This window comes from Sus scrofa, chromosome 6 (genome assembly GCF_054392235.1).
Source record: "Sus scrofa isolate SSC_HxYL_T2T_F1_AM1 chromosome 6, Sscrofa_HxYL_maternal_Yorkshire_Landrace_v2.0, whole genome shotgun sequence".
NCBI classification, from domain to species: Eukaryota; Metazoa; Chordata; class Mammalia; order Artiodactyla; family Suidae; genus Sus; species Sus scrofa.
This window is the reverse complement of record NC_139388.1, coordinates 91796404-91937264: the sequence shown is the minus strand read 5'-3', so window position 1 is coordinate 91937264 and position 140861 is coordinate 91796404. Positions and strand designations below refer to the sequence as shown.

Sequence of the window (140861 nt, the reverse complement as noted above, 5' to 3'; positions counted from 1 at the left end):
TGGGCCACTTCCTTGGCATATGGAGGTTCCCAGGCTAGGGGTTGAACCAGAGCTCTAGTCGCTTGCCTACGCCAGAGCCACAGCCACGTGGGATCTGAGCCGCATCTGCAACCTACACCACAGCTCACGGCAACGCCGGATCCTTAACCCACTGAGCAAGGCCAGGGATGGAACCCGCAACCTCTTGGTTCTTAGTCAGATTCGTTAACCAATGAGCCACAACGGGAACTCCTAAGTGTGGTTCTGACTTAATTGTGTTTAGATTCTGAATGTTAAATTGTAATCAAACTGGTGTTGGGAGGACATTGAGGAAATACCTGGTTCAGCAATTTTCAAATTTTGTGCTGCTTCTGTGCTTTAGGAGACCTACATAACCACTAATTCTATATATATAAAATAATATATATTATATAAAATAGTAATATAATAATTACAACATATTATGTACTTTATATATAATAATATTATACATTATTATTAATATAACGATCTGATATATATAATTATGTCTATACCATCATCTACCTACCTACCTTTCTTACCTATGTATCATTTATCATCTCTCTATCCATCCATCAGATCTATCTCTATCTCTATTTCTTTTTGTTTCTATTGAGTCTATTCATCTATATCTATACAAATATTTATATCCCTATTTATACCTATAGGTCCTAAAAGTATACTGATCTATCTGTACCTATCCTTATGCCTTTATATCTATGGCTACACTCTATCTATCCATCTATCATCTATCTATCTACCTATCCATCTGTCTCAATTTCCAGGCACTATGGGAGGACGCTGGCTCCTTGCTTAAGAGAGCAGTGCTGTTTTCCCACTGCTTAAAAAAAGTCTGAAGGCTACCATCTTGTCAAACTCCTATATTAACATGTGAGGAACCTGAGCCCCGAGTGTGACAACGCTTGACTCAAGCTGAGGACTCAGGAATGGACAGAAGAGGCCTCGCTGCACCTTGTGGGGCGGGAGGGAGGATTCTGTGTCAAGCGGCAAGCAGCCCCATGTGTGCAGGTGCAGACAGGGAAAGCACAGCCAAGCCTCAGGTGCCCCTGGATAGAGGGACAGACACATGGTGATGGAAGATGGGGCCGCGATGGAACCCTTGGCAGCAGCGCAGCATCAGCAACGTTCCAGTCCCCGGGCTGGGGGCTGGGGAAGTATCATGAGCAAGACAGACACAGGCCCTGCTTCAGAGCCCGGCTGAACGTACTCAGACACAGTGTGTCCAACAGAGGAAGGGCCTGGCACCCCCTCCCCAAAGGTGACTTATGTTGGGAAGAGCCTTTGACTGAGCCTCGGGTGGCAGTTTTAAGTTCCTGCCCTGCAATGGCCTTGCTGTGTGGCCTGAGGCCAGGCTTTGCCCTCTCTGGGTCTCTGGAGTGGGTGGGGGAAGCTCTCTCCACGACTCTTTTCACTCTGTCATCCGGGGAGTCTGGTGTAATAGTGGGAATGATACTGGTTCTTTTGAATGTACCTGTGTGTTTCTTAACTGCTTTTATGTGACTCTTCCTTTTCAGCCAGAGGCATCCAGGGTCTTAGAGAGGAATAGGATTGAGGATCAGGAGCACAAAAGGGAAGAATTGATGTTCCTCTTTTGACGGAATAGGATCCTGCAGCCCTTAGCCAGATAATGGTCTTGAAAGCCAGGCTTTGTTGAGAGAGAGGAAAGCCTTTCTTAGCCCCCAAAGTCCTCTTTGCATATCAAGAGCCCAGGCTGGCTGCCTTTTGAGATCACAAGGCCTGTGGAGCCGGTGAAGGAGATGAAGAGAAGGAAATTCCTGACAGACAAGGAGAGGAAGTCGGGGTCTGCCTTTATAGGAGGCTGAAGGCAGGGCTCCGGTGAGGAGGGACCAGGGTAAGGACAGGGCCTGGGGCCCAAGGAAAGACCCAAGGGCCCACCTTTCTGGGCATCAGCCTATGGAGTGGATGTGGCCACAGATACTAAGAATTCTGGGACATCAATGTTGACAGTTCTTTAGGCCACTCATCCAACGTGGAGAAGGGGGTGGTATTGGACTTCAAGGCCCCTTCACAGGGATGGAACTCAGAGCCTCTGGCCAAGATAAGAATGACCAGACCCATATCATTGCCCCACCTGTCTCTTGGTAATGCTTCTCCCCCGACCTTGAGCAGCAACCCGGCCTACCCCTTCCTACTCCTTACAAGGAAAGGTATGTGGCCCACTCCTCACCCTGCCCCTAGAGGGCCCTATATGCCCCCAACCAACCAGCAAGTGTATCCTAAGACCCCTCTTTCCCCAACCAATCAGCAGGTCAGCAGTTGTATCGCGAGACCTCTGCTCTCTCTGGGTTATAAAAACAGACTTCCCCTCATGCTCAGCATCAGCTCTTCCTGATCATCAGGAAGTCATCCTGCTGTGCCTGCAGCATCTCTTATCTCAGTAAACTCCACTTTCTCTCCACCTTGCCATGATCAATAAACTCTTCTTTCCTTTCACTCTGATTCAAGTCTGGAAATCCTTCTTCCAACCCACGTACACAGACCACAAGGGGTAGGATCCTGGAGCTGGGAGCACAACATTCGTGGGAGGTGGGTGTCTGGTGCAGTGAAGCTGACCTAGCATTGCTGGGTTCCTATGACCTGAGTAGGAAGTCAAGAATTTCAGCATGCCCCCAGGATCGGGGGCCAGCAGAGAGGGGCACCTAGCGACCAGGGGCCACTGGTGGGGGCTCTCTGGGCCACTGAGGTGGAGGCTGGGTCAGGTCCAGATCTACTGGACCAGTGCTGTTACCAGTGGTGTCAGTGTGGAGTGAAGCAGAGAAGCAGGAAGAGAGGCCTCAAGTGGGTGCCAGTGTGGACTAGGTGGGCAACACATGGATGGGAGCCCTGTCCCCACGGCTTCCAAGAAGCTCTGTCAACTTCCCCCACTTGTCTCTACCCCAGCTGTCACATTTGGAAGGAGAGATGGGCAGGGGGAATGCTGACACATCGAGCATTCACCCCAGGACAGCTGATCACCCCAGAGAGGCCGTGGTGCACTGGAGGGGGAGAGAGTCACATTTAATTGGCGGTGAACTTGCCAGTTAAAGCATCCCTCTTTTCTTCCCCAACACCCACATCACTGGGATGGGCATTCCAGCCCGAGATGAGATCATCTGTGAGAATTCTAAGAAAGCTACACTTTGTGCATCTGAATTACAGTGTGCAGTTTGAGCTGCTGATAACAAGAGTGGGGCCTGTCCATGTTCCTATTTGTCCTTCCCTCTGTTTGGTTGTGTTTTGCTTTGCCAGTTATGTGGATGGGCTGGCAGTGGGGGGAAGCGGTGTATAGGTGACATCTGCCCAGTCCTTTAGGAAGCCTTGTCCCACGTGCTGCTTCCTTTGATAGTATTAAGGAATAGTATGCCTATCGGGAGCAACTGAAGCTCAGAGGAAAAGCAGTTTGCAAGGTCACACAGCAAGTTGGTCATGGGACTGGGATTTGAACTTGGATCTTGAGATTCCTAAAGTCATGTGCTTCTCCCTTATATAGGCCTTGCGGGGAGCACAACGGCCGTGTGATTGATGGCCACGGTTACAAGGCCATGATCTACGTGGGGACTCTCCCAGTGTGTGACAGGAGACATCCATGATGATTAGTCAAGGGGCCATGTGGGAAGTGCCTGCTGGCTCCCAGGCTTGTCACAGCAGCAGCTTCTGAGCCATCACTCTTCCTACAGCGCATGGGGAGGCCTGGATGGAAGCCTTGAATATGCCTGGCAAAATCCTGTGCAAGAAAGAATCATGCATCTTGCTCCAATTAAGATGTTGGAAGAGAAGAGAGTGTAATTGTCCCACAATTACCTTTATTTATCAAACTCAGAATGAAGTGTGATTATGAAGTGTCTCGGGAGCGCTGCGTAGAGCTGGGGATGGTCCAGGCTTGACTGGCATGCCAGCCACCGGAGGAGGGAAGGCCAGCCTGCGCGGGCACCTGTGGAGGGCCTCATGGGCCCTGCGGACGAACAGGGTGGCGTCTGCCTCCTGCCCAGCCACCACTTGTTGGGGGGCTTTGAGTCGGTCACTCCCCCCTACCTGGTCTCAGCTTCTTCCTTTGGAAAAGGGGGCAAGCTCTCTGCCCTGCTCATTTCATAGGGAAGGAAAAGAAGACAAGACTCAGGAAATAACTACTTGATGTTGTGCCCTTTCGAGTATCACACATGAGATATCATTAAATCCTCCAAATAGGACCTGACCAAGATGTCACCTCCTCCAGGAAGCCTTCCTGAGCCCTCTGGTTGGACCAGATGACTCTCTACCTCCACCCCCAGACTTTGTGGGGTCTCCATTGTCCTGGGGGTTGAACTCCCCATCTCTTGGCCTGAACTGGGAGCTCTGCAAAGGCCAAGATAATTTTAGACTCATGTTGGCATTCCCAGCACCTGGCATAGACCTTGAGTAGATTCTCATAAATGTTTGCTGAATCAATGAACAACAGATAAGGAAACTAAGGCTCATGGGGATTCAGTGACTTGTTTGAGGATATGCAGTTAATAATTCTCAGAACTTGGAGTTCCCATGGTGGCGCAGAGGAAATGAATGTGACTAGAAACCATGAAATTGGGGGTTTGTTCCCTGGCCTCGCTCAGAGGGTTAAGGATCTGGTGTTACTGTGGCTGTGGCATAGGCTGGCAGGTGTAGCCCCAATTCAACCCCTAGCCTGGGAACCTCCATGTGCTGCAGGTGCGGCCCTAAATAGCAAAAAAAACCCCAAACAAATCCAAGTCCGACCAGTATCCATGAGGACGCAGGTTCGATCCCTGGCCTCGATCAGTGGGTTAAGGATCCGGTATTGCCATGAGCTCTGGTATAGGTCACAGAGGTGGCTTGGACCCCGTGTTGCTGTGGCTGTGGCGTAGGCCAGCAGCTATAGCTCCAATGGGACTCCTAGCCTGGGAACCTCCTTATGCTGTGGGTGCAGCCCTAAAAAGACACACACACAAAAAGACCAAAAAAATAAAATAAAATTCTCAGAACCAAGAGTCAATCTGTTTGACTGAGTGTTTCGTACTCATGAGAGGAGAGAGTTCAAGTGCTTTGAGAAGCGTGCAGGACCAAGGATAAGCTAAGGGGAGGGGTTTGGCATTATCATTGTGCTGGCACACGTCCACGAGAGGGAGCACCAAGTGGGTGCAGGAGAATAAACGTTCAGAAGTGGAAGCATGAATGCACTGATGGTGAGTCAGGCACTGTTTACACACGGGTGTGATGCAGATATCCACGAGACATTGCCTCTAAGTTCAAGGAACCCCAGTCGAATGGGGGAGACAGATGGAGACAGACAGTGTGACATATGCTGTGAATGCAGAAGTTCAGGGTCCTGTGTGTGGTTTGACCGGGAGGGGAACCAGGAAAGGTTTCCTGGAGTACTTGACATTGGGGTGAGTCTTAAAGGATGAGAGACAGGGTTGGGGGGAGAACAGCCTGTTCAAAGGTTTAGGGCTGAGGGACCTGGGCTTTGCTGGGATGACCTGTCGGTCCCCGAGGGCACCAGAAGCTGCAGGAAGGGCGGTTGTGACCCTGTGCTGACCCCGCCCCAGGCTGCTGAGCCAGCCATTCACTTTGTGCCTCTGAACTTGCAAGCTCTTGGGGCTCCTGGCACCCAACACATCCTGCCGAATCCTGCAGCTGAAGGAAGCAATCTTGCTTTGCTCAGTTTCCTCTGGTCTTTCCATAATCTCTGTGCTGGCGCTAAGGAGCAATGCCTTGAGACAGCTCTGTACAGCACGATGGATGAAGGGGCAGTAGCCAATCTTCCTGCCTGGGGCTCCTCTGCATCCTTGTGTTGGCTGCTACATCCCTGTTGCCCAGCTCTGCTCTAGCTGAGTTGGGTGGAAGAACCAGGAGGGCTCAGCATTCGTTGAGGACTTGCTGGGGGCTCTGCATGGTGCTGGGTGCTTTTATATGGATCTCAGCTCCTCATCGCAGCCCTGAGGTGGCACTGTTATTCCCATTTAATAGATGAGAAGGCTGATCTATGAAAGATTAATGGGGGCGGGGATTAGGAGGCTGGCCTGTGGACAGAGAACTCAGAAGTGGCAAGGCCAGGACTGTCTGAGTCCACTGTGCCAGGCTGCCTGGCAAACTTACCTGGGCTTCTTAACAGACCAGACATCTCTCTGGCAGGGGAAGACCGTGCACAAGAGGGCCAGATGGGGACAAGTCCTTCCAACCAAGGGACAGATTCTGAAGGCAAGTGTTGGCCCAGCCAGTTCTGACACTGAGCACCTTGGAATGAGTGCTCTTCAGAGGCAGATAATAATACTATTGATCCTTTATATTTTAATATACATATATATCCATCCATCCATCCATCCACCCATTCACTCATCTATCCCCACTCCCATGAACATTTCCCATCCACCTATTCCATCAACCATCCATCCATTCATCCACCTGTCCACCCAGTCTCAGTTCATCCACCAGCCCACCCACCCACCCACCCACCTACTCATCCATCCATCTACTGCCCTCTCTACCACCACACATACACATTCATTCAGTGCTCCAGTGAGAAGCTTCAAGCACCCAGGCTCTGTCTATATTTTTGCCTTACGGAACTCAGAATGTCAGGCTTTCGTCCATCTTATCTCCTCATGGTTGCAGCTTCTCTCAGCATATCATCCTTGAACTTCAGTGTTTAAAGGCCAGAAGAGAGAACAGCTCTTCCTAGGGGCTCTTTAATGAGGAAGATTTTCCTGGAGGATCCTCAGCAGACTTCCCCTCGCCTCTCCTGGGTCAGGACTACATCACATGGCTACTCCTAAACAACTCTCCAGCAAGGGAGAAATGTATCATGGTGATGGCCTTAAACGAAGGAAGATGGGTTGCCTGAGGCCCCAGTCTCTTCCTAAGCTGCCAGAGATCTGAGTAAAATTGGGATTCATTTAGCAAGGAAGAAGCAGGGGGAGAGGGAGGTGGCTGTCGAGTAGGCAAATGTGTCAGCCACTCCATCCATCTTTCCGTTCACTCATTATCCACACAGCGATGCATCCATCCATACATCCCTCATTTATCCATCCATGCGTCCATTCATCTATCAAACATTTATTGATGCCCACTGTGAGCCGGGCCCTACACTCCCCGTCTGGTGGGAATTCACACAAAAAAAGATCTCGTTAGGGAGAAATATGGCATTTCCCATAATACCTCTGGTAACTGCTTTATTTAGTCACAGTAAGAAGGGTACCGAAGCGCGTGCTGTGCATCGCAGTTTGCAAAGATCTCCCAGGACCACTCCTTCATTCCACACACGTTTGTCGAGCATCTGCCTCATGCCAGGCACTGCTTTTTAGTTTTTTACAAAGTGCTTTTTCCTACAGTTGTCAGAACGAGCCCTCCGAAGTCAGAGAGCAGATGTTCTCCGGAGGCAGGGCTGAAGCACCCTGGGGTCTTCCTCACGGCCAGGGGTGGGGAGTCCTCCAGGGTCAGGGTTGGTGGAAGAGCTCCTTCTGGAGGAAGGCAGTGTTTTCTGGAAATAAGGCAGGACCTTTCTAGAACCACAGTCGGAGAATTTTCTAGAGCTCATGATGGGCATTGTTCAGAGCTGGGTGGGGGCTTTCACAGTCTATAGGCAGGATGTCCAGCTCCATGGGTGTGATGGAATTGACCATAAAGTAGGCATCTCCACTAGACCCCAGGGCAGGTCTCTGTTCTGCCAAACTGGGCAGCATACCTGGCCAGCTCTCCAGGCTGTGTGATCGGTAGATGTGAATTTGTCTTTGATACAGATGCCCCTACTTTTTCTTTTTTTTTTAACGTTCCTTTTCTTTTTTCCTCTCTTTTTTTTTGCTTTTTAGAGCCACACCTGCAGCATATGGAAATTCCCAGGCTAGGGGTTGAACCGCAGCGACAGCAGCTAGCCAGCTCCATATCCATAGCCACTTGGGATCAGAGCCTCTTGGGATCTGTGACCTACACCACAGCTTACGGCTTAACCCACTGAGTGAGGCCAGGGATCAAACCCACATCCTCATGGATCCTAGTCAGGTTCATTGCCACTGAGCCACAGGGGAACTCCAGACGCTACCATTTTAATCACACTCCCACCCCTTTCGCTCGTGATGTGTACACAGAGCCTGTTACTGGTCTGTGCAACATCTCAGGAGCTCCAAATTCCCTCTGCTATCCCACCCAGTCTCAGCACCACATGCGCCACCACCTGGGCCCTCTGCTCACACAGAGGGGGCCGCGTGCCTGTCACAACAGCCACTTCTATCCCCGCATCAGCTTGAAGTGGGCCTCCCCTCCCACGTGATCAGAGCCTAAGCCTCACAGAGGAGAGGAAATGCCTTCCATATGTACATGTTATCGAGGGTCCTTAAGATAACGGCAGGACACATGAGGACATTAGGAATGTCAGCGCTTTGGCGTGTTCTTGGCTTTCATACCCACTGAAATCTTGGCGTTGAAGTCATTGGTCTAGAACTAGGCACCATAAATCAAGGAACAAGGGGCTAGTTACATGCATGGTTTGGAGTCCTCCATCCCAGGGCCTGGGAGTCCTTCAGACCCCGAGCTGTAATTACCCAGACCGAGACTTCCCCACTCTGAGGCTCAGGGTCTTGGGATGTGTCTTCATCCCAGAGACTCAGGGTCCTCCACACCCTACGGTTACAATCTTCCACTTGCAGGGGCTAGAATGGCAGGATGCGGGGCCTGCTCTTATGGTGATTGTATGAAGTGATCCTACCCATCTCCTCCCAAATCCGCTTTCAGTGATGTCACGCGGATAACCGGAAATGGTGAGAGTATTCCAATTGCCATGGAAATGGCACACACTGCCCATCGGTGGCTCCCCTCCCCCACCAAAAACCCACCGTTAAACTCCCTCGGAGACCTCCAGACTTAGAGTGGAAAGCCCTCCTGATTCAGGGGTGAATTCTCCACAGCCAAAAGCAGCGAAGTTTCCAGATCCTGAGATGAAAAGATTTTCTAGAAATTATGTTTTCTAGAGCCCTGGGCAGAATATTTTTTAGTCACGAAGGGAATGTTCCCCAAAGCTCCCCAGAGCCAGCAATGCGTGATGTCCAGGGTCAGGACCAGTGTTTTCTAGAACCTTCACTGAGGTATTTTCCTTGCTCCGGAAGCAATGCTTCTCAGATCCAAGGAGGGTTTTCCAGAGCCATGGAGAGAAGTTTTCTCAGGCCTAGGAAGAGAATTTTCCTGAGCTGGAGATGGAGAATTTTCTTGAGCTGGAAAGTTTTCCTCAGTTCATAGCTGTAGACTTTTCCAGAGGCTGGCGAGGGAGATCCTCAAGAGGGATAGCCATCTCTCTGTTAAGAGTGAGAACTGAGAATGACAACTCCTCAGAGGCAAAGGAGGTTGGCGTCTGGGCTGCTCCATGTTTCAGGGTCCCCACGTTCACCAGGAAATCCCACCAAACCCACTGTCCTTGTTATAGTTCCCGGATAGAGGGGAGCAAGGCTGTTCAGCATCTCAGCCTCGCAAAGCAACTTGAAAATGGTTCATACCCCCCAGAGGAATCAGTTCTAGGCCCTCAAGGTCTGAGTGAAATCTCGTTGAATCATTTTACCACCATGGAGAAAAGTCTAAAAGCAAGTTTGCTGCATTAACTCTCTGGGTGGAAAAGACCTCAGGGCCTCTTTTATCCGCTGGAGTGTTGAGGTCTTCTCCATTCATCGCTATGTTGGTCACTTCTTGGTCATGTGCCCATGTGCCCTAAATAAATAGTTAGGAGGAGATCTGGACTTTGGAAGCAAGAAGGGCTTTGGTATCGCGAGAACCAGGTTGGGCTCCTCAGGCAAATGACCTGCCAGCCCGTGCTTCAGTTTTCTCATTTGACAGATGACAACCATACAGCCTATCCTGTGTGTGACGCTCCCCAACGTGGTACGTAGGAGACAGAAGCCTTCTAATAAGTGTAAGAAATAACACAACCAGTGGCCTGCATGGGGGTGGACCCTCCTTAATGGAAGCCCTGGGAGACCTCGCTTTCTCCTCTGACCCTCCAAGCCCAACACTGTGAAACTCAAAGGTTGAAAGAGATGACGACAACTAATAGCCACACCGGCTCTGGCACATACTCACATTCTAGGAACTGAACCTTGGCCTTCAGAAAGCTGCCCCAAAGCCTGTCCTTTGTGCAGGGGGAGCGGAATTACTTCTCCGTGTCTGTAATGACATCCTCACTGGAGAAGTGAGTGAGGGTCTCGCGGTATAAATAGGGTGACTGGGCCAAGGACCCGGGAATGAAGGTCACCTCCTGGCTAATCAATCCTCTCCCCTTGAGATTCCCCAGCCATCTATACATGCAAAGATGAAAAACAAACGGGACATTAAAGGGTGCCAGTGACAAGAGAGAAGTGAGGCTGCCTCTCCTCTGGGAGAAGGGCTCTCTGCCCAGAAGGGAAGTACAGCATTTCTCATCACACGAACCGAACCTGTCCCTAAAGATGTTTTGGAAAGAGATACTTTGGAGACCAGCTGATTCTCCTGGTGCAAAGGAGCTCCCAGCCAATTAATTCAGATATCTTAAAAACAAGGTTAAACACACAGATCACAATCTTTTAAGGATTTTTGCTTAAAATAAAACTTTTAAAAAGGGAAATCAGGGAGTTTCTGCTGTGGCTCAGCAGTAACAAACCCCACTAGTATCCATGACGATATGGATTTGATCCCTGCCCTCGTTCAGTGGGTTAAGCATCTGGCGTTGCCGTGAGCTCTGGTGTGGACTGGTAGATGCAGCTCCTATTAGACCGCTAGCCTGGGAACTTACTTCCATATGCCGTGGGTGCAGCTCTAAAAAAATAAAATAAAATAAAAAGGGAAATCAGTAAGAAATTATTACTTCCTTCTTTTTAAAAATTTTGGCTGCCCTGAGGCATATGGCATTCCAGGGCCAGGAACCAGATCCAAGCCGCAGTTGTGACCTACGCTGCGGCTGTGACAACGCTGGCCCCTTTAACCCACTGTGCCGAGCTGGGGATCGAACTTGTGTTCCCGGGGCTTCAAAGATGCTGCTGATCCTGTTGTACCATAGCGGGAACTTCTATTTCCTACTTTTTAATCATTAAAAAATTACCCAATTATTTCACCCTGCATGAACAATTGCGAATAGGTTTTCATACATTGATATCTACAAGGTAGGGTGTGAAGGAGGTTTTCCTTCTGCACCACAAAGAACACGTTCTACAGGGTAAATAACCAGTATGGGGATAGTACAGGGAGTCCATCTGAATCGGACATAGGCTGGTGCCCTCAGGTGTCTGGCAGAAGCAAGGAAAATGTATGGAAAAGAATCAAGCAAAAGCCTGATCCCATTGGGAGGAGAGAGGAAATTCATCAGCATTCTCCCACCTGGACCTGCGTACAATGTAAATGCTTCCAGCAGTGAAGAACATATGTGTGTTAATTACTGCATCTTTTCTATTAGTTTTGTATGTTTGGGGCACTATTTTTTTTTTTTTTTGGTAAGCCATTCAGATGTGAGAATTCACTTCGTGTGAGATAATTTCAATCACTAACATTTCGATCGCTATTCAGCGCATTAAGTTACAGATCTCAGAACCCAGCTCTTTCTTGAGCTTTTCCCTCTCAGCGTATAGATCTTGATATTTTATTTATGAACTTCGTAATTTTTATATAAAAAGCAAGTTCACATCGACGTGTTTATTGATTCACATTCAATTAACTCATAAATTTGATAGATTAAATTCCCGTAGACTTTTAAAGCCATTTACACATTTAATTAAGCAAATTCCTTAAGATATTTCAAACTACAATTACAAATTCAATTATCTGATTCGAACACTTCAAACACCTGACAAGGGAGACTTACAAATACGACGAACAAATTATCCCGAAGCTCTTAAAACAACTTCTGTAAATCTAATCAGACATACAATTAGTTGCTTAGATTTCGCTTCATACATCATAAAAAACCAAGCTGAACATACATAAAATGAAACAATGATTATAAAATTTACTACAACTGTAAGCACAGCTTATATGAAAGTATCAGTATTATGATTGATTTCTTTACCATCTTATGTTAAAAGAAACATGTGTGAGTTAACTTATAAATTTCTCACCCCACTCAAGATGGACTACATCACTATCCTGTATTAAAGCTAAGGTTACTCTGTGGACTCAGGTCCATGACATGGATGGGTTACTTTATCTGGTTGAAATTTTGTTTGTTTGTTTGTTTGTTTTGCTTTTTTATGGCCAAACCTGCAGCATATGGAAGTTCCCAGGCTGGGGGTCGGATTGGAGTCACAGCTACTGGCCTATGCCACAGCCACAGCAACTTGGGATTCAAGCCATATCTGTGACCTACACCGCAGCTTGTGGCAATGCCTGATCCTTAACCCACTGAGTGATACCAAGGGTCGAACCTGCATCCTCATGGATACTAGTTGGGTTTGTAACCTGCCGAGCCACAACAGGAACTCCCTATTTGGTTGACTTTTGATGATTGGGCCATGGGACACCAGTCAAAGATGCTCAAGACTAGCAGAGACCCAAGCATGGATAGACTTTCCAGGCATCTGATGGGCTGGCTGCCATCTCCAGGTTGACCATGTCTTCAGCACTTTTTGAACTCTTGCCTTTTGGCTGGAACTTAACCAATAATATAGGTTTCAATTTCTTGCATCTTATATCCTTTCCTGGAAATGATCAGTGTCTTAAATCAATGGGGGGAATTCCATGGCACTGAATTTAACTTCATTCCCACAACATGACCCAGTTGTGTAATCTCTTACATTAACACCTTGTGTGCCCAAGTCTCTTGCCCATTTTTCTACAAGGTTGTCTTTATCTTGTTCATTTGTTGAAGTTCTTTATGTATTCTGGATGTGAGGTCTTTGCCAGATAGGTGTGTTGTAAAGCTCTTCTTTCACTCGGTTGAGATGGAGCATCTAGTTCTCTTTTCTGAAATTCTATAATCAATTGCAAACTCAAGATCTCTTCTGAAATATCCAGGGGACATGTTAAACTTTATATGGCAAAAATGAAGCTCTTGTTTCTGGAGTCTTCCATCTTCCCACTTCATCCCCTCTCGTGAAACTATTTTCACATCAGAAGTTGGCTCCATTATTCATCCAGTTGCCTAGCCATTCTTTTGGACAGCAAGTATGCAAAAAAAATAAATGTTAATTTGACAAATAAAATAAACACCCATGTAACTACCATCCAGGGCAAAAAATAACACTGCCAGCACTCAAAAGTTTCTTGTAAATCCATATATATATATTTTTCCCTATATTTGAACTTTATATTGATGGTGTCACCCTGAATACATTTTTTATGCTTCTTTTTTCCTTCCAAACGTATGCTTCTAATATTCATCTTGTCATTGTGTGCAACTGTAATTCATGCATTTTTATTGTTGCATATTATTCCACTCTAGTGTATATGCCACATTTTTACTCTTGATGGATATTTGGGTTGTTTTCAATATTTAACTGGTATGAACTGCGCTTCTGTGCTTCTAAAAATATTCTTATACATTTTTATGATACATAAATGCATGAATTTGGTAAGGTATGTACCTAGAACTACAATTGCTGGTCACAAGGTATAGCTATTTTCAACTTTCCCGGAAGAAGCCAAACTCTTTTCCAAGGTGGTTGTAACATTTTTTTTTTTTTTCTCGAGTCTGCATGCAGAAGATTTATTTTTCTAGGGATTTTTCCATTTCACCTAAAACTTGAAATTTCGTGGGCATGAACATTTTTACCATGTCCTCTTCAATGTCTGTAACATCCACGCTGATGTCCCTATTCTCTTTTATTTTTGATCTTTTTGATGTTGTTTATTTGTGTCTGCTCTGTATTATTCTTGGTCATTGTCCTCAGGGCAAAAGTGGCTTCCATAATCACTTTTCTCTCTGGGTTTTTATATTTCCTTCCAATTTGCCCTGCTTTTTCTTATGATCTTGCCAGTTCTTCATTGCTTTGAAGAAAAGGCTTTTAATCGTTTATCAAACATCTTTGTTTTTGATGGGAGGGCTGATCTTGAAAACCAGGCCCACTGTTTCTGAAAGTTCACGGTCACTCGAGATTCCTCGCTTTCCCTCACGTCTGACATGCAGAGAAGCCACCACCAATCCCACCACCTCTGCTTCTAAAACAGCTCCCAGGCCCACCTGCTGCTCCCTAGCCGTCATCCTGTAATATAATATTTCGTTAAGAGCTGTCTTGACCCAGTTTTGAGATCCTGGCTAAAAACTCTCAATTCCCCTTTGTGGGCACTTTGCTTAGCCTACATCCCAGCCTCTTCCCTTTCCAGAATGTGAAGCTCCTGGCTTACAACACACTCAACTACTAGAGACCCTGAAGCCAGACATGGAGGGGCCGCCCCTTCTTCCCTGGGCTGCCTCAATCATTCAAAATACCCAATTCGCCGGCAGCCCGGAACCTACTAACCTCACCCCGCTTGCCACCTACCTTCCAGCTTGCTGGCACCTTTTCCCCAGGTGCCAGTCTCAGTGTGGCCCTGCATGGTGACCTTCTCTCCTTCAGAGCGGTGGGTCAAAGAGCTCTGGCTTTCAACTATCCGGGCATCATCATCCGAACTTAACCAACATTAAAACAATTACTCCATCCCCTCACTTGTTTCAAATCTCCACTGTCTCTAGCCTGGATCCCTCAAAGAATCTCTCAGATAACTCCTTTCCTGCTCTACTTTCCATCCTGCCAGCGTCTAGCCGTCACTGCCACCTTTCCAAACCATAAATCATATCCCTTCCCACCCCTGCATGAGACGCTCTCGTCATGGACCTCAGGCAGAAACCCAGATTCCTTCCTATGGCTTCAGAGGTCCTGTATGGCTTTGCCTGGCCTCCCTCTTCCCCATTGACCTTGTTCCAATGGTTAGGGTTAGGGTAGGGTTAGGGTGGCCACTCTGGCTCCTCTTCCTGACTGGGTACATGTCTCCTGTCTTAGAGTCTTTGCAGCTATAGACGTGTTGGGAAAATTCCCTCCAGACTTTCACGTGGCTCCTCGTTGCCCCTCATTCAGTCCCAACTCCTGTGTCCCCTGAGAAGGTCTTCCCTGCCCTTTCTGCTGAAGACATGGCCTCTGTTCCCATGTCCTGTCACCCTCTACCACGACATGGTATTTCTTTATTTTCAAAGCACATGTATGTTTCTGAAATAATCTTATTCCTTGATGTGTTTGTTGTCTTGTTCCCTCCACTAGAATCTGTTGGTTTTGTTCAGTCTCACGTTTCTAATTCTTAGCACAGCATCTGGCACATAGTGGGTGCTCAGAAATCTTTGGCAAGTGAACTCCCCAGTATCCAGTCAGGAAAACAGAAACCACTCTGAGTACTTCAAACAGAGAGTAAGTTGATTCTAGCTGCATCTTCGACCTACACCACAGCTCATGGCAACGCTGGATCCTTAACCCAGTGAGCGAGGCCAGGGATCAAACCTGCATCCTCACAGATGCTAGTTGGGTTCATTTCTTCTGAGCTGCAATGGGAACTCCTTTATGCCTTTTTTTTTTTTTTTTGGTCTTCCCCTTTCAATGATCATATTGGCAAAGCTCTCTGATGCCCTCAAGCCCCAAATAAACCATCCCAAGTGATCCTAGTGTTGATATACTGTTGTGCCAAGAATGTGGGCTTTAGAATCTGACAGGCCTGGGTTCAATCCAGTAAAGCTGTGTAGTCTTGAGTGAGTCACTTTATCTCTCTGAAACTTTCAAATGGGAATAATAATACCCATCTTGCAGGGTTGCTACTAATGTCTAAGGCAGTAATGTATGTGAAGACCCCAAAAGTGCCCTGGGCTGGAGAAAGTTCTAGCCACCATTCAACTGCAAGACAGACCAGAGTTGGAAAAGTGTGGTGAATGAGAAGTCAAGGCACGTGAAATATCTCCTGGTTCTGCCACATAACTCAGCTGTGTGACTCTGGATAATCACATCCCTTCTTTGGCCCTCAATTTCCTCATCTCTAAAACCAAAGGCTGAATAAGACGATTCCAACAAAGGACGCTGCCAGCTCTGACATCCTGAAGCATCCTTGCTTGTAAGATCTGATTGATTCTCTTGACATTTAAGAAGCTGCCAGATTGTCTTACCTTTGTTTCTTGAGAAAGGACATCTGTAACCATTGTCTCAGGGATGTAGGTAAGGTTTGATGGTATCAGTGTGGCATCATGACAAAAGCCCACGATTCTTGTCTCTTCATCATACCTCATCTTGTGTTTTCCTCAAGAGAGTGTGTAACAAGGACGTGTGACAAATGAGAAATCAAAACACCACTTTGTGATGAGCTAAGCAAACACCCCACTTCCCAGTGCAGAGCTGTGCCTTATCAGAGTCCCTGCCTCTCCATCCTTCCCTAATGTCCAGTCATAATAATGTCATCACTAGTTGATTGGATAGTTACCACGCGCCAGACCACAAACCTTATTTAATTCTCAGTAACAACTCTATGATTGTACTCTAATGACCCTACTAACCAGAAAACAGGCCCCATCAGTCTTTGACAATCTGAGCCAGCAGAGGGGAAGATTTTCCTCTGTGCTGGGGGGTGAGAGGAGGGACAGACATGATGGGAGAGGGCATGAAACCCTCTTGTAAGTGGTGGCTACAACTTGACTCTCAGACGGGAAAGGACGAGGAGGGTGGGAAGGGAGAATGGGGGCTGGGGCCAGGGGCAAGTCCCAGGGTGGGAGATGATGGGGATTCAGATCAGTTTTGTGAACTCGTACTTGGAATGAGGCTCTGTGCCCAGTGCTGGGAGTACAGAGATGAATAACCGTCTGTGTGTGTGTGCGTGTGACAGACGTGGAAACAGATGGCCATCTTTCCAATCCAGCATGACTCTCGAAAGAGAAGGTGCATACATGGGACATCAATGCTGTATGGGAGGGGTTGCTATGGTCTTGTCTAGATGCCAGGAAAGCCTTCCCAGGTTCCCAGGCATGGTGGTGACATTCACTCTGTCACTGCACCTGTGGTACCATCTTCTTTATACCCCCTCCTGAATTTGGTTCTTCCCATCTCCGCTCTAGGGGGTCCTAGTCACCCCACCAGTCCTTGCACAGTCTCTCCAGCTCATCTTTCGCACAGCAACAAGAGTGAAGATCTTCCTACAATGCAAACCCAACTTCTCCCCTCAAACCCTTCTGGGAATATGGTCCAAGATTCCTTGGCATGGTTTTCAAGCCCTTTGGGATCTCGTTTCTGCTTCCCTTTTCAGCTTTACCCCAACTCCTCTTTCTTTTCAATCCTCCCCTCCCCCACCATCTAATTTCCTGCCCTTGGGCCCTAACTGCTCCTTGCTTTCTCTTGCCTCTCAGTCTGTTCCCTCTGCCTGGAATTCCCTTCCCCATTCTTCCTCATCTGGCTTACTCCCAGATCAGCATCTTTTTCTTCTGGAAGCCTTCCTGGCTTACATTGGGGGCTCTGTGAGGGAGGGATGGAGGTGTGCTCATCTATGTATCTGCAGAACCCAAGCAACACCTGGAAGGCGGATGATGCTCACTGCTATTTGCAGGATGAATGGATAAGTGCTCTGTTCCGGGGCTGGAGAGCAGGGCGGGATAAGTACGGCACTGGGGTGTGTGTGAATGAGTGCCCCTTGAAGAGTTTAGGTCCCTGGGGCTGCGTCGGGGAGCCATCCCCAAGCCCCGCCATAGGCTGGAAAAAGCTGGGCACTGGGCTTTCCTACCCGGAGTCTCGTCCTCTTATTCCTGCCCAGCGCCAGCCTGTGCTGTCATAGCAACAGCCTGCCCCGGCGGCTGGGGCAACCAATGGCAGCTGGTTCTGGTGACGTAATGCCCAGGTCTTGCAGCTCATTGGCTCCGCTTTTGTCCACGTCTGGGCCGTGCTGCGGGTGGGAAATGCGATGGGGGAAAGAGCGCAGGGAGCTCTGGGACCATCTTTGCTTCAGCCGTCCGATTAGGCCCTCCGCTCTGCGCCTTGCTCTGCCTTTGCTCGCTCTCCCTCTCCCTCCTTCTGCCCTGCGCCTGAATTTCTCCTCTCTTTTTCTCTGCGCGTTTTTCCTGTCTCAGGTCGTCTGAGTCCTTCTGTCTGGGTCTGAATCCCTTAGGGCTGGGTAGCTCCTTCTCCACTCTCTGTCTCTGCGCTGGGGTCCCTCTGACTCTGAGTGCATCTGCCCATTTCTTGGCATCTCTGCTTCCCCGGCCTTCTCTCCCTCCAGTGTTGCTGGCGGGTGCCTTCTCCAAACAAGGGCGCAATGAGAACTCTTTGACTTGGAGCCAGAAGGTGACTCACTGCTTCAAACCGCAAGGCCTGCCTCACCAGTCTCAGAGGCACCTTCTTCCCCAGCCTGCTGGAAAGCTCTGGGCCCATGCCCAGATCTTGAGACCCTAGTGAGGCCCCTGGGCTGGACCTTTCTCTGATGTGCCTCCCAGACATTTGCTCTTGTTGACTTGTCACCCCGTCAAAGGAAAGGCCGGAGCTTCTGTGCTTCGGGGCAAGGAAAGGCCCAGAGGACAGACTTAGAGAAGGAAGAGGCACAAATTTCAGTAACTACAGCAGAAAGGTTTCAGTTAGACAACTGGAGGAACTTCCAGAAAACGACATGTGTAGACACTGGAACATGTGAATGAAAATGACAGGGGGATTTCTTTACCCTTCCACCTGTCTGTCCATCAACCCAACATACTGGTGTCTCTCAGTGGCAGGCTCTGTGCTGGCATTGGTTCAGTCCCCTGGGCTCCAGGAGCCCAGGCCAGGAGGCAGACACACACATCCATGGTTTTGATGGGATTTGAGAGGAAGACAAAAACCCATTCTGCCAGGTGTGAGGGCTCAGACAGAGCAGCTTCATGAAGAAGCTATCATTTGAACAGGCGTGTTTGGGTGCATGGACAATAGCTTGTTTGGATCAGCTTGGATGGAGCAGAATAGCAGGAGGCCAGTCTGGATGGATCCATAGTGGGTAGAGGGTCCAGGAATGTGGATACCTGGATGGGGAGTTTGCATTTGATCCCAGGGCTGATAGGGAACAGGGGTCTGAGCAGGGTGAGGCATGGTCTGAGGTGGGTTTCATGCTTGTAATATGTCCAGGTGGGATGGTCTGTGGAGAGGTCTGGGCCAGAGGGACCAACACGAAGGTGGCTACTGAGGCCATTTAGGGACTGGACCCTTAAGAGCAGATTTGTCAGGTAAGGATGGCAACCTCAGGGAGACCTGGCCAGGGATCAAGAGTCCTAGATTCTGGTCACTCCGTGACCTTGGGCAGGTCACTCTTCCTCTCTGGGCTGCTCTGGCCAGGGATCAAGAGTCCTAGATTCTGGTCACTCTTCCTCTCTGGGCTGCTCTCCCCCTATCTCTCAGCAGAGCCTCTTGGAAATGGAGAGAGGCCTAGACAACTTCTCTCTCTCTCTCTCTCTTTTTTTTTTTTTTTTGGTCTTTTTCTCTTTTTATGCACTTGCCACATATGGAGGTTCCCAGGCTAGGGGTCCAATCTGAGCTGTAGCTGCTGACCTACAACACAGCTACAGCAACGCTAGATCCGAGCGTCATCCGTGACCTACCCCACAGCTCACAACAACACCAGATCCTCGACTCACTGAGCAAGGCCAGGGATCAAACCCGCATCCTCATGGATACTAGTCGGGTTCGTTAATCACTGAGCTACAATGGGAGCACTAGATAACTTCTCTTTTTAAGACTTCTGATTTTTTTTTTTTTAATGAAGGTGTGCCAAAACCAGGGTAACCAAAATGGTAGTTATTTAGCATATTCACATTTACAAATTAATATTTGGTGTGTGTGACCTCATCTGGCGATGGAAGCTCAGATAATAGTTGTGCTGGGAAGTAAGACCCTGGTATGACCATCCAGGTTGCCTAGACTAATTACCCCTTTTGGTAGGGAAGGTGCCTGCCTGGGGGCGGGGAGAGACTGAGCCAAGGTCCAGGTCTGAGCAGCAGCTGCTTAAGTCTGGACATCACACTCCTCTCTTGGTTCTTGCCAGCCCCCAACTTGGAGTCCTTTTTCGAGGAGCCCTCAGAGCCCCTCGAGGCGAGAGCAGTGGATGGGGTTGCTGACTCTGCCTTGAAATCGCCCCTGCGCATGTTGCTTGCTCTCAGGGTCTCCGAGTCTCAACATCTCTGTGTCCTCAGGCTGTAACCTGGTGACTGGCACAAGGTAGGCACTTAATAAATGTTGGTTTAATTGGATTAAATTGCAAAGTAATTTAGTTGGCTGGAGCATGCGTTGGGGGAAGGGTGGTAGCGAGAGCCACCATCAAAATAAGAGAAAGCCTGCAAATGTGCTTTGGGAAAGGTAAACCAACAGATTATTTATGAGTGTCCATCGTATTGTATTTAGCCCAACACCCCTGAAAGTCTTCCAGAGCCAAAAGTAGATGCAAAATGGGATTCCCCCCGCCCCAAGGAAGATGTCTTTATTTCACAAGAATGAATTCTCCTTAGCTCAGTGATCAAGAGTGAGGACCCTGGAGTTCCTGTCGTGGCATAGCAGAAACGAATCTGACTAGGAACCATGAGGTTGCGGGTTCAGTCCCTGGCCTCGCTCAGTGGGTTCAGGATCCGGTGCTGCCATGAGCTGTGGTGTGGGTCGAAGACTTGGCTTAGATCTGGCGTTGCTGTGGCTCTGATGTAGGCTGGCAGCTACAGTTCCGATTAGACCCCTAGCCTGGGAACCTCCATTTGCTGCATGTGCGGCCCTAAAAGGACAAAAGACAAAAAAAAAAAAAAAAAAAAAAGTGAGGACCCTGAGTGTCCAAATCCCACTCCATCACTTTTTGGCTGTTCGACCCTCGACAAGTGACCCAAATTCCTTGTGTATTAATTAGGCTTAAATGTAAATTGCAAATAATACTCTTACCCACCTCAAGGGGTTTTTATGGGGATTAAATGAATTATTAGATATAAAGTATTTAAGAGAGTGCCTGGCATGTGTATGTGCCCAGAAATATTAGCTCTCATTATTGTCAGCAACCATGTTGCTTCCCGGATCCCACCCCTAGAGCTGACCCCTCTTAGCAGTTGTGGGTGTGGCAGGCAGCTCACTCAGTCTCTCTTTAGTTCCTTCCTCTGCTCCAGGGCAGTGCTTCTCAATTTGGGCTGCACTTTAGAAGTGCCTTGGTGTGTGTAGGGGGGTGCTTCAAACCTCCCAATGTTGGGCTGTGTTTTGTTTTGTTTTGTTTTTGCTTTTTAGGGCTGCCCTTGTGACATGTGGAGGTTCCCAGGCTAAAGGTCAGATCAGAGCTGCAGCTGCCCGCTTATGCCACAGCCACAGCAATGCCAGATCTGAGCTGTGTCTGCGACCTACGCTGCAGCTTGTGGCAGCCCTGGATCCTTAACCCACTGAGCGAGGCCAGGGATCAAACCCATATCCTCACGGATGCTAGTCGGGTTCTTAACTCTCTGAGCCACAACAGAAACTCCTAGGCTGTGTGCCTTTGAGCAATTATATCAGAATCTCTGGGGGTGCCACCCAGGCCTCGTGCCTTCCCAGGTCAAGGTCAAAGTACAGCCAAGGCTGAGAGCCAGAGTGGTGGTCCTCAAAGTCTGGACCCTGGACCAGCCGTGCCACAGCATCATGTGGGGACTTAATACTGAATTTTCAGCCTCCACCCCAGCTCTACTGGAGAAAGAGACTCTTTTGAGAAGGGGGCCAGTGGCCTGTTTTTTTTTTAAGTCCTCCAGAAGATTTAGAGGCAGCTAAAGTTTGGCAACCACTGATCGAGAGGCTGGAAAGTGCAACATATTATTTTGTAAGTCACTGCTCTAAGCAGCATTCTGTGATTCCCAGTCTGACAGGAAGAGGGGCTGTTCCCATCCACTGGTAACCACATTCCCTTTGCTACGGACTCCCAGCTGCTTGATATGGGGTCTCATAGTTAAACCTCAGAGCAGTCCAGGACCGATAACCTCTTCGTCATCTAGATGAGGACCTTGAGCCTCCAGGGATGCTTGGCCAGGGCGTCACAACTAGTGAAGGGACAGCATGAGGGCCCCCTCGGCTTGGGTGTTTCCTGGTGTTGACCTTGGAGGAAAAGGGCCTGTTCAAGACCCTGCCACAAGGCATGGAGAAGGCAGAGCTCTTTGAGATCACTGATCCTCCAAATTATCCCGAGAAATAGCTGAGAGTTGCCGATTCAAAGGCTGGAACGTGAGGGCGATGGTCTCCGGGGAGATGGAGCCTGTAGAGCGTTTGGCGCGGTCCTCGCCCGTCGTCAGCCAGCATCAGCCACCATCGCTGTGAGTCACGTGCTGGTTGGAAGTATCAATGATACAGTACTATTTTGTATTTACTCTTTGGTGTTATTGTTTTGTTTTGTTTTGTTTTGTTTTCCCTTTTTAGGGCCACACCCGCAGCACATGGAAGTTCCCAGGCTAGGAGTCGAATGTGAGCGGTAGCGGCTGGCCTACCCCACAGCTATAGTGATGGCAAATCCGAGCTGTGTCTGCGATCTACACTGCAGCTCATGGCAACACCGGATCCTTAACCCACTGAGCAAGGCCTGGGATCGAACCCACCTCCTCATGGATGCTAGTTGAGTTCGTTACCGCAGAGCCACAATGGGACTCCTGCTGTTATTTTTTTTTATCCTTTTATTGTGGTAAAATACACACACCTGATTACTCGGAAGACTCAAGGTGCTCCCTCTTCTAAGTTTTCCATACAACTTCCAAATATAAAAGGTGCTGTGGGCTCGGCTGAAATGCTAACCCTACTGGGTTACCAGCTGGGCCTTGTGGAGGAGCCACTGGGTCTGGAGTGAGGTTGACCTGGGTTCAAATCTCAGCTCTGCTGATCCTCTCTGAGGCTGCCTGCAAACGCTTCTGCTCTCTGGGCCTCAGGCTTCCCCTCCTTCAAGTAGGAAAGTGGGAAGCCCCTTGCACAATGCACCCTTCTCGATAGACCTGGGGTTTATTCTTCCTGTGGAAGGGTGTCGATGGATGGGCTGACATTTATAAGCAAAGCCTTGGAGTTCCTGTTGTGGCTTAGCGGGTTAAGAACCCGACTCATATCCATGAGGATGCAAGTTCAATCCTTTGCTTTACTCAGTGGATTCAAGATCTGGCATTAATGTGAGCTGTGGCATAGGTCACAGATTCAACCCCTAGCCTGGAAACATCCATATGTTGCAGGTGCAGCCCTAAAAAGAAAATTAAAAAAAATCAATGCCTTCCCAGCCCAGCCCAGGCTCCCCCCAACTGGCCACCTGGGCCAGACTCATTTCCCACCTTTTTATAACCAAACTACTTGTGAGGGGGTGGGGGGAGCAGAGGGGCTTGCTCTGCCCCTCCCTGCCCCCTGAGGTTGCTCACTGGAGGGTTTGGTGGGAGGTACTGAGCATGCTCAGCTCCACTCCCGCTGGGCCTGTGTCTGCCTGCAGAGGAGCTCCGTTCTGGTTGGTTCTCTGATACCAGGTGGCCTCGATGGGCTGGCTTTGCCTCTTGAGGGAAGCCTTTGGTTGCTCCGGGCTGCCAATGACCTGAGGCTACATCTGTCTAATTCAGGGGTTGGGTGTTTGAAAGCTCACTTAGCTGTAGCTCTAAAGCCCCCTCCTCCAGGCAGCTCTGTCTGTCATGTCCCATCATGGCACTGGCCTCCCATCTCACCCGAGCAGAAGCCAGATTCCTCATGATTGCCCACACGAGTCTCACTACCCAGGGCTGGGTCCCCTCTGGCTTCATCCCACCTTACTCCAACTGTTCCCCTTCCTCTCAAAAATCTGGCTACACAGCCACGCCCCTGCCCCAGGGCCCTCGCACCTGCTGTTCTTCCCCCAGATGAATGCATGGCCTTACTCCCTTCAGATCTTAACACAGGTGTCACCTTCTTGGCTTTTTATTTATTTATTTATTTATTTTTTGTCTTTTTGCCTTTTCTAGGGCCGCTTCCTATGGCATATGGAGGTTCCCAGGCTAGGGGTATAATTGGAGCTGTAGCCCCTGGCTTATGCCAGAGCCACAAGCCACAGCAACGCAGGATCTGAGCCGTGTCTGCGACCTACACCACAGCTCACGGCAACGCCGGATTTTTAACCCACTGAGCAAGGCCAGGGATCGAACCCGCAACTTCATGGTTCCTAGTCGGATTTGTTAACCACTGTGCCACGACGGGAACTCCCTTCTTGGCTTTTTAGAATCAGAATGTCTCCCCTGCCCCTCAGCACTTCATGGTCCCCTCTCCCTGCTTTACTTTTCTCTTTAGCGCTTACTGCTAACACATTATTTATTTAACTCATTTACCTTGTTTCTGGTGTCTCCCTCCCTAAAAGGACTGGTCTATGCAACCAAGGATTCTTGTTGGCTCTTGTCACAGCAGTTTTCCAGAGCCAAGATAGGTGCTCAGTAACCGTGTGTTGAGGGAATACATGGAGCTGCCATTCTGCTCGCCATCTGACCAGTACTTGCATGTATCGCACAGTTCTTTGGGAGGGGAACGAGGCTGTCGCTTTTGCTCAATGCCTGAGCAATGCCTGAGAGTGGCTGAGGAGAGCATGCAGCAACTACTCAAGAGTCTGGGCTCGGCACCTGATTGAATTTGCCTTCCCATGAGGACAACTCCTTAGCTGTGTTTCTTAACGTCTCTGTGCCTTAGAGCCCCATGTAGAAAATGAGCAATATAAGCTCACTTCACTTCAAGGGCTCCATCAATGTCAGCCAGTGTTTAGCAGCTCTGTGGCTTGGGGGAGGTGACTGTCTCCCTGGCTGTTTCTCAGGATGGCTATGGAGGGACATCTGGGTGGAAGGGGGTGTGGCCTTGCCTTGTGGACTAGGATGTCCAGGACAGAACAGAAGGGCTGGGGCCTGGAGACCAAAGCCTCAGCCAGGGAACTCAAAAGGAGGTGGCCACGGGATGAGGGACAATGTGACAGTCCCTAGTTGGGGCCCGCTTCAGCAGGGCGGGGGGCAGGACTGCTGTCTGCATGATCCCAGGTAATTCGGTGCTTCTGCAGGTGTAGAATGGTGTCCAGGTACCGTCTGGATGCTGACCTGGCTTTTTCACTTCCACATTCAGCCTGAGTCACAGGTTCACGAGACTGGAAGGGGTCGCTGCTTTACCCCTCACCTTCTCCACAAAACAGAGAGCCTTGGGGTTGGACCCCAGAGAGCGTATTTTGGGGAGAAATGGAGTCACAGGTGGCCTTTGGTCACAGAGCAAAGTGACCAAGGATGCTCTTGCACCTTCTTTTGTCAGGTTTGTGTGTGTGTGAGAGAATTTGTGAGAATGTGAGTACACGTGTGTGCCTTAATGTGAGTGTGTGTTAGAATATCTGTCCCCAGCCATTCACACATACGCACGCACATGTGCACACGCAGCCCAAAGCCTGACCCTGCTGTCAGTGCCCGAGGGGTTCTTGCCTCCATCACAAGCCTTGCTCGCAGGCACTGGGCTGGAAACGTCAGCGCTGCGATGAACACCAGGGAAACCTCGTGCCTCAAGATCCTGCCCTGAAAGGCGAGGACAAAGCCAGGCCAGAGTCCTGACAGAAGAGGGAGGGACAGGGGTCTGGGTGTTAGCCTGGGGCAAAAGCCAGGCCTGGAGGGGTCTGGAAGTCCACCCCCCAAGGAGACAGAGAGGCAAAGCTGAGAACCATCACGGACATCTTTCACGTGCTGTCTGGGTCCCAGACGCAGGCATCGCTTCATTTTTCAGAAGATACGGAGCCTCAGAGAGGTCTGGAAACTTGCTCAAGATCACACAGCTGGAGGAAGTTCCCATTGTGGCACAGTGGAAATGAATCCAACTAGTATCCACGAGGATGCAGGTTCAATCCCTGGCCTTGCTCAGTGGGTTAAGGATCCGGCATTGCCGTGAGCTGTGGTGTAGGTTGCAGACACAGCTGGGATCCCGCGTTGCTGTAGCTGTGGTGTAGGCTGGCAGCTGCAGCTCTAATTTGACCCCTAGCCTGGGAACCTCTATATGCCACACGTGTGGGCTTGAAAAGCCCTCCCCCCAGAAAAAGATCACACAGCTGGAAAGTGGCAGGTCAGGAAGCTGAGGCTCAGAGAGTGGCTTCCTGGGAGAATGGCAGAGCTGGGAATTGAACTTAGGTCTCTTTGACTCCAGAGCCTATGCTCTTAACCACCCACCACCCTCCCCGTTCTCTCAGTGAGGTCACAGGGTGGGGGTGGCCAGACTTACTGGGAATGTATGGAAAGAAGGACTCAGGGTGGCCAGAGGTCTGGGGTGGGGGGTGCAATTCTGCCTGAAAGGGTCAGCAGGTTAAAAAGTGAGGCACGAATGACAGCTGGGAGCGCTCTGGGGAGACAGGGGTGGGTATAGGGCATTCCACAGACCGAACAGTGAGCAAAGGCATGGAGGCGTGAAATAGGGTGCCATGTCCTGGTGGTTTATGGCTTACCCATTCAGCAGGAAGGCAACCTCCACCTCTCCCTGCCCCCACCTCCATCCTGGCTCAGAAAGCCTGATTGTCCCCACTTCCCTCGCTGCCCCCCCTCCTGTTAGGCTCCTGGGATATGGACAAGAAAGGAACTTGTCTTTCCTGGCTCTGCTGGAGTCCTGCCGCTGAGGTTTGGTTACCATGACAACGGGCTCCGTGGAAACGTGCAGCCAGCCTTTTCCAGGATGGGGCTGGACCCCAGCCCACCTGCTGATGTGTTGTCTCCCCTGGCCTCAGCATCCTGAAGAAATGCCCAGGGTGGGGGGTGTCCCTCTGCCGTCTGAGTCCCTGCCCCTCCACCATGGCAGAGTAAGGAGAGTCCCCAGGGTCAGAGAGGAGGTAATTCCAGCACGCAGGGTCTGCCAGTGGCTCCAGGGTCCCACATTAAACTCAGGACCTGGAAATCCAAATTTCCTTATATTTAGACAAATTGGGGCTCGGTCTCCATGTAACCGTTGCTTGATGTCCCTCCCGGTCTGTCCCTGTGCCCTGGGCTGTTCCTCTCCGGGGGCTGCATTTCCTTCATTCTCTTTCTCCCTTGGCCCTGCTGGTCTTTGAGCATCCATCTATTTAACCTTTGTCTAGTGTGATTTTGGAGAATCAACACACGTATTGACACACTTGCCATTAGCCAGACCTGGGAGGGGATCCTAACGCCCCGCGCATTAGCCGTGTGACCTTGAACAAGGTGAGCCCCCTTTCTGAGCCTTGGATTCCATGTCTCTGAATACGGGTGCTTCAAGGCTGCTTATTCATCCAAAAAATGTGTTGAAAGATATCTGTATCTATTGAGCACTTATTTACTTACTGTGCTTTTAATGCATTTATTGTGCTAAGAACTGCACTTAACCTCATTTCCTCCTTATGATGCTCGTTGAGGCAGGCTCCTTCTTCCCAATTGACAACAGAAGACACCGAAGGCGTGCAGTGTTCAAGGTCATGCAGCTGTCACGTGGCAGAGTTGCTGTCTTAACCAGTGTATTACTTGGTCGGTTCATTTTTATTGAGCACCTGCTCTGTGATGACCTATTTTCTGCCCTAGGGAGCATCTACTGGAGAGATGGGAGAAAAGGGAAACACGTATAATACACACTGTGGTGAGTTCTATGTTGAGATAGAGGATAAGGAGGGAAAGGTCTTTAGAGAGAGCCAGTGGTCGGGGAAGATTTCTCTGTGTAAGTGACACACAAGGATGAGGGATCTGAATGGTGGGAAGAGTTAGTCAGGAGAGGACCAGAGACCCAAGCAGGGGACACAGCATGGACAAAGACCTGGAGGTGGAATGGATTTGGTGTGTCCTCGAGGCTGGAAGGGGTCAGAGGTGCTCAGAGGGAGACCCAGGATGCTCTGGAGAGGCAGGCAGGGGCCAAATCAGGCAGAGCCTCTTAGGCTGGGATGTGAAATGTGGTTTATTCTAAGGGTGGTGGAATCAAGGTTCCAAGCGGGAGAGAGACGACCCGATTTATGTAAGGAGCAGCTCCCTCTGGCTGCCGTGTGGGGAGCTGTAGGAGGGGGGCAAGAAAGGAGGCCAGGAGGACATCACAGTCATGCACGTTGGAGATGGTGGTGTTGGGGCTGCCGTGCTGGCAGTGGAGGGGGAGGGAGGCTGCTGAGTGTGACGGTCTGGGCTCAGAATAGACAACTTGCTGTTGGACTGTAAGTAGGAACAGGAAAGAATAAAGGATGATTATTCTTTAGGATGACTGTGATCCTAATTTCTGTCTTGAGGGACTGGGTGGCTGGATGGTGTTGCTCACTGAGACGGCAAAGACCTGGGATGGTGCTGGGGTACGATGCTGGAAACTGGCTTTGGCGGGCGGGGGCAGAAACCCAGAGCTTGTGTTTGGATGTTGTGTCTGCGATGCCTGGGTGGGATGTGAGTGGAGATACTGGGTCTGAAGTTGAGGGAACAGGTCCACGTTGCAGACAGACATTTGGGAGCTGATAGTGTAGACATGGGGTTTGAGGCGATCCAAGAAGGAGAAAGTATGGACAGAGATGGGAGGAGAGAACAAGCGATCAGAGGAGTTCCCAGTGTGGCTCAGCAGGTTAAGAACCCAACTAGGATGCATAAGGATGTGGGTTTGATCCCTGGCTTTGCTCAGTGGGTTAAGGATCCAGCACTGCCGTGAGCTGTGGCGTAGGTTGCAGAGGTGGCTCAGATCTGGCATCGCTGTGGCTGTGGTATAGACCCAGCAGCTGCAGTTCTGATTTGACCCCTAGCCTGGGCACTTCCATGTACTCTAGGTGTGGCCCTGAAAAGAAAAGAAAAAAAAATAAGAGGAGATCAGAGACCAGAGAAGGAGGAGGATAGGGAGGAGAGGAGGGGGAGGGGAGGAGGGGGAGGGAAGAGGAGAACACGGGGGGGGGGGGAGGCGGGGGGGGCTTCCAGGGCCCAGAATGCACTCGTGCATTCCTGCAACAAACCTCTGGTGTGTGTCAGGCACTGGCAAACAGATCATGGGATAGGGACACACCCTGAGTCTGGGGGCACTCAGCCTTGGGGACTGCAGGGTGTGGGCAGAGACAGCAGAGAAACTGGCCATCGGAGCAGGTGTGTGAGCCCGTGAGGCTGGGGTGAGAAGTGGGTCCTGTGAGAGGCCCAAGGAGGAGTGGCCAGACTGGACACGGGCGCAGGGAGGGAGGGCTTCTGGAGAGGCAGCTGGGAGGCTGGGACCTGATGGATGAGTTGGTCTGAGGCCGAGGGAGGAGAGGAGGGGACAGGGTGGACGATGAGGACGTGCAAAGGGGAGGAGGCAGAGAGGAGAAAGACGAAGACCAGGCCCAGAGGTGGAGAGAAGCAGCTGCCTCCCCTGCTTCCAGTCCCTGTCCTGGTGGGGCCCCGGGCTTCCTGGAGACAGCCTGGGGCTGGGTGAGGTTTGGATTTAGCTGCCTGACCTCATAGCCACGTGGGCATGGTGGCAGGCACACGTGTGTTCTCAGGAAGTGGCCGGGATGAGGGTCTCACCTAGAAAAGGGTGCTAATAACACGTGGAAGTGCTGTGCCAGCTCGCAGGTTCTGCCAGAGCGTGAGAGTTACTGGCACCGCCCAGACCACAAAACTCCATGTGAGACATGGCCCTGATTTTGCTGAGAAGGAGGGAGAAAGAGAGACAGAGACAGGATGAGACAGAGACACAGAACAGAGACAGAGAGACGAGACAGTTAGACAGAGGGCAAGAAAGAGAGACAGGGAGTTCCTGTTGTGGCTCAGAGGGTTAAGAACCCAACTAGTAGTAACCATGAGGTTGTGAGTTCCATCCCTGGCCTCACTCAGTGGGTTAAGAATCTGGCATTGCCGAAAGCTGCAAGTTGCAGACATGGCTCAGCTCTGGCATTGCTGTGGCTGTAGCCAGCAGCTGCAGCTCCGATTCAACGCCTAGCCTGGAAACTTCCATATGCCGCAGGTGCAGCCCTAAAAGGCAAAAAAAAAAAAAAAAAAAAAAAAAAAAAAAGAGACAAAGAGAGACAGAGAGAGATAAAGACAGAGCAAGAGATATGTAGGTAGATAAATAGATTTGGGGAAGAAAGAAGGAAAGAGACAAAGGCAGAGATTCAGGATGAGGCAGAGTCGGAGAGATTCAAAAGGAGCAAGATGGGGGGTGGGAGAGAGACAGACAGCAGGTGCGATTTCCAGACAGTAACAAACATTATGTCTGGATAGTAAAACTATGAGTGATTTTGACTTTCGTGTTTGGTCACATTATTTTCTGATTTTCCTCTATGTGTACTTAAATAATTATTTCTCTCTTTTTTGACTGTTTAGAATAATTATCTCTTTAAAAACATGGTTTCCAGATGTCATCTGCAATTTGGAAACAGCGATGAGAATTACAATTTGCAGACCAATTGACCCAGAATTTCACTCCTTACAATTCTGCAAAGGAAATACTCATGGATGTGCCAGTGATGGAATTACAAGGATGATGTTGAAAGTATTGTTTATAACAGAACCTAAACCAAAACCTCCCAAATAAACAAAAATCCCCTCTACGTTCAATGCACAAAAATAGGTGAATAAATAAATGAAAGATGTTCCATTCACAAAACGGATTTCTATGTAGCCTTTAAAATGATGCCATAGATTATAACTCATCGGTGCGGATATTCATGACATTATTGTGTAAATAAAAAGCAAGTCTCAAAAAGTTACACTACATAATTCCAATTTGTTAGAAAAAGATACATTTGCATATGTGCATGGAGAAATAGCTGGAAGTTTTATCACCAAGGTGATAACTGGGGTGTGCCACGAATAAAAACGAAGTTATTTGAGAACTTGTCTAGGCATTATGGATTTTTTTTTTTTTTTTTTTTTTTTTGTCTTTTTGCCTTTTCTAGGGCCGCTTCCCGCAGCATAGGGAGGTTCCCAGGCTAGGGGTCGAATCGGAGCTGTAGCCGCCAGCTTACGCCAGAGCCACAGCAACTCGGGATCTGAGCCGAGTCTGCAACCTACACCACAGCTCACGGCAACGCTGGATCCTTAACCCACTGAGCAAGGCTAGGGATCGAAACCACAACCCCATGGTTCCTAGTCGGATTCGTCAACCACTGTGCCATGACGGGAACTCCTAGGCATTACGAATTCTTACACAAGGAGGTCACTTTCCTGCCTTTTGCTCTGTCCTCAGAGGAAAGAAGGTGAGGTGCTCACAGTCGAGTGTGTGATAATCCAGCAGGACTTTGAAATATCTGGTTTTTTTTGTTTTTTGTTTTTTTGCTTCAACTTTTATTTCTATTTTCTCTCTCTCTCTCTTTGGCTGCCCTGTGGCATATGGAGTTCCTGGGCCAGGGATCAGATCTGAACCACCATGGAGACCTATACCGCGGCTGTGGCAATGCCGGATCCTTAACCCACGGTACCAGGCTGGAGATCAAGCCTGCATCCTGGCACTGCAGCGATGCTGCTGATCCCATTGCACCACAGCAGGAACTCCTCCAGCAGGACTTTGATGGTCATAATTACATCCATGTCAATTCACAAGGGTTTATCTCAGTTACTATTTTTTGCTAACCTTGCCACAGAGGCTACAGCCAGACACCACCCATTCAAAAAAAAAAAAAAAATTTCCCTCATTTTTACAGGCTGTGACAGTTTCATTCCCTGGTTAGTGGCAAATGGAGCTCTGTCATCTCTTTTCAGATATTAACTCCGGGCTGCTCTTCAATGCCACCAGGTGAAGACTGTAACAGGTGTGTCAGGAAGGCCTTCCCCAGGTGGGATGGAAATCTGGATGCGGTCTCTGGTTTTTCTATTCCAAATGCGCATGTCATCATTACACCATCTCACGGAAATGGCAGATTTTATTTCCTTAGGCTCATCTCATTTCAAAAAGGATTTGAAGTGGCTTCCCAGATGATCTATGAATATAGTAGGATAAAAACAGTTGAGGAAATCAGGGAAATTGGGGCGAAATGAAGCTAATGATATGGAAATAAAACACAAAGAATCTAGTCAGTAAACAAAACACATGCCTCAAGGTATTGAGTATTTGCTAGATTGGGAAGCCAGTTTTGCTCTGATCTTTCCAGTGGCTTATTTTCAGCATTGAATAGGATTGAATATAGAGCAAAATGTAAAGAAATATAAACCTTAGGCATAACCTATCACCTTTCTCCTAAGCTCAACTGTGATCAACTTCTATGCAACGAAATGCTGACTTTTAAATCTCAGGAAAACAGTTCCTTTTTCTCACTTCCACTATTTCCAGTGGAAAGCTGACATCCTGTCCACTCACCACAGTGCCCAAGTATCTCTCCTGCAACTTCTTCTTTTTTTTTTTTTTTTTTTTTTTTGGTCTTTTTAGGCCCACACTCGTGGCATAGGGAAGTTCCCAGGCTAGGGGCTAAATCGGAGCTGCAGCTGCTGGCCTATACTGCAGCCATAGCAATCTTAGCCACGTCTGCGACCTACACTACAGCTCACGGCAATGCAAGATCCTTAACCCACTGAGCGAGGCCAGGGATCGAACCTGCGTCCTCATGGATGCTTGTGGGGTTCGTTACTGCTGAGCCACAACAGGAACTCCCTCTCCTGCATCTTGGGGGAAAGGAGATCTAAAGAAGAGAGAGGCTTCTGTTCTCAAGCTCATTTGCATGTACCTTCTCGGTGGAAAGAATTAGCTCTGGTTAAAGGGAAGACTTAAAAATTCCCTTCTCCAGTATTTTCCAATGTTTCAATGTTCACAGTCTTGGTCCCAAACCAGGAAAGATTCAGCGGTACCTCTGGTCCTTATCCAGATACAGTTTACACTCACCGTGATGATTTTATTCCAAGTGAGATGTTACCTTAGCAACCAACTTCCCAACTCACTCAATTAACCTGCTTCCTCTCTGTAATCAATACTCATTAGCACCGAATCACTCCTTTGCTTCGCCTTGCAGTTAAAACCACTCATTCAGGTCAACCTGTTTCTTAAAGGTAACAGTCTTTCTTCCCTCTGAGCATGGAAACTCTTTTGAACCCAACAGACCCCCCCCCCCCCCGCCCCTCCCTGGGGCCTCTGAGGCTGTCATCCTTACTCGAGCTCAGCCAGGAAGTACCGGCTGGTGATCTCGGTGGAGTTGGCAACAGGGCCGCCACAGTGGCTTCTGGCGTTCTGGCCAGTCACTTGTGGCCTTGGGCACAGGAGAACTGGCAAGAGGGAAGATGGGACCTGCCATTTGAAATCAGAGCAACACTTCTGCACACACGTGAGATTCCTTGGAGACTCCAAAGGAGAGATACTGTAATGCGAAGGTTATCATAGACTGATACAGCCTGAGAACACAGAGAAAAAACGATGATTAAAATCCACACAGTCGGAGTTCCCATTGTGGCTCAGCAGAAATGAACCCAACTAGTATCCATGAGGATGCAGGTTCGATCCCTGGCCTCACTCAGTGGGTTAAGGATCCGGCGTTGCTGTGAGCGGTGGTGTAGGTCAGAGACACGGCTCAGATCCCGGTGGTGTTGTGGCTGTGGTGTAGGCCGGCAGCTGCAGCTCCAATTCTACCCCTAGCCTGGGAACTTCCCTCAATTAAAAAAAACCCCACACAGTCTATGCCATTTCCTGCTCTGGTTCTAAGACCGGGCACGGGGTGGTCATGGCGTAATTCATCTCAGAGGAGATAAAACGCTAGACAATGTCCTTCACTGTACAGAGCCTGGTGGGGGAGGGCCGGGGACACTGGGATGCCTCTGCTGGTTGGGCTGACTTGCTGCCCTACGGGGGGCCTGGAGTGGGTGGCCCGTCCTTCTGGGAGCAGGGATGCTAGTGGGTCTCCAGAGGCTGGTAGAGGGGAGAGCAGACTGTTCTGTCTGACACGGTGAGGAGAGTGGAACGCTGAGGTGCGGCCCTAAGGAAGGGGAGCCCTGTCACCCCAGAAGCGGAGCGGGAAGAGACTGAGTGACATGGTGGCATAGAGATTTCAGGGGAATCTCTTATGTACACAATGCCTCCTGTAAGCAGTGTCGGGGGTAGATGGGGATGGGGGTGTAAGCGGTGTTGGGGGCAGATGGGGTGGGGGTGTAAGCGGTGTTGGGGGCAGATGGGGTGGGGGGTAAGCGGTGTTGGGAGCAGATGGGGGTGGGGGCGTAAGCCTTGTTGGGGGCAGATGGGGATAGGGGTAAGTGGCGTTGGGGGCAGGTGGGGTGCGGGATGCCACAAAAGGGGTCAGTTCACTTCGGCAATGTGATGAGGACAGGAACAGTATGCTGAATGGCAAGATGACCCACATCGTTTGATTTATTCATTAAAAGCATCGCTCCAGGTATGGGAACCAGGCACCAGCTGACGGAGCACAAGCCCTGTTCTCAAGGGGCTCACATTCAAGAGGCAGAGGCAGGAAAGAGGTTGGGAAATACACGAATATGCCTTTCACGTTTGCTGAAGGCTGTGAAGAAAATAAATCAGAGGTGCTGGGAGGGAGGCACCTTTAGATGGAAGGGGTCAGGGAGGACCTCTCCGAGGAGCTGACCTTGGAGCTGAGAGCTCAAGTGGTGGGGAGCCAGGAAGGAAGGCTCCAGAAAGAGGAAAGAGCCAGTGCCAAGGTCTGTTCCCAGGCTCCAGACGCCCCTCCTGCCCTGGCCATGCGTTCCTTTTCCCAGCCATTCAACCAGAAATGAGCCTTCTCAGCTCTGGGCATCTTCTCACCTGACTCTGTCCCTCCCCAGGGCCCATGACTTCTGATATAAACCCTGTTAAATTTCTAGCCTTTAAAAAACACTCAACATCATCGGTGGTGGTACTACTACTGTTAATAAAGTCAACACATCTGTGTAATACCGTATTTCATCTTGGACATTTGAGAGATCAAAAAACAAACTGGTGAGAATCCAGTGATGACCTGTCTCTTACATTTTGCGGGTGGGACTGCAACATGTAACCTTTTTGAAAGCCGCTTGAAAATATTTATCAGGAGTTCCCATTGTGGCTCTGTGGGTTAAGAACCCGACATACTGTCCACAAGGATGCGGGTTCCAACCCTGGCCGCCGTCAGTAGGTTAAGGATCCCACATGGCCATGGCTGTGGTGTGGACGGGAAGTTACAGCTATGATTCGACCCCTAGCCCAGGAACTTCCATATGCCACATGTGCGGCTGAATAAAGAAGGAAAAAAGAAAAAGAAAATATCAAAAGCCACAATAATGTTCCTACCTCTGGAACCAATAACCTTATTTGAGGCTCAGTCTTGGGAAACCACGTAAACTGTGGCAAGATTTTGTGCACAGAGATGTTCAATTGAATGGTATTGGTAAGAACGCAGAAGTGAAAACTGCTTCAGTGCGCAGCAGTGACACGCTGAGCAAAAGGTTAACTGCGATGGATGGACCCCTGGGATGTGCGCAGGGTCGGAGGCTGATTCAGTGAAATGATGATGGTCCTTGTAGTCGGGTGCCTCTTGGTTCGAATCCTGACTCTTCCAGGCACTGCTGTTTTCTTAGGCTAATTCTTTCACCTCCCTGGGTCTCAGTTTCCTCAGTGGCAGAACGTGGATATCATTTAGTTCCCTCCCCACCCCCTTTTTCATGAGCAGAGAAGAGCCATTTCCACGAAGAACCAATAAGCCCTCTGGACATCACATATGACCCAGCAGGTGGCAGGACTCCAGAGTGCCCTCCTGCTCCCCTAGTGACAGCGGACCAAGCACTTAGACGACTGTGATCTCCCTCAATCCTGACAACCTCAGGACTCTTATTCCCATTTTGCAGATGAAGGAATGGAGGCTCAGAGAGCTGAACGGATTTTGTGCAAGTCACCCAGCAGTTAAGAAGGAAAGTCAGGACTTGTCCTTGGGGATTCGGACCTTTGCACATGCTTCTCTCTTGTGAACGCTTACGCATCCTTCCAGACCCAGTCCAAGTATCACCTCTTCCAGGGAGTCTCTCCTGATACCTCTCTGCTGATGCTCCCAGGGCCTTCTGCACAGGCCTCGGCACAGGGAGGCAAGGGTCCTGGAGGTAAGAATGCTGCTTTGGTATCAACTTTAGCTCCAAATTCAAAGCCCAGCTTCACCCTGCCTCCATCTTCTCCTGAGACGGTCTGGTGGTAAGACCTTGGATGTATCTGCCTTCCTGATTTAAAATGGAATAGCTCGTGAACTCTTTGTTATACAGCCAGAGTGGTGAGGTTTTAAATGAAATCAGTGCTCAATAAACGGGAGCTGATCTCCCTCCGTGTGGAGGGAACTTCCAGTAAATGAATGTCTACCTTTAAAGAGTGCATGACCTTGGGCCTCAGTTTCCTCCACAGTCAAATGGAGCTAATGGTGGTACTTCCTCTGAGAGTTGCGGAGGAAGATCGCATGAGTTAATATACGCAAAACACTCTCAACACTGCAGTATATGTATTTTTTTTGTTTGTTTGTCTCTTTTTATAGCCACACCTGCAGCATGTGGAAACTCCAGGGCTAGGGGTTGAACTGGAGATGCAGCTGGAGCCTACACCACAGCCACAGCAATGCTAGATCCGAGCTGTATCTGTGACCTATGTTGTAACTTGCAGCAACGTCTGATCCTTAACCCACGGAATGAGGCCAGGGATTGAATCCGCATCCTCACGGACACTCTGTAGGGTTCTTAACCCACTGAGCCACAACAGAACCCCCTCAACAGTGAGTATTGGAAGCGCGGTGCAAATGTGAGTATTTCATTAATCTGATTTAAGGGCATCCTTAGCCTACACATTCCTGACTGTGTGCACTGGGCTGTGGGTCAGGGCTGCATCTTCGGGCCCAGAACAGGGCCCAGCACGAGCCAATCTGTGCGGAGCTGGGTGAGGGAGGGGATAGATGGGCACAGATCCCCAGGGAAGGAGCAATCAGGACTGGAAGCACCTCAGGCTCTGGGCCCCATCTCAAGCTGGGCCTGCGGGCCTGTGGGCCTGTGGCTCATGAAAAGAGGCTTCCAGGATGCTTCCAGGAGGAGTGGGGGAGCCCTTGGGGCCCACCAGATGCAGCTTAACCTTGGCCTGGAGACAGCTCCCAGGTCGGGATCTGGAATGTGCATCCCCTGTCTGGCCCACTGCCTGCAGGTCCCCAGATCCACAGGCTCGGGGAGGGGTGGGTCTGGGGTGGTCCCAAGGCTTGGATGCTTGGTCTTCACCCTCCAGCACTGACTTCAGGCCTGCTCTCGCTCTCTCTTTTCTTTTCTTTTTTTTTTTGCTTTTTAGGGCCGCACCCACGGCATATGGAGGTTCCCAGGCTAGGAGTCGAATTGGAGCTACAGCTTCGGCCTGCGCCACAGCCATAGCTACGCCAGATGTGAGCCACGTCTATAATCTCCACCACAGCTCATGGCAATGCCAGATCCTTAACCCACTGAGGGAGGCCAGGGAGCCAACCCAAAACCTCGTGGTTCCTAGTTGGATTCATTTCCACTGCGCCCACGATGGGAACGCCCAGGCCTGGTCTCTTGGATGATTTACCCATTACCTGATCTTACACCCAACCTGCACTGAGCCTGGGTCAGGCTGCTTCTCATTCCTGGTCCTGCCTCTTATTGGCATTGTGACCTTGGAGAGCTCGCTTAAGCCATCTGTGCCTCAGTTTCCCTGCTGTCAGCTGGGGATAAGCATAACACCCGCGTTAGGGTTGTTGTGAATTTAAATGCGTTGGTACAAGTAAAGGGCTCAGAACAAGCACAGAGTAAGTGCTTAATAAATGTTGGCTCTTGTCACTGGACTGGCCCCTTGACACAGTTAGGTTACCTGGGGGTGAGAACTGTCTGGGGAGTGATTTGGGGGAAGGTGCTAGGTCTGGTGCAAAAAAGCAGAGCTGTGAGCCTCTGTCATTTATGACATCTGTGAGTCAGGCAAGTCATTTCAGCCTTTGGGGCATCAGTTTCTTTATCTGTGAAATGGGAGAAAATGAAAAAATGAGAAAAATGAGAAAATGAGGAAAATGTTTCAGTGAGGAAACATCAGCTCCTACTTCGGGAGCCCCCCCCGCCTGGCACCTGCCACCTGCTCTGCATGCGGGACCTGATTCTCACAATGCCCCTGGGCAGCAGCCTTTCTTCCCACTTGCCCACCTATAACCAGCTCTGGGTCCTGCAGCCAGGAAACCCGGCAGCCAGGGCTGGAAGTGGAGTCTCCAGTTCTCCAAGGCTTCTCCCAGCAAAGGAGGTGATGCCTGTCCATGTTAGCCAAGGAGCCGGCGGCAGGGTTTGGGGAGGTGCTGGGGAGTCGGAGGCTGACCCATGGAGTGAGGGGGGGGGGCGGGGCAGACCTGAGTTCTCATCCCTGCTCTGTCCCTTCTAGCCTGGGGGGCCTTGGACAGCCCCTCAGCCTTGAGCCTCGGTTTCCTCACCTGCGGGGTGTCCTGGTGGTACTCCCTGCTTCTCGAGGAGGTTCGCTGGGGCTCTGAGCGGGATTTGGGAGGAACCACCCCTGACGGTGGAGGACGCAGGGGGCAGAAGCGACGTCCCAATCCAGCCTTGCTCAGCCAACACCTGCTGTAGAGACAAGGGTTTATCAGAGAGACAAGGGGATGAGGTGAGGGCACCCGGGCCCAAACGCTAGCACAGACAAAGGCGTGGGGGTTAGCCCGGGAGGAGCAGGGCTGGGCTGCGAGGGAACAGGGTGTGTCCAGGAAGCTTGGCTTTTGCCTCGGGAGCCTTTGGAAGCTGAGGGTTGAGATATTTAGGGCATTAGGTAACCGCAAGCTCAACACGATCAGTAGCATCCAAGCCTCGTCCAGAGGCTGCAGCGTGGCCAGCACTTGACACCCTTTATTTCATAATCCTCAGTATCACCCTCTGTCTTGAGGAGGCACCATGAGGATCCCCATTTGAGGCACAGAGAGGCTAAGGAAGTGGCCCCAGGTCACACAGCTGTTAAAGGCTGAGATGGGATTTGAAGGCTGGGGCCCACTGAAGCCTCCTCCCTCCTAACGAGGCTCCTCATTCCTTCCCGCTTCCCTGTGTGATTGGCCCCAAGCCCCAGCCCCTCCAGGACTGCTCTGAGAATCCCCCAGCTCAGGCATCTCTCCCCTCAGTGCCAGCCCATCCCTGCTCAGTACCTGGTTCTCTCTCCTGGGCTGAGTGGCCTTGGGCGCAGCCTTGGCTGCCTGGTGTGGAGGAGGGGAGCAATTTCTCAGAAATCCAATAAGTGCAGTGAGTGACTCAGTGCGCCTGGCAGCCCCCCTCCCAACTGAGCCCCCGCCTTAGCTCAGGTCCTGGTTGACTGGGGACCTGGCTGCCCCAGCCCCCTCACCCTGTTTCAGCCCCTCCTTCTAGGCAGAGGTTTGGGGGGCTTAGAGCCTGAATAGTTTCTGCTACCCCAACACCTGCTTCCCTCCTGCACTCTCTCCCTCCTACCTCCAGTACAGCTTCCTCCATCTCTGCCTCCTGCCCTAGGCCTGCCCCCTCCAGGAACATCTAGCTCAAAGATGATTGGATCTTGGTTCCCCTCATGGTGCAGTGGAAACGAATCCGACTAGGAACCATGAGGTTGTGGACTCAATTCCTGGCCTCGCTCAGTGGGTTCAGGATCTGGTGTTGCCGCGAGATGTGGTGCAGGTTGCAGATGTGGCTCAGATCCTGCGTTGCTGTGGCTGTGGCCTGGGCCGGCAGCTGTAGCTCTGATTAGACCCCTAGCCTGGGAACCTCCATGTGCCCTATGCAGGTGCAGCCCTAAAAAGTGAAAAAAAAAAAAAAAAAAAAAGATGATTGGATCTTGTCTCTCTCCACCTCCCTGTTGCCCCAGGAGAGAGTCCCACACCCCCAGACAGGCAATACGGGGGTTCCCCGTCACCTCCCATTTCCATATCCTTCCCCAGACACAGCCAGCTCTTCACTGAACATCTCCTTATGCCTCCAGTAGCCTCTGAGCTTCTGCCACTGCTGTAACACTGCCAGGAATGCCTCCCTCATTTCCGAGCTGCAATCCTCCTTATCCTTCAAATAGCACCTCCTCTGTGTAACCTTCCCTGATTTCCCCAGGCAGGGCTACTCCTTCCCCTGTGTACCCCCAGCACCCAGTTTGGCCTGATATTAGCAGCGATCCCATTGTATGAGAGTTATTTGATGAGCTGTCTCCTCCCCCAATCGGACTTTGAAAACTCCTTTGTAACATCCGCGTGGCTGCCACCACTGAGCTCTTCCTGTGTGCCAGGTACCACGCCAAGGGTTCACCTGCACGATTTCCAGTTCTCCCAGCAACCCAGGGGACAGGTGCCTCATTCATCTCCACTTTACGGATGATCAGTGGGAGCACAGACAGACAAAGTGACTTGCTCAAGGTCATATGGCACAGAGCCCAGCACAGATCAGCTGTGCCCAGAACTTTACTGAATGAATGAGTGAATAAATGGGAGGTCTCCCACAGCTGGGTCTTTAGATCAGCCTTAGTAGCATCAAGGAAAAGGACCTAGCATGGGCTGAGGGGTCCAGATACTCTTATTTCATTTTACAGATGGAGAAAACAGGTACAGAGGTATTAAAGGACCCTCCCAAGCTCAGAGAGACTCAGTGGTGGAGCCAGGCTCTGTGTGATTCAGAGTCCAGTTTAGGACAAGGGTCCAGGGACCCCAGTGCTTCTGGGCAGGGAAAGAGGTGTTCCTTTTTGTTTCATCAAAGCTCCTCCTCCTCCTTGGATAAGAATCCCAGAAAACCAAACTGAACCAGGGCTTGGGGCCATGGCCTTGACCGTGACGGTCAGGAAGCTGAGGAGGGTCCCACCTTTTCAGGATGAGTCTGGCTGAGGCTTGGCCAGGAGGGGCCTTGGGAGTGTCTGCTGGAGGATGGGAGAATGTGAGTTTAAGTCATAGTTACGAGCTTGGGCTGTGGAAACAGACATCCCTAGGTTTGAATCCTGCCTCTGCCACCTAAAAGCTGTGTGACCTTGGAGAATCATTCAATCTCTTGGAATCTCCATTTCTCCATCTGTCAAATAGGGATAACATGCTTCATATCAGGTTTTGGTGAGAATCGCAAAGGTTGCCTCCAAAGTGCTAGGCACACGGTTTGAAAAGTTAGTTCTTACTAATGGGGTCAGAATTGGGTTCTTCAGAATCTGGGTTAGGTTGAGAGTCAGGAGAGAATTAGAGAAAAGGAGGGTTGGGGCTGACGGTCCATTTGAGGTGTGTGTATGTTTGTCTGCTTCTTGGAATTGCCCAAAGGACCCTCCTGGGGTGTCAGGAGTGTGGTGAGCTCAGAGCTGGCGTTTGGGTCAGAGCAGGAGGAAGAGGAACACAGATTTGAGTTCAAATTCTGCTTCTTCCACATATTTTCTGGGTTCCCTTGGGCAACCTACTCACTCTCTTTAAACTCGTTCCCCCTTTGTAAAATGGGGGTGTTATTGGAATTCCCGCTCTGGCGCAGTGGGTTAAGAATTCAACTGCAGCAGCTTGGGTCTCTGTGTAGGCGCAGGTTTGACCCTGGCCTGGCGCAGTGGGTTAAAGGATCTGGTGTTGCTGCTACTGTGTCTCGGATTCAATCCCTGGCCCAGGAACTTCCACATGCCAGGGATGCAGCTATTAGAAAACAAAATAAGATCGGGGCATTATTATCTGCCCCGAAGGAGCTTGGTAGGGATTTAATAAGCTCTTTATACTGGGCACACATGTGTCCATCCAGTGTCGATTCCTTAGACCTCAAAAAATGTTTTATTTCTTAAAATGATTTCCTTCTCAGGGCTTTCCCACATCATATTGTTTGTTTTTGGAGAACTACGTGGGCTGCTCATAGCCCATTTTCTTCTCTCCATCCCTCCATCCACAAATGCATCCATCCCTGTTTAGGGCCAGATCAGCAAAGGGCATCGAGGATACTGTTGCAGCAGCAAGGGGAGAGGTTGTTCATTGTCCAGAGGAATCGGGACAGGCTTCCCCATCTGAGAGGGGAGACGCCTCATTCAGTTTTGTAGGCAAGGAGGTTGGCTTCATATGCAAAGGGACAGAGGCCTGGTCCTGAGGCTGCGTGGAGCTCTCTGAAAACCAGAGTGGGAGGGGGCACAAGGAGGATTCAGAGTTTCCAGCGTCCTTTTAGAGCCCAGCGCCCCCATTTCCCATAAACGAAGCATGCGCGCCCCCCCTGCTGGCCTAGCGGATAACTGCGCCTTGGGCTTTGGAGACTTCCAGCCACTGGGTCTTGGGAACCAAATGCCCATAAAAGGTGGGATGTGTCAACTGGGAGGACCCTCGGGATCATCCACTTGTGCCTTAGCGATGGAGACAGGAGGCCCTGGGTGGGGTAGGAGGCTTGCCCAGAGCAGGAATTCGGGGCCCCAATCCAAGACTGGGCTCTGTCCCTGTGTGGACAGGGGAGGTAAGCTCCTCCTCAAAGAGGGTCCTTGCAGGGCAGCTCCACGTGGGGGCTGCAAGGAGAGGGGAGGGATTTCAGAGAGCAGAGGGTTTCAGATTCTCAGTCCTCGCCCCATCTGGCTGGCTCTGTGGTGGGATTTCCTGTTTTGTCTTGGAGCAGCGTCACTGCAATCTGATAGCCATGAAATGGGAACTCAAGGTCCATGTGTGTCTCAAAGGCTGACGCTGGTGTCCATCAGCAGGTGCTCTGGGCTGGTGACATCACCACACTAATGCTCTGGCTTCTTTTCAACTGGTGGGCCCAGCCCTAGGTCCTCAGGAGCTGCCACCACTGTCCTATCCTTGGTTCTCCAGTATAAGGGGGTGGCACTGGAGTGAAGGGACAGGACGGCAGGAAAGATTCTTGCCTTTCAAACCAGGGTAGGAGACAGGGATGGATGTGGGAACTAGGATGGGCTTTGTGGCCGGTTAGAAGCGGGGAGCAGGAGAGACGAGATGCTGCCCAGGCTTCCAGCCTGAAGGATGAATTGAACTCCTCACTGGAAGGAGCTTGGGGTGGGGGGGGCCTGCCTGCGGCCACCAGGTGCCTGGAAGCTCATTACACATGAGAGCACTGTTTCCTCCTTGTCATCCCTTGCCCCCTGCCCAGCCCGTCTTCCTAGCTGGGCTGCTGTGTATGTGTGTGTGTGCATAGGTGTGTGTGTGTGTGTGTGTGTGTGTGTGTGTGTGTGCGTGCGCGCGCACGTGCTGTGCATGTCCCTGCCTGTGGCCTGGAAGCTTCGTATTACCGGGCCTGGGGTCCACAAGAGCCTTACTGCTCCAGGAGGAGGCCTGCTGTGCTGGGATATGGTGATCTTTGGTCCCTGTTCTGATCACATCAAGGCCAGGGGTCTGGGATGGTCCCCGAGAGGTGGCGCATAGAAACAACCTGGCTTAGCCTGGCTAAGCGTTCACATGGGAATTCCAGGCCTGCACCCATCTCCCCAGTGGGGTGGCCCCAGGCAAATCCCTGCTTCTCTCTGCTCCTCAGTGTCCTTACCTGATACACAGGACAGTGAGCTGTAGCTCACAGGTGCCTGGGGATGACGGCATGGGGTGCTGCAGGTAGGGGTCTCAGCACAGTGCCTGGAACATGGTAGACACAGGATGAAGAGTGGAGGGTGTAATTATTTTAAAACCGGGGTGCTGTTGCTCAGTACTTGGGCCACTGCCTACCCTCATCTCTAGGCCTTCCTCCTCGCTCTGCTGCAGCCTCACCGGCCTTCCTTCTGTGTCTGCACAGCACCAGCGTTGGTCCAGTTGGGAGCCTTCTGCTCAGTTGTTGCCTGGCTGGCTCCTGCTCAGCCTTCATAAAGCCTGACATAAAGTCACCTCCCTGGGGAAGCCTTCCCTGGCTGCTCTGGCTAAAGCACCCACTGTGCCCACCCTGGCTCTCTCTGATCCTCTCCTACTTTTTTCTTCCTTTATCAACCACTGCCATAGCCTGAGTGATTTGTTTGTTTGTGGCCCCATCCTGGCTCATCTGCTGTATTCCCCACCTTATCCCTGGTGTCTGCAACAGGGCCTGGCACATAGTAGGCTCATCGTAATTCCATGCAGACGCTGCAGAGGTTACTAGGGCATGGGGAGAGCTGGTATTTTGGAGGCAGACAGTCCTGGCCTGAACTTGGATTGGAATTCCAAATCCTGGCTCCATCACTCATGGGTTATGTGAGTCTCACTGCCTTTTCCTAGGCCCCAGTTTTCTCATTTGTCAGATGGGGCTGTGCAGAGTGACATCCAAGCTGGTTAGAGGACACAGTGAGAAGGGGCGCAGGCATCCCACATGCCAGGGTTTATTGATGGTAGTGATGATGGCTGCTCCTTAACCAATCACAGTGTGCTGGGCGCTGCTCTAAGATCCCGACTTGAAGAAATTCATTTTGGAGTTCCCACTGTGGCTCAGCGGGTTAGGGACCTGACTGGTATCCATGAGGATGTGGGTTCAACCCGTGGCTTTGCTCAGTGGGTTCAGGATCTGGTATTGCTCTGAGCTGTGGTGTAGTCCGGCAGCTGCAGCTCCCATTAGACCTCTAGCCTGGGAACTTCCAGATGCCATGGGCGGGGTTCTAAAAAATACTCACTTCATCCTCACAATCACCCTGAGGAAGGGACTATTACCCCATTTTACAGATGAAGAAATTAAGGCTCAGCAAAAGAAGCTCCATGCCCTGTGATGATCTCATCTCTCCAGTAAGGGCTGTAGACACAGGAGATTTGGGGATACAGTTCCTCTTGCTAGCATCTCACTAGGACTCAGGGGGGACTGGCAATCCAGCCACCTAAGACCCAATTCCAGCTCTGCCATTGACTTGCGTGTGACCACAGCTGGGTTTCTGCCCCCTTTAGAGATCTGTTTCCTCGTGTACATCGTGAAGGCACAGCACCAGGTCTGGGTGCAACCTCTAGGGCGCTTAGGGCTGGGCAGGGTGCAGGAGAGGCGGCTGGAGCCTGGAAGGGCTGGGGTGAGCTGGCCAGTGGCTGCTTGGCTCTGGCTGGTAGTTGCCAGGAGAGAACACGGGCCTAGGCATGCCAATGTTTGAACTTTCCAAGAGAAGCAGAAAATTTGGATTTTGATGTGAAATCTGATTATTGAATGTTGGCAAAAATTTAAAAAGAAAGGAAAAAAAAAAGACTGTGTGAGCCAAACAAAGGCCATTTGTGGGCTGCATTTTCACTCAAGAACTGTCACTTTGCAATCCACAGGCTGCCCAATATCTAGAGGCTGTTTCCTGTTCCTGGGCCCTTTGATAAAAATGACTCACACCCGCTGAGTACTTATTGTGTCCAGGGGCGTGTATGATGTCGTTTAACTCTTCCTCACCTCCCCACTCCAAGTATTCTTAACCAAGTAATATTATCCACTAATATTATCATCTCATTTAATAGGTGGACAACTGAGATCCAGAGAGGTTAAGTAACTTCTCCAGGGTCACACAGCTAATACATGGCAGAGCTGGGGGACAAAGCAGGGCTCACTGGTGTAACTATTGTACCATCCTGCCCCAGCACCCCCTCCTCCTTACTCTCTGCCTATCCTCCTTCCCACCAGGGCTCCCCAACCCTGGCCTCCTGAGGACCCACAAGTATGTACATTGACCCGTTCACTGGTCAACCCCAAGCCTGTTGTGGCCCAATCTTGGCCCGGAAGGAAGGTAAGCCAGGCAGGAAGCATGTTCCTCCTCCTGGGAACCCTGGGTTCTCCTCTGTCCAGATCCCCCAGTGCTGCAAGCTGTGCCAGGGACCTGCTGGCTTGAGGAGAAATCTACTGAAGCGGCTCCAAGGTCATGGCCTCCTCTAATAGCCCCGCCATAATGGGGAGAAATGGCTCCCCTCGTTTGGAAATCTGTTGGGGAGCTGGCTAGTCCCCGGGGCAGCAGAGGGGCGCTTGACTTTCCGGATCTTCCCGGCAAAGCCCGGCTGCTGGTCCCCACGAAGCGCAGAGCCCGCGTGTGCGCATGCTCAGTGGTCGCAGTGGAGGGCGGGGTTGCACACAGTTCCGTGTCTGCGCTCGTGGGCTGCGGTGTCCGTGGGCGCTGTCACCCAGGCAGACACTGCCTGAGATTGTGGGGACTTCCCTGCAACCTGGGGACCTATGGGAGCCGCATGAATGTCAGTTCTGCTGGTGAAGGTGGGAAACCGTGATTAAAGCAGCCTCTGTTTATTATTTACGGATCCTTCAGACAGATGATTTTCTTTCTTTCTTCCTTTCTCCCTCCTTCTCTCCTTCATTTTTTTTTGCTTTTTAGGGCCACACCTGCGACATATGGAAGTTGCCAGGCTGGAATTGGAGCTGCAGCTGCTGGCCACAGCCACAGCAACGCCAGATCCGAGCCTTTCTGCGACCTACACCACACCTCACGGTGACACCGGATCTTTAACCTACTGATCGAGGCCAGGAATCGAACCTCATCCTCATAGATCCTAATTGGATTCGTGTGCGCTGCACCACAAAGGGAACTCCTCCTTTTTGCTTTTTACTGCTGCACTGCAACAAATGGAAGTTCCCAGGTGAGGGGTGAATCGGAGCTATAGCTGCCGGCCTACACCACAGCCACAGCAATTGCCAGATCTGAGCCACATCCACAATCTGTGCACAGCTTGTGGCAACACCAAATCCTTAACCCACTGAATGAGGGCAGGGCTCGAACCCACATCCTCATGGATACTCTGACGGGTTCTTAACCAGGTGAGCCACAATGGGAACTCCTGCCTTTTTTTTTTTTTTTTTTTTCTTTTAAGTGCCACACAACATAATAAAGCTGGTGTGATTGTCCCCGGAAGCTCAGAGACAGGCAGTGAAGGGGTCAGGCTGATAAAGCTGGTGAATAGCAGAGTGGGATTTTGATCCAGGGCCACTGGCTCCAAAGCCACTGTTCTCTCTTCCCCGTTCCTCCTGGCTGCCTGTTTGGATCAATGTGAGCCCCACGCTGGGTCTAGAATCTTAGTCCAGGGGCTCTCCTTGGGACACCTACTTTTGTACCTTCAAAGGTCCCAGCTCACCTGGAGTTGGGTGAACCTTGCCTCGGGCATTTTCAACACTTTGGAAACTAAAATAGCCTGAGCTGTCATCTTATCCAGTGCCCTTAGCTTATGGTGGAATATTGGGCTCTCAGGTGCTGGGGACCTGCCCAGGATCACACACTGACCCTCTGGCAGTTTTGGGCTCAGATTCCAATGACTCCGTTGGCCATTGGTGCAAAGAGCAGACCTGGTCACTCTCAGGGGTGTTTTGGGGCTGGGGGCCCACCCCTCGTCATGGTCTCCATTCTCTCTGATGTCCTGCTTTTCTAAGCGGCAGAGCCCAGGGTCTAGAGAGGGGACTCCTGACCTGTCCTTGAACACACCTGCCTGGCCAGACCTGGGTTTCCCTCAGCTCCAACTGTAACCAGTGGGCTTTGATCATACCTTTCTGTCTTCCGGCTGCAGCTGCTGCCACCCAAGAGGTGGCAGAATGATGCTGGGGATCCAGAGTTGGCTTTGGAGCCGAACAGGGGACTTGAAGTCAAATTCTGGCCTTGCCACTTACTGGCTATGTCATCTTGAGTGAATTACTTTGCCTCTCTGAGCCTCAGTTTCTTTATCTATAAAATGGGGGTAATGATGGGACCTACTATGAAGTATGAAAGAGTACCGGGAGGATCGATAGTAGTAATGGCACCAGTGACAGCTACCCTGTGCTATTGTCCCATTTAGTCTTGCCAGCAGAGTTCTGAGGCCGTTGCTGCTTTTTTTAAAAATCTTTTGTCTTTTTAGAGCTGCACCTGCGGCATAGGAAGTTCCCAGGCTGTTGCTGCTGGCCTATGATGCCAGAGCCACAGCAATGCCAGATCCGAGCATGTCTGTGACCTACACCACAGCTCACGGCCATGCCAGATCCTTAACCCACTGAACAAGGCCAGGGGTTGAACCCGAAACCTCATGGTTCCTAGTCGGATTCGTTTCCGCTGCACCTCAATGGGAACTCCTGTTTCTGCTTTTACCCCCATTTTACAGGGGAGGAAACTGAGGCTCAGAGGGGTTAACTGGTTTGCTTGAGGTCTTCCATGAGTCAGTGGTAGTGCCTGGATTCCAGCCCACGTCTGTCTGACCCCAAGGCCCAGAATGCTTAACCCAGGAGGGTTTTTCAAGATAGCTAGCCATTGGCTTGGCCTGGGCCCCGAGCCATCAGAAAAGACGGCTGCCATAAATAAACAAGCTGTCTGTCCTCCTGGCACCGTCTTATCCATTACACACTCGGCTGTGTTAAATGAGATTAATCCAGGAAATGAGATTACAGATGTCAAGCAGCTTGGAGAACCATGAAGCAGCCCGTGTGCTTCTATTTCTTCTTATGCTGCGGGGAAGAGAAAGACCTGGGAGTCAGGGACTGTGCCTAAGTCCTGGCTCTGCCGTGAACTTGCCGTATGACCTTTGGAGGGCATGGGAAGCTGGTTTCCAGTGTCCTGGATTAACAAGGTCTAAACCTGCCAAGGAGATGGTGCCCAGTTAGCATCACTCAGGCCCATCCATGAGCTGCTCACAAAGGGTTCGCCAAAGCTGACCCAGGAGGGAGTTCCCACTGTGGCTCAGTGGTAATGAACTGGACTAGTATCTGTGAGGATGTGTTCAATTCTTGGCCTTGTGCATTGGTTTGGTGATCTGGCATTGCTATGAGCTGTGGTGTAGGTTGCAGATACGGCTCAGATCTGGTGTTGCTGTGGCTGTGGTGTAGGCCGGAAGCGGCAGCTTCAACTTGACACCTAGGCTGGGACCCTCCCTATGCTGTGGGTGTGGCCCTAAAAATTGGGGGAAAATAAAAGCCGACCTTGGAGGCCTCTAGGTTGGCTGCAGTTGGCTATATCACTCAATTACAGGATCACACATTCGAGTTTTTAAGAAACAGCTTAAAATTCATTGTGCATATTTCATGCGTACAACTGGCCATATTGAAAGCATATAATCTGGAGAGTTCTGACACGTGCATATGCTGGTGAGGGCACCACCGCAATTAATACCCTAACATTCCCATCACCCCTGAACGTTTTCTCCTTCCCCTCAGCCACCCCCCACTCCACGCCGTCTCAGGCAAGCCCTGGTCTGTCTTCCATCACCGAAGATCACTTGGCCTTTTCTAGAAGTTCGCATCCGTGAAATCAGACAGTATTCAGACTTCTGTGTCCAGCTTCCTTCAGTCAGCGTAATCTTTCCGAGGTGCCTTTTATTGCTGAGAGGTACTCTGTTGTTTGGATACACCACAATTTTTGTTTGTTTTTTGTCTTTTCTAGGGCCACACCCTCGGCACATGGAGGTTCCCAGGCTAGAGGTCTAATTGGAGCTCTAGCCACCAGCCTATGCCACAGCCACAGCAAGACCAGATCTGAGCCCTGTCTGTGACCTACACCACAGCTCACGGCTACCCCGGATCCTTAATCCACTGAGTGAGGCCAGGGATCGAACCCCCAACCTCATGGTTCCTAGTTGGATTTGTTAACCATAAATGTTAACTATAAATGTAATAAAATTTAACTATAAATGTAATAAAATTTTAGATTTTAACTATAAATGTAACTATAAATGTAATAACTATTTTAACTATAAATTTTAATTTAACTATAAAATTTTAACTATAAATGTAATAACTTTCACTGAGTGATAAAAACAATTTGTCTTCCCGTTCACCTTTGGATGGACATAAGGTTTCTGGTGTTGGACTATCACAAATAAAGCAGCCAGGAACATTTATGTACAAGTCTTTGTGGGGACGTGTATTTCATATCTCTTGGGTAAATACCTAGCAATGGAAGGTCCGGGGTACTTGGGAGGGCCAACTCTTTTCCAGAGTGGTTGTACCATTTTATGCCGACCAAGGATGAGAGTTCCGGTGGCTCCACACTCTCACCAACACTTGATGTGGTCGGCCTTTTTAACCGTAGCCACTCTCAGGGGTGTGTGGTGGGATTTGGTGTGGCTCCTGCTGCTGTTTGGATGGCCTGCAATGTGCTGGGAAGAGCAGACCTGGACAATGAGGAGGACGACCGACCAATGGGCCACAGGGGGTGGGGGGAGCGAGTGCTCATTGGTTTTCTGAGGCACCAGAAGGCAGGACTAGGGCCAATCAAGGGGACCCACAGAGAGAGAGAGAGAGAGAGAGAGAGAGAGAGGGAGGCTGTCTCAAATTTCAGGATGAACTTTCTTTGTGTCAGAGCTGTCCGATTATGGAGTGAGCTTCCTGCTGGAGTCGTGAGCCCCCCATTGCTAGGAGGGGTTGAGCCTGGTGGAGATGTGTGGATAGGGATTCCAGCCTCAGGTGGGGTTTGCACTAGATTTTCAGTGCGCTTCCTCCAGCCCTGGGCTTCTAAAAGTGATGAGTGGTGAAAACTTCCCTGGCAGCGTTCGCAGGATCATCGGCATTGTGCTGGGTCCAGCCCCTTCTCCAGCAGGAACCCCACATCCTAAGTGAGTTCCTGGCCCTTTTTAAGTGGGTGCGTGAACTCTCTGTGCTGGTGAATGGGAGCAGGCAGCCACCTGCATTGTCCTCTGTCCCCATCAGCCACCACTGTCACTGCTACTGTCAACACCATCTGGGCCCCGCCCTCCTCCAGATTCTTAGTTCTGCCATCACTGCAGGTGCTCACTGTTTGCTGGTAAAGAGGGCAAGAGTGCTTCTCGTGGGTGGGGTCTCCCAGGTGGGGGCTTGGAGCATCTTTTATGACAGCTCTCTCTGCTCACCCTCAGTCCCTCCTCCTGGGGTTGGTTACTGGGCTGCAGCAGGTCCAGAAGCCAATTGGAAGGAGGAACCCCAAACCCACTTCCTCCATCCCCAGGCCCCTGTTGCTGGGTCTGGCTTGCCATCCACCCTCTGCTTTCTCTTATGAAGAGTTTGTCCTTTGGCTCCTGATGGTCCTTCCTGGCTTCCCTTAGGTGCTTGCCTCTAGTCCCTCAGACGGGTCTCCCGTGTGGCCGAAACCCAGCTGTGGCAGGACCCCACTGCTCTTGGTCTTGCCACCATCTTGTGACCCACTTCTCACGTGGATACCTGGATGCTGACAGTTGCTCAGCCCCATGTACTGGGTGTGTCCAGTCTCAGCTCTGGCCAGGTCAGCTCCCTTCACACAGTAGGGATAATCAAAGGCAAGTTATTTTTACCAAGTTTTCTTTTGGACTATGTTCATCGTACTTGATTTGTAAGTTAAAAATCATGTGCTTACAGAGTTCCTATTGTGGTTCAGCGAGTTAAAAACCTGGCACTGACTCCATGAGGATGTAGGTTTGATCCCTGGCCTCACTCAGTGGGTTAAGTATCTGTCGTTGCCGCAAGTTGTGGTGTAAATCGCAGATGTGGCTTGGATCCTGCATTGCTGTAGCTGTGGTATAGGTTGGGACTGCAGATCCAATTTTTTTTTTTTGTCTTTTTTCTTATTAAGGCCGAACCCGTGGCATATGGAGGTTCTCAGGCTAGGGTCCAATTGGAGCTGTAGCCGCCAGTGTATGCCACAGCCATAGCAATGCCAGATCTGAGCCGCCTCCACAACCTACACCACAGCTCACAGCACCACTGGATCCTTAACCCGCTGAGTGAGGCCAGGGATCGAACCCAAAACCTCATGTTTCCTAGTCAGATTCATTTCCGCTGTACCATGACCGGAACTCCTGCAGATCCAATTTGATCCCTAGCTTGAGAACTTCCATATATCGCAGGTGCAGCTATAGAAAGACAAAAAAATCATGCATCGACTTCTGAAACCATTGTTATAGGATGAGCTTTTCCATGTGTGTCAGCCAGACTCCAAGGTGGCCCCCACTGATCCATCCTCAGGGGGTTCACACACTTGTGTAGGCTCTCCCCCCACAGCACTGTGCCAGGATTGGTCTGTGTGACCAATAAGATATGGACGAACTGATGGGGTCACTTCTACAGCTTCAGTCCTGGTCATTTTCTGTCTTAGATCATTTGCTCTGGGGAAGGCCAGCTGTCTGTCCCATCCTGAACAGGCTGATGGAGAGGCCTGCATGGGGAGGAACTGTGGCCTCCAGCCAAGAGCCAACAAGAAAACGAAGCCTCCTGTCAAGGGTTACACGGGCCCATCAAGCTTTCAGAAGACTTGCCACCAATTGCAGGGGAGACCTGGAGTCAGAACCCCCCACTATGCTGCCCCTCCTGACTCTCAGAAAGTACATGAGGTAAATGCTACTTTAAACCATTAAATGTTGGGATAATTTGTTACACAGCAATAGATAACAAATACACCTTGGACTATGTTCCCTACGTGAGATACCATCCCTTTCCCTGACTCACCCCATCCAAACACAAAGCTTGAAGCCTGGTGTCACATGGGTAGTCCTTCTGGTCCAGCACTCCTAAGACCTTCTGGGAATTCCTTCTTCTTCTCTCTCTTTTCTCTTTTTTCCTTTTCTCCTTTCTCTTCCCTTCTTCCTTTGCTATTTTTCTTCCAACAGGAGGAGGAGAAGATTGAGTCAAATAGTGATGTGAGTGAGCTGGAAGGGCAGGTTAAACTCTGGGGGTGGAACCACCAAGCTGGTCTGCAGAGAGAGAAAATCAAAGTGAGAGAGACCCCAGGGTGGGAGATCCAGTCGGAGAGGTTTACGCTCCCTGAGGACCTGGCAGGTTTGGCATGTCCAGTTGTGTTGCTGGCTGCTGAATTCTGGGAAACTCCTCTGATGCTTAAAGTAGTCCTTTTGATTTGCGTTGCCTCCAGTTTCTACTTTTTCCAATCAAGTCATCTGAAGTCAATAATCCTTGGAGGCAACTGTTTTTGTTTTTTGGCAATATAGGAAGCATTCTATCAAGTGGCCTTGAGTTTGCACAACCATTCTCCTCTAGTTGGACATTTAGGTTATTTCCAATTTCTCTCTGCTATAAACAATGCCGTGATGAACATCTCTGAGACTCTTGGCTTTACTTCAGATCTCCGATGATATCTTCAAGAGGTCTTCTCAGAAGTGAGACGAGGGAGCCAAAATGTCCTATTAAATGACCTTCCAGAAAAATGACCCTGAGACTTCCGCCAGCCAGAGAGGAAGGAAATCATTCATCTCACCTGCCCTCCCCAGCTTTGGGGTTCTTTCACCGCAGGTGGTATTCTCCTGCCCCTTACGGGGCCCAGATGGGCCTGGTTCGGTGCATCAGGCTGTGGGCGACATTCGGAGGTTACACTGTTTCGGCAGTGGCCCTGTTGGGCCAGTGCCTCTGGGGTCTAAACAAGTCTGGAAAGAGCTGTGTCATTTCTTTTATTGAAAATGAAGTGGATTCTAAACACCACTTAAAAATACATTAATAATGGTGTTGGTGGCACATTCATCTTGCACAAGTGACAGATGTTTCCCCTCAGCAAAATGCCCAAGTGGAAAAGTGGGTTAGGGAGTCAGGAGATTGATTCATCTCTGTCAAGGGGCTCATTACCTCTCGCCCCGGCAACTTCTTGACTGGCCCCCTGCCTCCAGCTCCTGCACCTCCCACACTGGCCCCATCTGTTCCTCACACTGCTAGTTAATCTGGCTGATGTGATGTGGGGACACAGGAGGGTGGGAGGTTTGGAGTCAAGTGACTGGGGTTTGGTCATGGAGCTCCTGGGTGTGCTAGACACGTGCTTTTGTCTCCCCCCCTTCTCGGATCAGCACTCTGACTTTTCCCTGGGGTCCCGCCCCTTTTTCAGTCCTGGGGGTGTCATGTGGGGCTGACAGTGCTCCCCCCCCCTCACTTCCACTCCAATGGAGGCATAGTAAGAGTGCTTGGCCATTGAGAGTTCTGCAGACGTCTGGCCCAGTGATTGGTTCAAGAGGCGGCATGTGTCCCAAGCTGAACCAGCCATTGTTTGAGGCCTGGATCCAGCTGTACCTGAAGTTCATCCTCCGACATCCTAGTTATGTGAGTCAAATCCTCTCCTTCTCCTTCCTCTTCTTCTCCTCCCCTTCTTCTTCTCCCTCCCCTGCTCCTGCTCCTCCTCCTCCTTCTTCAAGTCCACCTGAATTGGGTGCTCATTACTTGTAAACACCAAAGTTGTGGCTGAGATGAAGTATGACCTTGAATAAATCCTTTCTTTTGGGTGGCCTTAGTCGCCCCACCTGGAAGATGAGTGTTGGATTTGCTGGAAGAGTTTCCTCCAGCCTGGGTGGTTCGAGTCCATCATCTGGGCTGTGGGGACCCACACATTAGGAGGGTCACAGACCGAGGGACTGGCTCACATGGAGACAGTCGCTGTGCAGCCTTGCCAGAAAAAACCTGCGGGCTTGCTCTTCTCCAGAGCTCCAGAAGCCTGGCTTAGGGCAAAGGCAGGGGCAGAGCAGGCCCTGTGGGTGGACACTGGGAGGCCCACTGGGGGATCCCTAGTGTGGAGTGTTGCGACCACCAGTGAGATGTGCCACCCCTGCTCTATGTCTCCTAATGGCCCCCAGATACCTTCAGGTTTATGTCCTATCCCCTTAGATCCCCTTTTCTGCGTAGAAGGCCAGGTTCCACATAGGCCTTTGTTTGTTTGTTTGTTAATTTGTTTTTTGGCTTTTTACAGCCACATCTGTGGCACATGGAGGTTCCCAGGCTAGGGGTCAAATCAGAACTGCAGCTGCTGGCCTACGCCACAGCCACAGCAGTGCGGGATCTGAGCTGCATCTGCAACCTACACCACGGCTCACGGCAATGCCGGATCCTTAACCCAGAGAGCAAGGCCAGGGATCGAACCGGCATCCTCATGGATACTAGTCGGGTTCTTAACCTGCTGAGCCACAAGGGGAACTCTTCCCTGCCTCCTTGAACATGCTGTGCTCTCTTATGCCTCAGTCTCATCCACGCGGTTCCTCTGCCAGCATCTCTTCCTGCTCCCACCACACCCCCTGGGGAAAAACTTGCACGTCTTCTGCATGCAGCTCGTTCACTGGCCCAGCAAGTGTTTCTGGAGCCCATACTATATGCCAGGTACTCTTCTGGGTGCTGGCATTGACCTAAAGGGGTGAAGTCCCTGTTAACACGGAGCCTAATCATTGTTGTGGGGGGATGCAAACGTGGGGGTCCAGGGGGTGATAAAACCTACAGAGCAGGGTGTGGGGATGGGGTGCTGTGGGGGGCACGAATGTCTTGATGTTAATGATGGGTGGCCGGGGAAGGCATCTCAGATCCAGCGGCATTTCAGCTGAGTCTGTAGGAGGCAGGGAGGGAGCCGTGCAGGACTGAGAAGGCTGGTCCAGGTAGAGGGAACAGCAAAGGCCCTGGGTAGGAAGCGAGCTTGGAAGGTTGGAGGAGATCCCTGTGCTGGAATTGGGGGTGGGGGGAGTGAGGGCAGGGGGCAGAAGTCGGAAGGTGACAGGGGAGAGCAGGGAGGGCAGCTTTGCAGGCCAGGAAGGCCCTCACTGGCCTTTCATCCTGAGCAAGAGGGGAGCCAGGCAGGGTTTTGTTGTTGTTGTTGTTGTTGTTGTTTTAGGGCCGCAACGTCAGTGTATGGAAATTCCCAAGCTAGATGTTGAATCCGAGCTGCAGCTGCCGGCCAGCACCACAGCAACTCAGGATCCAAGCTGCATCTTTGACCTGCACTGCAGCTTGTGGCAACACTGGATCCTTAATCTGCTGAGTGAGGCCAGGGATCAAACCTGCATCCTCATGGACACTAGTCAGGCTCTTAACCCACTGAGCCACAGTGGGAACTACTAGGCAGAGTTTCGAAGGGGATGAAGGTGAACCGGGAGACTGGTTGGGAGGCTCTGGTAAAAACCCAGAAGTGGCTGATTCTGCAGCTGTTTTGAGGCGGGAGGGGCTGAGCCTGAGCAAGGGGATGCCTGTGTAGGAGCTGGGAGGCTGCGGCCTGCAGTCGGGGCTGGAGGCAGAGCAGCCTGGGGTGGGGGTCAGGTGCGCGGATGTGGAACGCCCACTGCTCAGCCCAGGGGGCTCCTGGGAATTGGGGTGGGCAAGGGGAGCTGGAGGTCTGGGGCCAGAGGAATGAATGTGGGTGTGTTTGGCAGAAAGAAGGTGGTTCCGAGCAAGGCTGTGGGAGCGAGTAAGGGTGGTGGAGACCACCTCCCATCTTTGCAGGAGCCCCCTGCCCCCCAAAGCAGGAGGGAGACTGAGCGAGGTGCCCCAGGAGTAAGTGCGGAGAGTGTGTGGTCCAGGCTGCTGGCCGGTCACTTAAACCTGGGCTGGGACCTGGCCGTGTGGCCCCGCAACCATGGTGGCTGGTGACCTTGACAAGAGCAGTGGGGAAGGGGATCTGGTTGGAGCAGGCTCCAGAGGGAAGGGACAGGATGGAGGGACTGGAGGATGGCACCAGAGAAGGGCTGGGGGTCAGGGGGCAGAGGTCAGGGGCCAGGGGTCAAGGGATGTATCTTTGAGCCAAGCCTGAGGGAAAGGCAGGGATGAGGGCTGGGGACTTGGTGGAGGAAAGTTCTACGGGCAGAGGGACTGGCTGGGGCCAAGTCCACAAGGGAGGAGGGGCCGGGTGGGTTTGGAGAAGGCAGAGGAGGCAGAGGAGGAGGCAGAGGGGAGCAGCCTCTGGTGGGGCCGGGCTGGCGGCAGCAGGCAGAGCTTCCTGGCGCTGGGGAGCAGCTGGCTTTTGGTCTGGAGGCTGATGGGAAGCTACAAGAGGACTTTGAGCGCTTTATTTATTTATTTTCCAAACCACCCTCTGGCTCCCAAATGGGGAACTTCAGGCGTCTTTGATTCCGAGCAGACCCTGCTGAGTCCCTTCCCGCTGCCCCCTTATCTAGGGACCTCCCCTGCCCGCCTGGGTCTTGGCCTCTATCCCCACGCATTGCCTCTGATCTGGGGCCGATGGCTTGTGTGAGCCCCCCTCGGCCACCCGGGCTGCGGAAGTCAGGGGACAGCGGGCGTGTTCTGAGCAGAGCCGGCCGTGTGAGGGCCCATTGTCCTGGGTTGGGGTTGCAGTTTGATCAGGCCCTCACGGGGCCAGAACCAGCCTCTGATACCCTGCAGACAAAAGGCCTCTTTGAGAGGCCAGGAAGTGAGCCGCTGGGATCTCTCCTCCCAGGGTTTCGTGGGACCATCAAGGGCCAAAGAGCTCGGAGCCCGGGGCTCCGGCAGACCTCATGCTGTCATGCGATCGACACTGTTGTGGGTTGGGGGGGTGCTTTCTCCCTCCCTCTGAGCCACCCCCCCCATCCTCCCCTCCAAGGGAACTGTCTGGGGTCTCACCACCCAAGCGAGTGACAGAGGCGTGCGTCAAAGCAGGATGCCTCTCACTCTGCGCCAGACGCGACCCCTCTGAGCGCTTCCCAGGTATTGGCTCAATTAATCCTCAGAAAGGGACTCTGGGAAGGCAAGATCATCTGTAAAATTGTCCCCATTTTACAGATGAGCTTATGGAGGCACAGCAGGACTAAGGAACTGGTCCAAGTTCACCTGCAAGGGGTGGGGCTGGGGTTGGGTCCCAGGCAGCGGCTGACTTGCTGGGGTCATGCAAGTTCATGACTCTCAACCCTGGAATTTTACAGAAGGCCAGCGAGGGGGAGGGGCTTGTCCAGAACCTAGAACCAGTTAGTGGCAGGGCTGGGAGTGCCAAGGCCTGGGTTTTCCTCCTCTTGGGAACAATAAGCTCCTTTCATAGGATCGCTGTGCTGATTAATCAAGGTGAGGGCTGTGCATGCTCAGCTGTGTCTAGGGTGGGGGATGGTCTCCCGGTGTGAGTTTCCTTCCTCCTCCTTCCTTGTCCTGGGTGCCATGTGCTGACCACAGCTTAGGGCGTGATATGGTCCATGGAACTCACACCTCAATAGTGGCCTCTGAAGCCATGGCTTTTCAGCAGGGGGCCGGCCCAGATCACCAAAGAACTGTACATAGACCCATGCCCTGTGTCCCATTCTGGAGATTCTGAACCAAGCTCCTTCAAGCTTTTAGATCCAAAGGAGTGAAACTCTAATAGTGGAATGCACGAATCAGATGAGTCATACAGGAGAAACTTGGAAAGCTGGCATCGTGTGTGTGTGTGTGTGTGTGTGTGTGTGTGTGTGTGTGTGTTTGTGTGTAGGTGTAGGTGGCGGTTCCTGCCCACATCCCCCATGTGTTCAGCCAGCCCTAACTGAGAAGCAGCCCCCTTGGGGGGCCAGCTAATGGAGTGCGCTAAGCTTTGCGCTTAATTAAAGGGGAGGGGAGTCAATGGTCTGGGGGTTCAGGGAGCTACTGATCCGTCAGAAGCTGAGGTTCAGTTTTCCCCGATTAAACGTCATTTCTAAATGACCTTTCCTGAGGCAGGGTCTCTGTTTCTTCTCACTGCCCTTTGCTCCTCTCCTAATAACAGCTCCCTCTGTATGTGTGCCCTGTCCTGCGCTGAGGGCACTCATTGTCCTTTTGAACCCTTCCGACAGCCCTACGCAGTAGGTACACTTGTGTCCATTTAATAGCTGAGGGAATGGAGGCTCTCAGATGACAAAACAACTTGCTCAAGGACATAGAGCTGCTAAATCCACAGACTAAGATGTTAAGACTTCACTTTAACCCCCATATCAGATGGGAAGGAAAATCCAGATAGGCCGCCTCCAACAGAAAACTTAGCAGTGTTGAAAGAACGAGGGGTTTAGCATTTTCACATAATGAGAAATTTAGGGCTGCTGCAACAGCTCAATGACTGTGTCAGAGAACAGTTTTTCTCTACTCCATTGTCCCTAGCGTGTGGGTGTTTGCCCTCATGGTTCCAAAGTGGCTGCCACACTTCCGGCTCTCATATTTGCATTCCAGGCCAAAAGGCAGAGGAAAGGCCAAAGGTTTCCAATCTGGGAGGCTTTTTTGTCTTTTTTGGGGGGGCGGGGAAGGGGAAGTAAAGCCCTTCCTAACAGACTCCCGCCTAGATCTCTTTGGCTAGATCGAGTCCTTGGCTACCCTTGGCTGGAAGATAGTTCGAAAAATGAGAAATTAGGCTTCCAGCCTCTAGAGTTGCAGAAGGCAATGAAGGGGTGGCTGGGAAAAGTACTGGAGGGCCAACCTGCCTGGGCTTCTGTTGTGGTCTCTTCACCTGTTCAGTATCTCTCTCCAGAGGCTGGATTCCAGCCTAGGGAGTTGAGGGATTTTTGAGGCATTTCTGTGATCCAAGGTCTGGGCATAGATAGGAAACCCAGGGAACTTGAATATCAGGACAATTTGTTTCCTGGGTCTCATTTTCCTCATCTGTAAAATGTGACCTTAAACCTACCTGCATGGCGGGGTGGCTATAGGACGAAGGGAGACAGTGGGCACCAGGTGCCAGGCTGCAGTGGCAGAGCCGTGGAAGGTGGCATATGGCATTCGTAGAGCCCTGCTAAGCAAGTCACCATCCTTGTCCAGACTGTGGGTCTCCCAGCTGGAAAAGGGGAACGAACTCATGGCATTTCTGCTGCAGGGTTGCTCTAAGGATTGTATGAACTCGTGCCCTAAAGGGCTTCAGTGACTGCTGGTTTCTGAGGTTTCCTTGGGTCAGGTTCCTACATGAGCGAGGCCTTTTTGGAGGTTCTTGTTTCCAGGGAGGAGGTGCTGTTTTCAGCATCAATTTGAGGAAGGAAGTGGGGTCAGGAGCTGGTCGAGGGGAGGGAGGCCCTGAAGAGACTGGGGTGGGGGGTGTTTCCTGACCCCCCCAACTCCTGCAGTCTTGCTGCCTCCAGAGAGAGCCCGAGGGACCCATCAGACGGTCTGTCCTCCACGGCCTGTAATGGGATGACCCCCGTGCCCTCGCCGCCACAGCTCTGATCAATGGCACTCTGCTGGGCTTTGAGTCAGACACTGCCTCGGCCTGGTCTGCTTGACGAGTCATAGCCCTGTCCTCAAACAAGCCTCTTGGAGGAGCAGAGGGGGCTCACAAGGACCCACCAAAGCCCCCCTGCTCAGGAGGATTGTAGACACACTGCCTCTCCGTGCTCAGCCTCCTGGGAAACAGGGATGCTGGGGATGCGGTTGTCCCTTCCCCACAATTCCATTTTGTCTTGGGCCCTGGTATCTGGGCCGAGCCCTCCTGGGGGGCCTGGAAGGAAGGACTAGGTGTGTTTGCTCGAGGATGTGGGTCGCGAGACTCCAGTCTTCTTCTGCCCTGCCCTGCCACGCGACCACGGCTGGTGCCTTCTGCTCTCTGGGCTCCTCACAGCGGTATAAAGATCCCTTTTCTAAACCTCTTCCAACTCGGACATCTCCATGGCTCAGGCTGTCCCCCGCCCAGGGGCAGCTTCTTCCAACAGACTTTAGAGCCTCCTGCCCAGGAAGGTGCCCCAGGACAAGCCCTCCCTCCTTCAGTCCAGAGCGGGAGGCTTGCTGGGGTTTTGTGGGTGCGGCGCGCCCCCTGGTGGCTACTCTGGAACACTGCTCTGGCCTGACCTGAGTCCCCAAGGCCCCTCTGCAGGGTGAGGGCTGGCAGGGCTCAGCCGCAGGGAAAGCAGTTTTCTTTCCTTTGGAGGGGGTGAGCAGTGCTAGAGTTCCTGGGAAGCTTTTGACCCCAAAATGTAATCTTGCTACCAACATCCCCACCTCGGAGAAAACTAAGGTTCTGGCTGGGATTTTTTTCCCCTTTCTTTCTGGGGAGTTGATGGGGGTCCCTTGTCTCTGTGATGTGAGTGGATCAACCCTGCATTGCAGATGAGGAGACTGAGTCTCAAGAACCTCAGTGATTAGTTCCTTGCTGACCCCTCAGGCCACAGTACCCCCCACCCCTCCGCCCCACATGCTGGGACACTCTGGAGACTCTGGCCTCCAAACTGGACTCACATGGGTCCTTCTGCTCAGACACTCTCCCTTTCTTTGAAGGAATGACCATTCTTCAGCTCTCATGTCAAGTGCTCTTTTATTTATTAATTTTTTTGGTAAAATATGAATAACCTACACAAACTCTGTTCCTATTAACTGATAACTCCCGGAGTTCCCACTGTGGCTCGGCGGTTAACGAACCCGACTAATATCCATGAGGATGCGGGTTCCATCGCCGGCCTGGCTCGGTGGGTTAAGGATCTGGTGTTGCCCTGAGCTGTGGTGTAGGTCGCAGATGCGGCTCAGATCCTGCATGGCTGTGACTGTGGTATAGGTAGTCAGCTGTGGCTCCGATTGGACCCATAGCCTGGGAATTTCCATATGCTGCAGGTGCAGCCCCAAAGAGCAAAATGCAAAACAAACAAACAAACAAACAAACCAAAACAAAGACTCCCCACTCCCTCTTCTCCCCAGCCTTTGGCAGCCACAATTTTACTTTCTGTCTTTATGAATTTGATTATTGGAAGTAACCCATAGAGGCAGAATCTTACAGTATTTGTTTTGGCATAAGGTCTTCAAGGTTAATCTATGTAGTAGTAGATGTCAGAATTTCCTTCTTTTTAGAAGCTGAATAATGGAGTTCCTGCTGTGGCGCAGTGTGTTAAGAATCTGACTACAGGCACTTGGGTTGCTGCAGAGGTGCAGGTTCAAGCCCCAGCCTGCTGCCATGGATTAAAGGATCTGGGGATGCCACAGCTGCCCCAAAGGCAATCCCTAGCCTGGGAACTTCATAGGATGTGGGTGTGGCCATCAAAATAAATAAATAAGAGCTGAATAATATTCCAATGTATGTATATACTACATTTTGTTTATCCGTTGATGGGCGATTGGGTTGCTTCCCCTTTTGGCTATTTTGAATAATGCAGCTGTGATCATGGGTATACAAATATTTATTTGCGTCTCTACTTCGATTCTTTCAGGTGTATACCCAGAGGTGCAATTGCTGGATCATATGGTAATTCTGTTTGATTTTTTGAGGAATTTCCATACCGTTTTCTAAAGCGTCTGCACCATCTTACATCTCCGTCAGCAACACACGAAGCTTCTAATCTCTACATACTCCTGCCAACACGTTTTTAAAAAATTTTTTTGATACTAGTTATCTTAATGAGTGTGGTTTTGATTGTGGTTTTGATTTGCATTTTCCTAATGATCAGTGATGTTAAAGCGTCTTTTCACGTACTTATTGGTCTTTTATTTTTTTAAATGAACACTATTTTCCCCAGACCAGGAAACTTGTGCTTCATCTGAACTAGTTAGAAATGCAAATTCTCAGACCCCATGAAGGACAGATTGAACTGGAAAGTCTGCACCTGAGGCCCAGGAATCTGGGTTTTAATCAACACGAGTTAACTCTGATGCACACGTGTGTGGAAACCGCTAGTCAGGGCATTGTGCCAGGCACTTTGCAGCACTAGTTCATTTATTACACTGTTATTAGTCCCATTCGGCATATGAAAAAAACAAAGCTCAGAGAGGTGGAGTCCTCTGCCTGAAGTCACATGGAGGATGAGCCCCAGGCGATTCGACTGCCCCACACCTTCCCTGCAATTTTCCAGGAGCCTGGGCTGGGATTCCTCGCATGGCCAGCAGGGGGAGACCTTAACCCAGGCCCCAGAGTCTAGATTTGGAGGGTGTCGGGAGGGCAGAGCTAGAGACCCCTTCCATTGGGGCGGATTCTCAGGGCTCATCTCACCCCCACCTCCATCACTTAGGCAACCTTTCTCTCTCCAGCTTGGACTCTCTGACTGCAAAGGGACCCAAGGCAACTCAGTTGAATTTTGAAAGGTCCCATTAACAAGCTGGGTGACCTTGGGGATGTTGCTGAACTGTTCTGAGCCTCAGTTTTCCCCCCTCTAACGTGGGGTTACCATCCTGCCTTGGTGATCCATTGAGAACATGAAGGGCCTTTCATGCTGAGGCATTTTGGCTTCTTGGGGGTCGAGATGAATGATGTTTTTGAGGGGGAGTGGGAAGAGAAAAGTGACTATTTACTGGGTGCTAAGTATGTGCTGGGTGCTCTCAACGTGACATCAGTTTATGCCAACACAGTGACATAAGAAATATTATCCCTGTTTTACGGAGGGGGAAACTGGCATTGGAGAAGAGAAGGGAGTTGCTCAAAGCTCCCATGGCAAGAAAATGGCAGATCTGGGAGGAGTTCCAACTCAAATTCTCTCTTCTAGGCAGCTGTCCAAACAGGGCTAATGGCCAGTCCAAGGAGGGACAGGGGGACGAAGAAGCTAAGGTGTGTCCATCGCACCCTCCTTCTCTCCCTCCTTAAACTCTGGGACTAGGTACCTGCCTTTGGCTCTACCACCTAGTAGACCCCCATGGGCAGATCACTCCCACTCTGGGCTAAATGTTTGTGTCTCCTGAAAAATCATATGTTAAGACTTAACCCCCAAGGTGATGGTATTAGGAGGTGGGTCATTTGGCAGGGGATTAGCCCATGGGGGTGGAGCCCTTATAAAGTGAGATTAGTGCCTGTATTAAAGGGACCCCCAAGAGCTCCCTTGTCCCTTACCCCTGTGTGAGGACGTGTGAGAAGATGGCTATGAACCAAGAAACGGGCCCTCACTGGACACCGAATCTGCTGGAGTCTTAATCTTAGGCTTTCCAGCCTCCGCAACTGTGAAAAATAAATTTCCACTGTTTATAAACCACCTAGTCTATGGTATTTTGTTTAACAGCCTGAATAGACTAAGGCACACTTCACCGTGAGCTTCGTTTTGCTTGTTGGTACAATAGAGATAATAAACCTTGGATTATTTAGGATTTTAACTGGCTCACAGTATGGCAAAGATGGAAATAATGAGGTGGGCTTCTTGTCAGCCAGTCACTCTGTCAGTCTCCATGTGTCTCTTGGTTTCTCAGTCTGCCTCCTCATCTCTCTTGGCTCTCCAGGTGCTGGCCTCATTTTCTTCTACTGTAGATGGGCTTCCTTGACCTGGTGGGTGAAGACAGGGGGCGGGGCCACAGGCAGCACTGGGCTCTATTTTTCCAGCTCAGTCACTTCAGGGAAACAGCATTTCTACCAACACTCAAATACAAAAACCCAGGGCAAGTGTCTGATTGGCTGAGCTTCTCTATTCCTGGGCCAGTCACTGTGGCCAGTTGGAGATGAGCCATTCCAATTGGTCAGATGTAGTCACATGTCCACCCTTGTGGTTGGAAAGAGAGGTCCTGTGATTAGCAGTCTCACTAGTACCGCTTGAAGTGGGGCCAAGGCGATCAGTAAAAGCTAACACATCACATTTAACCACGTGCCTGCGCTGTTCTAAGAAGCACCTTAAATGCACCAATTCATTTCACTCTTGCAATAGTGATTGCGCTTTGCAGGCAAAGGACCTGGGCGAAAGAGGCACACAGCTGCTGAGTGGTGTGGCTGGGGTTTGAACTTAGTCTGGTTCCAGAGCTCCTGCTTTTAGTTCCCCTAAAAACAACTCTAAAGGTAGTGGGATTACCAGAAGCAGAGGGAAGGGCTGTTTCACGGACAGAAGCTGTCCATGTCTCTTCCCATGGGATCCTTTGATGACACAGAAGGCACCCAAACATGGACTGGGGACCCAGGGGGCCTTTTGGGATAGATGCTCCCTTCCCTTGGGAAATCAGGGCAGCCCGGCTTCTTCCCCAGGGGACAGGGTTGGTGTGCGGAAAAGTCTCTGTGGATGGAGCCTTGGCCTGAGCAGCTCAGGAGAACAACTGCTCGCTGATGGGAAAACCAGAGGAGGCCATGCGGACCCTCCTCCTGCACCCCCCACCCCCCTGAGCAGAGGGCTTTCTCTCAGTGCAGAGGGAGCCCTGGTGAAGGTCAGGGTCTGGATCGGGTCTGGAGTCTGAGGCTGTCATATTCCGGAGCATCGTGCCCCCTCCTGGGCATCAAGCACCCTCCCTCTGTGTTATCCTTGGAGCCTGTGGGTCATGGCTCACCGGGGGCTGGGGTGGGCCTCGGCTGGGTACACAAACACCAGTCGGCCTTCCAGTGGCCGGTGAACAAGGGGAGCCCTCAGCGAAACTCGATAAGGTTTCCAAAAACAGGGCTGGGCCCCCCGGAATGTGGGGTTCCTCCTTCCTGCCAGCAGCAGTTAATTTATGTTAATCAGATGCATGAAAACCCCAAGTCCCCAGAGGGTCCAGGGGGACAGAGAGGATCCATCTGGCTGAGTAGGGGATGAAGTGGACCTGTGTTCCCCTGGCTGCCTGGTCTCTGCCCTTCCCTGGGCCCCCAGAGTGGCCCCAATTCTCCTGAACCACTGCCCTGCTGAGCCAGGGGGGCCCAGGCTCATCCTGGTTGGGCAGGGACCCTGGAGCAGGTTGGGGGGATGAGGGCTTCAGGACATGTAGGCTGAGTGGCTGGGGCAGGGCCAGGTCTCCACCAGGCATTATCTCATTGCCTCCTCTTCTGATGTCCCCATAGGAGTCACAGTGGCCTTGAGGACGCGGAGGGCAGGAGAAATTTAATGGCTTTCCTGGAAACGGAAGCTGTTGGTGACAACTCTGGTGTCAGGCAAGCGGGGGCTGAGCTCCTGGATTGGCCCCTTAACATCCTATGACCTTGGGCAAGTGACTTCATCTCTGTGCCTCAGTCCTTTGATCTGCCAAATGGGGATAGTACCAATGCTTGGTTCCTGGATGTTGGGGGATTAGTGAGAGGCTGCCCAGGTGAGGAGGGACTCAGTGGCCTTGACTGTGACTGTGAGCAAACCCTGGAATGGAGCTGGGTGAGGCTCCAGTGTCTGACTCTGGAGCCCTGGCTCTTTCAGAGGCCCCAGGCGCCTTCCCCACTGAGGAGTCTGAGGACAAGGAAACTCCTAAGGCCCAGACCCTTTCCATCTGGGGCTCCTACCTTGTGCTCTATGCCCAAGGGCTGAGAGGGCCTTGGGGTTCGCTCTTGGCTCCTTCAGCCTCAGGTCCCGGGAAGGGCATGTGATTCAGGGTCGGGGATGCAGACTCATGCCCAGGACTGCCTCTTTCCCTCCAGGTGATGGAAGCGGGGCCTCTGGCCATGGATGAGCTCTCAGGGCTCAGGCAGCAGCGTCCTGCCCCTTGGCCTGGGCCTGTGCTGCTTCTGCTGCCAGAAGTGCCTCTCCAGTTCCACTCCTTACTCCTGGGCACAGACTGCACCTGCAAGGCCCCCTCCAGGCCCATCTCCTGGGTCAGGGTCCCTTCCACATCCTGGACCTTCTGCTGCTGCCCTTGTGCTGCTCACCCATTCGCCCTGCCCCTCACCTGCCTCTCAGAGGCTCCCTTCAGTGTTAATGCGCACTCAGCACCGTGCCCAGAACCAGCAAGGACCAAACAACATTTCTGCTCTTAGGGTTTTAGTTTTCCTTCTCTGGCCTCTGTTTCTCCACCCGTCCAAAGCTGGAAGGAGTGGTTACCCTGAGGGTCTGAGAGCTTGGCGGGGCTCATCCTTCTCTGGCCATACCTGGATCCCTGGCTATGTGAGGGAGCCCAGGGACAGGGGGAGGGCTTCCTTGGGCTTCCAGAACCATCAGAGCCACAGAGATCAGGTGATTCTGGGTTGGCTAGCTGGGGGTCTGGATCTTGCAGCCGTGAAAAATTACCTTAAATTTTTCCATGGAGGGATTGGCTCCCATCCCCAGCCACGTGAGTTATTTTGGGACACCCTGGCCGGTGCTTTCTGCTCTTGTCCAAATAAACTCACCCCAAGCAGCCAAGCCTGGAAGTTCCCGCCCACTCTGTTTACAGCCCTGCCGGTCTTTGCGGCTGGGATCCGGCGTGTGGCCTGGATGCGCTCGGCCCAGGTTGGGTGGAGTGCCGACAGGATTCTAAAATGTCCTGACCCTCGAATGGCAGTGTGGTCTGTGGGCCGGGCAGGGGCCTCCTGAAATGAAGAACCATAAAGTCAACAGAAACAATCCCAGTGTCACCCCTCCCTGAGGCCTCCCCAGAGTGTCACAGGGCATGGGGTGCAGCCTGGGACCAGGAAGAAAGCTGTTTCACTGTCAGCTGATCACAAACACAAATGCAGCCCACAGGATGAGGCAAATAGCTCTGTGATTTTTCCACTGAGGTCTTCAGCTCTGACAAAGCTGGCTGCGGTTGACGGTCCAGGTGTCCTGGGGCCCTTCTCCTTTCCCATCACCTTGTCCCGCCTTCCCCGGCTCCACGCAGGGCCCTGTACCCTGTTGCTAATCCTCTAGGGGTCCTGCCCAGAGACTGGGGTTTCCAGCTCTCCTGGGAGGGCCACAGAAAGCCCTACTGTCCTCCTCGTCCAAGCAGGCCTGGGGCTTTTGCAAATCTTAGTGCAGCATCTTCAAGATGAGGCTTTCCTAGGGCTGGGGGTGGGAGGAGCCTCAGACAGCTTTAGAAACTCATGGGGCTAGAACATCCCCCCTCCCCCCAGCAGTGAGACAGGCAGGGGACAAGCTGGGAGGCAGGGCCTGACCCCCTCATTTTTCTGTTAGGGCGACAGCAGTGGCAGCAGTGGCAGCAGTGACCACTGACTGAGCATCTATGATGTGGCCAGCACTGTACACAATCCCATTTAATGCCCACAGGTTGGCAACCCTGTGTATCAGATTCTATTCAGGGACAGGCTGGCACATAACCTTGCTGAAAAATAAAACTCGAATTACCATTCCCCACTGACCCAGAGTATTTGCCAATTTCCATGGTGTAAATACCTCCTCTGTGGCTGATGAGGTTGCTGAATGCAGAGTTAGTGACATGCATGTGCAGTTAGCCTCACAAGCTGCCGGTGCCCCTGGGTTATTCGTTCAGCACAACACAGGTGACGATTGCAATGTGCAGACTCAGGTGGGTGATGCAAGCAGCTTTCTTTCTACATCCTGAACTGACCTTATTTTCCATGTGATGTCGCGTTAAATTACGGAAACAACGTCATTGAGTCATTCCTGGTCCCCATGGCCCCTGTCCCAGGGTCGTTGAAGGTCTGAGGGTTTGGGTGGCACTGGGACACTGGTGGGTGGGGCACATTACACCCCACTATGGTCATCTCCTGGCTTGTACCTATTCTTGTCTAGTCCTCAAGACCACTGCTGAGTCCTTCCTCGTTCCTCATCGCAGTGTCCCTTCAGAGTCCCCAGCCCCTCAGGGCAGAGTTGGTACCATGCCTAAGCTGTCATGGGTACGGGGAGGAAGTTCATAGTACCTGCCCGGGCAGGGCGGGGCTCTGGCGGTCGCATCCACCCCGAGGAAGGGCCATGTCCCTGGCTCCTTTGCCAGGTGAGAACTTGCTGTCACAATCCCAGGTCTCCCTCTCTGCCTCGGGTCTCCAGAGCATCCGGAGACCTCCCACGCCCAGCCTGCCAGCTGCCCCCATTGCTCCTTGCCTCCATCCTCTTGCAGCCCTGAAATCTACCTGGTCTCAAGGGCAGGGAATATGCCTCAGTTCAATACTGGGGCCTCCACGTTCTCTCCACTGTGGCACGGTCCAGCCTTTTGAAACTCAAAAGCCAGTGAATTTGGCTCCTCTGTTATCAGCACCCTTCTGTGTTATCCCTGAGGACAAGAGCAGGCCAGGCTGCCCCAAGGTGGGGACAGGGGAGCCGGGGAGGGAGGGGGTGAGACACAGCAAATTCTGGGGAAGGTGGGGTTGGTGGATATTTTGACATGTCATCCGACCACGTGCTGTAAAAAGAACAAGTGCAGAGAGGTTCAGGGACCTGCCCCAGGTGGTCCAGCAGGTCAGAGGCCAAACTGGCTGAACTCAAGCCCCCACTCCCATCTCCATTGAAAGCCCCTCACTTGCTGTCCACTTGGACCAGATGGGGCTGGAGGCCTGGAGAGGGGAAGAGACTTGCCTAAGAGAGTGATCGAGGCAGGGCGAGCATGGATGCTGTCTGCTGTTGGCCAGAATCCCAGGAGGCCTCAGAAAGCCTGAGGTGGGGAGAGAGAAACACAAGAAGTGACCTGCCTCACTTGCTGTGTGGCCTCCAGCGGGGCTGTGCCCTCTCTGGCTGTCCATTTCTCACTTCATGGGCTGGAAGTGCTTTGAAGGCGGCGGGGCCACCTTCAGGGCAGCCCCTCTCTTCTCTTGGCCTCTTCTGGGCATCTTAGCTCGGGACTTAGGGCCTTAGATTCATGAAACCCCTCTCCCCCCTCTCATTTTCTAAGGATCTTGAACATTATAGAAAAGTTGCAAGTCAAATACAAAAAATCATTTCCCCCCTGACATTTAAGAGTAAGTCGCTGCCATGGAGACCCATTGCCCTGAATATTTTAGTGTCTGTTTCCTACGGACAGGGACCGTCTCCCTACACACCCATCCAGACCTGGAAATCAAGACACTGACCTTGACACGCCTCTCACAGCCAACCCTGGGCTCCATCCGAGGTTGCCTGGGGTCCCAGGAATGCCCGCATGTTGAGCTATTCTTTCTCTCCAGTTGCCTTCGGCCTGGGACAGCTATACCCTCATGTCCTCATCTCTCCTGAGTGTTCATGACCTTGACACAGAGGATGGCCGGCCAGCTGCTTTGCAGGGTGCACCCTGTTTGGGGGTTTGTTTCCTCTTGGTTGGATTCAGGTTGGGCATCTGTGGGCTTCCCTCTGTGTCCTCCAGATGGCACATGCTTAGGATTTGCCCTGTTTAGCAATGGATTCACCCCTGGATCCTTGACTGGGCGTGACCTGCAGGCGTCTCTACAGTCAAGTTACACTTTCTCTTTTGTGCCAAAAAAGCATTTTCGGGGAGGTATTTTGAGACAATGTAAATCCCCTGTTTCTCATCACATCATCCGTTAGTCAAGTCAGTGTGGATTTAGTTTCCTGTTTTATTTTGTGGGTGATAATGTGTGACCATCTGTCTATATATATGTTTTTTCTTTGTCTTTTTACAGCCACACCCGTGGCACATGGAAGTTCCCAGGCTAGGGGGTGAATCAGAGCTGCGGCTGTCGGCCAAAGTCACGGCCACTGCAATGCGGGATCCCAGCTGCATCTGTGACTTATGCCGCAGCTCATGGCAATGCCAGATCCTTAATCCAATGAATAAGGCCAGGGATCGAACCTGCATCCTCATGAACACTATGGCAGGTTCCTAACCTACTCAGCCACAATGGGAACTTCTCCTTCCATATTTCGGTGCTCGAAGGGGCTGGAGGGGCCCCTTCTTGGTGACACCTGTGTCTCCAATGACGGCCTCATTGCTTTTGACGTCCTTCTTTATGTTCTGGCACAGAAAGACATTCTGGGCTTATCTTTTTCTGTCTCTGGCCTGACCTTGATCTCAGCCATTGCTCCATGGAAAGGCCTCATTTTAAGCTTTCCATGTGATTCCCAAATGAGGTAGAACAAACAGTTATTTATCATATGTCCGTGTGTGCGCGCGCATTAGATGTGTGTTAAAAGAGCGCTTTTATAAAACACAACTTTAGGAAAAGCCCAGACATTTTTACTGTGTTTGGGCAGTTCTTATTTTTAAAAAGTACACTAGAAGCTTTCAAAGCTGTCACGGGTTTGTGTTTTGGGTTTCTCGTGGTTTCTGCTTTGCCCTCCAGTCTATGAGGCACACGTCTGGGCCCCTCCTGTCGTGGCCAGCACCAGGCACCTCTGGAGCCTGGAGGGGCACAGGCGAGGGTGGGGGTCCTGCCAGAGCAAACACAGCCCCTGCACAGGCCAAAGGAAACAGCCCTGTGTCAACATGAGCTCGTGCGCGGAAAGGGCGGAGGAATATGCACAGTTTGTTCCCTGTGGCCTCCGGGAAGGAGGGGGCTGGGGCTCAGGAGCGCCCCGGAGCCCCAGATGTCATAGCTCTGGGCTGCTTCCGCGTGGATGGGGACACTGAGGACCGGAGGTGGCAGGGGCTTGCCTCGAGGTCACCTCATGAATGGCGAGACTGGCTGTCAGTGGAACATTCATTATGTTCTCTATTCTTCTTCTTCTTCTTCTCCTTCTCCTTCTCCTTCTCCTTCTTCTTTGTCTTTTTAGGGCCACACCTGCGTCATATGGAGGTTCCCAGGCTAGGGGTCCAATCAAAGCTGTAGCTGTTGGCCTGCACCACAGCCATAGCAGCAACGCCAGATCCAAGCTGCATCTGTGACCTACACCACAGCTCAGGGCAACGCCAGATCCTCAACCCACTGAGCGAGGCCAAGGATCGAACCCGAAACCTCCTGGTTCTTAGTCGGATTTGTTTCTGCTGTGCCATGATGGGAACTCCCCTGTGTTCTCTATTCTTTCCCTTTGGGTACGTCTGCTTTTCCCCCTGTGGCATCTGAGAGGCAGCGGAAGGAAGGTTGGGGAGCACAGGACTGGGAGCCAGGAATCTGGATTCTGTCCCTGTGCTGCCTGGTTCCATGGTTCTTGCCTCTCTGTGGGCCTCCTTCTCCCTGGGTCTCAAAGGTCCCCCTCTCCCAGCAAACTCTCTTCTCTGCCCATCTGGGCTTTGGCTCCACTAATTCAGGTCCTCAAACTCAAAAGTCACTGGGGGCCAGGGGAGAAGGTAGGTGTGTGATGCGGGCAGTGATGTGTGATGCGGGCCCTGTAGACGGCGTGCAGAGTAGCGAGATGAACACACCGGGGCGGGGGTGTCACAGGAACCACTGAGTGTGCAGGTCCCACGGACTATTTTCCTGCTCAGCTGGTGCAACAGACCACCTGCTTCCCCTCCCGGTCCTGCTGTCTCCCTCGGGTGACAGGGTAGACAGGGAGGCCAGGCTGGGGCTGCCACATCCAAGGCTCCAGGAAACATCCCAGGGGGTTCTGCAAAGCTCAGCTGGGAGATGCAGCCCAAGAAGCAGGGAGCGGGCTTCCTGGGGCTGGGAGTGCCATGGTCCCTGCTCTAGCCTTTGTGGGGGCCAGGCAAGATTTCATCTAAACTCCAACTGCTGGGATGTGCACATAGCCCTCCCACCTCTTGCCTCATCTGTAGCCCTCGGCCCCCTATTGCCTAATTCCAGCTGCTTCACCACTCACCCTCCAACCACAAGGAAGGGCTGCTGACCGCCAACCACCATCTGCACCCTGAGCCAGCCTCCCCTCCACCAGCTCCAGCTCTCAGAGAAGCCGAGAACAAGCTTCTGCTCATCCTAGGCCAGCATCTGCATCCCACTCTACCACGGACTGGCTGTAGGGTCCTGGGCAAGTTACTCAACTTCTCAAAGCCACGGATTTCTCATCTGTGCAATGGGAAGAGTGAGGTAATCTCGCCTTGCCAGCTCACTGGGTTGTTGTGAGAACTGAAGCAGATAAGATAACAGCGTGTGGTAAGAAGCAGCAGCTACTGTCATCCTCGACTCTCAGACTGACCGGAGATGCAGGTCCCAGCACATCGGGACCTGGCTGGAGGTCCGCCTTCTCCTGGAAGCCTTCCTTGATTGCCACAGCCCAGGCTGAACTCCACACCCCAGACTCAAAGAATAAATAGCTCAGCAGTGGGAAGGAGAGGGGAGCAGAAAAGGGCCTTCGTGAGCACCCAGGACAACCTCCTTGTTCTGCAGCTCAGGGAAGAGAAGGGCCTTGGCTGAGGTCCCACAGGGACCGAGGGACAGAGCAGGTTCTAGAAGCCCTCACTATTCCTCCTTTTGTCATCTCCCTCTTCTTCCTGTTAAGATCCTTCTGGGTCATATAACTGTTGGATAGCCATGAGGTAAGGCTCTCGTGTTGGGTGAATGGGTAGACTGAGGCCCAGAAGAGTCATTCTGGACACCGAGCACGTAAAGCAGAAGTGGCTTCCAGGATGGTTTTCTTCCCAGCACAATGCTAGCCTCTTGTGATCTATATCCTTTCCCTTCCAGTCACCCAGGGTGGCCTGGGGACAAACATTTATGATATCCCCTCCGTGTCCAGCCTTACCCTGCCTGGTTGAGCCTTCGCTGCACACTAGCACAAACACAGGGTGAAGAGACAGTGTAATTAAGGTCCTAAAAATGGTACAAACCAGGCCACACAGTGACTTAGAAGAGGGAAGGATATAGAAACAACAGCATAAAAGTACTAGGAAAAACATGGATAAATATTTTTATAATCAGAGATTTCAACAAATACCGTAACAAGGTATCAATAAATTCAAAATCCTTTAACAATGGTGGAAAAATCCATAAGCCAACCAAAACATAAACTATGTAAAAGTACTTATAGTACTGACGAAAGAGTGACTTCCTTAATATGTAAAGAGCACCTCCAGATCAATAAGTAATAGATCACCAACTAACAAAAACACAGGCAAAAGATCTGGACAGTTTACAGAGAAGGAGATACAAATAGCTCCCAAACATATGGAAATATTCTTCACCTTGCTTATAAAATACATCAAACTGCAGTGCAAGCCATTTTTCACCTTATCATGTTGGTAGATCAAAAAGTTTGATAACTCACTGTGTTGATCAGGATGTGGGAAACAGGCACTCTCTTACAGTGTTGGTGGGAGTATACATTGGTACGACTTTTATGAAGAGCGATTTGTCAATATTGATAAAAATTGACCTGTTTGTACCCTCTAATCTAGTAATTCCACTTTTTGGAATTTATCTTATCCATGTACTTAGGCATATGAAAATAATGCCTGTAGAGTAATACCTATTGCTGCCGTGCTTGTAATTGCAAAGGATTGGAGAAAATCTAATATCCATCAGTTAAATCTTACTTAATTATGAGATAGCTGTTCAAAAGAATGCAAAAACATGATAAAGAATGGGAACTTTTTATGGCTGCACCTGTGGCAGGGAAGTTCCCAGGTTAGGGATTGAAATGGAGCTGCAGCTGAGGCCTACCCCACAGCCACAGCAACATTGGATCCGAGCCGCATCTGCAACCTGTGCTGCAGTTTGCAGCAATGCCAGATCCTTGACCCACAGAGCAATGCCAGGGATCCAACCGGAATCCTCAGAGTCTGTATTGGGCCCACTGAGCCACAATGGGAACTCCTGAATGGGCCCCTTCTTTTTGCAGGTAAATGCAGCAAGCTCCAAACTACCCTTCAGGAACTCCGACTGTGGCTCAGTGGAGACAAACCCAACTAGTGTCCATAAGGACACGGGTTCAATCCCAGGCCTCGATCAGTGGGTTAAGGATCTGGCATTGCTGTGAGCTGTAGTGTAGGTCGCAGACATGGCTTGGATCTAGCATTGCTGTGGCTGTGGTGTAGGCCGGCAGCTGTAGCTCCGATTTGACCCCTATCCTGGGAACTTCCATATGCTGCACCTGTGACCCCTAAGAAGACAAAAGCAACCCTCGCCCCCCCCCCAAAAAAAAAACTCCTAACCTTCAGTGAACACATGGTACAGAACAGAAGGTGAGCTGCTATTTTTGATCATGGGATGTATATGAAGATGCTTGTATGTGTGTAGAAATCTCTGGAAGGAAACGCCAGAAACCAGGTCATCGTGTTGCCTCAGGTAATGGGGTAGTTGTTAGAGTGGTGGGATGGATACTTATTTTTCACTTTGTATCTTTTTGCGTATTTAAACTGTTATACCCTGTGCATGTTATCTATTCAAAAATCAGTTTTAAAAAGTGCATGGTAGGGAGTTCCCATCATGGTGCAGTGGTTAATGAATCCAACTAGGAACCACGAGGTTGCGGGTTCGATCCCTGCCCTTGCTCAGTGGGTTAACGATCCGGCGTTGTCGTGAGCTGTGGTGTAGGTCGCAGACGTGGCTCGGATCCCGCGTTGCTGTGGCTCTGGCGTAGGCCAGTGGCCACAGCTCCAATTCGACCCCTAGCTTGGGAACCTCCATATGCTGCGAGAGTGGCCCAAGAAAATTGGCAAAAGACAAAAAAAAAAAAAAAAAAAAAAAAAAAAAAGTGCATGGTAAGCGTATGACTTTACCCTTGGGGAGAAAGGCTAGTGGAAACCCTGAGACCTCACTACCAAGGACAGGTGGAGGTAGAGAAGGCCCGCTCCCTGTACGCATCTCAGCATGTTCCTCAGGCCCGAGCAGCCTCGGGAGGTCCTGGGGCATGGTGGAATGTTTAAAGGATTTTCATCCTGAACCTCAGTTCTCAATGAACGCCTAGAAAACCCACTCACCCCTGGAATCCTCAGTTTCTGAGTCTGTAGAATGGGCACAAGAATGGCATCTTCAGAGTTTAAAGGGGATGATGCCTATGAAAGGCCAACTCTCTGCAAGTGCCCTGTGATGCTGTCCCTGCTGTTCCCCTGAACCTCATCCCTGCCCTCTGTCATCCCCGGGAGCAGCGCCCCCCCCCAGGGGGTGAGTGCAGAGCCCAGCCCCCTCCACTCCCCAGACAGGAGCAGGGGGCTGTGTTGCTTGCAAGGCAGCTGGGGGGTGGGGTGGAAAATATAAACCTCAGATTAGCCCTGATGGGAAACAACACACTTCTCCAACCACAAACACCCCCACATTTCCCTCCAGTGTAAGGGGGTTTTAGGGGAATGGGGTGGGGCTAAGGCTGGTGGTACCAGGTGACAACTCCTGGCCTTGTGTCCCCAAACCCTCCTGCCAAGGGATCCTGTGTGCATCTGCAGGGGCTCTGGGCCTCGTGGCTTTCCCGCTCTGTGGGATCCGGACAAGCTCTGCCTCCAAGAAAGTCCTGGCTTCTTTGGGGGGCTGCAGACAGAGCTCCTGATTAGTGACTGCCAAAGAATGGGCCCCCCTGCGAGCCATTGGGAGCCACTGAAAGTTCTGGAGACAGACGGGGCTTGTTCGGAATCGGCCTTTAGGAAGTATGCTTGGTGGGGGTGGGTGGGGGGGGAATGATGATGGGCTGGGGGTGGGGGTGGGGGTCCAGCCCAACGTCTTTATCCTTATCTTCCTCTTCATAGCAATTCTGCCAGAAAAGCTGGCCTATTGTTACACCCATTTTACAGATAAGAAAATGGAGAGAGGCAGTGAAACTCGCCCTGGGTCACACAGCTTACCAGGGGGTGAAGGTGGGGTGTGGACCCGGGTTTGTCCCCCTCCAGGGTCCACGGATTTCCCCTACACTTGATACTCTCGGACTGAGGGTCTGGCTATTTTTACACCACCTGCGTCATCTCGATTATGCCTTTTACTAAGAGGTGCTATTGTTACCCATCCCTGCAATGCTATTAATAATGCCGTGACTGTTACTGGCCTCTGCCTTCCCCAGCTGGGTTTTGGCTGGAGTCACTGGAGCTGCCACCTGTGACCCCCAGCTCTAGGCAGCCGCAACTGCAGGAGGTCTCCACTCTGACTTTCATGCATGGGGGCTGGAGCCTAGCAGACGCCCTCTCAAGCAGCAGCCCCTTGTTCCCTGCTGTATCCCTGGGGCCTAGTCTGATGTTCGGGATGCAGGAGGCCTGCAGGAAATCCTTGTCAAAAGAATCCATGGATGAGGCCATCGCCTGTGGGATTAGCATCTCCGCATTGTCTCACCCAAAGGAGGCACCGGAACAGACCCGGGTTCAGCAGTAAGGAGCCCAGTGGCAGGAGGGACAGTTGGTCGTCTCTGTTTCACGGCCAGCTCCAGATGGTGTCTGTAACTCTAAGGGGACGGGGATTCTTAGGGAAGTTCTTAGGCTCACGTGGGCAACAGCCAGGGATCTTGCAGTGCTTCGCTCAGCAGTGCGAGTCTTCGAGGACACTGGGAAACCTTCTGCGAGCTCTGTACTGTGTTTTAGAATAAAATACTTTGAAGACTGAAAGGAAAAAGACTGCAAGACTGGTGTGGATGGGGCTGTAGGGTGTGAGCAGGGCATCCTTGCACACACAGAGCTGGACCTCAGCACCTGGCAGGTTCTGTGGGAGCGGGTGTGACCTCTGAGTCGGGCACATGTTCGGGGGTTGGGGGGAGGGCTCCTCGTTTGTCTACTTTTTTGGTTTGTTTGTTTTTGTCTTTTGTCTTTTGAGGGCCGTACCCGAGGCATATGGAGGTTCCCAGGTTAGGGGTCTAATCGGAGCTGTAGCCTCCAGCCTATGCCAGAGCCACACAACTTGGGACCTGAGCCACGTCTGCAACCTACACCACAGCTCATGGCAATGCTTGATCTTTAACCCACTGAGCGAGGCCAGGGATTGAACCCGCAACCTCATGGTTCCTAGTGGGATTCGTTTCCACTGCGCCATGATGGGAACTCCTGTCTGGCGTTTTTAATTGTTAAAAAAATTTGTTTGTAATCATCTCAATTATACATTTTACTAGGAGGTGGTATTTTTATCTGTCTACCTGTCCCTGTGATGCTGTCTGTCTGTCTGTCTATCACCGTCGTCTTCTATCTTCTGAATTGGTGGCCTAGACCGCCTCCTCTTCAGACACTCACAGGTGGACAGAGGCCCCGAGGCCCAGGTCTGGCAGCAGATCCAGCCCCTTGGACATGGGGCCTGGGCAGCAGCCCCCAGAGTCTGCTCAGCCCAGCGGCCCCCTCTCCTTCTGCCCCCAGCCGCTCTTTACGAAGTCCAGTGGGAGGTGGTGGCGCTTGGACCTCGGAGGTGGGGATGCAGAAAGGCAGAGGGCTTGGCAGGTGAGAGGGAGGCTGAACCCACAGGGCTTGGTGACTGGGAGGAGGGGAAGGTGGGATACGGACAGAGGGGTGCAGCATCGTGGGGAAGCTAGAGGATCCACAGCCAAAGGGCTCGGTTTGAGGTGGATGCAGGGGCGTGGGGGGGCGGGGCCGAGGCTCAGAGGCTGACCTGGGCAGGAGGGGCCCCCCAAGCAGGAATGGTGGCCTGGGACGGCAGTAGTGGTAGTGGCAGAGGACAGCCTGGCTGCCTCTGGCCCGGCTTCCCAACCTGCCCGGGGCTGTGCCTCTTGCTGGCAGGGGAGGCATCGGCCACAATGAAGTTCTTCAGCCGCCGCAGGCTGGGTGCAGGCCTGTCAGCAGTTGCTTGAGATTTACTGGCAGCTCTGAAAGGGTTGCAGTCAGGAGCCTGGGGCTGGCCGACTGGGGCCTCCCAGCTGTTTACCCAACACCGAGAAATCAGAGGGCAGCAGCAGCGCAGTCGGTCTGGAGGGTGTCCAGGCGCGGGGTGCAGCCTCTCGGAGAAAGTAACCTGCCTGGCACCGGGGCCTGGCCGAGGGGCGCCAGGCCTCGGGGACGATGGCTTTGACCTCCTCCCTGATGTTACAGACAGGGCCACAGGGGTTAGAGTGGGGAAGGGATATCCCAACGTCCCACAATGGGTCTGTTCTCTAGTCAAGACCAGAAGCCAGGCCAGCAGAGGCAGCAGAGCAAAGTGGCTGAGAATTATCACATACCGAAATGACTTTGTTTATGTGGGTCCTTGTTTACTTCATATCTCCCCTACTAGAATGTCCACCCCATGAGAGCAGGGACATTGTCTTGTCTACGGCAGTGTCCTAAACGTCTAACACAAGCCTCTTGTGGAATAGATGAATGAGGTCGGAATTCTTGCGTAGTGGTTCTTTCCTTCACATTCCAAGAGGGTCAGAGAAAGGGGGTTCAAGGCTGTTACAGAGGCTTCACAATACCTTCAGGGCGCCAGGCTCTTTCCATATCTGTCCTCCAGGATTCTTGGGGTATGGCTTTGTCCTCATGCTTCCAAAATGGCTGCATGGTGCCTGCATTCCTGGCAGGAACAAGGGAATTAGGAGAAAGGGTAGATGGCGTGTACTTACAGAGTCTGTCCCTTTTAAATCAGGATTACCATGGCTTTCCCAGAAGTCCCTTAACCGTGCATTGGCCCAAACCATAAATATTCGTGCTCAGCCTTTTTTTTTTTAAATTTCAAAAACTACTTAACTGAGGTATTATTGACATAAACAAAAGCTGTACATATTGAATGTATACACTTGATGAGTTTGGAGACAAATATACACTTAAGAAACCATAACCAAAATCTCTGCCATAAACATACCTATCACCTCCAAAAGTTTCCTTCTACCTTCTTTATTTATTACTATTATTTCGTGATCACAATATGTAACAGAAGATCTGCCCTCTTAGCAAAATTGAAAGCATACAATACAGCAGTGTTAGTTAGAGGCTATAAGCTGTGTAATAGATCTCAAGGAACAATGCATCCTGTATAACCGAAACTTTTTACCCTTTGATTTATACCTCCCCGTTTCCCTTCCTGTAGGGCTTTGGCCCAAACCATAAATATTAGTTTATTTATTATTTAAAAAAAAAAAAAAAGATTTCTTCTAGGGACCTGGTTCTCAGCATGGCATATCACTTCTCTTGTTTGGTTGTTTTTATTTGGTTAAGTGAAAAATCCCCTATTTTAGAGAAATGCCCTAAAGGAGTCATTCTTTTTTGTTTGTGTGTTTTGGGGCTGCATGTGTGGCATGAGGAAGTTCCCCAGCCAGGGATCCTCTGACCACAGCAGCAACCCAAGCCGCTGCAGTGACAACACCGGATCCACTGTGCCGAAAGGGAACTCCATGACGTCCTTCTTATTGTGGGGTCAGTGGCAGGTGTGCAACTTTTCAGGGACCTGGATCTTTGAGGTTCTTTCCGAAGGGGCATGTTACAGCTGGGAGAAGGGTGGTGCTGCTGGAGACGGATGCTTCACAGCGCTTACCTTCCTGTCCTCACAGCAGCCCTGGGCACAGCATGCCAGTCTCACTCTAAACCTTGGAGTGAGAAAGAGGCTGGGTGGAGACCAGAGCCAGGACAGGAGCTGGGTTCCCAGCTCTGAGATCTGTGTTCTTGTCCCCACAGACAGCACCGTGGTCCAAGATGCTGGACTTTGGGGAAAGCCCAGAGCTGATATTCCACCAGAGGGCACGGGCCCAGCTCTTCATGCTATTTTTAGCCAGCACGCTTTCTCTTTCTTCTTTCTTTCTCTCTTTCTTTCTCTCTTTCTTTCTTTCTTTCTCTCTCTCTCTTTCTTTCTTTCTTTCTTTTCTCTCTCTCTCTTTCTCTTTCTTTTCTTTCTCTCTCTCTCCTTCCTTTCTTTCTTTCTTTCTTTCTTTCTTTCTTTCTTTCTTTCTTTCTTTCTTTCTCTCTTTCTTCTTTCTTTCTCTCTTTCTTTCTTTCTCTCTCTCTCTCTCTTTCTTTCTTTCTTTTCTCTCTCTCTCTTTCTCTTTCTTTTCTTTCTCTCTCTCTCCTTCCTTCCTTCCTTCCTTCCTTCCTTTCCTTCTTTCTTTCTTTCTTTCTTTCTTTCTTTCTTTCTTTCTTTCTTTCTTTCTTTCTCTCTCTCTCTCTCTCTCTCTCTCTCTTTCTTTCTTTCTTTCTTTCTCTCTTTCTTTCTGGCAGCACCTGCAGCATATGGAATTTCCCCCAGGCTAGCGGTCGAATCTGAGCTGCAGCTGCCAGCCTACACCAGAGCCATAGCAACTTCAGATCCAAGCCACATCTGTGACCTATGCCGCAGCTCACGGCAATGCCGGATCCTTAACCCACTGAGCGAGGCCAGGAATTAAACCTGCATCCTCATGAATACTAGTCGAGTTCTTAACTAATGAACCATAGCAGGAACTCCCAGCCATCACCTTTTCTGACTGTGGTGCCATCACCCCAGAGCCTTCTGCCCACAGGGCCCATGGCACCATTCACAGACCCGTATAAGGTGGGATTTTTGTCCCCTTGTGCAGTCGGTGAGCTCCCGACTGCCTGGCCAAGAGACGGGGTCCTTGCCTGCCTGTAGAACTGACTGCCTGGTCACTGGGGGGCCTGCCTGCTCTCCCCAAGCCCGTGCTTTGGGCTGTCCTTGCCAGGCCGACACTCTGAGGTCAAAGCCCGCATCCCTTCCGCAGGACAGGAGAGTAGGGGGACTGGCAGCTTGCACACGCAGAGCCCAGCCCCTGGTAAGGGTGCCAAGTTGGGGGGGTAGGAGAGAGAAAAGGGAGTACTGTGTGGTTTCTCTTATTTTCCAGGCTGCTGACCTTGGCCCTGCAGCTCCCAGCTCCAAAGCTCAAAGGTGGAAGTGAGATGGTGAGGGCAGCCAGGAAGGAATTACGGGCCAGGGATCTGGCAGGAAGCTTGACTTCAGCCTGGGAGAGCCGCAGAAATCACCCAGGAGCCGACCCGGGAAGAGAGCCCTGGAGCTCCCCTCGGCTGCACCACTCACATGCTTCCTGAGTAGCTGTCCCTGAGCAGGGCCCGAGGTCCTGTCCTCCCGCCACCCAGCTGTGTGTCCTGTGGAAGGCTACTGTCCCCTTGGGCCCGCCAGGTCTACATCGGCACCCTTCTTGCTGCCTTCGTCTCTAGGCTGGCGCTGCTGGAGGCTCAGCGGAGCTCTGAGCTGGGAAAGGGCTTAGCAAATAGCAGAAATGATCACAGTGGCACCAAAGCAAAAAAGCTCCTTGGGTCCTTACTATGCGCCAAACCCTCTGAAATTCTCTGCCTGGTTCATGGAAAGGCCACGAGACGCTGCAACGCTTTGTTTAAATATGAAACCTTGAGAATAGAGTCGTGGGTTTTATTTTTACCTCCAGGCACGTGGGTGAAGAGGGGAGTTCCAGCGATGTTCTTCTAGCTGAACAAAGAAAACTCACAAGCAGGTCTGCCTTTGAGGAAACAGAGGCGTCCATTGAAATATTAATATACTGCAGTAGGAAATTATTAAGCAAGACATCCAGCCAGAATTATAGACTTTTTTTTTTTTTCTGGATTAAAGATGACCTGCTAGGCTATGGGGATCATTCCTGAAATCAAGGCGTCTTGGACGACTCTTTTGAAGGAAGTAGAATTTAGGCGGACAACTTCACCTCCAGGTTCATCTCTGTGGACGTCGGCAACATTTCCTCCATCTTATTTTGAGGACTTTGGAAGGTCTGAAGTTTTCAAGGGTTTGACCGGTTACCAAAGAGAGTTCAAGAGTCGCCTGAAGGAGCTAAAGACTTGTCATTTGTAGTGAAAAAGAACAGACTAGGAGCCAGGAGCATATGCCACTTGCATATGCATATTCTTATTCAATTCCCCCCCACCCCATGAGATGGGTATTATCATTATTCTCCACTCTGTGCAGGAGGAAACTGAGGCTCAGAGAAGTCCATGAGCTGTCAAAGTACACACAGCAAGGAGGTCAAGGGCTGCACTTGTGAAGATAGGGACTGGGGCTTCCATGGATGGTGCTGGCACCCCAAGGTCAGAGACCCCTAAGTTCCACTGTGGACTGAGCAACTGTATGAGTTTCCTTTTGCTGCTGTTAACAAGTTGCCATAAGTGCAGTGGCTTAAAACAACACACGTTTATCTCTCAGTTCTGGGGGTCAAAGGTCTGAGATGGGTTTCACTGGGCTAAAATCAAGGGATCAGAATGGTTGCATTCCTTTTGGACAGGGGAAATCTGTTCCCTTGCCTGTTCCAGCTCCTAGAAGCTGCCTGCATTCCTTGGCTTGTGGTCCCTTCCTCCATCTTCAGTGTGGCATCTGCTGGTCTCTGTCTGACTCTGATATTCCCACCTCGTCCTTCCACTCATGGGGACTCTTGATTACCCTGGGCCCACCTGGGTAACCCAAGATACTCTCAAGATCCCTAACTTAATCACATTTGCAAATTCCCTTGCCATGTAAGGTAACATATATTTGCAGGCTCTGGGGATTAGAATGTGGGTACCCTTGGATGGGTCTTTATTCTGCAGAAGTGGTGGTCTGGGCCAGGGGACCTAGCCTTTGGGATAGCAGGAGGTTGGAGGGGATGAGCCTAAAGTGGGTTAGGCTTCTAGCCCACAGGGAGTGACTGAGGCTCCACCCAGGGATGATTGTGGGCTGGAGGCTGGCCACGTAGCAAGGAAGAGAAGAGCCATCCAAACTCCGATGCTTCTGGGAGGGAGACAGTGCCTTGGAGTTGCCACCTGCCCATGAAGCAACTGCCCCTTGTGGTCACTGGCCCCTCCTGGAGGGGACTCAGCATCAGAGTTCAGGTCCCAGCTCTACCTCCTCCCAGAAGCCTGGATGTGGTTGAGATGGGGAGCAGGGTAGGCCGGAAAGGGAGGAAACCAACAAGACGCATGTGCATGTGACCTCATTTCATCCTCACTGAGGTGAAGCTTCTGCCTCCGTTTTGCAGATGTGGAAACAACAGCTCAGAGAGATCATGCGCCTTGTCTGAGAACACACAGCACTGTGGGATTTCCCATGCGCCAGGATTCCCAAACCAGTGACTCCCCAACTGCCATCATAGCTGTTTGCCACATCCGCCTGCCTCTTGGGCTGCGGCTGCCTTGATATTTTTCTTTAAATGGACTTTCTAGTTTTTTATTTAAAGGCATCTATTTTAAAATGAGACTTTGTATTACTCCTATAAGTGGAAAATCACAGAATTCATGGGCTAGTTATGTATATTTTTATAATGCACATTAAAATGAATTTATCCTCATAAAAATGAAAAGTATTCATCCATATACCACGTAAAGGGATCTCTCATCTCCATTAGTGTGTTTGGCCCTCTCTTTGTGAATTGGCTCTAAACCTGCTCTGGTTTCACAAATTATAATGTTATTAGTGGCTATCATGTGTTATGGCATTCCATTTTCAAATGGATTCCTGGCACAATTAAGTCCAGACTCCTCAGCCTGGCTTCAGGGTTCTGCTGGCCCCTGCTGGCCCCTGCTGTCCTCATCTCTAGCCAGCCTGGCCCTGCTGTTCTTGGGCAGAACAGAGCTTTTCTTGCTCCATTGGCTACCCAGCCAGGAAGTGCCAGGATTTGAACCCAGGCATGAGCCTTGGGACCAAGGTGTTAACCACTATACTGTACCAACTTTATGATGCCTGGTCTCAGCAAGGCAAAAAAAAAAAAAAAAGAAAAAGAAAAAGAAAAAGACAGGCTTGAAAATGAAGCAGGGAAGGGCTTAGCCAGGTCACCCAGGAGCCCCAGGCTTGTAGAGACCTCTTGGTGTCATTGGCAAACAGAAAAAGTTTTGATCAAGTCCCCCAACCACATTTTGTAGGTCCCACAGAGAAACTCCTGCCAAGGAGAGGAGCTTAGAGAACTTTTATAACCTCTCCTGGTGCAGAGATGATGGGCAGCTATAGTGGCCAATCCTAACTGCATGAGCTCATGAGAGGGTGGGACTTCACGGCAGGTCCGGCTGTGTTCTCCACTGGACGTTTCACTTAGCAAGTGAGCTCAGTGTCTAGACAGAACAGGCTTCTGATGGGAATTCTGCAAATGCCTCATGCTCCCTTCCTTTATTGCAGTGTGGATGGATAACTTCTCGTGGGAGAAGGGAGTATACATCCCAGGGTAGATTGCTTAGTAGTCACAGTAGATTAATTCCAGCTTCTCCTAAGAGTGAGGGGGGAAATCCCTGATTGCGCAGGAGCAGTAGGGGGCCTCGAGGCTCACAAAGGAGGGCTTGACTGCAGGTCTCCCAGGTTACTGTGAGGCATCAGTGACCCAGCAGTGGGAAGAGCCTAGCCCAGGGCCTGACCAATAGTTGATGGGTTTGCTCAGCAATTATTCTTGTCCTGGTTCGGACAGAGTTTAGGAAGACATGCTTCTCTCCAAGGCTGGGGGTAGCGTGAAAACACCAGCCCTGAGGGGGCAGCTTCTAGCACCAGTCAAGCCTCGGCTTAAATCCCTATTCCTCTTCGGGTTAGCTGTGTGACTTCAGACAAATCACTTTCCCCCTCTGTGCCCTAGTTTCTTCATCTGTAAAACAGGAATAATAACAGTACCTCCCTCAAAGGATCGAGGAGCGCATCCGGGAACAGCCTTAGAACACAGAGGAACTACTAGACAATAGCTTTTGTAGCCCGACAGGCCTGGGTTGGAATCCTGCCCGCCCACGCTAACTGCTGTGTGATTTGGGGTGAATACCTTGACCTCTCTGGACCTCTGTGTCTCTGGCTGGATGTGGGATTGGTGACAGTCCCTGCTTCCAAGGATGGTGGTGAGTGTCCTGTATATAACCCCTTACCCGCCAGCCCTGGCACGTGGTAGGCACTGATGGTGCGAGGGTCTGCCCTCCCTGGTGGAGCCCCTCCCCAAAGTGGCAGGGGCCGCCTGTCATGCTCGATGGGGCCCTTCCCTGCTGCCCCGCCCCAGCTGTGACGCCTTTGCCCCTGCCTGTCTGAAGGGCAGGAAGGAAGTGAGGAAGGCAGCCGGCGGCTTCCCCTTTTCTGCCCTGCTCCAGGCGCCCAACTCCTTCCCTGCCAGCGCCTCGAGGAGGGGAGGTGGCACCATGAGCACCCGCACGGCCGCCACCCGCCAGACCTGCTGCTGCTTCAATGTCCGCATCGCCACCACTGCTCTGGCCGTCTACCATGTGGTGAGTGTGTGGGCAGCTGGGGGACAGCCGGTGTGCTTGTGAGAGCAGCACCCCTCCAATGGGAGGACCCCCTCTTCGTGGAACCCTGGACAAAGCCCTTCCCAGCTCTGGGCCTCGGCCTCCCACTCTGTCAGAAGAGGGAAGGGGGCCCAGCGGCAGCGGGCGAAGCGAGCAGCGGCGGGAGGAGGGGGTCCTTATTCTAAGCGAATGAATGCAAGTTCGGGTCCTCTCTGAGGCTCCGTTTGGGCCTCGGTGCAAAGGGACAGCTGTGAAGTCTTCCAGGTACAGACGGAGCAGCAGATGTGAAAGTGCTTTGGGAGCCAGAAATCTTGGGAGAAACGCAGGCTGGGATCGTAGCCAGGATATGGGGTCAGGTCACAGGCCCTGGCTTCCCCCCTTCCCCTGGGGCCTGGGCTGCTGGAAGGGACGAGAAGGACTCTCCCCTTTGTGCTTCTAGAGAGGCGGGAGAGGGCAGAGTCCTCTCGGCTTCCAGCTTCTGGGACAAGCCTCCTCCCCACCAAAGACAGCTCCATCTTGCATGGACGAGCAGGGTGACTTGACGGGCCCGAGGTCCTGGGGGGCCAGCCTAGGGGAATGGGCCCAGCGGGTCTCTTTTGGAGGCTGGTGTGCACAGGCAGGTTTGGAGTCTGTGTCATTAACTCAGAATGACCCTGGGGCTGGAGGCTCCCCCTTTGTCTTGGTGCCTGAAGGTTGGGGTCTCTGTTCTGCTTTGCCCAGACCCATCCCCCACTCCATGACTTCGAGCCACACCCAGTTCCCCTGCTCCCCAGCCCCCAACCCTGTGCCTCCCTCCCAGGGTGACTCAGGGCCTGTGGTTAACAGTTCTTTTATGAGCCTGGAAGGGCTTCCTCAAAATTAGCCTAAATCCGGCCTGCTTCGGTGGGCTGTTGTAAACTGCTCAGACCTGGCTGCATCTGCTTCCTGTCACAGGCTGAGCAGGCAGGGCTGTGGCTAGACCCCAGCCTGCAGAGGGCTGGGGCTATTCAGGGCTCAGTGCACAGTCTCTGGATCTAGATTCCTGTGTGCCAAATCCTGGCCTCATCCCTTCCTAGCTGTGCAGCCTCTGGCTGCTTACTTAACCTCTCTGAATGTCAGTTTGTCATCTAAAAAAATGGGCCCGAGACTAATAATGCATCTTTGGTCACTGTGAGGATCAAGGGAGTAAATATATGCAAGGCACGTAGCAGAGCTTGACAGGTAGTTGAGTATTTTATTACTAGGACTGCCCCAGACGCGGAGCCTGCTGCCAGCACACCTGTAAGTCAGCTGTCAGACCTCAGGGCCCTGGTTTGGGGCGGAGCTCAGAGGTTGCTCTGTTTAACTTCTGCCAGTGCAAGAATGATCCCGGAAGACGTAAATGGCACCTTGGCTGTGCCCAGGCTCTTGGCTGTCCCTGGGGCCTCTTCAAGCTTGTGTAACATTTTTGGAAGTGCAGGGTAGCAAGCAGGGGTGTCCCCATAGGATGCGGGCCCCTGGGTCCCTATTGTGGTTGTGCCATTAACTGCCTATGTGACTTTGTACAAGAGGCTCCCTTGGGCCTCTGTCTTTCTTTTTTATTTATTTTTTATTTTTTGTCTTTTTGCCTTTTCTAGGGCCGCTCCTGTGGCATACGGAGGTTCCCAGGCTAGGGGTCTAATTGGAGCTGTAGCTGCCAGTCTACACCAGAGCCACAGCAACATGGGATCCGAGCCGCGCCTGCGACCTACACCACAGCTCACGGCAATGCCGGATCCTTAACCCACTGATGGAGGTCAGGGATCAAACCCTCAGTCTCATGGTTCCTAGTCGGATTCGTTAACCACTGAGCCATGACAGGAACTCCTGTCTTTCCTTTATAGGATGACAGGCAAGGGCTCGTGGACTGGCTCAGAGGTCTCAGATACCCATGCCGCTGGGGCCCCAGCAGCTCATAGAAGTGGGCATAGTAGGGCAGATGGACGCATGGTGAGCTGGGGAGTCTGGTCCGGGTCTCTGCTGGCGGCTGCTCTCTGTTTCCGTTGATTGTTGCCATGGAGGAATGTGGGCCCCAGCAGCTGTTCTTCTGACATTTGGAGAAACAGGAAACGCAGGCTTTTATGTCACAATTTCTGTTGTTTCCATGTTGGTGACTGATTCGAGGTCAAAAAGAAATGCTTGTGCGGATCAAGCCAAATGCAGGCTGCTGGGCCCAGAGGCTGCCCTGCAAACCCCAGACTCTGTGACTCTTGAGCTTTCTTTTTGGTCATGCTGTCTGAGGTCCTTCCCTCTACATGGTTAAGGGACATCAGGGCTTGCCCACAGAGCTGGAGAATGTGTGGGCAAGTGATCATGGAAGCCTTCTTGGAGGAGGTGCCACTGGCAGAGGCACAGAGTTGGCTGTGGGCAGTATGGATGGGAGAGGGCTAGGTGTGGAGGCTGAGGATAGTAGCTTGTGCTGGGGACCCCACTCAGAGACTTCCACTTGGGGAGCAGGAGGTGGGAAGGGCTTGGAGTGATTAGCTCAAGAGTCTGGACCTTTACACTAAGCAATATTTGGGGCTGGAGAATTCTTTGTTGTGGGGACTGAGCTGGACACTGGAGGATGCTGACCAGCATCCCCAGCCTTTCTCTACAAGAGGGCCAGTAGCACCCCTGAGCGGCAATAACTAAAAATATCTCCAGACATTGCAAGTATCCCCTGGAGGGCAAAACCGCTCCCAGTTGAGAACCACTGGTTTTTTTTTTTTTTTTTTTTGGCTTTTGACTTTTGACTTTTTAGGGCCGCACCTGCAGCATATGAAGGTTCCTAGGCTAGGAGTCTTGTCGGAGCTACAGCTGCCGGCCTACACCACAGCTCATGGCCACACCAGATCCCTAACCCACTGAGCGAGGCCAGAGATTGAATGTGCAACCTCATGGAGAACCACTGTCTTTAGTGTGAGTCATGGGGAGCCATGGGGTCTTCTAGGGCAGAAAGCCACAGAACGGAGGAAAATTCTGGAAACTGTTCGACTGGCCTGCACAGTCATGTCGTATCCAGACAGAGCTTCTTGATTGATTCTGGTGTGGGATGGTCCTCCTGCCCCCTTGGTGAGAGGCCTTCCCAGAAAGGGCAGGGGCGGGGGGGGGGGGTGCGGCTAGCAGTCCGGTGGCAGGTGTGCTGTCAGGGCCTGGAACATCTGCATGGAAAAGGAGAAGCTGCCATCCAGATGTGTTGATTACCCAGAAAGGTCGTCATCTGGAGCCAGTCATGGGTGACGGCGAGAGCTATTCGTGGAATGGGCCCCTCTGGGGAGGGTTAATTTGGGCCCTTGGCAGCTGGAGACTGTGCTCCACTGAGCTGTCAGGGCGTTATTACTGGAGGACCTTGGCATCCGACGGCTGGAGGGCCTGCCTCAGGACCGCCCCCCCCCCCACCGCCGCCGCCGCCGGGTTTCTATAGGGGATTCCTGGAGTTGAGTTGCAGCTGCAGCTACCAGCCTATGCCACAGCCACAGCCACTCAGGATCCGAGCCACGTCCGCGACCTACACCACAGCTCACGGCCACGCTGGATCCTTAATGGACTGAGCGAGGTCAGGGATTGAACCTGCATCCTCATGGATCCTAGTCGGGTTCCTTAACCGCTGAGCCACCAAGGGAATTCCACGAATGATTTCTGACCCAGCCTTGCATGAGGGAGTCAGAGAACTTTCTTCAATAGGCCTCTTTGAGAATATAAGCTCTTTATAGTATATACTGACATTGAAACTATAAGAAGTTAAAATATAGCACAGAGGGAACACCCATCAGCCTGGTAAATGTTTTTCATGCATGTAGCGTGATGAGCTGTAAAAAGGAATTTAAAGGACATGATGATGATAGGTTATTAAAATATGAAAGTATTGGACGCTATGGGGAAGTTTTCCTATGGGGAGGAATGCGGCAGTGCAGCGAGGTGAACAGGGCCCGGTATGTGCTAGGACTGCTTGTGGACCAACTCTGAATGTCTGCAACACCTCATTTTCCAACAGTCTTACATAAAGGTGTTTACCTTAAAAAAAAAAAAAAATTGGCCTCTTTGGTCCTGGCTTGGCTGGCAACCCAAAGCATGTCTGTCCTAAGTTAATGGCAGAACACAGGGACCCTGGAAAGCCTTTTTGCCCAGAGAGATCTCCCTCCCTGGCCTCTCCTCTCCACGGTGCTGGGAATTCCATTACAAACGCGTTGTCTGATAAAAAGCTTACAGCCGCGGTGATTTCAACCCTGTAGCAACAGGCATCGCCAAAACAAGGCCAGGAGGAAATGAGACTGGTGCAAGCCGTGGCTTGTTTCTCGGTGATAGGTTGCGAGTGCTCTAATTTTTTTTTTCTCCTTTTCTGTGTATGCTCCGTATTTGGTTCAGTGAGCATGTATTACTTTTTAAAATAAACATTTGATTGTAGAAAGGTTTTGGATGTACAAAAAAATGGCCAATACAGCACCCCTGGTCCTGTCCACCTCACCCCTGGGTTCCCCAACTTTAACATTTTACTAGTGTGGCGCGTTTGTCATCTATTGATGAGTCTCCATGGATAGACTATTAGTAACGAATCCCCACTTTACTCACCTTTCCTCAGCGCTCCCTGCCTGTCCTTTCTTCTGTCCCAGGATCCCACCCAGGTTCGCATTTTTGTCAAATAGTCCTTGGCTGGTGGTGTTCTTGTGGATAGACACGGGCAACGTGTTCAGGGAGGCAAGCAGTCAAGTGCCCTTCTCTGCCCCGTCCTACGAGGGCGTGGGCTTCCCAGGTGTCTGATCGCTGTCGATGCTGACTTTCCTTACCTGGCGGAGGTCGTGCTTGTCAGGTTTCTCCACTGAAAAGTGGCTGTTTCCCTTCTCTCTTCCTTGTACTGTTTCCCCCCGCCCCGGGGGGGGGGGGGGGAAGAAAGTCGCTACACCAGCCCACAGTTAAGGAGCTCTGCTCCCCTGATCTTGACGGTGCGGCAGAGTAGCTACTCGATGTTTGGAATATTTGGAATTCCTCACAGCAGATCTGTCTGCTCTCTTCATTTACTATAGAAAGAAATCATTTATTTGTATCTACAGGGACTCACGGGAATTTATTTTATACTCGGGGTTGTCATCCAACCAGGCGTTATTTAGTTGCTCAAACATACTACTTTCTAAATTGGAAAATAAAACGGAAAGCGACCCTCGTATTTAAAGGAGTCTCTCGTGAATGAGGATTCATTCCCAAACGTGTCTTTTCTGTGCCCAGCCCCAGGCCAGCCTACCAGCCTGACTCATGCATGGCCTCTGCCCTCTAGGGGTTCCAACCTGCCAAGGAAAAACCGTGATAATGGCCTTGATGGATGACAATGCTGGCTTTTTACCGGGGCTTTCGCCCAGCCCTGGGGTGGAGGCTGGGGATTCAGGAAAGGTTTCTGGAAGGAGGCTTGAGTGCTAAGGATGAGCAGGGCTTCACTTGGAAACGGGTAGCGGGCAGAGGGAGGAGCACGAGCAAAGGCTTGGAGGTAGGAGAGGCCAGGGGATGCTCTGAAGCACTGAGATGTCTGTCCAGCTGAGGTCGAGGGAGGGACCGTCAGGAGGTGGGTGGGGGAGGCTAGACTGGTCAGCAAGTGTAAGACGGGATGGAATCTCTTGCTTCTTTCAGGCTTCATGGTAAAAGGGTGATTCTCTGCTTGGCCCAATGCTCTCATTTTACGAATACGGGAAGAGAGGTCCAGGAGCATCCCTGACTTGCTCCAGGTCACACAGGGAGGTGGGGCAGGACTTTGCTCCAGGCTGCCAGCTACCAGCACGCAGGGGGCGAGTGGGGTGAGCCAGAGGGTGAATAGATGAATTCTTTATTTGCCTGCAGCCCAGGGGTGATCATTCTGTTTGAGAGGTCCTTCTCTCACCCGGTCTTCATTTCTTCTTTATGGACCAGCTCTAAGGAAGCTTCCTCTTCCAGGAAGCCCTCCTGCTTGCCCTCCTCAGAATTCCTGCAGCTCCTCTCTCTCTGCTCCACGTTGGGATCGAACAGATCACAGACCTGGCTCCCATCACGCACTCACATTGTGATTTGGAGCAGGCAGGTGCCTTTGCTGTCTGGGCCTCAGTTTCCTCATCTGTGAAATGGGGCCAGTGGTCCCTGTCTCAAGGGTGACCATTTTGAGGTATTGAGCTGATGTGGCTCCTGTGGAGAGGGGGCCTGGCAGGCGGGTACCCAGGGTGGGCTGTGGGATGTGATCACAGAGGCCACGCCCCTTTTGAGAACTCATCTGTTTGGGGGCCTAAAAATAGGCCCCAACTGTTAGGTCGTCTGTTGGAACCTCTGCCTTCATGCCTGATGCCCCCATGTGGGGCAGAGAGGCCTTGATCTGGGCCACTGATGCCATATGCCTTGCCTGGAGGGAGGGGGGTGCTGGTGGGTAGGAACTAGGGAATCTCACCAGCGCCACAGCCCAGTGTCCTGGCAGGAACTGAGTCGTGCTCGCCATCTCTGGGGTATGCACCCTGCCTTCTAGCTTATAAAATGTTGGAGGCCCTTGAGGAGGCCGCTGGACCCACTGGGCCGATGGGGAGCAGCACGCAGGGATTTCTGGGGCAAAGTTGGGCCTTTCCTGCTGCAGCAGGCATGGTGGGCCGAGTGATGGTGGCCAGTCACGTGGGTGAGATGGGCCAGGACAGGCCAGACTGCAGGCTGGGCCTTAACCTCGCCCTCCTTCCTGGTTCCCGAGCCCAAGGGAAGGCGAAGGGGCTTCTGGGAATGGCAGGTGGTGAGTGGTGGTTCCAGCTGTGGAGGTCACCTTGGTCAAAGGGACCCACTGCTGAGGGAGGCACTATCTGGGGCGGTGGGGCGGGGGGAAATGTCCTCCCTGGTGCCGGGGCTGGGGCCCCGTAGCTGGAGAGCAGAGCCTGGGTGTGCCAAGGTTCTTGATCACCACCCTGGCCCAGAGCCCCCCAGGAAGTGAGGCTTTTATTTTGAGCCCAGGGCAGCAGCCTGGAACCAGGCCTTTGCTCTGAGCTCACTCTGAGGCCTGCATTGGTCTCCCAGGGGACCCCACCCAACCAGGGGATGGGGAGGGTGTGCACAGAACCCCTAGTGAAGCAGGAAGCAGAGCAGGGCGCTGTGCAGAGCGACGGCCCCAGCTCCCCGATTCCAGCCCTGCTGCAGACCCGGTGCCTCCCTCCCCTTCTCGAGCCTCGGTTTCCTCCCCTGTCAACGAGGGGCCCATCACCATGACCCACAGAGTCAGAGACTCAAAGCAGGGCAGGGGGAGACAGATCTGGCGCCCGGCGAGTGCCCCACAAATGGTAGCTGCTCCTGGGCCGGCCCCCCTGTGACAGAAAAGGAAAATGAGTCTCAGACAGCTGACCTGGTGGCCTGTGGAAGATAAAGATCAAGCATCCAGGTGTCCTGCTTGCGGGTGGCCCAGGCTCCGCCCCTGGCCCTGGCAGTCGTCGGGGAGGGGGCAGGCTTCTTGGCAGCCACGGGGTGGGGTCCGACCGTAATATCTGGGGAGCCTTGTTCTTAGAAACATGAAGCCCACATGCAAAGATGCAATCTCAATTTCACCTGCAAAAGGCGGGGCGGGAATGGGAACCGTACCTGTCAGTTGCCTTGTGAGGCTGAGGTGAGGACGGGGTGAGAGTGTGTGTTTGTGTTCAGAAGACCCGCCTCTCCTAAATGCTCCAGTCATAGTAACACTGATCACACGGGGGCCTCTGCCCAGAAGGGAAATAAGGAACCAAAGTTTTATGAGGATAGTTTAGGAGGGGCGGGGTCCTTCTCCAGATCCTCAGGACGTGGAGGATGATGGGAGCATGGACCAGGCCTGGAGGCTGACTTGGAGCCCCCAGATGGTGCCCATGAGGGATGACACTCCGCCCCCCAAGAATGGCAAAAACCACTGGGATTCCCTGAAACAATATCCCCCTTAGTGCCTGTTCCTTCAGGGAAAGGCTTGCCGTCCTATCTTCTTTCATAATGGCAAGTCTGAAAGGTCAAAGGGCAGAGGGCAAAGGGCAGGCCTTGTTGGGCTGTCACATGTGGGGGCTCCGAGGATAACACACTGGCATTCAGACGCCAGGCCAGAGCTAGCCGCTCCCTGTATAGTGCTCCTTTCCTGGCACTTCCTGCACTGTAGGGTGACGAACATCAGCGCCCGCCGTCTGAACCGTGTCCTCTGCCAGCTCCCAGCCTTGGCACGAGCTGTCCCTTCCACCCGCACGGCTCTTTCTCCCATCCCTGCAAACCCTGTAGTCACAGCCCTCCCAGTGTCTCGTGCATCCCACCAGTGGCCACAGGTCCTCCCAGTGTCTCGTGCATCCCACCAGTGGCCCAGCCACCCGGCAGCTACCATTTCCTGGGGACCTACTTTGTGCCTGGCACATGGTGAGCCCAAGACACCGTTCTCCAAGAGAAGCTTCTTGCATTTTCCTGAATGCCTCTCACCCTCTTTTGCTTTCTCTCCTGCTGTTCCCTCTGCCTGGAACACCCTTCCCACTGCTCTTTGGGAGAAATCTAGTTTAAGGCTTAACCCCTTCTTGGAAGCCTTCCTGGAACCTCTGTTTCTGGATGCTGGGCTCCCAGCATTACCCCCATTCCAGGGCAGCTTTCACTACACCTGCTGTGAGCTGTGCTGTCTGGTCCGGGGCCTGGAAGGCTCGCCCAGGGCTTGGCCTGGCCTGGTTCATCTTTGTAATCCCCAGGGCCTGACACGGAGTGGGTGGCAGCCGATCTCGATTTTATTTCACTTTTGTAAACCTTTTATTGATGTGTAATTTACATCCGTGCACATCTTGATGAACTTTTCAAAGTCGACATTCAGGTACCAGAGCCCAGATTAAGAAATAGGATGGGACCAGCCCCCAGGGGCCCCCTGCCAGCCCACTCAACTGACTTCTTGCAACACGAGCCATCCTGGAATTACACAGCGCACGCTTTTTCTTTCTCTCGGCATCATGTTCGCGAGCTTCCTCCGAGTGGCTGTGTGTATCCAGCTCATTGCCCACGTGCTGTGTGGTATGTCATGGCACGAATGTATCGAGATGTATTTGCCTGTTGTATTGGGGGAGTGCGGGCTGTTACAAACGGCCTCGGCTTCTGAGGGTCACTTGATCTTTCTGAATTGTCATCTTTGGTAGCAGACACATGTCACCTTGTTGGCTCCTTCTGTCTATTCTACAGATGAGGAAACTGAAGCACAGAGAAGTGGAGGAGGCTGGCAGGGTGGGTGGGAGGACAGTTAAAAGGAGGGGTAGGGGTGGGAGGGAGGACAGCAGAGCCACAGCCAGGCTCCCAGGGAGGTGAGCCTCTGGGGGTGGGGGTGGGGTGTCGCGAAGGTATCTGGGCTGGCTTGGAGGGGGGTGGTGGCTGGGGAGATTGTGCTGCAGGGGCAGGGGAATGGCCCCCACCTGGCGGCTCCCCGATAAGCTGTGACAGGAAGTGTGGGGTAGGGTTGGGGGAGGGGAGCTTCCTTCAGTCGGTCGCTGACATATCTGGTTCTTTTCTCCCATCCTCCTGCCAGACAACCCCAGGGGGCCTCCCCGGGGTGGGGAGAGGGTGGGAGATGGAGAGGGGACTGAGCTTCAGGGAGGGGGGATGATGGTGATGATCAGGGGTCTGAGTACCGGGGCACTTGAGTCCCTAGGCCACTGGAGCCCAAGGTGTCGGGGGAGAGGGCAGAGCAGCCGTGGGAGGGGAGAGCAGCAGGAAGGGCTGTGCACTGGGGACCCGTTTCCCATTGCGCAAGCGGGTGTCCCCTCTGTGGCAGAGGGTTGAGGACAAGCCTGGGCCTGACTCCTTGTGCCACCGTGGCCACGTCACACACAGGCCCCGTTCTCCTCACATGAAAGGGGCGGACAGTCCTGACCGCCCAGACCTGTGAGCAGGAGTCAATGGAGTTAACAGACAGGAGGGCCCCTGCCTTTCAGCTGGCACATAGTAGGTGCTCACTGAGCAATGGGTCTCTCTGTGACTTTTGCCCTCTCAAAGCTCAGAGGGCAGGTCTCTGCCACCCTGCTTATGAGATGTGGGTCTTACGCTCCTGGAAGGTCCTGTGCTTCTTGGCCAGGGAGCGGGTGTTTGAACCCCAGAGACATGCACGCTGGTGTCACCACCACCATCGCCATGATCTTCATTGTCACCTTCGTATCCTGCTGCCACCACTGCCACTGACATCAGCAGCAGCACCATGGCCATACGGCCATGGCCGTTCATTACCACCCAGCATGCCCGTGGTTACCCCCATCCCCACTACTCCGCCGTAGCCACCATCACCTCTATTCTCACTGCCCATAGGATCACAACTGTCACCACCATGCCAAACAGGACAGCCAGCCCCTACCTCCCAGCACTGTCAGCATTGCCAGTCCCACCTGACCCACGTGGCTTCTGCCCCGTTCAGGTGCGGCACCATCGCCATCGTGGCCACGGCCATATTCAACGGTGCTCCCATTCCCCCACCGCCCACCCCCAATTCTCCCCCTTTATTTCAGCACAGGCTGTTGGGTGCTTCTCAGAGACACCAGAGAAACAAGTAGAAATTCTCCTGGCCACTTCCCTCATCACTCGGCTTAGGGAAGTTGTGTTTGTTATTGAGAAAGAAGAGACACGGGGTGGGGATGGAAATGGGAACTGAAAGCAGGGAGAAATAGCAGAAAGAGGTGAGAAAGGGGAATGGAGAGTGGAGGTGGCCGTGGGGAGGGCCGAGCGTGGCCAGGGCTGGTGCGGTCTCGCCCTTGGTGTGGCATGAGGCTGATCCTGGCTCTGCAACAGTCTTTCTGTGTGGTTGGTCACTGCCTCTCTCTGGGCTTTACCTCCCCACCGGTGACATCCCCTTGCTCAGGGAAGAGGCTGTTTTGGCCCCCGAGTTTCCTGGATCTGCACTGCCAGCCTCCCGGCCTCTACGCACGATGGTCCGTCTTCGCAAATGTTTTTCTCTCTCCTCTGCTGCAAAACTCCTACTTAGCCTTCAATGCCGTGGTCAAGCTTTACCCATTGGTGAAAGCCTCCCTGAGTTTTCCAGACAGCGGGGGTCACCTCCTCATCAGGACTCTGAGCCGCCTGCATGTCCCATGTCGTGGCTTGGAGCACACTGGTCCCGCACCCTGTTCCCCTGGGGACTCTGACACCTGAGGCCAGGGTCTGTGGCTTTTCCAGCCAGGGCCTGGAGGCAGTGTATGCTCAGAGCGTGCTTGCCAGATTAACCACGGAGAGAGCAAGTGTATACCTTCCCAACAGTGCACACTGACGAGTGCCTGCTGTATGCCAGGCACTGAGCTCGTCTGCCATTTGACCTGATAGTAATCCTACAAGGCAGGTCCTTGTATTATCTCCTTTTTTCCCAGGCAAAGACACTGAGGATCAGAGAGGTTAGTGGCTTGCTCAAGGGCACAGAGCTGGGGCTGGGGCCAGGACCGCTTGACTCCAGCTCCCCAGCTCTTAACCACACAGTCTCACCAGGGGGACTTAAGGAAGAGCGAGTGAGAAAACGCTGTGAGGGAGGAAAGCGTGGGCGAGTGAATGCTGTCTGTCTGTCTGTCCGGGCGTGGTGGGAGGAGGGAAGCCCTGCCCGGTCCCTGTCCCAGGAGGGCATGAGTCAGGGCCGGGCGGGCCCTCGGAGCTCAGGGAGAGGGCAGCTCCAAGTCTAGGTGGAAATGAGGGGGCTGATGGGGAGCTGAGGGCCTGGGAAAATCTAACTCTTGGGGTCTCCTAGCCTCTCCCAGCTTAGGTTATAGGTAAGCCAGGTACTTTCTGGAACTACAGACAGCTCCTGGTTGGGGACTTGTTTTGTTTTGTTTCATTTTGTCTTGCTTGGCTGCACCTGTGGCATATTGAAGTTCCCACGCCAGGGATCGAACCTGCGCCACTGCTGTAACCAGAGCCACAGCAGTGACAACACGGGATCCTTAACCCACTGAGCCATGAGGGAACTCCTCTTGCCTGGGGACTTGGGTGGAGCAATGAGGGCCTTCTGATGAGTGTTTGGCAGCCTAGGCGCGAACGGTGGTGACTCTCTGCATTGTCCGGGGAGGAGCCTGGACGTGACCTGCGTTACACAGCTGTGAGGCCGTGGTGGAGGCCACTCAGGCCCCAGCTGCTGTCCCCTGAGCTGCAGGCACCCAGGGCTGGGGGTGGGCTGCCGGGGGAGGGTGGCTGAGACTAGAGGCCAGGCCCCAGGGCAATCACTCCGCCCTGAGCAGAGCCTGGACCCCGGGAGCCCAGGTGACAGGGTTCGCATCCCAGCCAGGCCACATGACACAGAGCGGGCAAATCCTTTCTGAGCCTCCATTTCCTCATCTATAAAAGTGTTGCCTCTCTTGCAGGGTGTTGGGAGATTGTGGCGCAAGCCCATATGTACAGGTCTGAGCACACAGTAGGTACACAATAAATGTCAATTCCTCTCTATCCCATTTCCTAGGGAGCCCGAGACGGTTATCTTTCTCCTGGGGACAGGTGTCTCCCTTTGAAGGTTAGGGGCCAGTGAGGGTCTGAGACTCTGAGGTTGCTCTGCTCTGTGACCTGGGGCTGGTTCCTGCCTGCTGGGAGCCTCAGTGTTCCTGTCTGGCAAATGGGGTCAGAATTACTCCCACTGCCTACAGGATGGTTGAGAAGGTGAAATGGAATAAAGGATGAGCCTGGTTTAAACTACAGGTTTTTTTTTTTTTTTTTTTTTTTTTTATAGAATTGGAAAGTCTTCTAGTGTCTACTGCTGCTTCTTGTGCAAGCTGCGGGAGGTTGGGGAGAGGGCAGAGGGAAGAGGAGGTGTGCCCCTGACTCTGCGGGCACCCACGTGAGAGTGGGGGAGGGGGGCAGACCTCAGGCAGAGCCCAGAGGCTGGGACCTGCTGGGAGCACAGTGGAGAGGGGAGGAGAAGCAGACCTAGGGTCTGCTGGCCTGGGTTTGAATCCTGGCCCTACAGATGACCAGCTGGAGGCCTTGGACAAATTCCTGGACCTCTCAGAGCCTCACTTTTCTCATCTGTGAAATGGGGCTGGGAGTATTAAGAACATTCCCTTTGCTGGGTTTGGAAGGGCATTGGGACAATGTGGGTGCTGTACCTGGCATGCAGCTGGGCAACTGGCATGCAACTGTTCCTCCTCTTCTTTCCCCTTCCTGGGGTCCCAGGATAGTCGGGGCGGGGAGTGGGGGGTTGGGAAGCTAATGGCAGGATGGCAAGCATGGTGGCAGGGCCGTGAAGGATGTTAAGGGTCAGAATTGAGAATCTGGGTTGTGATTTGTGGGTTATCTCTGGTCTCCAAAGTGGGGTGATGCCTAAGGTGACCACGGGGGCCTCAGGATGACGATATTAGAATGTCTAGGTTTTTCGGTCATGTTCTTTATTCCTTTCTGGATTTTTTGCTTGTGTCTGTTTTTTTTTTTTTTTTTTTTTGTCTTTTTGCCATTTCTTGGGCCGCTCCCGTGGCATATGGAGGTTCCCAGGCTAGGGGTCTAATTGGAGCTGTAGCCGCCAGCCTACGCCAGAGCCACAGCAACACGGGATCTGAGCCGCATCTGCGACCTACACCACAGCTCACAGCAACGCCGGATCGTTAACCCACTGAGCAAGGCCGGGGATCGAACCTGCAATCTCATGGTTCCTAGTCAGATTCGTTGACCACTGAGCCACAATGGGAACTCCTGCTTGTGTCTGTTTTATGGTGCTCATGACAAATCAAGACAGAGGCACTTACATATGATTTGGAAATAAAGAATTAGAGAGTCGTGTATTCCAAAGGTTTTGTTGATGCAGGTACACGATCAAACTATTGGAGCCCTCGGGTTGAGGCGAGCAGGACTCTGAGGCGACTTGGGGACTGGAGCGTGTGGGAGGGCATCAGGACAGCCCTGGGACACTGGGACTCTAGTCTCCATTTGTTCCCAACTGGCTGTGTGTCCTTCGGTGAGCCATCAAACCTCTCTGAGCTGAGAAAACAAGCAGAAGGCACGTGTAAAATAAGAGCGTAGAGGCTCTTTCTAGCAAATGGAGGTTGGGGTTATCTGATTCTGAGCTTAGTTCTAGATCTCAGACAATCCTGGACTCTTTGGACTTCAAAAGCCCTCTTGTCCCTCGGCTCATAGATAGGCATGCTTTTCTAAGCTCAGCTGTCTCATCTGCGCTCTGCCGGCGCACTCCTGGGAGCCCCCAGGCTCACCATCTTCGGGGTGCCCTGTTCTGTCCTGGGCTGGCACATCATCTGGCTCCCTTTCTCCTTCCTGCATTACAAGGGACACTGGGAGGGGAGGGGGTGGAGGCCCAGTCTTTAGAGCACCAGGAAGCCGCTTTTCTCTCTTAGAGCCGTTTCCTGTGGGTACCAGCCAGAGCCTCCACACATTTGCCTTCTGCTCTGAGCTGCTTTCCACCCTCCTGGTGAAACTAAGCCTTTTTGGTTTCCTCTGCACCAAGTAGAGGGGGCAGCTTGAGCAAGCTCACTGTCAGGCCCCTGGTGCCCTCCTCGTGGTACCGCTTGACTGCCGCACGTAAGTTCAAAAGCCGACTAGACTTGTTGAGCACCCACTGCCAGGCTCCAGGCTCCGTGCTTGCCAATACAATGCAATTTATCATTTTATAAATCCAGGGATTGCCAGTTTCCAGACGAAGTAAAGTGACTTGTCCAAGGCATTCAAACTATCTCTGCCTGAATCTGGAGCCCAGCTCCTCAGCAGTCTTTCTGCCCCCGTGAACAGGATGTAATATGGCAGGAAGACAAATTGAAACCTATGTCTGAGCTAAAAAAACCCCACATAATCAGCAAGGGGGAAACAGATGGTGGGTGTCTAGTTGCTTATTGACTGAGCATCAATTACTAGGGCCACCTAGAAAGCCAATGTAAATTTTGGCCATATTAATAGAGGTAGAGCATCCACTACAAGGGAGGAGATAGTCTTATTCTCAGCATGGGCAGATGGTGCCTGGAATATGTGTGTATGTATGTGTGAGTAGAAGGCTTCCTGTAAGGACACAGGCACACAGAAAATTGCGAGTTCCCTGTGGTTGGAAGCATTTAAGTAGGGGCTTCCTGGCACAGAATTCTTGCATTGGATGCTAAAATGCACGGGCAAGGTGACCTCCAGGGTCCTTTCAAACTGCAGTCTTGTGGCTATCCTTTAGCTGTTGCCTGGGCCAGAGCAACACTCATGCTCATCAGATTTGCCGCTTCTCCATCATTCTTAGCAAGAGTTCCCTAAGGGGATGGGGTTTGTTCATCCATCCATCCATCCATCCATCCATCCATCCATCCATCCATCAAATACAATGGCTAGAGCAGAGAATAAGAGAGACACAGTCCTTCTTCCTCCAGAACCTATAGTCCCGAGGGAACAATAACAATAATAATAGCATAAATTGAACGCTTACTATGTGTCAGGCACTTGAAATGAATTACACCATCTGGCCCCAGCACAACCCTATGAGGCAGGTATATCATTATTTCTATTTTGCTTATGGTGAGACCGAGGGGCCATGGGGGCTGGGGTTGACCAAAGCACCCTGGGATTCACAGGTGCTCCCAGGCCTGGGGTGATGATTCCAAGAACTTGAAGTTCTGTGATTCTCAGAGGCTGTGACTAAGTTTCCATGATTCCCAGGGCCTGTCATTACAAAAAGAAGTGCAGAGGAGGGGCCCAGACATTGGTGAGAGCCCTCGGTCCCCCAACTTCCTCAAACCTGACTTTCAGGAATCACGGTTACTGCTTTACCAAGAACTGGCTGTGGTTCTAGGTGCTGTCCTGGAATGTTCTCTTTTACTCTCCACACGTTAGCCTCCTTAGGTAGCTCTCAGTATTATCCTCATTTTACTGATGGGGAAACCAAGGCACAGAGAGGTCAAGTAACTTGCCCAAGCTCACACCGCTGGGAGGAGGAAGAAGGAGGACTCTGAATTTATGGTGTCTGTCTGTACAGGCCGTGTTTTATCCAGGATGCTCCACTCAGCGGGCATCTGTCTCCTCCAAGATCCCTGTTCGCAGGCCCTGACCGGACACGTGGGGGTGGGAGGGGTCGGTGGCGGAGCTGTGCTGCCCCCCGGTGACTGATGCTCTGCTCTGCCCCCAGATCATGAGTGTATTGCTGTTCATTGAGCACTCAGTGGAAGTGGCCCACGGCAAGGCTTCCTGCAAGTTCTCGAAGTCGGGCTATCTCAGGATTGGTATGTCCAGGGACACTGAAGGTCGGGTGGGTGGGGTTGGGTCGGGTCCGGGGCACTGGTCATGGCAGACAAGCCCTGCTGCTTGTCCTTTTTGACATCTGCAAATGGAGATATTCCACCTGTCCACGCCGAGGTCTCCAGGTGTGAAAACAGATAGGATGGCACTTTGCAAAGCTGCCTCGCTTAGATGACAGCGGGACTCTCCTGCTTACACCTGCCAGTGACTGCCCATGTCACACAGAATAAAATCGAAACTCCCTTCTGCTGTGGTGCAGTGGGTTAAGACTCTAACTGCAGCTTCTCTGGTTGCTGCAGAGGTGAGGCCAGGGGCAGTGGATTAAGGATCCGGCGTTACTACAGTTGTGGCTCGGATTCAGTCCCTGGCCTTGGGATTTGCAGATGCCTTGGATATGGCCATTAAAAAAAAAAAAAAAAAAAAGAAAATCCTCAAAGTGAGCTCCATTCCTGGCTGACCTCTCCAGCCGCATCTCCCACGCCTCGCAGCTCCCTCCAAGCTCCTGCTCGCTCCCCGCCTCCAGCTGCCCCGACCACACTGAGCTGGGCCCTGTCTGGGGGCCTCTGCCTGGACTCCAGGCCCCTTGGCTCACAGGCCACCTTCTCAAAGGCCTTCCCCGACCTCACGCCAGTTAAAGCAGACCCGAGGCCACCCTCCCACACCACACCCTCTGTTACACCATTCTGTGTTACCTGAAATGTTTGGTTCGCTGTGTGGTAGCCCCTCAAGACTGAGAACTGCAGGAAGTCAGGGCCCGGGCTTTCTTGTTCACTGTTGGAGCGCCCGCATGGGTGGTTCCCAAAGTATGGCCCTCGGAACCATAGGCAGGGTTCCTGGGGGCCCTGCTGGGCCCCTCACTGCTGTCTTTGTCTTTCAGCGGAACTCATCTCCAGCTTCCTGCTCATCACCATGCTCTTTGTCATCAGCTTGAGCCTGCTGATCGGTGTGGTCAAGGTGAGGGCCTGGTCGGGGAGGGGAAGGGGAGCCAGGACCTGGGGGCCAGCAAGGAACCCCAGCTGCCCTCCTGTCCCCTTCTAGTCCCACCCCCTGGGTCAGTAGCACTGGCTGCCAAGTGGGTGGGAGGTGGTTATTTTGGGAGACGCTACTCGCACCCTAGAAATCTTCCCACTTACTTTTTAGAAGCCTCTTTGCCACCCCAGACCCCTTGAGCTGGAGGCTTCAGTTCCTTGTGAAAATACACTGCCCCCCCCCACCCCGTCCCCAGGGGTGGGGAAAAAGGGGTCAGTGTGGGTGCCCACCCAGGCCTGGCAGCTAATCACTCACACCTGGTGACTCACCTCCTTTTGAACTGCAAATGGCCATAGGGCATTTTGGCAGAGGAAGAAGGAAGGGTCCTTTGAGGTGTGGGGAGGGGGAGAAAGCCGTGGGTTTTGTAATCAGTGAGAGGAGCCAAAGCAGAGGGAGGGTGTAGGGGTGTCCAGATCAGTTCTGTCCTGCTAGTGGATGTGGCTCAGCCTCTTGCAAAGAGGAACCCATCTGGCCCTTAGCCTCGGGGTGGGGGGAGGGGGGGCAGGAAGCCAGGGCCTGGCCACACAGCCACGGGAGCGGGCCCCGGGAAGAGGGTCCTCCCCGGGCGGACAGTGGTCTGGCACTCCCCGGGCCAGCAGGCTGGGGTGGCGTTTGGGGGCTGGTTTGCCGTGTCTCCATCTAGCCTGAGATGCCAGTGATCACTCCCAAGCTCATGCCAGTCTCTTGGCAGCACCGCACCCCAGGAGGGACTTCATCTTGGTTCCCAGGTGCTGCTCAGAAACACAAGGTGTCCCGTGAGGACGATGGGTCAGGGCGTCCCTAAGGCTCTGAGATTCAGTCTGGGCTGCCTGGGCTGCCTCCTGAGTTATTTTAGACAACCACATGAGAAACCACGAAACCACCCTTTCTGCGATTTTGTCCCCAACTGTGGGTTCCTACGCAAGCATCCTGGTCACAGTGGCCACTTGCTTTCGGTTGGAGGAGAGGGACTTGAGCCTCAGCCTCCCAGGGGCTCTTGACAGAACCTCCCTGGGGAGGGCTATACGGAGGAAGGTCCCTCTGTTAAAGCGGCACACGTTTTTTCCATCTCTGGGCCGTGGCTCTTGCTGGCCCTTCTGCCTCCAATACCCTCCCCTTTCCCACCTGCTTCTTTCTAGCTCTAGTCCCCGTGCCCCCACTTCCAGGAAGCCTTCTCTGATTCCTTCATCTGTAAAATGGACACAAAGTCCTTCCTCGGTGGGTTCTTAAGAGCGAGTTGAGTGAAACCCTGGTCCCTGAGCCCTGGAGCCCTGATCTCTATAAATGGGGACGGTTTCTGGGGTCTTACCTTCTCCCCATGCCCAGAGCCTCCCTCGGAGGAAGGCACGTGGGTGACCTCGACCCTTGGCTGTGGGGTGACTTCAGCCAAGCCAGGCAGATGATTTGGGAGAGTCACGGAGTTCCCCAGGAGGGAGGGAGCTGCCAGCTCGGGGGCGCCGTGTGGGGACATCGGCTGCTCGGGGCAGCCTGGGGCTGGCAACCCCTGACTGTGGTCCGCCTGCCTTTCAGAATCGAGAGAGGTACCTGCTGCCCTTCCTATCGCTGCAAATCATGGACTTCCTCCTGTGCCTGCTCACCCTGCTGGGCTCCTACATTGAGCTACCAGCCTACCTCAAATTCGCCTCCAGGAGCAGCAGCCGGGCTGTGAGTACCTGGGCCCCTCCCATGTCCCACAACCAGCCGGGGGCCGGGGGAGGAGGGACCCCCCCAGGGCCCCCTTCTAGTTGCGGAGCTTGAGCATGTCCCGAGTCCCTGCAAATCACCCCACGTTTCTTCCTGTAAAATGTGTCTGAGATGGGTGCTCAGCATGTGGTAAGCACAGAACCACGGCCAGCCGCATGTGAACTTACACCGTAGTTCCTGTTTCACGTGCCCTGTTTCTGCCCCAGCCCCTGCTTTGTCCCTCCTTTGTAAGCACCCTGAAGAAAGGAAGGTAAAAATGGCAAGCATCCTTGGTGGCATTGCCCATGATGGCTGGTGCCAGTCAGGGACGAGGCTCCCCAAGGTTGCTTTTCACACTTCTCCTTACTGTGGTCCTTAAAGAGACCGAGGAGCTGGGTCACAGACAGCCCTGGGTTGGGAATCAGGAGACCCTGGTTCTGATCCTGGCTCTGCCACCCATCCAAGGTGTGAATGTCTGAGAAATGGGCGTCCATTTCTTTCTGGGAACCAGGGGCCAGAGAGTCAGCGTCATTTCTGGTTGACGGTCTTTTTTTTTTTTTTTAATCTTTTTAGGGCTGCACCTGCGGCATATGGAGGTTCCCAGGCTAGGGGTTGAATTGGAGCTGCAGCTGCCGGCCTACGCCTGAGCCACAGCAACGCAGGATCCGAGCCATGTCTGTGACCTATACCACAGCTCATGGCAACGCCAGATCCCTAACCCACTGAGCAAGGCCAGGGACCAAACCCACGTCCTCATGGATGTTAGTCAGGTTTGTTAACCAGTGTGCCATGATGGGAACTCCGAGCTGATAGTCTCTTAAGTTGAGGGTCCACTGTGTGCCCCCTGGTACTGGGGCCTCTAGGTCGGGGCTGATTTGCTGGTCGGTCTTCTTTTTCCAAAGAGCCCCTCCAAGGTCCCACTGATGACACTGCAGCTGTTGGACTTCTGCCTGAGCATCTTGACCCTCTGCAGCTCCTACATGGAAGTGCCCACCTATCTCAACTTCAAGTCCATGAACCACATGGTGAGTCCGGGCTGAGGGTTCATTCCTGTTGCTGCCTGTGTGTCCTTGAGTGAGTCGCTTCCCCTCTCTGGGCCTCAGTGCTCAGGCTGGCTTCTCTAAAAGTAGAGAAGTATTCTTGTGTGAATGATTTACTGAATGAGAGCTCTTAGGAAGAAACTCGAAAAGAGCGAAAAGAGCGAGGGAACAGGTTAGATAAAAGGAAGAAGCCAGGCAGACACGTGGCTTGCGGAGGAGCCCTGCTGGATCCCAGAGGGCTCCCTGGAGTGTGAACTGTGTCACAGAAATGGTGCTAGTTTTTCACTGCAGTCTAACATGTGAACCCCAAACACAGTGACTTAAAACAATAGACAATTGTTATGTCAGGTAGTTTCTGAGGGTCAGGAATTTGGGTGTGGCTCGGCTGGGTTGTTCAGACTCAGAGTCCCTCTTGGGATCACACCCAAGTTGGGGCTGGAGCTGCAGACGCTGAGGGCTTGACAAGGTCTGAAGGATCCCCTTCCAAGCTGGCTTTTACTGGGGTGACTTCAGTTCCCCACCCTGCGTGCCTTTGCTTAGGCTGCTCAGGCATCCTTGAGCAGTCATGGCTGCTGGCCTTCCCCCAGTGAGTCTCCAAGACAGAGCAAGGAGGAAATGGCCATGTGGTCTCCGAGGTCACAGTCACCTCTGCCACATCCTATTGTTTGTGAGAAGTGAGGCTCTAAGTCTGGCTAACGCTCGAGGGAGGAGTGTCCCAGGGTGTGTGCACATATTTGCAAACAGAGGTTGTCCCATGGGAGCAGGAACTTTCCATCAACCAGTCCTGCTTGTGAGCAGCTGCCCCTGGGGGCAGGGGGGGGGCACACCTCCCAGATGTTTCAGGGTGAGATGGTCCCATCAGTCAAGACTGTCCTCCCTCGAAGGACATGGGTGTGGCCTATTGCCTGCAGGGGGATGGGGGCGCCAGCCAGGTAAGGGTCACCTGCACGGGCATCGGCTGTGTCTGCCTCCCTTGGCGTGCTCACCTGTCAGATGGGGCTGATGGTAGGAAGCCTGACGCAGCCCCCGCATCTGTTGCAGAATTACCTCCCCAGCCAGGAGGGTGTGGCTCACAGCCAGTTCGTCAAGATGATGGTCATCTTCTCCGTCGCCTTCATCACGGTCCTCATCCTGAAGGTGAGTGGTCCCTGCGCACGGCTCTGGGAGGGGTGGGGAGGCAGTGCTGTCCCGGGGTCATCCATGCTGGACTCTTAGGACGAAGAGACCTCTCCCTGCTTTTGGTTCCAATCTCCAGCTCTCCCCACACCTGCTCCTCTGACCCCGAATGGGATCCTCGGGGACAGCCCATGTAGAGCAAGTGGATCTGCAAAGACCCACTTGTGTTCAGGTGTCTGGGGCTTACTGCGCGACTCAGAGAGACCCTGATGCGGGGGAAGGAGGAGCTAATCTGGAATTAGATTCGGAAAGACCTGGGTTTGAATTCCACGGCTCTCCGCTCACTAGCCGTGTGGTTGGTTTTCAAGTCCCTTCTTTTTGGGCCTCGGGGCTCATCTGTGAAAGGGACATCCTAAGTCCTGCTTTGCTCACATCCAGTTTGATGTGATTCGGGCACCAAAATGTAGATAGGTCCTGAGGTCACATTACTAGAGGTTTGGGGATGAGAAGGAGGGATGAGAAGGAGGGAGGGGGTTGGTTTTATTCTTCTTGGGGGTGGTCAGGCCCTGTGGATAGAGTCCTGTTTCAGGTCTCAGTTCTTGGGGAGATGATTACAGATAGGCGTGTCTTAAGAGCAGCACACCAGGAGGGCGAAGAGGCAAGAAACCCCGCCATCTGCAGAAGTCCAGGAAACCAGGGCAATTCGGCTTTGGGAAAGCAATGACTCAGGGGGGGAAGGTGATCACTGTCTCCAAGTACCCGAAGGACTCTCATGGGGGTTCTAGAAGCCACAACGGGAACCTGTGGCCGGAAGCCACAGGGAGGCTGATGTCGACTCAAGAGAAGGGAGGCTTTAAAAAGTGTTCTTTTCAGATTGTGAAAGTAACATACTGTCACTGTAGAAATTTAGAAACTACAGATGAGCAGAAAGAAGACGATCAGCCGACCGTCCACCACCTTCTAGAGAACAGCCCCCTCTGATAGCTGGGTGCCTTTCTGCCCCCTCTTTGTGTGTGGGTGGTGTAACCAGATGTCACTGCCTCCTTTCATCTGAGGCCCTGAGCACCTGCTCTTACTGAGGCCGACTTGAAAACAGCTTCACTCCTTTGAACCCTTCCTCAAAGGACCGACCTCGCACAAGTGTGTCAGTGATGCACAGTGAGAACGTGCCTGAAGTCTTGGGGGGACTGAGGCGGGGGTTTACATCACACCCTCTGCCCAGATCCCACCACACAACTCCGCCTCCCATCCATCTCCTAGCCTTTATCTTCACTGAACTGGGCGGGGGTGTCTCTCGGGGTCCCTCTAACTCTGCTTCTCGGCCACCTTACACCTGCTCGCTTTTCCCTGGCCCTTCATACTTCATCTTATTTATTGCCACTCCCTTGGAGTCACCATGGGGCTCCATAAAACCTTCCACGTGCAGAACCTGCTCCCCTTCCTTAGGAAGTAGTCTGGGGGCAGAGAGACTTATTGGCTTTATTCCTTGAACTCAGCCCTGGGGACGTCACTTCCGCTGTGGAAATCGCCCCAATTCTGACATTAGTTGCTAAGAGAGAGCAGCTGCTCGCATCATCTAACAGATTTATACATCCATACGTATAATTATTCTGCATGTATCAACCTGGGTACTACCTCAGACACTGGTACTCTGCCTTAAAAAACAACATATCATAAGCAGTTTCGAAGAAAAACCTTTCCCACTGACGGCTCTGTCTCAAGATGGGTGGGGCCACCTCAGAAGGTGGGGAACTTCCGGCCCCGGGCAGGTGGCGAGGCAGGATCTGCAGGACTCTTGCCAGGGAGGCTGAGAGGGTGGCTCGGAGACCTCCCCCAAGCCCCTTGCTGGGCTGAGTCTGTGGGGCAGTGAGAAGGGAAACACCTGGGATACCTGAGACTGGCAGGTGAGGCCTGTCCAACCAGAGGAGGAGTCTCAGCAGCAACAGCTGCCTTTTCAGGTGAGCTGGGGCTCTCCAGGAAGTGCCCAGCCTATGTCCCAGGCCTGCTGGGGCAGCGAGGAGAAGGATCACAAAGCGTAGCCTATGTAAACGATCCCATCTCAAATGCACAAGCAATGAGGTCCTACGGTACAGCACAGGGAACATATCCAGTCTCTCGGGATAGACCATGATGGAAGATGCTATGAGAAAAAGAATGCATTAAAAACAAAAGAAGCGGGAGTTCCCATCATGGCACAGCCAAAATGAATCTGACTAGGAGCCATGAGGTTGTGGGTTGGTTCCCTGGCCTTGCTCAGTGGGTTAAGGATCCAGTGTTGCTGTGAGCTGTGGTGTAGGTCACAGATGCAGCTTGGATCTGGTGTTGCTGTGGCTGTGGCTGTGGTGTAGGCTGGCAGCGACAGCTCCAATTAGACCCCTAGCCTGGGAACCTCCATATGCCGTGAGTGCAGCCCTAAAAAAAGGGACGGGGATAAAAAAAAGCGTAGCCTGATCTGGGCCTTTTTTCCAGATCTACATGTTCAAGTGTGTGTGGCGATGCTACAGATTCATCAAGTACATGAACTCGGCCGAGGAGAGGAGTGGCTCCAAGATGCTGCCGAAGGTGAGCCTGCTTGGGGGAGGGGGTGTCATATCCCAGCTCTGCCACTCAGTGTATCGTTTAGGGCAGGTCTCTCTCTCTGTCGCTTGGCCTCAGTTTCTCTTTTTGTAAGATGAGGGTTCGACCAGAAGAAATGTGAAGCTCTCTTCCCACTCCGATTGCCTGGGATTCATTCATGCCCGTATGAAACGTTTTCTGCCTCTTACTCTTTCTTGGCCCCATATCCGACCAGTGGGATGCAGAGGAAACTAAGCAGCCACTCTGTTCTAGAGGAGAGGATAGTCTAGAGCGGATCCCAACACGGAGAACTGATTACAACTCGGTGCGAAGCACAGGGGCAACAGGAGCACCGAGGAGGCCCTTGGCTTCATTGGAGGTATCAGGGAAGGCTTCCCGGAGGAAGTGATTCTTGGACAGTCAGCTGATACAAGCTAACTGGGAAAGGGGAAGTGGCCTTCAAGGCAGAGGGATGAAGTGCACTTAGAAGCAGCTGATTGGAGAAGTGATGGGAATAGTGCAGCTGGTTTAAATCACTGGAGACTCTCTTTCCTCATCTGTAAGACAGAAGTGCATTAGTCAAGACTTTTCTGGGGCTGTGAGCATCAGAAACCCAGTCTCACTTCTGTTAAAAAAAAAGGGAATGTAATAGCTTACAGAATTTGAACGTCCAATATAGGTCTGGCTGAGGCTTGATATCTGGTCCTGATCTCATTGTCTCTATCTCTTGACTTTTCTCAGTGTTGGCTCCATTTTCAGGCAGCCCTTTCCTCATGGTGGCAAAATAGCTGCCCAAATCCCTAAGTGGCTATCCCACCCTTTCAGCAACCCCAGCAGAAAGAGAGACATCCCAGGAGCATGTCTGATGGGGCCAGGCTGGGTCACAAGCCTAACCCTAAACCAATGACAATAGCTGGGGGGATGAAATTCTACTTCGAATGAACCCCAGGTCACAGGTTCACCCCTCATCCCCCACCCTGGATCCGAAGGATGGGGCAAATTCCTTTGAAAGCCCACGAACTGAGAATGTTTTCCTGGGGAAAATGGTGAGTCATTAACGAAACAAGTGGCCTTGCTGCTGAACAGGCAGAGGCAAGTCTGTCCGCTACAGGGACAGAAACTCCACCTGTGCCTGCAATGCTTAGCATGTAGTCAGTACCCTGGGCATCTAGTCATCATTGGCAGCAGCATTTTGCCAGAGCCCGGGGTTGGAGTCCCTCGACGCTAGCTGGGATGGTGGTCCCATCTGGTCAATTCTTAGCTCTCATCCCTCTGTTTCTCCCAGGTGGTCCTGCCATCTTATGAGGAAGCTGTGTCTCTGCCGTACAAGATTCCAGAAGGGGGCCCAGCGCCACCCCCATACTCAGAGGCATGACGCACGCCAGGCCCCAGCCCTGGTGCTGGGAAGGGCGGAGCTGACTTGCAATCCGCTTCTTCGCTTTGGTGGCCCCTGTGGCCTGGGTGAACCACCTGGCTGCCTTCAGGACAATCCGCTTGTGTCCCCCTCGCTGGCCTGCTTTTCCTGCCGGGCCTGGGAGATGCTCACAATTGGGTCAACCCCTTTAGGCTGAATGACTCCTTGGGTCGCTCAAAAATTCAGTCCCACAGCACTCGGCTTCTTTTGATCAGCTCTGATATCGGTTTAAATGACTGGTCATTCTAAAGTCAGTGAGTTTGGTTAGACAGCTCTCAACTCACCCAGTTTTACCAAGTGGCTGATAAATAAAAGACACACGTGTCAGTTCAGTGAAAATAATTTGGTCGAACACCAAAGTCCGTGGCGTTGGTTTGTAAACAGTTGTCAACTCACAGAGCAATTTGGTCAAGACACCATCAATTAGCCCTCCCCGCCAAATGCCTGTATCCAGTTTCTTCTAATAGCTCGCTTAACAGTGATTACGTCAGCCAACCATCAGTTAATTGAGAAGAGCGATAACATCCAATAATTAAAAAAAAATCAAGTTCATCCCCAAACTATTCGGTTCAATCGAATCCAATAACCAGCTGCGTACTCTGGTCAATTCAGTACTTCTGAGTCCTGAATAATGGTTCCTTCAAATGAAAATTCAAGTCAGACAGTTGCCACACTGGCATTCCAGAGCTAGTATCAGGAAATTAACTGTTGTTTCGGTCATCAAACAGTCCCTTCGAACACATAATAGTTTTGCCAAAGAGTTGTCATCATCAACCACCAGTCACACGTGGCCAGAGTGGCCACATAGCAATGGAATGGGTTCCATGAAAGGGGTCTCCTCAACCAAGGTTGTCTCTAGTAAGGAGCTGTTAGCCCATCCCGCAGGCCAACCCATCCACCACCAGTGCCGTGACAGGGGACCCAGTTCTGCCTGATGCTTGTGGTCCGGCAGAAATTCAGCCTTGAAATCAGGCAACTCCATTTGTGGGACTAAATCCACAGGTTAGTTCAGTCAGAACAAGGCAAACCCTTTGCTGGCGCAGACCCCACCCCGGGGACTTATGCTGGTGGTGGATGTAGGGAAAATTTTGGTCCCCGCACCCCCTCTTTCACCTGCTTTCCTGAGGGGGCCGGGATTCCCAAGGGTGCTGACCCAAAGGCAGAGTAAGGCCACAGAGGCAGGTTCTCTGGGGTCTGTGAGGGGGGACAGAGGGAGAGGGCTGTGCAAGGGGCTCCCCACCAACACCCCTTGTGTCATTGCTTTGTGTGATGGGGAGGAAGTTTCAATAAAGCAGCAACACGCTTCTCTCTGGCTGATGTGGTTCCTAAAAATATGACACGTAGGCAGGGCTGGGAGCCCAACCTCTATCGCCACACACACACACACACACACACACACACCCCTGTGTGTTTAGTCTAGCAACTCACAGGGACCATGTCCAGTTAGGAACTGTCATGATCTAATGTGGTTTCTGATCCCAAATCATGGGCCCTGTCAGCACCCTGATACCTCACAGATAAGTCACCAACCCCACTCATCTGGACAGCACCCCCAGGGGCCAGGTCCTGCGCTGGGCACTGGGGTGACTACAGTGGGTCACACTAGCCTCCAGTTACCCCAGATCTGGGGAAGGGAAAGATAGATGTGTCAATGATTATGTAATAGCCCATGGCCCACACCACAATGGGGAAATTCTGAGGGACCTCGGGCAGTCAGGGGAGGCTTCCTGGAGGAGGTTTCACTGAGCTGAATCTGAAAGATGAATGGGCAGTTATGAGCAAAGGGGGAAAGGGTGCTCTAGGCTGAAGTAGCAGGAAGAAGTAACCTCACAGAGGTAGGGAGAGGAGCTGGGAGGTGGCCCAGTGTGGCTGCAAGTGGGAAGGGGAGGGAGAGGAGGCCGGCAGTGTCTTGGGGCCTGGCTCACGAAGAGCCTTTGTGTACTTAGGGTTCTTTGGCTGCAAGCCCACCCTGGCTAACTCCAGCCAAGAAGAGCGTTTACAGGAAGGAGATGGTTGCAAGTAACAGAAACCTTAGTGAACCAAGTTTACGTAAAACAGCAACAACCAAAAGAATGGTGATTGTGATGTTTCTTGGCTCATATAAGTGAAAAATCCAGGGAATTCTGGCTTCAGGCATGGCTAGACCCAGGAATCAAATGCTTCAATAATCTCCTTCTCTCTTCCTCTGCTTCTTGCCCTCCTCCCCCCCGGGCTGAGCTGCCTGAGAGTGAAGCCAGCAGAGAGCACAAGGCAGTTTGAGTGGGGCTCTATCACTAGTGATAAAGGAGACCTCACAGAGCCTTGAATGCCATGCTCAGGAGCGTGGGCTCATCCTGGGACAGGGGCGTCTTTGGAGAGTTTTGAGCAGCGGCGTTACAGGTTCAGGCTTGGGTTTTAGGAAGGAAGAAGGCTGGTGAAGTCTTGTGGGGAAGGAGAGAAGGGGGTTTGAGAAATGCTGTCAGGCTCCTGGGGTGGTCAGCTTCTCTCGGGTGTAGCAGATTTTTTCACTGATTTTATCTGCTCTTTCTCAGATCCCCAAACGACTGGTAAAATGAGGTTCTGATAGAGATGGCAGTGATCTCCCATTCACACATGAGTGAATTGAGGCCCAGAGATGTCAAGTGACTTTCCTGAGATTACACAGTAGTCAAGGATCAGACTAAATGCCTTTCAATGTTCTTTGAGTGGAGGCTAAGAGGGCTGGAGTCCCAGTCTGTGTGAGCTCTTGTTTCTTGTGATGATCCTATAAAGAGGCCCCCATCAAATGGGGACTGTGGGCAGAGGTCACAGATGGAGCAGAGTGGCCTTGCCTCCAGCCTTGCGTGCTCATCAGGAAGAGGCCCTGGCGCTGTGGCTGTCTGTCCTGAGGACCTGCTGAGGTGACACTCCCACCCCCTGTTACCCCCACCCCTGGCCTGAAGCCAAGGACAGGCTGAGATGTATGGTTGGGACTGTGCCCTGTGGCCCAGCTGCTGGGAGGGGCTGGCCCGAGGAGCAGGAAATAGCTGCGTTTGGGGAAGTCACGTGGCCCGGCCAAGCCAGGCCAGCCCGCCATCGCTGGGCAGCCGTGACCGTGGCCCTATCAATGCCCCATTTGAGGCTCATACAGGGGAGCTTTGACAGGGCCTTTTGGACCCACTGAGAGGGTCTGTTTGAGCTACATGCCCGGAAAGGAGCTGGCCCCAGGAAAGAGGGGCTGCGTGCCGCCTGGGCAGGTGAGGGCCTCCCAGATGGACGGGCTGTCTCTCGGAGGGAAGGAAAGTGGACCCAATCAAACCCTTGTGGCCAAGGGGGAGAGAGCACCCCAGTTTCTCAGAGCTGTGATAGTTGCAGGACCGGTCCCGGTCATTGAGCTGGCTTTTCCGTGTGTCGCATCTCTAAGACCCTCCCCTGGACCCATGTGCAGGTGCCGCCCAGGGATGCTTCCTGAAGCTCAGGGCAGACAAGCCACACACCCAAAGTCACCATCAGTGGAGGGACAGAACTGGGCTTTGACTCCCTGATGGAGCCTGAGCTCCTCCCTCTGGTCCTTGCTGGCCCACCTTGGCCACCTTGCAGGGCCAGCCGAATGAGGACATGACTCTCAACCCTTGGAAAACACCTTGAAGACGAGGGCTGAGGCATGATCATCCTTGTGCACCTAGCACCGAGGACAGGCCTGGTTCCAGAGACCCGCGCAGCTTGTGGTGGAGGACGGGGGCGCCGCTGTGGGTGCAGGGCCCAGACAGAAGGTGATGGGGAAGGGGTGCCGGTGAGGGATGTTGGGGGCACACACTCAGGCTGTGGCCAGAGGGCTGGGTGGATTCACAAGGCATTTGAGAGGCAGGACCTGCAGGGCAGAACAGAGGAAGAGGATGGTCACAGGACTGGGACCCAGGTTTGGAGAGCATATATGGTGGTGGAACCTGGTTCTGAGCTGAGGACACAGGGTGGGGCACAAAAGGTGCACTGAACTCTACATCTGAGCTACCTTGGGGACCTCAAGGACCTTGGGTACTCAGGAGGCAGCTGTGTCTATAGGTGTGGGGTCAGAAGAATGAGGAAGGAGGGCCATCTGTGGACATGTGGGTGGGATGTCACGTGGGTGGCGTGTCACCAAGGTTCAGGAAGGTGTTACCCCATCAGTGGGATGTGATGCTGACCTCCGGCCGCTCAGGGATGCCCTTCCGTGAAAGCCCGTGCCTCCTTGCCCTGTCCAGCCCCTGGCTTCCAGCCTTCCTGAACACCTGTAGGGCCCGAGACCAAGACAGTGGGCGTGATGCCCGAGGAACCACGGGAGAGGGTGGTTCACACACGTGGATGCTGTGGCCTGAAGGGGCCATAAAGAGGATGGGCGGTGTGGCTACAGTGCAATAGCCCAGGTGGTGGGGCTGAGGAAGATATGCCTCTGCAGGTGCGGAAGTCTTGCCTGGGGCTTATGGGCAAGTTGTCCACTTTGTGGGGTCTCCGGTGACTTTGGGGGAGACCAGTGATTCATGGCCAATCAGTCAGTGACATCTCCAATTTGCAATGACTTAAGTCACAAGAAAAGCCGTCCCTGGGTGAAGGGAGCTGGGCCTGGGGGCTGTGGGAGCCCCTACTCAGTGCAGCGGCTCTGGGTCTCTGTGGCCACAGACCGCACCCACCGCCCGCCTGGATGGGCTCCCTGGGAGCCCATGCTCACATTCCAGCCTCTCCCCTGGGACTCCAGGAGGAAGCCTCCTGGAACCTTTCAATAGGCAGTGGGCTTGGCAGAGAGCAGCCTGCACAAGGGCGCCACAGCCCTAAACAAACATCTGGTGAACAGTTTTGCTGCTGCCTCCCTGGCCCAGGTGGTCAAGCAGACATTGACCTTGCAGTTTCCTCTGCTCCATGTGCTGGGGGGAAGGTGAGGCGGGGGGTGGGGGTGGGGGACAGTCCAGGCAGGGAGACAGTCTGGGCAAAGGCTTGGGGACTACAAGTCAGGGAGTGACGCCAGCCTGCAAGTCTCCCCTCTGACAACTCACAATTTACACACCACAGTGCCTTCAACCTTGACCTTGGCAGGGCCAAGGCCCTGAAACTGTCTACATAGGTGGACCTGAATTCCCATTAAAGGCTTTGCAGAAAAATCAAGGTATTTGAAGGGGCTTCAGGTGGGACAATGAAAGGAACAGGAACCTGCCAGGAATGTCAGAGGGCACCTTCCAGCTCCTTTGCCCTGGAAGTGACGTCCGGTGTCAGGTGTCCTGGGGGAGCGTGGGAGGAACGATTGAGATGTTTCTGGCATTGGACACCCTTACAAAGGCTGTGGGTGGAACAACCTCGATGCTGTAACCTTCCCTGGTGGCCCTAAGAACAGAGCCAGACCTGGCTCTCAAGTGATCAAACAAACCCCACAGGGCGTTCATGGCTGAAGGCGCCCCGAGGATGGGCCTGGAGACTCAGCTAGAAGGGTCACCCCCCCCACCCACACCCCCCTGTAGTTTTGGTGTGTTCATTACACCTAGTCCTCCCCACATGGACCCTGAAGCAACTTGCCCTGAACTGAAAAATGCCCCCTTTTTTTTTTTTTTTTCTTTTCGAGATCTGTTTTTTAAAAAATTCTTTTAGATATACACCTAGAATTTGGCCGTGCTGAAACATAATGTTCCAAGCCAATTTTTAATTTTTTTTTTTTTTTTGGTCTTTTTGCCACTTCTTGGGCCGCTCCCTGGGCATATGGAAGTTCCCAGGCTAGGGGTCAAATTGGAGCTGCAGCTGCCAGCCTACGTCAGAGCCACAGCAACGCAGGGTCCGAGCCGTGTCTACAACCTACACCACAGCTCACGGCAACGCTGGATTGTTAACCCACTGAGCAAGGTCAGAGATTGAACCCGCAACCTCATGGTTCCTAGTCGGATTCGTTAACCACTGCGCCACGATGGGAACTCCCAATTTTTAATTTTTTGAGAAACCAGTCATCCTGTCTTACACAGTGGCTGAAACAATCTAATTTCAGTGAACAAAGGTCCCGTTCACGCCTCCTTCTCACCCGTGCTTGTTTTGTCCTGTCTTGTTTGTTTGTTTGTTTTTGGCCGCATCCATGGCATGTGGAAGTTCCTGGGCCAGGGATCCACTCCAAGCCACAGCTGTGACCTACGCCACAGCTGCGGCAACACCGGATTCTAACACAGCACGATCACAAGTTGCTGCAGAGACAAAGCCCTGATCCGCGACCTGCTGCACCACAGTGGGAACTCCTTATCTTGTCTTTTTTTTTTGTTTTTGGTCTTTTTAGGGCCGCACCTGCGGCATATGGAGGTTCCCGGGTTAGGGGTCAAAACAGGGCTACAGCTGCTGGCCTACACCACAGCCACAGCAATGTGGGATCTGAGCCTTGTCCGAGAGCTACACCACAGCTCATGGTAACGCTGGATCCTTAACCCACTAAGCGAGGCCAAGGATCGAACAGCATCCTCGTGAATACTGGTCGGGTTCATTAACCGCTGAGCCACAACAGGACGCCTTATCTTGCCTTTTTAATGATGGCCATTTTAACAAGTGAGAGGGGATAGCTTGTAGTTTGATTTGCATTTCTCTGCTCATCAGTAACATCAAGCATCTTTTATATATCTGCTGGCCTTTAGGATGCAAATATGTATTTACTTCCTCTGTCCATTTTGGAATGAGATTTTTTTTGAAGTATAAAAATTGAAATACAAGATTCTACTAGTTTCAGATTTATAATCAGGTGATTCAGATATAATTTTTTTCAGATTATTTTCCATCATAGGTTATTATAAGAAATTGCATATCGTTTCCATGTTATGCAGTAAATCCTTGCTGTCTATTTTATATGTAGCGGTGTGTATCTGTTAATCCCTCACTCTCAATTTTTCCCTTCTCCGCTCCCTTTTCTCTTTGGTAACCACAAGTCTGTTTTCTATGTCTGTGAGTCTGTTTCTGCTTTGTAAATAGACTCATTTGTATTCTAAAACCATAGTTCCTCATCAATCCCCTTGTTCTGTGTCCATTTATATCACCTGGTATGGGCAGAATTCTAAGAAGCCTCCAATGACCTAGGACCATGTCTAGCTCTCGCCACGTGAGTGTGGGCGGAGCCTGACTATGTTGGGATAGTGATTCCTGGGATTGGGTTGTGTTATGTGATAAATTGACCAGAAGAAAGGGATATTAGTCTGGGTGAGCCTGACCTGATCAGGTGATCCTTTAAAAGGCACTGGGCTCTTTTGGAAGAGGGGACTTGGTGTGGGAGAGATGAGAAGCATGGGAGGCCTGGTGGGGGGAACCACATGACAAGGAATGGCGGGCGGCCCCTGGGAGCTGAGTGACCCCTGGGTAACAGCCAACAAAAGAACCAGCAGGGGACATTCAGTCTGACAACCACAAGGAACTGAATTCTGCTAACCACTGTGTGAGCTGGAAAGAGGTTCTCCAGCTCCAGAAAAGAACAAAGAGACAGCTTGATTTCAGCCTTGGTGAGGCCCTGAACAGAGAACCCAGACTTTTGACCTTCAGGAATTGAGGAAACATATTTGCACTGTGTTGAAGCTGCCAAGTTTGTAGTAATTGGTTGCAAAGCGATGAAGAAGGAATGAGCACCCCCTTCTCAATTTGGAGGAAGCTTTATTTTTCCCTCTTCACCGTCTAAGTGGCAGCAGCAATGATCCTGCATGTCTGAAGTCTTGGTCAGTGTGGATCAGAGTTTAGAGACTGAAGGATGAACCAGGGGAGCCAACCACTGTTTATGCATCTTCACCTGCTCTTTTCAGGTCTCCAGAGGCTCTGTTTTGAGGCTGAGGGGAAAACCACAGGTATTTCAGGCAGCATGAAAATAGAGGCTATGCCCTCTTGGAAAATGAGGAAAAAATATATTCTCTTCGGCTAGCTGGAGGAGTATATTAAATTCAAAGCTCCAATTTTTAAGAGGGAAAGAGAAAAGTTGAAATGCCACAGGGGAGTTCCCGTTGTGGCTCCGCAGAAATGAATCTGACTAGTATCCATGAGGACGTAGGTTCGATCCCTGGCCTCGCTCAGTGGGTTAAGGATCCAGTGTTGCCGTGAGCTGTGGTGTAGGTGGCAGACACGGCTTGGATTCTGTGCTGTTGGGGCTGTGCTGGTGTAGGCTGGTGGCTACAGTTCCAATTTGACCCCTTGCCTGGGGACCTCTATATGCCACAGGTATAGCCCTAAAAAAACAAAACAAAACAAAAAAAGGACCAAAAAAAAAAAAAAATGAAATGCCACTGGGAGCTGGCAGCAGGCTGGCAAGGGGCTGAACTCCATGTGTTGACCTCACCTGCCCCACCTGTTGGGGGCCTATTCTCTCCCATCCCAGGAGGCCCCAAACGCATCCTCATCTCGGACCCCAAAACTTTGCTGAAGTCTCACTCCCCCACCCCAGCAGATCCTGAGACAGGAACTTGGGTGTAGGCTGTTTATTTGGGAGGTGGTCCAGGGAAGTATGGTGGGAGGGGAAGTGAGGCAGGGAAGGGACAAAGGCCAATAAAAATTACGTCACTCCTGCTGGGGACCCTTTGAGGAACCATGAGGAGCACAGCTCAGGACTGTCCAGTGGCTACTGGGGAAGCTGGGCCATTTATCCAGGCTTCCACCCCTCGCTGGCTGAGGCTTGCCTTGCTGGTGGTCGGGTGTAGGGGACCCACCTGCGGCAGCTGTCTGTGACCCCAACGGTGGGCGGAAGGGCGGTGGCTGGGTGCCAGTAGGGTCTGCTGGAGCTCCTGGGGCTCATCATAGCCCTCTCCTCCAAAGGCTCACTTCCTCTTCCGGCGTGATTGACAGCAGGACTTCCGAGTTTCCTTCAGAGTCTGAGGTTTAAGGTTTGACCAAATGAGTCACTACTGATTGAGAAGAAACCGATAATGCGCTGCGGCCAGAGGAAGAGTCTGCTTCCCCACTGTCTCCTGGGGCCAGAGTCCCCAAGACCAGTGAGTAAGGTCCGAAAAGGAATCTGCTGCAATTAGGGACTGAAATGTGCTCTGAGAAGATGGACCAGGCAGCCACTCATTCTGCGGCAGAGAAGTGGGGGCCCAGGGGGAGACCGGCAGAGGCCTGGAAAAGTGACAAGAACCAGATTTTTTAAATTGCCTTTTTATTTAATTTAATTTATTTTTTTATTTTAAGGCTGTACCTGCAGCGTATGGAAATTTCCAGGCTAGGGTGGAATCAGAGTTGTAGCCGCTGGCCTACACCACAGACACGTGGGATCTGAGCCACATCTGCAATATGCCCAGCTTGCAGCAAGGCCAGATTCTTAATTCACTGAGCAAGGCCAGGGATTGAACCCACATCCTCACAGATACAAGGCAGGTTCTTAACCTACTGAGCCACAATGGGAACTCCCAAGAAACAGATTTTGAAGGACCTCAAATGCCCACCTGAGCTTGAATATTCATCCAGAGGTGCTATAGGGCCTGGGAAGGTGACAGAGTGAGTCCCACCTCCCACCCCCAGAGTCACTCCATCCCTAGGTGGAGACAGGTGATGTGTGCTCCTTGTCTCTCTCTTGTCTGTGTGGTTGGAGACGAGGACGTGGAAATGATGGGCCAGCAAGACGGAGGCAGCTTTTGGGAGGTCTGTCCAGCCCTGGACTGCATCACGTGAGAGAAACAGGCCCTTGTGTTGAGCCACTGTGATCTGAGGGCTTGCTTGTTACTGTAACTTAGCCTAGTCTATGCTGACTAATACAAGAAGGCCTTGTGAAAACAGTAAACACTTTGATATGTTTCTGTCTCAACCATATCCCTTGACATTGGCATTGGGACCCCAACTTTGCAGACATATGCCGAAGAGCAGAAGAGGGAAGGGATTCACTTGAAGTCCACACTGCTGCAGGTGGCAGAACCTGGGCTCCAACCCAGCTCTCTCTGATTCCCCAATTTTTCCACCTCATAGGATTTCTCAATGTCTGGCATGCGTGCTGCTGGCAGGATGCAAGAGATTTTTTGCTGATAGGTGGAGGAACAAATTAAATTTCATTAGAGTTGATTTGAAGGCATGTTAGAATAAACATGTAAATTGTACATCAAGTCAGTGATTTCATGGATATTATTTCTTAGGAGAAGGAGAAAGGCTTATCCAAGAGAAATTAGAGAGAAAGATTAAATAAATATTCATAAAGGGGGATGTGGCTCCAGTAAATAGTGACGAAGGTCGGGGAGGATGAGGGATGATGGTCCGGGAGGATGGAGGATGGTGGTTGGGGAGGATGGGGGATGGTGCTCGGGGAGGATGGGGGATGGTGGGCAGGGAGGATGGGGGATGGTGGTCGGGGAGGATGGGGGATGAAGGTCGGGGGGATGGGGGATGATGGGCAGGGAGGATGGAGGGGACAGGCAGCCCTGGAGCTTGCTGCATCCAGGGCTACCCAGATTTGCTCTTTAGGAAAAGAGCTGAGCTGGAGGCATAGGAGTGGGGGTGGGGCTGTGTGCTTTCCTCTGACCCACACTCAATGGATCCCAGAAGCTCTCTCTTGGATAAAACTCTAAAGGCCTTAAATTTCTGGAAACCTGAGGTGTGTGAAAACAAGGAGAGGGAACAGGGGGAGCCGTTCACGGCTGCCTGCCTGACTTGGGAGGGGCCTCGATGAAGGCCCCTCGACATGTTTTTTTCTCCCTGGCCCATACTGGACATACTGCTCTCGGTTTTGATTCCGGGGGGCAAAATGTTTCCCATTTTAAAAACGCAAATATTTATTTTCTTTCCTCAATGTATATACTCAACTTCCAGGGCTCCCCACCAAGCCTTCGCTCCCACGATGGAATGTTAAAGTGGCCCCTTTTGGGGGGAGCCCATCTCTGTTCCTGAAAAGCTAACCTGTAGCGTATTTCTGTGGCTCCACTCATGAGCAAAGTGACACAGAAAAGGCGCCTGTGTTCCTCCGAGGAGCCCATAGAACTGCCATTCAGAGATGGAGCTGAAAGAGCTGTTTCACGAGTCCAGCGGCTGCCCCGGCCAAGAGGGCTTTGTACCCTGAGTCCGGACACAGCCCTGTCCATCGGGGAGAGGGGCGGTGGGCGAGGGGACTCCGGCTCACGTTCTGCTCGTCCACCTTCTGCGGGGGTGGGGTGCCTCTCTCCCCATCACCATCGGGGTCCCTGTCTCTCCAGCCCCACCTCTGTTGGTTAACACGGAAACGGACCCCGTTAGTGATGAGTTCCTTCTTAAGACACTTCTTCATTTGCTTACCAGGTACCCTGTCCAGGCACCACGCCAGGTGGGCAGGGGGTATCCACTGGTGACTGAGACAGGCAGCACCCCTGCTCAGAGGGACCTGACACCCTCCGGGGTGGGGGTGAGGGTGGGGGCAGGTAACGCATTCATAACACGATTTGGGGAAGTGATAAGAGCCACAGTGACAATGCCTTGCGGCATCATGAGAAAATAATTAGACTCACACGTTGTAGGGAGAAAAGAAATCTGCTCAACAGGTTTTTGGAATTGGGGAGAGTGGTGGATTGTGAATAAGTGCAACAAAAATGAGAAAAGCCAGAGGGGGAGTTCCCGCTGTGGCTCAACAGAAACAAATCTGACTAGGAACCATGAGGACTCAGATTCAATCCCTGCCCTTGCTCAGTGAGTTAAGGATCTGGCGTGTCAGTGAGCTGTAGTTGTGGTGTAGGTCAGCATCTTCAGCTCTGATTCGACCCCAGCCTGGGAATCTAAAAAGACAAAAAAAAAAAAAAAAGGCCAGAGGAAAATGTTTTTCATGTCCATGTTCCCTAAGGCGGGGCAAAGGGGGAGGAGACCTGAGTTCCAAGCTTGGCTCCGCCCCTAAACTGGCTGGGTGGCTTTAGGCAAGTCATGAACCTCTCTGATCCTCAGTTTCCTCATCTGACAAATGGGCTAATATGGCGGGATCTGTCGACCTCACAGGACTGTTGAGGGAAGAAAGGAGACAGAGTGGTAGAGTGAGTGGGTGTCACGTGTGGAAGGGACTGCGATGGCCATAATTGTGATGAAGACTTGTGACAACGTTGGCTGATCAGCTGTGCCCAGCAATCACTTTTTTAAAAAATAAAAGTCTACATTTCCTTTTATTGGGGTATAGCTTATGTCAAGTGACGCACACAGGTCTTAAGTATCAGTGGATTTACCCCCAGAAAGAGGATAAACTTTCAGCCTGCATCTCCACCTCCGTCGTCTCATCGCTTCCGCACGTGGTCCCAGGGAGGCAGGCAAGCCAAGAGCTACCATTGCCTTGTCACCTTGCATGACGACAAGCTGAGGCTCAGAGAGGCCAAGTCACCAGCTCTAGGTCACACTAGGTCACTCTAGGAAGTGAATTTGCAGGTGGGTCCCTCCCTTGACCAAGACCACACTCGTTCTACTCTATGCCACCCCCCACTGGACCAAGATGCAAGGGTGGAAACCATTCCTGGTTAATATTTCTTTACTTACAAACCTTTATTTTGGCCTCCTCTGGGCAGCTCCTGGGCTGGGCCCAGATGCAGAGAAGAATCAATCAGAGGCTTATCCTGGGAGTTCCCTTTGTGGCTCAGTGGTTAATGAACCTGACTGAGAACCATGAGGATGCTCAGTGGGTTAAGGATCCAGCGTTGCCGTGATCTGTGGTGTAGGTCACAGATGCAGCTTGGATCTGGACGTTACTGTGGCTGTGGTCTAGGCCAGCAACTGCAGCTCTGATTTGACCCCTAGCCTGGGAACATCCATATGCCATGGGTGCGGCCCTAAAATAGCCAAAAAGAAAAAGAAGAAGAAGAAGCTTATCCCCTTGTGAGTGGGACAGACAATGCACAGAAGCAGCAGCGTGGAGGGTCCTAACCCAGGGGAGTTTGGGGGGAGATGGGCATGGGGAAGTCCCCTCCACAAGCTTCCCCTGTGCCAGCAGGGCGGTGAGAGCACCGGCCTGGGCCCTTTCCTGGCATTGACACTTCTTAACCCTATGACTTTATTTTTGGCCACTCCTGTGGCATGCGGAAGTTCTTGGGCCAGGGATCAAACCCAAGCTACAGCAGTGACAACGCCAGATCCTTACCTGAAGAGCCACCAGGGGATTCCAATCAGCTCTGTGACTTGAGACAAGTTACTTTGAAACTCTGCTATTCCATCCCTCATCTGGGAAATGGGGGTAATAATACTGGTTGCCCGACAGGGTTGTCAAGAAAATTAAATGAGACCGATCCCAGCAGTCTGCTCCTCCGATCAGCCCTGCCAGGTAGGTGTCGCTAGCAGCCCCATTTTCCAGATGAGGAATCCACGGCACAGAGAGGTGAAGCCACCTGCCCGCAGTCACACAGGTAGTGTGGAGCAAACCCAGGTCATCTGGCTCCTAGGTCTGTGCTCTCAACATCCTTCCCTGCTGCCTGCACATACTGAGGGCTCCTGTATCTCCATATGCCTTGAAAGATGCTTAGGCAGAGAGTGAGTGGGAGGAAAGGGCATTCCGGGCAGAGTCGTGTGTGTACAAAGACTTAAGGAGGACTTTGAGGATCCAGGCGCAGCTGGAGAGCAGGGTGTATGCGGAGAGGCAGCAGACAGCCTGGGCTGGACCTGGGGAGGTATGTTCAATGAGGAAACGGGTTGGAAGCGTAGGTGGGAGACGGGGGCAGGTGTGGGATGAGGGAGTGGGGCAGGGCTGGGGCGCCAGGCTGTTGCTCTCAGCTTTGCCTGGGCTTGGAGTGGCAGCTTTGGGCCGGTGCAGCCTCCCAGCCCTGGAGGAGCCACCCTCCGCCCACCTGAGATTTCCTGGATTCCAGCAGTAGCTTCTGCAGGCAAAGGAGCCCTTGTGGTCAGAGGGGCCCCCGGAGCCCAGGCCAGGCGGCTCCCGCACACACACCTCCATTCAGCCCAGCCCCGCCCCTCGAGGGGGCCTCCGGGCTGGGAGGCTGGGCGGGCAGTGAGCTTGATAAGACCTGGGCCCCGCTGGCCCCGCAACCGCGCCGCTGCTGGCCCCGCAACCGCGCCGCTGCTGCCCACGCCACCAGAACCATGAGGGTGACCTGTGGCCCCAGCCCTGTGCTCTGTGGCTTGCTGCTGCTGCTCCAGGCCCCCCACACACTTGGTCTCGCCCCCCTGTCCAGAGGTGAGGGGGTTCTTGGGAGATGGGGGGACCCCGGGCACTAGGACAGACAGAGGCTAAGTGGGGTCCAGGATGGGGAGAGGGGCAGGGTGGCTGGGGTGGCCCGGAGGCTGGCCCAAGAGCAGACAGAGAGGGTGACATGGCCAAGGGCCGGGTGGTCCTGTCAGTTCTGTCCAGGGAGGGGGCGTGAATGGGCCTCTCGGGGCCTCTCTCTGGGCTTCCCAGCTCCCTGGCTGCCTGCAGGGACCCTGCACATGGCAGGGACCTCGGTCTTCTGGGTCACTGAGGGCAGAAGCTTTCCAGATAGCCCGCACCAGGCGCAGGGCTGAGCTCTCTGATGACTGCAGATCTGGGGTGGGGGGTGGGGGGTGGCAGGATAACAGTCCCCCTTTCTCCAGCCCTTCCAGCATATTCTGGATGGGGCTCCCTATCAGCTGTACCACCCCCAGAGCTTTGGCCTTGGGTGCTGAATCCTGGAATGCCTAATTCCTCCTGGGGAAATTGTAAGAGCTGCTGTGTAAGAGGGGAGATGCTGTGTAAGATACACAGAGGGAAAAATCTCAGAGCCTCAAGTCTCTGCTCCGTGTGTGGCCAATTTCCTCCCCCTCTCTGGGCCTCAGTGTACCCATCTGTCGCCTCAGTTAGTGGGAAGCAGGAAGCCAGCTGCAAAGCGATTTCTGAGGTCCCTTGAGAAACTTGGATGCTTAGGACACCGTGGCTGGGTGGCTGGGGGGGTCCAGGACACCTGGCCTTTCTCCATTCTTCCTACATCACTGCATGTGAGGTGTTCAGACTCAGCGTGGGACAGAGAGGGTGGCCTTTTGTCCTGAGTCCTGCCTGACTGCAGGTCCAGGCTTGTGACAACATCAAGCATGAAGCCTATTCTCCCCTCTGGATAGATGAGAAAAGGGATGCTTCAAAGGTGCAGTGAGCTGCCCAGGGCCACGGAGCAGCTGGGCCGGGACTTGGACCCCTGTCTGTGCACTCCAGCTCCGTGTACTGCCTAGTGGGTGGTGCTGCTGCCCAGGCTGCCTGCAGAGACATTGCTCCTCGGGTGTGTCTTGGTCAGGCTGCCAAGGTGGCCACTAAGAACTCCCACCTTTTTTTCTCTTCTTGGACACCGGCTGGCAGGTTCTGCTGAGTTAAGGCAAACGGAGTCCATTCTGCTGATTGGCTTTGATGTTCAGATGAAAGAGGCCATATTAATGAGCGCTGTGCAGGCCTTTGAAGGCCACCTGTTGTGAGCACTGTGTGGGGCCACCTTCCATGCCCTCCTGCCCACCCGGGGAAAGAGCTGCCCCTTGTTCATGGCGGCCACCTGGGCTGCAACCTGAGCTATGGAGGCTACTTTGTGCTTTGTGCTCAACACCCTGTGTGCCCAGCCCTGTGCTGGCACCCCTGTGTACTACTGCTTGTCTCCAAAGATCCTGTGAGGAGTTCTTGGTGTAGCACAGCGGAAATGAATCTGACTAGGAACCATGAGGTTGTGGGTTTGATCCCTGGCCTCGCTCAGTGGGTTAAGGATCCAGCATTGCTGTGAGCTGTGGCGTAGGCTGGCAGTTGTAGCTCTGATTGGACCCCTAGCCTGGGAACCTCCATGTGCCATGGGTGTGGCCCTTAAAATAGCAAAACAAAAACAAAGCCCGTGAGGAAGGGACCACCTGCTTATTGTCCAGACAGGAAACTGAGGCTCAGAGAGGAGTAGATGCCATTCAACCCCTGTCTTTCCCACGGGCCGAGTTGGGGGCCTCTGGCAAGTCGCTGGCTCCAGTGTCCTAGGACCCAGCCAGCCTGGCTCCCCCTGGGCTGCTCTGCCCGAGGCCTTGGGTCCAGAACTAAGCAGCTTCTGGTGCTCAGCTCCTTTGCCAGAGTGTCTCTGGTCCAGCCTCCTGGTCTCTGCCCCCTCCCAGGGCCCCTCTGCCGGACCCGGCCCACGGACCTGGTGTTCGTGGTGGACAGCTCACGCAGCGTGCGGCCCGTGGAGTTTGAGAAGGTGAAGGTGTTCCTGTCCCAGGTCATCGAGTCGCTGGATGTGGGGCCCAATGCCACCCGCGTGGGCCTGGTCAACTACGCCAGCTCCGTGAAGCAGGAGTTCCCGCTGAGGGCACACAGCTCCAAGGCTGCGCTGCTGCAGGCGGTGCGCCGCATCCAGCCGCTGTCCACGGGCACCATGACGGGTCTGGCCATCCACTTCGCCATCACGAAGGCCTTAAGCGATGCCGAGGGTGGTCGCCCCAGGTCCCCCGACATCAGTAAGGTAGGGACTCAAGGGACTGTGGCAGCATGTGGCCGTGAATAGTCACAGCTAGGTTTTCAGTGACGGGCGCCTGGGCCTCTGGCAGGGAAGACATTTGGCAAGATTGCTCCCCAGGGGGCCTGAGCTAATGATACTAAAAATAATGCTGGCCCGGGAGTTCCTGTTGTGGTTCAGTGGTAATGAACCTGACTAAGACTCATGAGGATGCGGGTTTGATCGCTGGCCTTGCTCAGTGGGTTAAGGATCCTGCGCTGCTGTGAGCTGTGGTGTAGGTCGCAGACACAGCTCGGATCTCATGTGGCTGTGGCTGTGGTGTAGGCTGGCAGCTGTAGCGCCTATTCAATCCCTAGCCTGGGAAGCTCCATATGCTGCAGGTGTGGCCCCAAAAAGCCAAAAAGCCAAAAAAAAAAAAAAAAAAATTAATTCATGCCGTCCCTTCCCACCTCTTCCCACGAACCACTTCACATGGGCCTCACCACAACCCCTGTCTCCAGATGAAGGAATGGCTCAGGAAGGTGAGCTGTGACTTAAGGAGTGGCATTTCTGACCCAGGCCTGTCAGGTTACCAGAACAGGGGGTCGGGCACCGGGCCAGGGGTGGGGAACCAGGAATGAGAAAGCAGACTCGGGTCAGAAGGAGAACAGCAGCCAAGGGGGCTGGGTGCCAAGTCCTAGGCTCCAGCAGAGCTGTGAGGACCCCACTTCAGGGCACGCTCAGTCACGAGGTCCGAGGGCAGGGCTCAGAGCCAGGGTCTCCTCCTGCTGCCCTTTCCAGGGTACAGCACACAGGAGCATTATGGGAGGGGAAGCGTTTTCCTTTTAGGAAAGGGGAAGTAGTATCTTGGGGAACAGAGGGGGAAAAGGCGGCATCTTTTTTCATTCCTTAAGCATGAATATCAGAATGGGTTTCTCTCTAGGGGCGCACAAGGGAAGATGGGCAGGCAGGAGGAATAGCTATTTGTTAGCCTCTGCCTCCCTCTGGTGGCCAAAGCGTAGAACTGCACGGTGTTGGGCACACAGGTTTGGCCTTGCAGTCGGAGGCCCCAGTCTGACCAGGTATGGGGTAGAGACAGCCCTCGTCGCCAGGCAGTCACAGAGTTGCCTGCCCGATGGAGGAGACACCCAGAGGCCGAAATCAAATAGGAGGACACCTCAGCCACTTCTCTCAGTGAGGGGAAACCGGTCTCCTCTTCCACTATCCAGGTTTTTTCCCTGGTCCAAAAACCTGGCGGTGAGTCAGGTCCACCTGCCACCGGCTAGCCCTGTGACCCAGACTAGTCCCTCCTCCCCTCTGGGCCAATCTCCTCTTCTGCCAACCGTCCTGGGGAGGACTGGAGGGCCAAACGGCCTGCCCAGCGCTGGCATCCCGCGTGTGTGTCTCAGGTGGTCATCGTGGTGACGGACGGGAGACCCCAGGACAGCGTGAGGGACGTGTCTGCACGGGCCCGGGCCAGCGGCATTGAGCTGTTCGCCATCGGCGTGGGCCGCGTGGACAAGGCCACGCTGCAGCAGATCGCTAGCGAGCCGCAGGACGAGCACGTCGACTACGTGGAGAGCTACAGCGTCATCGAGAAGCTGTCCAAGAAGTTCCAGGAGGCCTTCTGCTGTGCGTGGGGCGGGAATGGACGAGGCTGGGGATGGCGGTGGGGAAGGGAGGGCCTGGGGGGAGCGGGTACGGGTGTGTGGGCGGAGCCAGGATCTGCCGCGGAGCGGAGACGGGGAGCGTGGGGGCGGGGCCTGGGCGGGGCGGGGGGGGGGGCGCTGAGATGGAGCCGACATCGGGGGCGGAGCCAGGGCTGGGGGCAAGGCCTAAGTGTGTCGGAGGCGAGGCTGGAACCAGTGCCTGGGGCGGGGAGGAGGCAGGTCACATCTGGGGGCTGTCCCCAGCCCGGGGTTGAGGGACGTGGGGAGAGGCGACCCCTAGAGCCCTTTATGTGGTAGAGTCCTTGCAGGGATTAAAGAGGGGTCTAAAAACAGCCTGTGCTACTTGGTTGCGGGTGGGGAGTGGGTTGGGGTGCTAGAGTCTTCTGCGACGTGGGAGAATCCGAGGAGCCTGGGCCTTGGGCAGGAGAAAGTTCAGGAGTTTTTTGCAGACGAGAGGTGGGGCTTTGGGGGGGTCTTTGGAGGGGATGGGTTGGAAGACACAGGATCTCCGGTGGGGGCGGGGGCAGGGCAAGGACGTTCTCCCGTTTGTGAAATGGGTCTCGGAAGAGCATAAATCTCATAGTGAGAATTCAAGGAAATCATGCGCGGGTCCAACGCTCCATACGTGATATTTAACAAGTATTTGTCGAGCGTCTTTCATGTGCTGTGCTCATTGCTGCATGCGTTGTTTTGGACACTTGGAATCCAGCAGGGAATAAAAGGTCTGAAAGTTCCCCACCCGTGTGGCCGATACCTTTTTAGAAGGAAGTTTTAGTGTATTATCAGCAATATTGCCTTGGTGATTCTGGTTCTGGGCTGAGGGTCTGGGACCTAGTTGGGGGCCTCAGTTTCCCTGGAGCATGTGAGGGTCCACCCTGGTTGTGATGTCCAAAGCCCCGTGACCGTGAGATGCTGAGTCTCCTCTTATCCCCACAGTGGTGTCAGATCTGTGTGCCACGGGGGACCACGACTGTGAGCAGGTGTGCCTCAGCTCCCCGGGCTCCTACACCTGCGCCTGCCGTGAGGGGTTCACCCTGAACAGTGATGGCAAGACCTGCAATGGTCAGTGGGCTGGACGCAGGCAAGCCCGGGGAGGGGCGCGGGGGAGGGGATGTGGCCTTGATCCCTCCCCAGGAAGCCCACCTGAGCCTCCCTGCCCTTTGCCTCTGGACCCGTCTGCAAAGGCGGTGGATGCCTTCTAGCATTTGGTGGCAGCAGAACGTTCTCTTCTCACTGCTATTCTTTCTGTCCCAGTGGGGGGTAGGTTTAGTATGGGGGAAGGAGTCACATAGTCTTGAGTTCAAATCTTGATGCCCCTGCTTCTGAGCTGTGTGATTGAACAGTTTTGAGAACGTTGGGTTCCAATGCTGTAAAATGGGGCCAGGAACTTCGGCTTCCCAGAAGGGATTCTGAGGACCAAAAGGAATGACCCTCTGTACACTTCTTGGGTGGGAACCCAGCCAGGGGTTGGGAGGAAGGACTATATCCTTAAGAGTCGTCTCCCCACCTTCCTACCCTCCCCAGTCTGCAGTGGTGGCGGTGGCAGTTTGGCTACTGACCTGGTCTTCCTCATTGATGGATCCAAGAGTGTGCGGCCAGAGAACTTTGAGCTGGTGAAGAAGTTCATCAACCAGATCGTGGACACGTTGGATGTGTCGGACAAGCTGGCCCAGGTGGGGCTGGTGCAGTACTCAAGCTCGGTGCGCCAGGAGTTCCCGCTGGGCCGCTTCCACACCAAGAAGGACATCAAGGCCGCTGTGCGGAACATGTCCTACATGGAGAAGGGGACCATGACCGGGGCTGCCCTCAAGTACCTCATCGATAATTCCTTCACTGTGTCCAGCGGGGCTAGGCCTGGTGCCCAGAAGGTGGGCGTTGTCTTCACTGATGGCCGGAGCCAGGACTACATTAATGATGCTGCCAAGAAAGCCAAGGACCTTGGTAGGTGCCGCCTGGACCCCGAACACCACTCATGGTCAGGGGTACATACCGAACAGCTCGGCTATAGTTTAGCTTAGTGTTTGTTCTTTTTTTTTTTTTTTTTTCGCTTTTTAGGGCGGCTTCCCATGGCACATGGAGGTTCCCAGGCTAGGGGTCAAATTAGAGCTGTAGCCACAGCTATAGCGATGTCAGATCCGGGCTGTGTCTGAGACCTACACTACAGCTCACAGCCATATCAGGTCCTTGACCCTCTGAGTGAGGCCAGGGATCGAACCTGTGTCCTCATGGATGCTAGTCAGATTCGTTTCCACTGAGCCATGACGGGAACTCCTTAGTGCCTGCTCTGATTAGTGCCCTAACCCAAGTTCAGTGTGAATTAGGAGAGATTGGTTTGTCCAACTCTTTCTTACATGGATGAGGAAACTGAGGCCCCAGAAAAGTAAGTGACTTGTTTTGACGGTCCTTTGATAGGTGGGACTTGGAACTTTTCCAGTTGAATGTTTCCAAGAACCCACCAACTGTGGGCAGGCAACTTTAGGACAAGCCTGAGTCTTGGTTTTCATCACCTATTAAATGAGAATAATAATAACCACCAGATGAATGGTAATGAGGGTTACATGAGATTACAGAGTTCCCAGTAGTAGGAGACAATACATGTCTGACATGCAGGAGAGCCTCAGCACATGTTCATTTCCTCAATGTCTTTGTCCCAGGAATAGTGCTTGCAATTCCAGCATCTGACACCAGGGGGTGCCTGATATTGATGACCTGGGCCATCCCTCTACCCCAGGCTCAGCCCAGTTGCCTGTTCCCATCCATGGCCACCATTACTCATCTTGTTCCTCTTGGCAGGCTTTAAGATGTTTGCTGTGGGTGTGGGCAACGCCGTGGAGGATGAGCTGAGGGAAATTGCCTCGGAGCCCGTGGCAGAGCACTATTTTTACACGGCTGACTACAAGACCATCAACCAGATTGGCAAGAAGTTGCAGAAGAAAATCTGTGTGGGTGAGTGAGGTTAAAAAGGGTGTTGGTAGTTCCTGTCGTGGCGCAGTGGTTAACAAATCCTACTAGGAACCATGAGGTTGTGGGTTCGATCCCTGCCCTTGCTCAGTGGGTTAACGATCCAGCGTTGCCGTGAGCTGTGGTGTAGGTCGCAGACACGGCTTGGATCCCGCGTTGCTGTGGCTCTGGCATAGGCCGGTGTCTCCAGCTCCGATTCAACCCCTAGCCTGGGAACCTCCATATGCCGCAGGAGTGGCCCAAAGAAATAGCAAAAAGACAAAAAAAAAAAAAAAAAAAAAAAAAAAAGAAAGGGTGTTGATGGCAGGGGCAGGTAGAGCTCTGGGTAGGGGTGTGTGAGTGAGTCCTCCTGGACTGGATGTGGGTGGGGGAGATGGGAGCTGAGGTGGCACCCCAAGTTGGCAGGATCCGGAGGAGGCTGGCCAGTCTGACTTTTACAACCAGCAAACATTCATTGAACGCTCTTACACAAGTGCCACTGTTCGCAGCACTCTCCAAACAGGACGTCATTTAATCCTAGTTGGTAGGAATTCTGTTATCCCCATCTTACAGACGGGACAACCCAGGCCAAAGGGGTGAAACAACTTAATAACTGGAGGAGGCAGGATTTGAACCCTGCTACCTCCCCTGGTTCCTAATGGGAAAGAGGATGGATTCCAGAGCCGGATACATGTCTGGGTTTGCGCGTTTGCTTTGACGCTCACTAGCTGTGGGCTATGGGCCAGTCGTTTCGCTTCTCGAGTTCTTGGTTTGTACAATGGGATTAATGATTTCAACCTTAAAGAATTGAGGTGGGGAGTCACTAAGGAGACACAGAGGCCCCCTGACAACAGTCTCCTGCGCGTAGTAGGTGACCAGCGTGAGGACGCTCTTGTTGGAGTTTTTATCAGGGCTTCGAGAGACTGGGAAGACATGGCTCCTTCTGCAGCTCCCGAGAGCTCTGTCTCAAGAACGCCACATGTCTCTCTGCCTTCTCACATCCCCTAAGCCCCCCACCTTCCCCCAAGACAGCCCAGTCCTGGCCCAGCCTCCCCAGCAGGTAACCACTCACCATGTACTTTCTCTTTTCCACCTTCCACCCACCCCAGAGGAAGACCCGTGCGCCTGTGAGTCCATCGTGAAATTTCAGAGCAAAGTGGAGGGTCTGTTGCAGGCCCTGACCAGGAAGCATATCCTTTCCCAGAGGCCTCTGTGGGGCAGGGGGCAGGGTGAGGGGGGCCCTGCAGGGAGAGGCGAGCGCTGTGTCCCCTCGTGTGGTGGGATCGGGGCAGGCTCCCTCTTACCTGCCTCCTGCTGAGGATGGCTGGATGCTGGCCGGATAGGCTGGACCAGCTTTGGTACTGACTCCAAAGCAGAGGCTCCTAGAGGGTAAACAGAGAAACTGAGGCAGAAGCCAAGACCTAGACACCACACACACGCACACACACACACACACACACACACACACGATGCCACAGACCCCCATTTCCCAGGCTCTCGTGACCTGACTACCACCAGTCTCCACTCAGGTGGGGCTGGACCCGCGCAGCTCCCCTGGCTCAGGTGGGACTAGGTGCAGACCCAGGAGCCTAAACCCACAACTGACAGGGCTGGGCTTTCCGGACTCACCGTAACAGCCTGCTTGTTTCTGGAAAGCACGATTTCAAGGGTTGTGGATGTCTAAGTGTTGACACTGGGGAGGACACACACTATGGGGGGGTGGTGGTGAGAGAAGGTCCTGGAAGGGGGGTCCCAAGTGCAGGTGGCTCCCCCATCACTGCCCTGCTCTGGTCAACCTGCATCTTTTCTTAACTCCCAGTCCACTGGAAGCTGTGAGTAAGCGCCTGGCCATCCTGGAGAACAGAATCGTCTAAGGCCACCTGTCCCCCATGGCCTCTCCATCTCCTTGTCCCAAATGCAGCTCACAGAGTCCTGCGTGTGTCCCCTAGAGCCTGGGTTTAGTCTAGTTTTGCCATTTCAGCGAGGGAGGCTTGGGAGGGGCGGGGCCCTGGGATGCCAGGGGGCCCCCCTCCCTCTCCCACTGCTGCTCTGCGAGCCTGGGGGGAGTGTGTTTGAGTGTGCATGTTTGGGAGCGCGTGTGTGTGTGACTGAGGGCGGTGTGTGTCTGGGAGCATGAGTGAGAACACAGGGGTGAGTGTGGGAGGAACTGCGTTTGCTTTTTTTTTTAATCAAAAGCTTAATATATTCCTATTTTTTTAGTTCACCCTTTCCTGATGGCAAGTGCTGTGAACCTCTTTTCTGATTTCTCTATTCCCTCTTGAAAAACCAGTAAATGTGATTTAACTTAAGCACTGAATGGGGCCAGAGGCAGCGTGGTTATTTGGGGATCAGGAGGATGGCGAGAGATGGGGACGATTTCAGGGTGGCAACACGAATGACAGCCACTGCTCCCAATCTGGTTCATGTTTGTCCTGCCTTTTCACTTACAAATTCATTGATGAGGTCTCATTTCACCCTCCCAGCAGCCTTACCCAGAACAGGCTTGACTCACCCCCATTTCATAGATGGGAAAGTCTGAGGGAAGAGATGATTTGTTTGGCAGTGGATCAGTTGGAGAGATAGGGCTTACATCCAGGACTATGAGACATCAAAAGAAAAAGGCATCGGAGAATAAGGGCGATGGTGCCAGATGGGACCATTCATCCATCATTCATTCATTCATGTAGACAACACACAGAGCCCGTGTCCTGTGTCAGGCAGTGGAGAGAAGGTGGCCTATGAGACAGACACAGTCCCATCTCTTAAGGGACTTCAGTTGAGTAGGGTGCCCTGTCACCTTCACCCCAGCTGAAGGAAAAGAGGGTTTCAGAGTTCACTTGTGGCCTAGAGGTTAAGAATACAGCATTGTCACTGCTGTGGCACGTGTTCAATCCCTGGTCTGGGAACTTCCCTATGCTGAGGGTGCGGCCAAAAACTGGGGGGCGGGGATTAGGTTGTACCAGGAGCCCTGGGGATGAGTGTGTGCGTGCGTGCATGTGTGAGGTTGGTGAAGAGCAGGGTCCCAGCTCCAGTATCCCAGCCAGGTAACTAGGGTCCCCACATCCACATTCCCAGAATAGAGATCCTGATTGGCCAACGTGGGTCATGTGCCCCTCCCCACTGTCCAATCAGCTGAGTCCAGGAGGCGGGGTTTCCCTGCATCCACGTAGAGCTGCCACACAGGCCCCTGTTTGGGGTGGAGGGGGGTGGGAATAATCTCAGAAGACCGGAAGTGCGGGATGAGCATTTGCCACGGGGACTGTGACAAGGAGCCTCTTCAGGCAACAGAAAAACCCCTCATCCAGGGCCCCGCATAGAGAAAGAGCTGGGTGAGAGCTATGCATGGTGGTGGCTGGTCCCCGACTCCAGTGGTTGTGTGACTTCGAAGTTGTTGTGAGGTTGTGTTGGGTGTGGCTGGTGGCGTTGGTGGTGTTCCACCTTACCTCTTGGAACTACCTCTAAGGAAGATCTTTCAGAATGGTTTGAGCTCCTTTTTTTTTTTTTTTTTTTTTTCCCACACGCAGAGCATACAGAAGTTCTAGGGCCAGGGACTGCACCTGCATCACAGTAGCGATCCAAGCCACAGCCACCAGATCCTAAACCCCCTAAGCCACCGGGGAGTGCCAGGTCTGAGCTTCTTGTAAAAGCCTTTTACATGCTCCCAAGTGTGAATCTAAATTTTCCACTAAAAATGCTCCATTAAACAAGAATGGCTCCAGAAAATCGCCCTAGCTCCCCGTGTGGGAGGTGAGGGATTGAGACTCCGGAGGGGCCTGGGACAGGGTCGGGGGTAACTTGGGGGGTCCAGGACTTTCCTGTGCTGTCCCTGAGGCAAGGGCTGTGGCTGTGTGTTGAGGGGTGGGGCTGAGGCTGCTGACCCACAAGCAAGCAACCAAGAGGTCTGGGAGAGGGATGGGCAGCTCAAATTCAAGGGATGGGGAGATAAACTTCACCTCTCATCTATGGGGGCAGAGTGATAAGGAATTTGGGGCCATTTTTAATCTATCATGTGGGGTCATTCACTGGTCTCCCGGCTTGGGCCTGGCTCCACTCCCTGCCCGACCACACATGAGACACCCAGGAAAGCTCAGCAAACTTAAATGCAGTCGGTTTCTGTTTCAGGCAATGCAAAAGCCCCAACTTAGCTGTCCTCTCACCTCCATGTCCTCCTACCTACGTGGTGGCCTTGGTGTCAATTTTCAGTTCTGGAAAGTGACCGGGCCATCCTGGCTTCTAGCTCCTTCCTTAGCTGCCAGGTAACGTGGCAGGGCCTTTCACCTGAGTCCCACAGGCTACTTTGGTGGAAAAGAACTATCGGCCCCGCCCCATGGGGGTGGCAGGGTGTGAATGAGGAACGGGTGAGAAGCGCCCAAAACGGTGCCCACCCACACTTTGCATCCAGAGTGGAGCTGGCGTCACTGGTGCCATCTGGAGGGTGGTTTCCTGGTCTCAGGGACACACCCACACCTGTCAGTTCCTCAACACCTCCCTTGTTCCCATCTGGTTCTGGTGTCCCTTGAGAGGCTGTGGCCACCTGGGGCATCTGTTACCTGCTGGAAGGCCACCCTAGATATGTGCACACAGCTCTCTGCAAGCCTCCTGCTCCTCGACAGGGAGGAGCCGCCTGTGTTATGTGAACAGGTGTCCACCCCCGGCCCCACCAGGAGGCTGGGATGGGGACAGCCTTCCCTCTGCTTTGTGTGGTACCAGCCTGAGTGCCAGGCTCGGGAGGTGAGGCTGGGACAGCAACCAGCTCATCACTCAGCCTGCGGCAAACGTTTGCAGTGCACCAAGGCCAGGCCCGCTCCTGGGCACTAAGGATAGCGGGGAGCACAAAATGTACAGAAGTCCTTGTTTCCATGGCCTGACCCCCCAGCCTCACTTAATTCTTTCTGTGAGAACCTGGTGGGCCTTAGCTCTTCATCTGTTAAATGGAGAGATGATCCAGGAATAAGGAGAAATCCCCAAAGAAGCCAAAGACTTTTTTGGGGGCTGCACCTGTGGCATATGGAAGCTCCCAGGCTAGGGGTTGAATCGGAGCTACAGCTGCCAGCCTATGCCAAAGCCAGAGCAAAGCCAGATCCTTCACCCACTGAGCGAAGCCAGGGATTGAACCCGTGTCCTCATGGGTATTGGTCGGATTCCTTACAGCGAGCCACAACGGGAACGCCATCAACGCTACTTTAATGAGGTCAAAGAAACAAAGATGGTGCCAGAGATCAAGCACTGGGCCTAGAGTTTCTGGGAAATGTCTCACAGGGCGGTGATGGGAGAGGGGTGAGCAGCCCTGTCTTTGGAGTCATACTGCCCTGGCAGGAGTCCCCCAGGGCCCCTTGCCTTGGGCAAACTCCTTCCCCCTCTGAACTGGGCTTCCTCAGCAGTAAATAGGGCAAGGGCACCCTTCTGGCTGTAGTCAAGTGAGGGCGCCCAGACAGACAGAGGGTTTGGCATGGGTGTGGCCAGCCCTGCAGGGCTCCTTTGAGGAGGCAGCAGAGGATTTGCAGGGAACAAGAGGGCTGGGCCTGCAGGAGAAAGCCCTGCAGGGGCAATCTGGAAATAGGACATTGAGGGTGTGTGGGGAGGGAGGGGGATCAGAAAAGGGACACGTGGCTAGAGGTGGGAGGGGAGGAACTGTGAGTCAGGCTGCAGGCTCCAGGGACAGTTCGAGTCTTATCCCTCCCTCCCTATTTTCTTTCCTTCCTTCCACATTGATGAAGCATCACCAAAGACCAAAGCACACGCTAGGCGCCAGCGACACAATGGAAAATGCCTGCTTGTCTTTAGTCTCCCGGTGATCAGTCTGGTGGGACAGACAGACATCAGACAGAAGGTTGCACCGAGAGCCCCACTGGGATACAGGACAGAGGAATTAGGGTATCAACGAACATAATCAATAAATGATCTCTAATAGGAATAGAAAAGCGTTTTGTTTGAGCCAAACTGAGGACTATACCCAGGAGACAGCCTCTCAGGTAAGTCTGAGGAACTGCTTTGAGAAGTAGGGTTTCCGCATAGGTTTATGTTTTTCCAGAATAAAGACCCTTCAACAGGTTGGGATACATTCCTTCAAGTCCCCCCACCACCACCACCAAAAGAAAAAACCAACCCACCAGATGAGCATGTACCCAGTAAGTCAGTATGACCTTGGCACCTGGAGAGGAGTCTTTCCCTCGAAGGAAAGAGGACCAGGACCGGGACGCCAGGAAGGGAGGCATTTACTCTTCACTTTTAACATGCGCGCTCTTTACTTCTGGTCAATGCCCTTTTTCTTTAATAATTAGAGCAGATCTGCAGTGTATGTTTGATAAACCACAAGTAGATTGTTCGAGTTAGCATGAAATTCAACTTAATTCACATACAAGCCAGAACAACTTGCCCAGATGTCAATATGTGAAAGTGGCTTTGATCAAGGGCTTGCTGCAGGGGTTGCAGCGGGGTCTACTCAAGCCATGCAGGGGTGGGGCTGTATCTGGGAAGAGGTGGACCTAAGCATGGATCCAAAAGTGGTTTAAGAGTTAGGGGGTTGCAGGCGGGGTGGAGAAGAGCATGTCAAGTGGAGGGAGCAGCATGTGCAAGGGTCCTGAGGCAGGAAGGCACATGGGTGCAGCTCTACGTGGTGGGGAGCAGCCAGCAGCAGGGAGGAAGCCCAAGACTAGACTGGGAAGGGGCTCCCTTTGGGGTGTGGTGTGAAGTGATGGAAAGGATTTAATTAAGGAGAGGATGGGGCCAGATTCTCCAGTTACCAGTGGACCTCACATTTCTTCCACACACCCTCAGATGGGTGTGATGTGGGCTGTGAAGAGGCCTCAGCTGGGATGGGCAGGGACCATATCATACACACCGGGGACGGGGCGTGACTTTGAGGCTGGCCCTGCTGGGTCAGGTGCAGGCAGCTGAACCGTGTGTCTGGATGAGGCAGTGAGACCTGGGTCAGCTCAGATCCTTACTTACAGGGAGAGCTGAGAAACTCCTCCCGAGGGTGGCACTGAGGGCCCTGATGGATCCTGCCAGTGACCCCAGGAGGTAGCCTTAACTGACATGCATGTTTCAGGTGATGGGATTGCTGGAGTCACTGGGGGATCTGATTCCTCAGTTTACGCAATGCTAAGGGCTTTCTCAAGAATAGCCTGTACTTAGCTCTGCTGCCTGTGATAAAGGAAGTCAAGCTCTGGGCGCACAGTGGGTGCTCAGCAGACCCCAGTGGCCCCTCTCTTCCCCTGTCATTCCCCCAGGCTGTCAGCAGGCTCCCAGTTTGGCAGACGGTGGACCTGGGTCCTGGAGGAGCCCAAAGTTGGACCTCAGAGGACAGAGGGGCAGGGCTGGACGATAAGGAGGGGCATTGTGGGGACTCGGCAGGGATTAAGGGCCTGGCCGAGCAGGCTGGGGTCCGAGCAGCGCCCCCCCCCCCCCCCCCCCGGGAATAATCAGAGCCCAGAGCGAGGGAAGGGCCCTCGGAGCAAAGGCTGGGAGAGGCCACAGCTCAGAGGCTGGAACTCGTGGGCCCGAGGCTGTGGTCGGGCCTCCTGCCCAGTCAGGCCTGGCACAGGCCCCAGTCCAGGCTGAGCTGCGGTGGGTTGGGGATCTCAACCTCCGGGGCTGGGCCTCAGGATTTTCCACAAAAGCAATAAATGGAGAAGGGTGTGTGCCCAGGACGCAGCCATCCTGCAGGGGGAGGGCTGCTTCCTGGCCCAACATTCCTGCCCGAGGAATTCCATGGCAGGGGGAGAGTAAGATGCAGTGGTGGGAGAAGCATCGAGATCAATCGCCCAAAGTCTGGACCTCAGGCCCTGGTTGCAAGTGACAGAAACTCCACATCAATCAGCTTAAGCCCAAGAAGGGAGCCGATGGGATCCGGCGCCCAAAGGTGCTGGGGCAGGGGGCTGGACTCCGACTCTCTCTCCACTTTTGACTCTGGTCTTCACCATGATAGGGCCTCGGTCCCAGGCAGGCCCGCTCCCCTAGAAGGCCCCACCCTGCCACCTCCAAGTGTATGGACATTCGCATAATTCAGTCCCCTTGGCTCTGATTGGGTCCTGCGCTCACCCTTGATTGATCATTGTAGCCAAGGGGATGCAAGGCTGTGACTGGCTAGGCCTGGGGCTCTACCTGTTCCTGGACCAAGGGTGGAATATCAGCCATGTGGGATTCCCTAGCCGTGGTTCTTCAAGGAGGCCCCTATAGATGCAGGGGCCTGGGAGCAGCGCCGGCAGAACCAATGCAAGTTCCGAATGGGTGGGTGGGGGCAGGGATGGAGAGGAAGCCCCGCAGGAACAACTCCGGTGGATCCCAGCCTTCTTCCCTGAAGCGGGGGTGGGAAGCAGTTCTTAAAGGACCATGTCCTCAGGCTCCGGGGAAGGCGGGGGAGCTGGCATCCTGGGATCTTTGAAACCCACACTCTGCTGCTGGCTCATCTCACTTCTCTCCACAGCTACTCAGGCCCCCAAGCCGTCCACCCTCTCCATGTAATTCCCATGTCTCTCCCTGCTTTCAGCTTGATTAACAGAAGGTTATAAACAAGTCCCCGAAAGAAGGAAAACCAGCATCTCCCCAGGGCAGCTGCAGTCTTTTGGCAGACGGCGAATTAGTTTGTAACACACACACACACACACACACACACACACACACGCACACGTGTATGTATATCTATATATTTTGATTTTTGTGTAGATTAAACGGGACTAAACTAATTAGAATTCCCCCCCCCCCTTTCCTTCCTCTGGTCTTGGATGACAATGGGAGTCTCTAGGCCCCACAGTGAATTGCTTACTAGGTTTCAGTAAGGGGTTTGTCTTTGTAATTACAGTTCATTAACGGATTTACAAGGGAGGGAAGATGGCAAAGTCCGCTCAGGGGATTGTTTTGCATTTTTCTCCTCTTTTAATTACACGATTTGCTCCTGAACCAGTGCGCTGTGAAAAACGGCAGGGGCGTGGGGAAGTCCCAGCACCCCGTTGGCTTAAGACGTGAAGCCAGTTCAAACAGGAGGAGTCTCCGGCTACCTGAATGTGGGACCCCTGCCCTTTAGAGCCACTGCTGGTGGGGGCCAGCGGGGAGGGGAGGAGGGGCTCACCACCATTGGATCGGTAGACCTGGGGAAGGGACAGCGCTGTTCTCAGGGGCATGGCAACCTTCGCATATTTGGGGTCCGAATCAGATTTAGGGCACCTATTGAGTTACTTTTTCTTTAGGGTCAGACTCAGGGCACATGGAGGTTTCCAGGCTAGGGGTCTAATCGGAGCTGCACCTGCAGGCCTACGCCACAGCCACAGCAATGCCAAATCTCAGCTGCGTCTATGACCTACACCACAGCTCATAGCAATGCCGGATCCTGAACCCACAAGCAAGGCTGGGAATCAAACCCACATTCTCATGAATACTACCTGGGTTCATTACTGCTGAGCCACAGTGGGAACTCCTTGAGTTACCTTTTTTGAATCATCCACTAGGTGCTTGGTAATACACATTCTCTCTCTCTCTCTTTTTTTTTTGGTCGTTTTTCCTTTTCTAGGGCCACTCCTGCGGCACATGGAGATTCCCAGGCTAGGGGTTGAATCAGAGTTGTAGCCACTGGCCTACACCAGAGCCACAGCAACTCGGGATCCGAGCCACGTCTGCGACTCACGCCATGGTTCATGGCAATACCGGATCCGTAACCCACATGCAATTCCACATGCAATTTCTAATTCAAACTTCTTTCTTCTTCTTTTTCTTTTCACAGCTGCACCTGCAGCATATGGAAGTTCCCGGGCTAGGGGTCAAATTGGAACTGCAGCTGCCAGCTTACGCCACAGCCACAGCAATGCTGGATCTGAGCTGCATCTGTGGGCTCTGCCGCGGCTTCAGCAATGCTGGATCCTTAACCCACTGAATGAGGCCAGGGATTGAACCCACATCCCCACGGACAGTATGTTAACACATTCAGCCACATGGGAATGCCTCAAATTCAAACTTCTTAGTGATATTTTAAATACATTGTTTTCACAAACAGGGAAACAGAGTATCACCCAGCCGATAAGCAGCATGGTTGGGATTTGAGCCTTTGAATCTCTGGCTCTAAAGTTAGGACTTTTTCCAGAACCTTCCATCTCTGAGGCTCAGACCCACTAGGATGAAAGGGGGTTCCTAGTCCTTTCTCCACAGAGTGGGAGCATAGAAGTTCAACTGGTTGTCCTGCCTTGTTCTTTGCCATTCTGTACACTGATACCAACATGTCGGTTCTACAGTGCACATCTGATCAGGTCACACCCCTGCCTAAGAACCTTCTATGGCTCCCTATTACCTCTAAGATAACCTTCAAAGTAGTTGAACATTCTAGGTGCAGTAGGATCTAGTTGCTGCCCAAGCATGTTGTGCGATAAATTGTCTGCTGTTCTCCCTCACCCTTTGCTGCTGCCTGGGTGACCCAGTTTCCCTGCCTGTGAAATGGACCCCTGACCCTTGGCAAGAAGATCTCAAGGACTGCCTTGGACCCTGGAGTTAAGTGATTTTAGAGGGGCTGGAATCGCAGACCTGGGGCTGCTATGGAGGGATCTGGCCACACGATGGCACCATCAGCCCAGGAATGGGGTGGCCAGGCTGGCTGGGGGGGTGGGGTTCAGGAATCCTTACTGGGAGCTGGGATAGTTCTGTCACTTGTCACACTCAGTAGCATCTAATCCAATCTCTTTAAATTGCCCCCTCCCTCCTGCA

The 140861-nt window shown here is 52.6% G+C and overlaps 2 protein-coding genes across 5 annotated transcripts; both read left to right on the top strand.

Moving 5' to 3' along the window:
- The first annotated feature begins 84224 nt into the window (after nt 1-84224).
- On the top strand, nt 84225-110615 carry LAPTM5 (lysosomal protein transmembrane 5). Its single transcript, XM_003356262.6, has 8 exons — nt 84225-84379; nt 100383-100476; nt 101370-101446; nt 103031-103165; nt 104086-104208; nt 105265-105360; nt 107809-107901; nt 109181-110615. The coding sequence occupies exons 1-8, from the start codon at nt 84293-84295 to the stop codon at nt 109268-109270; spliced, it is 795 nt and encodes a 264-aa protein (XP_003356310.1). The 5' UTR covers nt 84225-84292; the 3' UTR covers nt 109271-110615.
- A 12518-nt stretch (nt 110616-123133) lies between these two features.
- On the top strand, nt 123134-132489 carry MATN1 (matrilin 1). 4 transcript variants are annotated; one of them, XM_084958966.1, is made up of 8 exons: nt 123134-123335; nt 125243-125589; nt 126972-127194; nt 128169-128294; nt 128757-129173; nt 130026-130178; nt 131282-131360; nt 131992-132489. In XM_084958966.1, exons 1-8 carry the CDS (start codon nt 123242-123244, stop codon nt 132044-132046), a joined length of 1494 nt encoding a protein of 497 aa, XP_084815092.1. In that variant the 5' UTR covers nt 123134-123241; the 3' UTR covers nt 132047-132489. The 4 variants fall into 4 exon arrangements, with proteins under 4 accessions (XP_084815092.1, XP_020951392.1, XP_084815093.1 ...); XM_021095733.2 differs by having other exon boundaries at nt 123160-123335; nt 131282-131362; nt 131997-132489; XM_084958967.1 differs by lacking the exon at nt 128169-128294 and having other exon boundaries at nt 123160-123335.
- Nucleotides 132490-140861: the final 8372 nt, after the last annotated feature.

Bases quoted from the DNA above. Each gene is read 5' to 3' on its own strand.
- LAPTM5 (XM_003356262.6), top strand. From the start codon at position 84,293: ATGAGCACCCGCACGGCCGCCACCCGCCAGACCTGCTGCTGCTTCAAT. The intron at 105,361-107,808 runs GTGAGTGGTCCC...CCTTTTTTCCAG, and splicing joins TCACGGTCCTCATCCTGAAG to ATCTACATGTTCAAGTGTGT. The intron at 107,902-109,180 runs GTGAGCCTGCTT...TGTTTCTCCCAG, and splicing joins GCTCCAAGATGCTGCCGAAG to GTGGTCCTGCCATCTTATGA.
- MATN1 (XM_084958966.1), top strand. From the start codon at position 123,242: ATGAGGGTGACCTGTGGCCCCAGCCCTGTGCTCTGTGGCTTGCTGCTG. The intron at 128,295-128,756 runs GTCAGTGGGCTG...TACCCTCCCCAG, and splicing joins TGATGGCAAGACCTGCAATG to TCTGCAGTGGTGGCGGTGGC. The intron at 131,361-131,991 runs GCATATCCTTTC...CTTAACTCCCAG, and splicing joins TTGCAGGCCCTGACCAGGAA to TCCACTGGAAGCTGTGAGTA.